We start from the raw sequence: 137,140 nt of genomic DNA on the forward strand, positions 1-137,140 counted from the left end.
AAAAAATATTATTTTTTATGTCAAATATATTACTTATTGTTATAAATATAAGCAGAGTTGACGCGTCTCACGGATAAATATTTGTGACACAAGAGACCTACTAAAATATAATTTTATGATACAAGAAAATTGCAATGCTTTAGTAAGTTGATTGCATAATTCAGGTGAAAATTATTATCTAAAATGGAAAGAAATTATAGTAGATACATTTAATTGTCGAATTCAATCTAAAGAGTGTAAAACCTCATTGATAGTAAGGTTTTTTTAAAAGATAAATGATTAGTAATTATTTAAATGAATCTATTATTTTTCAATTATTTAAGTTTTCTAATATATGAGTATTTTTGAATAAGAAATTTTCCCAATTTGTACAATATTAAAACATTATATCTTTTCAAAAACAAAGATATTATATATATAAATCTAAAATTTTCCAACTTAGTATATGTAACCTGAATATTTGAGATTTGTATAGAGAAACGAAAAGAGAGTGGCAACATCAATTCGGGATTGGCACCGCTAAAACTTACTTCGATAAGTGTGGGATACGTGGCGGAAGTTGAGTGGATGTCGAAAAAGTACAAGCGGCGCTGATTAAAAAAAAGGCAGTTGGTAAAATAATTGATTTCCACGTGTCCAAATGGGACCAGCGAGGGATGAGCGTGGCTGCAACTAAACCAGAGGCGCGTGGAAAGTTTCCCATAAGAAAAATGTAAAAAGAGAGAGCCCGACAACCCAACGAAGGTTCATTGTTTGCGTTGCAGGACTGGATTGTTCTTGCAAGATTGACAACACCTCACGCTTTCTATATAGTTTTTATTTTATTTTATTTATATTATTATTATTATCCTATATATATATATACCCAAAAAAAAATTATACATGTTTNTATCCTATATATATACCAAAAAAATATTATACATGTTTTGGGATAGTATAAATAATTAAAATTTTGTGATTAATGGACATAAAATCTATTAATTTTGAAAGAAGAAATATTGATTGATTTCAAATTTATGAATTTCGATAATAATTGATTTCAAATACATATATAAGATGAGTGTATAAAATCAATTTCTTAAAATATTTCTCATAATCAAATCATTTTATCATGAATATATTCATTAATACAAGTGTAACTTAGAGGTGTACTTGGATTAATAACAATGGAATTCAAATCTAACTTTCAGATCTATTTCCAGATAAACTCAAAATGTGATATGACTTATAAAAGAATTGCTTATTAAGAATTGCAGGGGCTGCACTGTGTTATTATTCTCATGACTTTTCACCGGAGCTCCGCCACACTCTGCAAGGTGGTTGAGGCGGCTGCAGCAGCCGAACGCCACCAGTGTCCTGGTTGTCCACTTCATACAGTTATTCTAATCGTGTTAGATCGCATTCGACGGAATCCGACAATAAAGGTGCCACATCATAAGCTGCGGGATACCATATCAACAATGGGTCATCTTACATGCGTGGAGCAGTTGTTTTGGGAACAGAAAAAACCCCTAACTTTCGAAGATTTCCACATGCCCCGTCCTAAAGTCAATGAACTTCTCATCAAAACTAAGGGTATTGTCTAGATTCGAATTTGATCTCTAGTATTGCGTTGCGATACGATGTAAAGCTAGTGTTTTTTTCGCTGGTTAAAGTCTCAAGCATAATCAAACGAGACGATTGAGTAAATTTAACTCTGATTTGATGTGTGTTAGTAATCAACGGTCTTGAATTTGCTTCGGAAATGGTGGGGTTGAAAAAGAAAATGAATGCGTGTCTGCCTTCATTGGTAACTGGAAAAGGTCCTATTTTTTACGTCTTTTGGTTTTGGCAGCATCAGATGTTTATATATCATTGTGTAAACTATACTGAAAATATTACTCACGGTATAGCACATACAAAGCCAAATTCCTACCGCTTGCCTTGGATATATTTTAGAGTTACAGCCTGTAGAGCCAGTTTGGTGCAACTGTGCAAGGGATTCGAAGGGAGAGTTTATGATAAATCACGTTTCATCCATTTTCAGGTAGGACTTACAAGGCATCCCTCTACTAGGGTGAGCAACATCATATGTTTTTTTTGAAAAATTGGAAAATAAACTGAACATAAAAAAAAAAAGAACAATCTAATTTTTTTTTTTTAAAGAAAAACAAGAATGTCATTTACAAATATCACGAGTAACAACATAATACTAGGCCAGTAGATGGGATTATTACCAAAATCCCCGATGGCAAATCGAGCCCAAGACATCGTCCCAACAAAAGAATGAATAAGATTTTAAATGGGATGTATATACCAAGCGCATAGCCACTTAAATCCCGCTTACTCTAATCTTGTCAACACATGGTAAAAATAATTCGGAGTTCTTTTGACCACTTAAACTAACTGTTAGTAGCATCGTTACCTTTAACACGAAGATTAAATTTCTTTCCACTTGTTCTCATACTTTAGGAAGGCAAGGGCAGGATTTTCCCTTGGCGGGGCACGGACACGAGTTGACCTGCGAACCAGAGCATCCTCTTCCAGTACATCTCTTTGTGTGGCCTCCTTCGAACTTTTTTGAAGTTGGGCGCTGTAAAAGTGAAATGAAATTGGAAAATGTCATAAATTTAAAACGGCATAGGATAATAGATCCAGGATACTCTTCTTTAACCGAACTTTAGCATACGAAAGTCCAGGGCTAAAATCTTAAAGATTGACGTTCGCGTCTGAGAACCTTAAAAAAAGAAGAAAAAAACAGGACATATGAAGCATAATCATTAAAGTGATGGTATGGCCATGTTGACTCAATGTAATTGAATTTGGGTAAAACTTGACACCGTCCATATATTTTGACAAGCCGCATCAGTAACGGTGTCAACTGTTATTGAAGACAAACAACCCTATCAACATTAATTATAAAGATGGTTTGTATTCGAAAAAATACTCGGCCTAATCCCTGTGATATTTTCCTAAGGCTCGTGGAAAAAAACTCAATGATGTTTCGCAACCTTTTGTTACGTAATAAACTAGATATACAAACACAGTTCTACATTCAACTAATATCAAATGCAAAATCAATTTTCATTCAGCACATAAAAACTAACATCAGAAATCAGCATAGCATACATAACGAGAAAGAAATGCTTTGGCACAAATTCACAAACCATATTTTGTTGTAGAATTTCTGCAGCTGCTTTTTAAGCGCCCTCTCCCTCTCACCTTTCGGATTCAATGAGCCAATCAAAGCATCAAACTGCGCGAACACTTCGGGTAGTAAATAGAAATAAAACAAACAATGACAAGATAACAGAGTCGTAGATCCATACCTCTTCCTTGGTTTTATAGTAGCCCCATTGTTTAGAGTCAGAACTCTCAACAAATATTCTTCCATCACGTCGAAAAAACCAATACCTGCAATAATTTCTGTCTTTCCCTAATGGTATAGTGCGTATCAATCTCTTCTCAATTTCACGTTCAAGAAATTCTTTCTGCATCAAGAGTAAATAGTGGATCTATCAGTGTCGAAGTTCACAACAAGCAAACCTACTCATCTCCATCAACCTTTTCTCCATTTTTACGGGATTAAACAAGCACAAACATAAACAGATGCAAAAAAAAAAAGAAGCAAACAAACACAAACCCCTCATAAGTCATAACACCCACCAAGCACAACATACACGGATATGGAGAGTGAGATTACCCTCTGCTCAGTGCTTTTCATCTCGATTGATTCCTTTATTTCATATTTCTTCAACTTGTGAATCTCTCTCTTAGATAGATGATTACCATTTTCAGCAGAGTTGGGTTCAACCTTCTGTTTCTTAGAATTCTTCTCAGATATGCTGTCTCCATGTTCAATCTCACTGTAGGCCAATATTTTCCGGAGCAAGGGAAGAAAATCAAGAGATTGTTACCATATCATTCAACTCATCTACCAAATGTCATTATTTTAGAAATAAAAAAAAACAATACACTCCAACCTGTTTGTAGAAGAATGATTCTGCTGAGAGTGAACTGACAAATGCTTCTTTTTTCGGGTGTAAACTTTGTCGTTTCTATTCTCTGAAATAACACCATTGGGCATACCGGTTTTTGGAGTAGCTTCTAACTTCTTACGCTCCTTTTCTTCTCTCTTCTTTCTACCTTCGTCCAATGCTTCATCCCTCCTTGTTGCAGAAAGAGCCTGTCGTTCTTCAACATACTCATCCAACTTGTCCCGAATAGTATCCGTCTCTAAAGCTTGAGCAACCAGTTCTTGAAAGAATGCCAGTTTCACATGAACATCTAATAGGCCATAATGACCTCGCTTAATTGTACTGATGTGCATAGAAAAATCCACAGTACAACTTGTTTCCAAGAAATCACAGAGATATTCAGTCCAATTAATTTGTGTAATCTGAAATACAAAGAATTTGAGAGGTCAGACTGCTTAAGAAAGAACCAACCAAAACAAGAAGATAATGATGAGTCATCCATCCATAACTTTTTCTAAGATGAAAAATATCTGTCAGAGAAATATAATTTCTCATATGTATAACCTTTGATTTTCTTTTTTTATTTTCTACTGCCATGGAAAACTTCCCGGTGTCATTCAAAAGCAAGCGAAGCAGCGCTGAATAAGATTCGACGATGAGTAATGGAGTGCTGTCCTTATAACATACAGAATTCTCAAAGTCTTCTAGGGAAAAGGGTGACAGATTGAAAAGCCTGCCATAAGAACTACAAAAATCCCAAATCATCAAAAGATTCCCCACACAATAAATAGGTAAATCGAAATCTAGGCATAGGAAAGGCCTTTCTGTCAAAAGCCGATCTTCCTCAGCAGGTTCCACAAGGAGATCGTCAATTGGATATTTTATGGTTTTAGCTTCTGGATTCTCAGTAGCTGCAGCTAATAAAATGAGATGAATAAATATAGATAAAACGAGGGATAGAAAAAACAATCTTCTTTCATATTTAAAATCATATGGAAAAAAAAAAACAGAATAATCCAGACAGGCACTAATGATTAGTTATGAATCCACAATAAAACACAAAGGATAGTAGAAGACAAAAGAAGAACAGAGAACTAACATAACCCCAACCCAACTTTCCATTTCTTGTTTTTACACTGGATCCAAAAATGAATAAATGAATTGCACGTGTGACTTTTGTTAGATAGCAAGGAAAAACTAAAATGCGAGCAACTGAAATAACCATGCTGGACCTGAAAAGCACGACAACTGAAGCCTACGGCCTACCTCCATTAGCAGTCCTTGTGGATGTTGAAGGCATAGAAATTTCCTCACCCAATTTTCTCCGTTTATATACCTTGAGCACATTTTCATTTTGATCCTGTAATCAATAAAATTCATGAAACAATTCCAAAAAAAATATAAAGGTACTAAAAGAAAAAAAATTCAAACTTCACCGCAGTCTTTTGTTTGTCTTCATTTTTCTTTCGCTTTTTATTACAAACTACAAGTCCATCCTGGATGGAAATTTTACTCTTTAGTTCAAAAGGAGGAGCAGTTGAGATTCCATGCTTCCTTGCCAAATTATCATGTATGACCCAAGGTAGACTTCGATAAGTAGAGTCTTTGATGAAAGACTTCAGAAAACGTTTACTAAGAGGTGGGTTTTTTCCCGTAAATTCATCAGCATTTACTATGATTTTTCCCTTCATTTCATGGTCACTACTAACCCATGCAATCTCATACTGTGTTCTGTTAGCATCCCCATGAAGAACTTTCACAATTTTGCATGGATATAAACGACCATCCTTCCTTCCATATAATTCAGCACCCACTGTAAATGGACCTTGTAACTTTGCAGCAATTGAGTTGACCAGATCTTTTAAATTTAGCATGCCTGCCACAGAGAATAAATTTTAAAAGTATCTTGTGCAATGCGGTAAACAATACCCACAAGAACAATAATCTAAAAGAAAAAGCACCTCAATCCAATTAGAGTAAATTGTCGATTCAAGAAATCAATGCAGTTCTTGAAAAGCATAAACAACACTTCCCGACCAATTATCAACAGCAGAAATACCAAAAATAAGATTTCCCTATATCCAAGGCCTGAGGGATGGGCTTATAAAAGGGGAATATATGATTCTCTGAAATTCAAGAGGATGGTGGTAATCATTGCTCCTAATGTAAGTTTGGCACTAATTTTGATGGGGTAAAGAGGTGGAGTAGATGGGAATCATCTGCGTTAGCAGGGCACACTTAGCTACAAGTATGATTTTAGCTCCAGTATGCCCCCGTCGATTATTGACAGCATGGTAGTAATTTCTCTGATGGCTTATAGTGATAGTAGCATTTATGTTTGGTTTCAGCTACATCAGTTTTTTTTCCTTTTTTCAAAATAAGAACAAAACTACGACACTATGTTCATGGTGGGGAGTGGGGAGAGGTTTTTTTAGCATGCCCCCACCTGTATATATATAAAAATAAACAAGAGGAGAACTAGAACGAGGCCTCCTCATATCAACTAAATGGCACGAACTCATAATTGAGGTAAAAACCAGTTCTATTTATAAGGATAAAACTCCAAATCGCTTAAGAACACTATGAAAATAAAAAATTAAAAGAGTACTATGACAGTGAGCTTTACGGGCCTAAGCGCCTGCGACAGAATTGCCTACATGAGATACACACAATGTAACATGGGTGAACATCAAGCAACATATGAATTCCAAGAAAAATGTAGAAGAAATAATATTATTATAGCAAAAATAGATGTCATCGACTTTAACGACCTACTATTGCTAGTTTTCATACCAACCACCATAAATATATTTCCATTCTCTCCGACGTTGGAAATAATCGCCCCCTCAGCATTTACAGTAAATTCCCAATATATTCCATAAAGAATCCCTCAAAATACTACTACCAAGATCATAAAAGCGACAACAGAAACTGAAGTCAGGTACAATGAATGTTATCAAGGATATATGTTCATTGGCATGTTAACCATATCTGAAGACTGTATATCATGAGGAAGAAACTGTGCTTAAGACTATCAGCAGGAAAACTGTGGTGATGTCCGAGTCAGAGGAAGCAATGAGCTGTCAGTGTCTTTATCAGGCCACAAATATGCAGAACGCAAACAGAAAAGAACCGGCTTAAAGGAAAGAAACAAGTTCTCAGAAAAAATCTTTTTTATATGCTGACACGTGTCGGGAATTCATTTAACGAACTAACAAAAAGGAACAAGTACATAAAAAAATTCAATAACCATTCTACTTATCGAGAAGTACAATAGCTCATCGTGACGGAAAAATCCAACAACGAATTAATACTTTCCACTTGTTAGATTAGTTAGCAATTAATGGACAAGCGGAAACCAACAAAGAGAAAAAAGTAAGATCTAGGCTCATTAATAGCATGAAAAAAATGTTTCCTTGTGTTTATTAGATTCATAAACAGAAAGGAGCGGACATACTATATTGGACATCATGAAGTACACGAGTTACATATTCAGTAGGAATATTTCGGATTCTTTCAGAAGCTTTTTTCTCGGAAATCAAAGCCTCTTCGTAGGTTAGGTTACCCTTCCCTGTAGCTTTGCAATTCCAAACCCTCTGGCGATATAAGTTGATCCTCTTCAAATATTCACTGTGCAAATTAAATGGTGAAAATATGTAAACACAAAAAAGGTAAATGAGTCTTAAGTTTTACCAGCATTTACACTTCAATGAGAAGAAAATTTACCTATAATTTCTGAAGATTTCTTTTGTGAAGCGGATTTGAAAAACTAGCTCCTGATTCTTTAGATCACTGGGCTTTTCCACCAAGGCAACTGGCTTTCTTTTGTAGAGCGGCATAACTCGTATATTTAAGCACCTTCTAGTTTCAAGTTCATATTCTGTAAAATAAGTAAAAATCACAGCAAATATGGATCAGCAATGCTGAAGTAAAAAAATTGCTTTGAATTAAAAACCCACGTGCAGAAAGTAAAGAAAATGCGAAAAAAGAAAACAAAAAACTAATGAAAGAAAGAGCCCAGATAAAAAAAAAATCACCAACAAAATGTTATCGACAAGAACCGACTAAACCGAGGGTAGACAAACCCAAGTTATCGAAAAAATCAAAATGACCATTTCATAAATCAAGAGAAAAAGATAATTAAGAAACAAAACTGAAGAAAAAAGTCACAGGAGAATTCAATTCTCGTTTTCTCAAGATAAGCACCTAAATCAAGAAACAACAATCCTGCATGCACAGAAACTCCAACGAGTCCGAATTCTCTACACACAATGCAACACACCGAAAAAGTTCAGTAAAACCCCAGAATTATGATCCAATCCGCAAAACATGAGATTTAAACTAAAAACAAGAAAAACCATACATCCAATTCATTCGTTTCCCGCCAGAAATAGATTAAACACAGAAGCGAGAGCACAGAGTTATAGCGCGTATAGTGTAGAAGAATCGATTTGAGGGTTTCCGACGGCGTAGAATGCGTACCTGAAAGAGGAGCGGAGGGGAAATCAAGGAGGCGGCGTTGGTACGTATATTCGCCTGACGTGTTTTCTTTCCCTCTCGCCTTCCCTCTCTCTCTTCATTCCCTCGTCTAACTCTGCCCCCTTTACATAAATAAATAAATAATATTGAATTGAATTTATTTCCCCACTTTTGGTTTAGACATTAATATTCCATGCGAAATCACGATAATACCCTCGACCAAGGCTTTATTTAGTGAAAATTGTTCACCTCATAAATATGTGGTATATTTCTTGAGTTTCTATTTCATCAAAAACGGACGATGTTGATTTATGAAATACATTTCGATTTTTGTGAATTTGGAAATTTGCAAGGTTTATGTACTTGTGTTTCACTATTATAATAAATTATTTTATTCAATTTAAAATGTTGTAATGTAATGAATTTGATGGTACTTATTTTAGCCATGAATAGACATCAGTGTTTTAGATGGTTGATTTTTCGATCATAGATTTTCAACCATAAGGGTTTTTTTTTCTCATTACAAAATTTCATGGGGTTTTTAGTGAAACTTAGAACAAACACAAGGGTCATGTTGCAATATACTCAGAAGGAAAATGCTGCAAATATTGCACCGAAACACCCATTTCCAGACACTATTGAAGTACACTATGTAGCATGTACTACTTCATTTACAATATCCAAGGAAATTTCAAAACGTCAACTATAGAGCAAGTGCACTGCCAAATATGCAGACGGGTAATCATGTGCAAATCCTTGTATGTATCATCTTCTCTATGGGAAAGTAAGGCGTGAAAAAATATACAAATGACATTCAAATTAATAAGAAGAAAAACTCTAGCTATGTTTCCATCACAAATTTTCTAGCATGGTGTTTCTATTTATACTTCAGTCGCCTGCAGACATTATCAGCTCGTAAAAACTGATACTTCAACTTACAAGTCGACATGCTTTTCAGATAAATCAATGCTAGAGCTCATCAAGTTTGGTGAACTTAAATCAGCTTGCACATATAATCTCGAGAGGATCAAGCGTGCTATGTTTTCAGCTGCAACAGCGCTCGTTTCTATGGTGCTAGCAGCATTTTCAAATGCATTGACATAGTATAGATGAGTATCGTCTAAAATGAAGGGAGCGTACTTCTCAGGAGCATGGTAATGCGGATATGCACCCCAGTTGACTTTCAGTGTCTCCTCTCTCACACTGAAATTCATGGTGCAAGAAGGATAGTGAGAAGATAAGAAAATTAGAGATGAGTTTGAAAATAAATTTGTGGTGGAGCCAAAAGATTTTCTAAAACAAAGTGAGGGTATTTTCCTCCCTCGTAGTATTGGCGAAATTTACAGCTCCTTCCGCCACTGGGAAGTGAATCCAGGATACACTTTATAAAGCAGGATTGAGTAAATAGATCATGAACCTCCACCACACTATTTTCTTAACCAAATCATCTCATATTTGGCTACACTTATTTCCTCGTATGTCACCACAGGTCGTGCCCATATTAAATGCCACATGTTTTTCTTCCCATCCCAAACTATTTTGCATCAATGGCAAGGGCAGATTTTCATATGATAAAAAAATCGAAATTTTAAGCATGATTTTTCTAAAATTGCAAGTTTTGCACCAAAAATACATGAAATCCCCTCATCAAATGAACCATGGTGCCAAGCATTAAAAGAAAATAAGTGACCACAAATTCAAACTCAATGCATTTCCAGTTGGCAAATTTTAAGAACACAAACAAAATGTAGCATTTGGCTGACCAGCTATTCCAGTATTGAAAGATATGTAATTATATAATCAGATGCTGCACAAGAAATTCGAACTGTACCTGAAAATTTTGTCAAGCAAGTCATCCGCCAATTCTTGGCGGGAGAATACTTTGTAAGTCATATCCTTCTCATGCTGCTTGAGAATACTGATGCACGAGAAAGGTATATCAGCGGACTCTATTGTGCCAACTAATTCTGGGATGTCCTTAACCTCTTTCAGACCAAAATATGCCTAATTAAAACAAATGCTTAAATTATAAGGGAAAAATGAATGGGAACATGATAGAACACAAAAGATGCCAATGATGTGGTGTATACTCACAGGATTTAAAACACCCCTAACAAAAGTTGCATGAGTGTGCTGCAATTTCCTAGGAGGTATTGATATTCCAGGACTGAAACGTATATTTAGCTCATCTAAGGGTGTTGCCACAACCGTAACTTGGCAGCTGTAACTTTTTCCCACTGTTGAGTTAAGCTCATAAAAATCTCCGAGGTGAGAAATGGACTCAATTTCTTCGTTAAGGAGCAACTGAACATCTGAACGGTCAATTAATCCAGCAGCCATCTGCCAATTTCCTCCTTTAACAGACCATAAACCACCTCCTGATCCAGCCAAGGAAACTGCACCAGCGAGTCCACTGATGTTCACACTTTGCCCGTAGTTTATCCTCGTTATAACCTACAAAAGTGAGAAAATCTCATATTTAGCTGCAAAAGATACACAAAAACCTCAGAACATCTCAAGCAAAATGCATCTATATTCTACGGATGGCTAACTCATAAGTGGCGGAGCTAGAGGCAGATGAGAGCGATTTCTTCCTCTTCCTCTTAAATTTCTCTTTTTCTTTTTATGACAAGGGGATCGGCGGCCACTACCATTCGATGCGCACCGGATAAATTTATCTTACACTTAACAATATGGTTTTGTACCCTTCAGATTTTTCTTTGGCCCCATGATTGCAAAACTTCTGGCTCTAACATCGCTAGTAGAGGTCCATTAACATGACAAGCACAAGCCAAAAGCTAAATATTCAAGATGACACTTAAGAGACTATCAGATAAGGGAAGCGTGTAACTCACAGTGACTAGCTCTTGTACGAGTGAAGGAGACAATCCAACTTCCACCAGTTCCTTTCCCAATGTTCGCGTAGTGAGATCGTCTAGTCCCGCCCATTTAAGCATCGTCTCAACACTTTCAAATATGGGCCGTGATTCAAAATCTTCATAATACCTCAAAAATTTATTGATCATCGCCTACAATTGTTTACATTTCCAAGTTACCAAAACCGCATAACATATATAGGAATTTATGGTAACAGTTATTATCTGAATTTTTGAAAAAATATAAAAGTTTCACGAACCAAATCCTGGGACGTTCCTGCACATTATAGCGCATATTAGTTCAAAAAATACAGGAATACATTCAAGAACAAGCGATAAGATATATTATATAAAGCCAATGAGATAGATAACTTCATCTGCAGCAAGCACTGCATCAAAGTATAGTACCCCGAGATATGATTATTGCACCAAATCCAGTGCTTTGAGCAGTAAAAATCACACTACCTTAACAAAAATCCTTTTAACCCTGCAAATAGATTCTATACCTCCACGAAATTACTCATCCGAAAGAGGGAGAACCCATATCTCAAACATAGTATGACCGAATTCGCAAACGACACAAATCGTTGAACTATAGGCAACTTGGAGTTCGTGTTCATCGTCTTGTAAAGAAATTTATGCCCGTCCCAAATGCCCAGGGAGAGAGTATCCTCGGTGTTTTTCGGGTCATTTACCGAAAGATTAAGACTTTTCGTGAAATTCAAGGCGTGGTAATTCTTGGGGTGAAGAATGGAGGCGCCAGCCTCAAAGGTCTCCCCGGATATAGTGACTGTGGCCATACGGCCACCTACGACGCCGTTTCGCTCAAAGATTTTGACTCGATCGATCACTTGGGGTTGGACGGAGGAGGAGTAAAGGCGGAGGAAGTGGGCGACTGAGGCGCCGCCGATGCCGCTTCCTATAATGCACACTGTGTGAGATTCTGTGGCTGAGGAATGTGATAAAAGGAGGACACAGAGGATTATTGCTGTGACTTGATGACATTGCCTCTTCATTTTGTCACCACAACTTGAAGCTTCGAAAATGATTCTGTTCTCTGATCGTTCAGGACGGACTGATCCAAAATGCTGGGTTGACTTTTACGTTGCATTTGCTTTGTCTTCGTCATAACATGGATGTCCAAAATTTTTACATATATAAGAATCTTTTTTTTTTCCTGAAATTATATATATATATGAGAAGATCTTATTCGTTGAAATATAGTGAGGATAGTATCTCATATGTGTGAATATCACGTATGTTTTTTTAAAATTGATTTTAAAAAATTGGATATTGTATTATAAAAAAAATTAAGAATAATATAATCCATTGAACCGAACTAGTCTCAAGTTTAGTTCGATTAGTTTGGTTTTCGATTTTTAATTTTTTTTTTCAAAAAAAGGTAAAATTTAAGCTAGTGTTAAAAATATGGATAAACCTAATGAGTTGATTTAGTTTTCAAATAAAATTTTAATTTTTTTCATAGGTCGTAATAATTAATAAATGGGTTTTGGACCTTGGGTGTTGACCCAACTTTACGATAAACATTTAATCTACATTTTTTCATTAATAAATCTCAATGATAATTGAAAAAAATCCGACACGTACTCATTTGGACTCGCCCAACATTCACTTGACCTGGCCCATATCCAAAAAACGAGGGACCGTGAAATACTCCGGAGAACGGCAGTCTCCGTTGATAAGGAGAAGAAATGTTGACGGCGGAGGACGAGGAATTGCGGCGTCGGAAGCTGGAAGAAGCTTTGGAAGTTGAATCACTCCGACGTATAATCAGCGCTTATCTCAAGTAAAATATCTAGTACACCCTGTGCTGTGCTTGACTGTTTTAATTTTTAGCCGTAATCTGCATCGATTTGTTTCAATGTTTTATTTTTGTGTGGTTAATCCAATGAAAGTTCCCGTTTTCTCTGGCTCGACGTGTTTCCATTGGAATCTAAGCTTTACTTGTGATATTTCAGTTTTTCTAATTTGTGTTTATATTTTATGAGTCAATTTATATCGGATGGTTGAGTTGTGACTGTGAAGTTGTGATAGTCAGCTGATGCTGGGGACAATGCCAATCACTGAGCAATTTGACTCGTGTCAGACTGTCAGTTAAAAAATCCGGTGGAATGATGGACTCTGTAATCACTTCTATCGAGGGTTCCGCCGAAGAAATTGTGAAAAAATATTCAATCTTTGATTAAAAGCCGGCCGTTGTACTTTAATACTGGAAAGATTCTTAATTGCAATAGATATTGAATGGTACTGTTTGGCATACACTCGTCTACATGTGATATTGCTTATTCCTGGTTGGTTCTAGTACCATACATATCAGCTTTTTGTATGTTTTTATCTTCTCAGAGATTGACAATTACTCATTTCCAATTTGATCGTTATCTTTTTCTTGTATTTCTTGATCGAAGATTGTTGAGTCTACCGTATCAAGTCATTTTTTTTAGAAATCAACAATCAATACTTTTACTGTGATTTGTAATTGGAATCTCAATGCAGCTATCCAGAGGCTGCAGAGGAGGATATCAGAAGATATGAAAGATGCTTCAGAAGGCTTCCACCAGCACACAAGGTATTATTTATGGTTGATTAAATGAGGTTACGGAACTACTTTTAAACTTTTTTTCTGATGCTTTGGCTTGAATTTTTGCAGGCCCTGTTACCACACATCCCGTTCAAATTTCAGAAACTCAGATGGTATAGCTATCTTTAACATATTCATCATACTGAAATCTGAATATAAAATAGTTTCATAGATTTTATTTTTTCTATATTGTCTGGCTTTTATAGAGCATGACCAAAGCTATTTTGAAAAGCTAGAAAGAAATTGCAGATAAATGAGACGAGTGATGCCCCATTTTTGGACGAAATGCAGACTATCAGAAAATGAATTGACATCCATTATGACTGTGATTAAATAAAAATACAGCTGGAAGTGTACAAGCAGGACTTGGTGGCAATTCTATGATTGCCCAAATATTATGTCATGGTTATGAATAATGTATAGTCCACCAGCAGCCTGACATGAAATATGAATGCATAAATATTGTCCTCAGACCAAGAAATGACAACCTTATGCGTTGTCGATACCACCTCTTCACATGTGATATGACTCAAACTAATTATCTAAGCCAAGCGTGTTTTTGAAAAAATTGAGAAACTTTGACATATACTGAATATTGCCGATATTTTTTGAATCTTATGTAATGGATATTATAACTCAAACAAATGACAAATTATGAATTTTCTGACCACAATTTCACCCTTATGCTGACTGAGAATGATTTTGTTTAGATGCTTTCGTTTTGCAGGTGTATCTCACAAAATTCATATTTCATTTTTGAAATGCTTAAGGTGATTGATAGATTATTCTGTCTCCTATGCTTATAGCTATGCCTTGTATTGTCCATCGTCATTCATTAACTTCTATATTTAAGCATGAGTCTGCACGTTGTAATCTTTAAATGTGTTGGCACTCATTGTTTTTGTTTTAAATGCACAATTGGGCTTTGACAGGCATTTGAACCCCCAATTGATTTGAATCAAAATATTGAAAATTCGGAAGGTCAAAACATGGACAATACATCAGATAACTGTGCTTTATCCGATGAAACGAAACTTCCATCTCAGTCTGGTTTGAAAAGTGGAAATCTGCATTCATGGGCTGAACTTGGCTCTGAAAAAGGTGACAATGGAGAATATAGGTCACCAAACAGAGGAATTGTCACAGAGGTCTCACTTGTGTCTTTTGTATTTTTTTTTAAAAAATTCATGTTGCTTCTTTTTTTATTTGTTTATTTCATTTTAAAAAAATTCATGTTGCTTCTTTTTTTATTTGTTTATTTCATTTTCATCAGAGGTCTCACTTGTGTCTTTTGTATTTTTTTTTAAAAAATTCATGTTGCTTCTTTTTTTATTTGTTTATTTCATTTTAAAAAAATTCATGTTGCTTCTTTTTTTATTTGTTTATTTCATTTTCATCAGAGGTCTCACTTGTGTCTTTTGTATTTTTTTTTAAAAAATNTAGCATCCATTTGAGTGACCATAGTAATTATTTATTATTGGTAGGAGGATATTCATAGTTCATCAATCAGTGTCTGCTTTCCAAATTAAAAGTACTCGTAAAAGAGACATGACTCACGAAGAAGTATCAGATTCAAGCCCAATCTCAGTCTAAATAAATTATCTCATCAATGACTTTCATTACTTTGTATCCTCTCGTTTGAAATTTGTGCGTAGTAGTAAAAAGGACCACTGGAAGACCATCTGTTTTAATACATCATTTTATGCTTCTGTGTTCCTTTTTTTTTGTCGTAACACTAGTATCAATGCTTTGGATTTTCTCTTTCAGGTTTCCTCATCACCACCTGATTGGTTGGACCCATCTATGCAGTTTCACGTTCCTTTAGTTGATGTAGACAAGGTGAGCTATTTCTATAAGTCAATTAGTAATCATGTTTAGATTTTCTATTGTGCTGTTTGAAGTGAATGATTCTTGCAGACTAATCAAAGTTAAGGTTACGACTTACGATCCAAGTCAGTGATTCATCTGACCAGTTGGTGGTTACCTCAACAAAATGCCAGAAAAGTAAAATATAAATAAATAAATACCGCATCACGAAAATGTAAAAAAACTTCAAAATTATTTACACTTGATTACTGAATGCTTTTCAATGTTTGACTGAATTGATGAGAAATTCTCAAATTCCTACGGGTATGTTGGCAAGTTCTGTCAATATGTAGCTACTTGATTTGTTTAAGTACGTACACATCACACATCTTTATTTTGAAGTCCTGTAATATTAATATTTTACTGCTACTCGTTAACAATCAGCAAAATATCTCTCTGCTATTTATATGAGTCGTGATTAAAAAGGCTCTCTTTTTATTTCTCTCAGTTATGTAAAGTTTTCATCTTGGAAAATGAAAACATATTTGCATAAGATTTTGAATTTTCATGTTTTCTCAGGTTCGATGCATCATAAGAAACGTTGTCAGAGATTGGGCAGCTGAGGTAGTAATTAAATTTTCGTGTCTCGTTAAAGAACCTAGATCTTAAGCTACAATGTTCTCTGTTCTGTTGTGCTTAACAATTTGGGGATTTAGTATCATCAATTAAAATGAAGGAAAATAAAAGGAGAGAGAAGAACATATGGAGAGGGGTTATTTACTTTATTTTCTCTTCATGTTCAGGGTCAGAAGGAACGTGATGAATGCTACAAGCCAATTCTTAAAGAACTTCAACGCCTTTTTCCGCATCGTTCAAAAGAAAGGCATAGTTTCAGAAATTTTTTCCTAAGCACTATTGTCTGTTGAATGCTGCTAGACTATCTCACTTTTGTTGTGCTAAATGGACTATTTGTAACGTAGTACCATAATAGTTCACAATGCTTTAAGATGTTAGTGTATTCTGTTGGTAAATGCTGAAAAAATTCCCTTTTAACAGTCCTCCTACCTGCTTAGTCCCTGGAGCTGGACTTGGGAGGTTAGCTTTAGAAATCTCATGTCTGGGTATGTCTCCATAGATGGACAATTAGTTTTCTAAATAAATCTATTAACTTCCTAGCAGCCTAACAATTTTATTGCATCACAGGTTTTATAAGCCAAGGGAATGAATTTTCTTACTACATGATGATATGCTCCAGTTTCATATTAAACCAGTGAGAAACTTCTGATTTTTGTTCTTTATAAATATCAAATTTTGTTGAATACTAACTTATCCATTGTTTAGATCTCAAGTTGCTGATGAGTGGAGAATATATCCATGGATACACAGTAACTGCAATTCATTTTCAGATGATGATCAGCTACGTCCTGTTTCGATTCCAGATATTCATCCAGCCAGGTGTTGGTCAACAATTTTTTTATCTTTAACTTTCTCTATATGCGCATCCATCTTTTATATTATCTTTGTTTCTTTTGATGGTTATTGTGCTTACCCATCCGTCAATTGTCATACTAAGGAAAAAGTCAAAATTAGATAGGCATCCTTTGATTAATGATTGTTTATTTTCTATGCCCATTATGTTACCTTTCTCCTAATTACTTGAGCATTTTTTATCCTTCTGTTTCTCCACCACGCCACTCTTGATCGAGGCAGTACTGTGATGTTCTTTTTCAAAGAGATTCTTAAATTTTGCCAGTAAAACTTTGATGTGAACTTTTATGGTAGTTCTTAACGAGTTATTCACGTTAAATTCTTTATCGTACTCCTAGCAAAGTGCAGCTTAGTTGATTCTTTAAGATAAATCATGAACTACATCGATGCTGATTTTTGGAACTAGACTATAGAGTGAAATCTGTTGGAACAGTTCAGGGATCACTGAAGGCTTCTCAATGTGCGGAGGTGATTTTGTTGAAGTATACAATGATCCGAGCCAAGTAGGTATGAAAGTTTTTTTACATCAAACATATTTATTTATGATGCAGGGTTATGTGATTATTTTATGCTTGTTTTCTTACATATGTTTATTTATTTTTCAGGAGTTTGGGATGCAGTTGTGACTTGTTTCTTTCTTGATACGGCTCACAACATTTTGGAATATATTGAGATTATTTCAAGAATACTCAAAGATGGGGGAGTAAGTGTTTTTAATAAATTTACTTGTTAAATCCTTTTCTTCCGTGATACCCAATTCTGAATGCTTGGCAGGTCTGGATAAATTTGGGGCCACTACTTTATCATTTTGCAGACACTTATAATCAGGAAGATGTGAGCTTTTTTAATCCGAAGTGAATAAGCATGTACTCCATCTCATATACCAAGAAATATCTGATATTTTGGGTTGCCAATGTGTTATTCCTTTTTATTTTTGAAGGAGATGTCAATTGAGCTTAGCTTGAAAGATGTGAAGAGGGTTTCTTGTCACTATGGATTTGAAATTCAGGTAATCTCTGACATATTACTTTAATTTTGATGTATTAGTGCATGACGTTTTCCCCAAAGCTCACGTCGTCTTCTTTTTGGGAAACAGAAGGAGTCAATGGTTGAGACAACTTACACCACCAATCCAAGATCAATGATGCAGGTTGCCAATTTTCTTTCTTTTTAGATTGATTTTTTTAAATATTTATTTGGTTCTCTACCAATTATTTTGACATTTTAATACTCAGTTAACTAAAATGTACATGGAAAAGAAAAAAATAAAATGTACATGAAGTCTGCTTGAAAGTAGTAGGAATTGTTGAGGTGCAATAGTTCTTGTTGGGTAGAGCGATCGAACTATGACGGTTGGACTGCTGTGCGGTTTAAAAGATTTGAGTTGCACTATTACCATCAGCTATAGTTTTTGGTAAAGCGAGTTCAATTGGTATCAGAGCCAAAGTCATGAGTTCGATTTCCATTGATTGCTAGGAGTGCAATTAGTGGGAAGGTGATTGGTGCAATAATTGTCTCCACACTATTGACATGAAGAGGACAAATATGCCTCCAATTTGGATTGAACAATCAAATATTTGAATTCTGTCTTAGTTGTACTTCTTATAGTTCTGGATTGTTACGAGATGTGATGACTCCAATCTTTTTATTCTTGTGAGATTCAAATGAATAAATAAATGGTGTCTTTTCATAGCATTCCCTCATTAAATTTTCATTATCACATCGTATTCAATGAATTATTGATAGATATCACCGACAATGTTTAGACTCAAAGATTGATAATTTTTATCTTATAACTTGTAGCTAGTAACTTAATTGGTTCCCCTTTCTGATTTTCTCCGTCAATGTTGCTACTGTTATTGGTATGGTTAATCCTCATTTCCCCATTTATTTAATTATTAATATTAATTGCATCGATTTGTTGCCTTGATTATTTAACGTGTATGGTCATGGTTGTGGGGGCGTGTTTGAAGTCCTACATATAACTATGTTTCCTACTGTTATTGCAGAATCATTACAACGCTGCATTTTGGACCATGCATAAGAAACCAGCAGCAGCAACGCAGGCCATGAAATAATCTTTGGTTTTCTTTGAGTGAGATAATTCTAGTTAATCGCATGTGTTGAATGCATAAACCTTCATTTTTTCATATAATATCAAGACTACAAAAACTAAAATTCCAGCAACTTACCTTTCATGTTTCTTGTGACATTTTGAATTTTATTTGGTGTTTGAGTTTTATACAATTCGAGGGATCTGTCATTGTGATTATTGTCTAGTATGAAGTATTACTTTCATTGATTCGGGGGAAGAATGAAGAAGGATGAGGAAACAAGAGAAGGGAAACTCATCTATATTGCTCAATGCATCAATTGTTCGTTTACAAATATAATGCTACTTAAAGAATTAGCCCAACCTATTGAAGCCCTTTCTCATCGTATTGCAAAATAAATTATAGTTTCGAAATTATTGGATCAAATTTATCAGTCAATTTTTCTACCGTGTAAATATATTTTTTGAAAATTAGAGCCTAAATGACTTACAATTGATTGAGTAGTAAACAGGGAACCAGGTTCAAATTTGATTGACATGCGCCTAAGTCTCGCCACCAAAATTTAGTCTGGTATTCTGTTTGATCACTTCTAATTTGGTAACACTACATTCCATCCACCTATTGAACATTCTCGTCGTTAATATTTCTTTAACCCGGAACTCGCTGAAAATGTTCCACTACCTTGTGGCAATGCAATTTACCATCTCGTAGAATGGTTTAGCAACATCGATGACAATATTTTGACATCAACAAGACCAATACGTTGGCATTCAGTTTTTTCCTAAAAAAACAAACAGAAGTACTCTAAATATTACAACAATTATAGGCAAAATCGCAAAGCACTGCACTACAATACCGATGTAAGACTACAAATCAAAATTTATTGATTGTTTAACCCTGCGCTATTATTTCTTCATCAAACGGAACGAGGGTCAATAAAGAGTATTTAACACGAAGCGATATTTTACCCTTATCTACCATAAGCCGAGCACCCGAGACTACCCAGTACCCAGGAGAGTGCTGTGGCCCTCTAGTCATTTCTGTGGTGTCAACAAACCTAAGAAGTTTAGGAGTTTGCGCAGGCACAGGGGGGCCTTCGGGATATAAAGCAGAGTTGACATTAACATCGGATGGGTTTGGAGGAGGTTTCTGACTGGTCGAAAAGCGACTACTGATTATAGTTGAAATAATTCCAGACTTGTGAGTCAAGGCGGGGGAACCATCCCACTCCACTTTCCTCACAACTGTGGCACCAGTAACTCTTGAAAAATGCAAGCGTAAAAAGAGCACATTTTTCATACCAGATTCCTTAACTTCAAACTGTGCGCCAGTGACTATGGAATGATCATCATCGGACTCGACAGGTGCTGTGCATATATGTGAAAAACTCTTCCACTGGACCTTCTCATAGTACCTACGGTCATCAGAGCTACTACCGTGTCTGCCAGATTCATTACGAAGTTGAAAGCTTTTCGGTGAGGAGGACAAGTGCTGCAAATGGATAGCTAAGCAATTGCACCTCTTTCCTTCCAAATATAGTCGCAGGCCAGTGATTGGTTTGTTTCCCACATCCACCTGTCAAGTTATTTTTTGCCACATAATAGATACAATCATTATAAGTCATCTCAGTGCATTCAATAGTAAAAATATGATGATAAAGCACGAGAAATGATCAAGCTTAAAGCAATCAATTCAGCAAATGATGAGAATAAATGCATCTCAAAGTATGCCCAAAATCTGTTTAGCAATGGAAGAGGGCAAGACCCATTTCTGCAAGTTTTCTCTTACACTGTGATGTCCTAACAAAATTGATAACTCGCATGTTAAAAGCTAGTCTCAATGCTGAATAAGGATTGGTAACTCCCTTTTTATTTGTATGATAGTGGCATTCAATACTCAGGACAGTAATCGAGTCTTGAGGGACAGAAGGGGAAGAAACTTGTAAAAATGCTATTGCTACTGGATAACAAGGAGAGATAACCTCAAGATTAAAAACGAATTTTTATATTCGAGATAATTCACACCTTAAGGACACTCTTTTTCATCCATCAAAAGCACATGCACTACCATCAGTCCATCACCATGAAGTTAGACTGAAACTTAAAAAGGTTAAATTTCAGGAGAAGTTACCTCATTAGTATCGACATAAAGCTTCGGACCCAACAAACTGAACTGCAAAGATGCTCCACCTTGCTGTTTCCTATCAGGACCAAGAGCGAGGTCACCAAATACAGGTGCCCACTGCTTTGGGAGTTGAAATTCCAGAAATTGATGAAGCTCTTCTATTGGCGGTTTATCTGCAAGAGAAGCAGCAGTTTATGGTATTCTATGTTCCATAAGAAGATACTCAATCTGACAATTAGGTTAATAATTAACCAGCTGATGGCAGTAACATCAACTTTTGACAAACTGACACCAATTGCCACCACCTTAAGGAGAATTTTTTGTCCATTTTTAAACTGTTGATACTGATTGATAAAAACAGGTAACATTATTAGATATAAGCTGAAAATATAAACTGCAAGGTTTACAGTAATGTGATTTCCGAAAGCTCAAAACAAGCATTATATCTACTCAAGTTTGCAGCATTATGTCTTGCCATTTTCAGTAAGAGTGTGAAATTTAAAAGATGCCAGAAATCTATCAAGTATGATGATACTTAATGCTTACAACGCAAATATAGATTGATGGCATGACCCAAGAATCCACTTCCGTCAATTCCACTCAAAAGTGATGAAATCGGAATAAAAGACATTGATATCACTTCAGGCTCAAGCTGAACAGTTTGACACCACTTGTTATGAGGCATATTTCTACTGCTGCTTCCGCCTCGCCTCCTCCAGAAGACAGTAATTTCCTGGAATTTTCATTCTGAAAAATTATGCCAACCAACAAGGAAATAACGACAGCAATAAAGTACACTACAAATCATATATGAGCAACTCTCCGACATGGAATGAGTTGTGCAATATCAATTGGCTAAGTTGATGGGTCTTATATCAAAACCAATGTAACTTATTTAGGGATTACCTCTTCATTGGAGCGAAAACTTGGTGTACTGGGATCCAAGAATGTAAATTCGCGCCCATTACTCTCATTCTGAAATGAATTAAACAGATTTATTTAACCATAGGAATTCTTACACAAGGATGCTTCTTAAATTGGTAAGATAAGAGACCAAATCTCTCTAACATGTTTCAACCACTAAAGGCTTTTCTTCCGAACAACAATAAATTCTTTGATTTTCCAAGAAAGAGTATTATAGAAATTGATGCACTAAATTTAATAAAATCAAATAAAAATTCAAACTTTCGTAATAAAGTTGCTGATTTAATTCAAACCATTCATCTATTTTATAGGTCTTGTAAAATTTAAGACAACCTTTGAAATCGGGTAGTTAGCAAAATAACATTGGTCAAATATTTTTTTAAAAAAGTATTTGAATACATTTGGTGAGAGTTATTTTTCAAAATTAAAGTTTGACCAAAGTCTTTCGCCTAACCTTCCCTTTAACCCGCCCCCATACAGTCCTAATGAAGTTGGGATAATGTACTCTCATGTTAGCTTCAATACAAGCTTGCTATTAATATGCAGGAGCAACATGCAGGCCTAATTAAAATGCAGTGATAAATTTTGCTAAAAAAAACAGTGATAATTTTCATACATAATGTGCTACTTTATGACAAAGGACTCCCATATACTGAAATAGTCCAAGGGATGGTCACGTGACATGATAATATCACAAAAACATTATTTCACAAACATGTTGTGATAGAAGGATAAATTTTTAAATCTAACCACTTCACCACCATAAGATCTCTCAGGATACAAGCCAGATTGTCCACTTGCATCACTAAACCTCTTGTCTGCCACCTCCTTCAATTTTTTCTGTATCTCAATGGGATGAAGAGGCGATGAATGCTGTTGCTTTACATATATAACATCCTTGCCCCCCATCTTCACACCAACAATGACATGTGTACCATATTTCTCAATAAACCTGAAAAAGAATTTTCAAAAGCATAATTTCTCTAACAAAAATACATGGAAATCATAATAAAATCTTCAAATAAAGAGCATCAGTATTCAGTCAACTGGGGATAGAAGGATTGTGCAACCTACCAAGGTTGACAACCACCAGAAATCTTGGCAATTAAATGAATGGAAAATATAATCAAACAAATTCACCCCTTAGTGACATGTTCTAAAATTTTGTGTAGATTTAATACATAATTTCCCATTGAAAAGCAACATTATTCATGTCCTGGGCATATCAGAACAATTAAAGGGCTAGTCCCTTGATTCAAACATCTTGAGTCAGAGAAAATAAGTGTATACATGTTTCAGCGATGTACATGGAAGAGAAATAAGTTTTTATGCTCGCCTTGTCAATGCCGAAGGATCCCATGATGATGGGACAGCTTGTTTGACATGATCACGGAGCGTCACTTGGGCCCTTTCCAATGCAATGTTGTAGAGGGTGATGAAGACCCCATCAAAAGCAAGGGATTTTGTGAAAGCAGCATCTTTTTGCCAAGAACCTGTGAACTCAAACGCTGCATTGAAGTGGCCAGTCGGAATTTTACCTGAAAGTGATAATTCCTGGTTGAACTGTTCTGACATCTAAAAGGTCAGATGATGTGTTAGTCACAAACTCAAAGACAGATAATAGTAGAATTCAACTACTTCTCAAAATAACTATGATGAATAATACATCTAATAAAAGGAATCAATGTAGCTAAAAAGAATGCAGGTCTCAGCTCTTACAATCAAACAATTATAAAGACTTCATTCTTTAACGAGTTCCAGCTCTCATACCTAAAAATTGTGGTAAAACTATAACAATTTAAAAAATACCACAACGAGGAGCAGGAGTATAGCATTAGCTAGTCAGCTAGTCAGCGGCAACAATGGCCAATTACTACAATTTGGCAGCCAGATGGTAGTTTTACAGAACTTGTGCATAAAAATATTGTTTTAAAGATACCTGCTGGAAAGGAAGGATGTCAGAACTGAACCGCATGCGCTCGCCTTTATCACAGTCGATGGACTTGGAAACGTTCTGGACCAAAATACCTCCAGGAATCGCTATATCCCGGACCCGATCATCGTCCATGGCGATCAACCTCGGGCCCTCTTTCGTGGTATGCTGATTCTTGCAGTACTTCAACCGCAGATCCAACGTCAAATCATAGCCCAGGCCAATGCACTGCACGGCCTCCTCCGCCGCCGCCCTCAGCCTCAACAAAGTCTCTTTCTTGCTACTATGGTTAGCCATAACTAAAAAAGAAAAGGTCTTTATCTGTCAACCTGCTATATTTCCGTGCACAAACTCATGAAATTACTCCACCATAACAATAACTTGAAGAATTGTTGAAGAGATCAGCCGGGTTGTTGGTCTGCCGAATATTACTTCATCAGAACAGAGGTTGGGAATATGATGGAGCTGTGAATCGGGTTTTGAGTTGAAAATTGTGGACTGGTCAATCAAAATGGAGCAGGCACAGTTGATTATTGAAAAGGTTGATCAAGTCACTGTATGATCAATTTTTCACAGATATTGGTAATCATATTGATATTAATATTAACCTATAAATGCAGTACTTCAAAGTTTGAGTTGGTGTTAGGTAAGTTAATAATATTTAAACGAGGGCCAGCGGTGGAGGGAAAGTCAACACGTGAGTGCCGCCACCGGGTCTTCGTACCGGCATCTGCCTGCAGGCGTGGGGTGGAATGTGAACGAACAAAACTTTTGGAAAATTCTAAAAAGAGATTGCAAATGTACATACATAAGACTTTGAACAAAATAAGACCAACTTTGTACCTTATTTGATCTGCTCAGATTAGCTGACATCCCAAGTTTGATTCCCCCTCCGATGTAGTAATAAAAAAAAACTTTGAACAAAAGACAGATTACTAAGCATAAACCCAACCAAACGAAATTTAGTATATAAAATTTTCTAGAAATTGCTAACCAGCTATAATTGTACTGACAAATAGGTAATCAAACATTAACTAAAAATTTCAATAAACACTTAATTTGAACAAAAAATATATAATATATTTTGAATTCATTCACATATGTTATTTTTCTTTAATAAATCAATTTCTTTACTAAAAAGATTTATCTTATATAACATTTTTTTTTATCTTTTTGTTGTTTAAATATAGACAAATAGTAGTTGGTGTGAATTGCTATTGAATCAAATAAATATGTGCAAATTTGAGTTGAAAGAATGTAAATCGAATAATTTGATGCATGCATTTATTTAACTAATATGACAATTGATTGGATTATAATGAAATGATTATAAGTTAATTAGAAGAATATATGTGTTAAGTTTTTTGATTAGGAAAACATATATATTAAATTTTATTTATTTATGATTATTTGGTGTTGTTAATGTGGATGTGAGCTAAACGGATTTATTTGTAATGATTTGGATAATATTAAATTTACCTCCGCCTCTTCACTTGTCATTGCATTATATGTGTTTACTATTTATTTTACGTTATTTATTTATTTTATATTCGTTAATATTAAATTTATATTTTCATTTCATTATAATATTACTATGTACTGAAAAAATAAATATATTAATAATTATTTTAATTAACTTTAGTTGTATAATTTTGAAAATCTCAAATCATCTACATAAATCGAAAGACTACTTAGGGACATATATTTAAAAATTTAATATCTAAGATATATATGAAAATTGTATTCTATATTATTTTTATTAACTTTAATTTTCTAACATAATTTATTATTAGATTAATGGGTTAATGACAATGAATATCAAATTAAATACTAATGTTAATCACGATTTAAATTCTATAACCATTATTTTTTCCTTTAATTTATTTGAAACTCGCAAAAGCTCCATCTTATTGCAATTTTTGTTTGAAGTATTTGTAAATTGTTAAGAGCTAAAGATTGAAATTTTTTATATTTTTTTGAAATTGCATTTGAGATCATAGTTTTGGTATCTAGTTTCTCTCAAAAAATTGTATATAAGTAAGTGAAAATTCAAGAGAAATCAGTTCATTTAATTTATTTGTTTCGTCGTCGTGTTCTTTTTATTTTCAAAGTGCTAGGTCTCATCCAATTTTTTTATATTGTACTTATTATTTATTTATAGGATATACATTCAGTGAGATGTTATAATGATATTAGATGATTATAGCCAAACTATAAATTTGAAATTATATGCTATATTATCTATATATTCTGCACCATTTTATTTTCATCTAAATTGTCTTTTTTTTTTTTTTTTTTTTTANGCGTGGATGAATAAACATATCTTTTGAGTTTGTTTCATTCTGTATTGTTTTCTATGTGTTATGTTTATTAATTATTATCATTTGCTAATAATATAAGTTTTTGATATCGAATTTTAATTTTTTATATAATTTATATTATATATAAATCAGTATCAACCTGTAGAGTACTTCATGCTAGTTGAACAAAAAAGCAGTAAAAAAACTGGAGGATTAGAAGCGAGCGGTAGTCCATAATCCAGATAGCCGTTGTCCTGTGGCTGAAATCAAACCAAAGCTCAAAAACAATGGCCCGGAGCCCAACAAAAATATTAACACCGAAACGCTAACCACCGCCGAGATATGGCCATCGCCGCCGAATTTTACCGCCTCGAACTTCTTTTGGCCCCGAATCCCTGCTTCAACTCCACTGCCATCGTTCCTTGTCGCCCTTTGAACTCAAGCAGAACCGAATCCGTTTTTCTTCACAGGAATTGCTTATCTGCCAGAAAAATCGGCTTATTGCACCAGAAACGACGTCTTGGTTTTGGTGGCGTACGTTGCCAGGTTACTGGAATTCAGCCTAAACTCGCCCCTTCTGATGCTGAAATCGAACTTTCCGCTCGTGCTGGCAAAGACCGCCTTTCGAAGGTTTCAGTACTTCCGTTAACTTTTACAGTTTGTCCGAGAGAACAGTTTTTATTTTTAAAATAGTCACGTATTTTATTTTCTGTTAAGTTTTAGGAAAAAAGAATTAGTAAGAATGCTGATATAGAGTTACAAAATTTTCAATTTTATTCCTTGGGACGGTACCACTAAACCAAAGTGATGAAGAACCATATTTGTGAGGGTAGATCAAGAAATAAAGCAATAAACGTGGTTGTGTACCACTAATGAGGAAAATTTGAAGAACAATCCCAGTGAATTATTTAATTTGAAGAGTGAGTTGTTTTTGTATTAAAATAATATGTATCGAAATGGCAGGTTCCGTCATCAAATATAAGGAATTTCTGCATCATAGCTCATATTGATCATGGGAAATCGACTTTGGCGGATAAACTGTTGCAGATAACTGGCACTGTGGAAAGCAGAGAGATGAAGGAACAGTTTCTCGATAACATGGACTTGGAGAGAGAAAGAGGCATCACCATTAAATTACAGGTCGACTTTGTGGCCGAGTAAATTTAATTGATGTATAAAACATGTGCGAAGTTAGTTCTCGCTTGGTCTGTCAGGCTCTGTGCTGCGTGTGATTGAATCAGATGCAACCTCGAGTTAGTTATTTGTTGAAATTGCATAGCACGATCTCTCAAGTATTGCTGTTCAAAGTTGGCCACATAATATTTTTATGAATTATTCAACAAACGATTACCTGAATCAAAGGATAGTTTTCTTCCCCGAGTGCATGTAGCTCATAGAAAAAGTAGGCATAATGAGTTAAATAACAGATTTGGTTTTCTTCTGACCGCATACTTGCTGTAACTTGCAACACATTATTTTCTAAGAGCACTGGAATTCAGCATGTAAGGCAACAATAATATTCTATAATCTAATATTGTTTCCATGACATTAGAGTCTCACAGTTGTACGTTGTGATCCTTTTAGTGAAAATAGCCCTTGGTTATTGGAATTTCTCTCATACGGGAGATGGATTTAGATACAATTTTTTCTTCTGGACCTGCCATATGTAATTGTAACGCTTCATTATTATGGTTTGTTAAAGGTAATATGAAATCTAAGTTGAAGCTGCTGCTATCTACTGTGATCATTGTTAATTCAAAATTATTGAACACTGTAATATTTTTCCTCATAGGCTGCGCGGATGCGTTATATGCATAGAAATGAACCATATTGCCTAAATCTTATTGATACTCCAGGTCATGTAGACTTCTCCTATGAGGTATATTGCTGAAACCATGAAAGATTCTTTTTATTGAAGTTTTGATATTTGATGGCACCAATATTCCCCACATATGTTGGTTCTATTTTTCAACGTCTTTAGGTTTCTCGCTCTCTTGCCGCTTGTGAGGGTGCGCTCCTTGTTGTGGATGCTTCTCAGGTGAGCCGCTTCTCTCTTTTCAATGCACGGTCATTTTTCAATTCTCCTGTTTCTCTCCCAACACCCATGGGAGTTACTTATTTGCATGAATTTATTTTTTTCTGTAGATCCATATGATGTTGAGTTGAAATATCGAAGAACCAATCTTATCATATCAAAGTCTGAAATAGATACATATTATTTTGCAGGGGGTTGAGGCCCAAACACTGGCTAATGTGTATTTAGCTTTGGAAAACAATCTTGAGATCATTCCAGTAAGTGGAACTTTCAATCTAATTTCAGTTTGTTTGATTCTCTATTAACTTTAGAGTGCATTGTTTTTTAAGGATGATGTGGTGGTCCACATGGAACATGGGATGAGAAAAATGAGATGTACATTTGGAAGACTACATAATGCTACACAATAAATGCTGGCAGTTTATGGACTCAAGACTGTTTCAGCAGAAACAATGGTTTATTTAAATCTAAACATAACATGAAATTAAAGATGGATCAGCATTTCTTATAAATTGTATAATTCAGCTAGAGCAATTAAACCTGCTGAAGCCGGAATTCTGGTGCTAGAAATGTTGTCGCTGTAGCGAAAAAGCATATTTTTGGGGTTCTTTTTATTTACTTTATCCACAATGAGAAATTCGAAATCATATTTCACCTAGCTTTTAGTGAGTTTCGTTTATTTAGTTTTTGAGGCAATTTCTTATAGTCTAGCTTTTGGTAGATGGACTCATATAGGACCACAATTCTATACTCTTATTTGTGGGATATGTTTGTATTTTGGCAATATTTATCATCCTTTGGTCATTTGTTTCATGGTTGTTGCTCATAAAATTTATTTTGTAATAAGTTATCTTGAATTTTATCAACTGCTCACCAAAATTTGCTGCTCTATACAATCTGTAATCACTCGGCATAAGGAATTTTCAAACATTTGCTTTCTTCAGGTTTTGAACAAAATAGATCTTCCAGGTGCTGAGCCCGATCGAGTTTCTCGAGAGATCGAGGAGGTTGGTTTGTCATGCTTGATGGTTTACCGAAGAATTTACCAAAATGAGGAATTTGTAATGTTATGATGATAATGGTGTATTTTATAACAGACCTTTTCAATCTTTACACATATTTATCAAAAGCATTCATTGCCTCAACAGGACTCCCACCTTAAGTCGAGGATTAATAACTTAACAAGGCAAAAATATTCTTGATTATGCTAAAAGTGTGCTCTCACTTCTGAAATTGCTAATCTTTCTTCGCAGATTGTTGGTCTGGATTGTAGTGAAGCAATTCAATGCTCGGCAAAGGTTGACTCTATCTCCGAATATCTACTTGCAATATATAATTTGACAAAAAATGCCGCCCTTTCCCCCTTCTTGCAGATTGTAATGAATTGGAAATGCCAGCTTTATGATGTATGTCAGAGGTTCATTTGGGGTATTAACACTTGTTATTATTTTGTAGGAAGGGATAGGTATCACGGAAATTCTAAATGCAATTGTCCAAAAGATCCCCCGCCCTCAAGATACCGCAGAAAGACCCTTGAGGGCTCTCATATTTGATAGGTAACAAAGTTAGGTCTATGATAAATGCTATGATGTTTAATTCTAGTTTTGGTAAGTTATTTACTTGATTTTATATTGCTGTTAGTTTCGTCAAATAATCCTCTTCCTTTCTATAATATATATATATTTTTTATCTTCTCCTTGCAACACGAGAAAAAAACTTGAAAAAATGTCTGGCTTCTTTTAGTATTTGATAGGTATCAAATTACTACGATAAAATCTATGATGTTTAATACTTGTGTTTGTAAGTTATTTACTTATATTGCTGTTAGTTTCGTCAGAACCCTCTTCCTTTCTATAATATGTTGATTTGATTCTTTTTTATCTTTTCCTTGCAACACGAGAACAAATGTCTAGCTTCTTTTGGTGTGTCATTTTTGTATATATATCATGTTTAACTTATTAAACTGAAACTTTTAATGTTACTTGATCATGTTGTCTGTGCTAATCACCTCATTCTGTTTTAAACATATAGTGATTTATGTACATCAAATTTAATTTTGAATGCTGAATTGATTTTATTTTGGCTTTGCTTTTGTTAATATCTCAATCATCTTCTTACTGCAAGTGGTTTTAAAATATTTGGCAGCTACTATGATGCATACAGAGGGGTCATTGTATATTTTCGACTTATTGACGGAACTTTACGAAAAGGAGACCGAATATTTTTTATGGCAAGTGGAAAGGTATGGGTCCACAATCATGCAGCAATTTCATGAAGTTTCGTTTAAGAAAATAATGCTATATACATTTTGAGGAACCTGCGGAGGAATATCAGCCCTTTTCAGACCTAATTTCGTTGATGGGTGAATGTCCTGAGAGTAACTCCATAGTTTACCAGTTAATTGATTCACCTGCAACTGATTGCTTACCCATCTTGATTTATTATTTGAGCATGCAGTTGGGAAAAATTATGTTTAAATACTTTTGGTGCTCCATTTCTGAAATGTAGCTTGCATCAACGGATTCTACGCAAACTCAGCTGCTAATATTGAATTTCAAATGTAGGATTATTATGCTGATGAAGTTGGAGTTTTATCTCCCAACCAGTTGCAGGTTGAAGAGCTGTACGCTGGAGAGGTGGGAAATCTCATCTTGCTTGGTCTTGTGATTGATGCGTGCTTCTTTGATAGAAATTGAACAATTTGTCTTTTATTTTTAAGCATGTTCACAAATGTTATTTCATTTCTTAGTGTTAATAATATTTTTTCAAATGCTCTATTACCTAAAGGCCAACTAAAATAGACAGTTTACTCATATTGTCATAGTAAACATGCTAACATATACAGAACTTTCTCCTTTCTCGTTATGCCTAAATCTCCTTGTCAATTTAATAAGGCATTCAAATACCTGGAAGGGAGTTTTTTAGGACGTTAACAAATATTATTCTATTTCTGAATGTTAATTTTCTCAGATGCTCTATTACTGAAAGGGCCATCATGCAATACCTATCGACTATCAATTTACATTTTCATATTTCACCTTTTTAATTATGGTTAGATTTCCTTGTCAATTCAAGAAGGCATTTAAATGTCTAGGCAGGAAGGAGGATTATCTTCCTGGTTGCTGAAGATTGGGTTTTTTTTCTTGTTTATTGGCTCGTGGCTTGTTTTGGTCTCAGATTCATTAAGATGGCTTCTTATTTGTTGTTCATAGGGTGATTTTTTGTTTTCAATTACATATAATTTTACGCTGCGTTTGGTATAAGTGATTGAGTGGGATCGTGGTTGGTTTTTTAGGATAAACCATCATTTGGTAGGTTTTTAAATAAACCCACTCAATCTTTTATTCAAAGGACTTGGGGACGCTAAAGTAAGGAAAATAAACCCATCCCTACAGTAACAATCCATATCTTAATCATATACATTAATTCCAATACCACCCTTTGCCCTACAAAAAAAAAAGGAGAAGAATGAAGTAGTTGAGGGAAAATAAATATTGGTTAGGGTTGTAATCTTAATATGTTTGAAGGTTAATTGGTCAAAAAGTACAAACATTCTTAATTCATCGTACCCACAGAAATCATACCAAACATAATACTAGTTTATCATCATATATTATATTTTTCTATCAATCAATTTTTTTTATCATCATTTACTTACCATTCAATAATCTCATCCTCCAAACCAAGCATGTCCTCACTGTTGAAAATATAGAAGGCGACCTTTTCATTTCAGAATTGTTAGAAGTATGCTTATTGGTGTTCATTCCATACAGATTTTTCTTGAAATTTTTTTTCTTGGATGCTCAGAAAGACCAGAAATAACTCATCCACTGGATTTTACTCTCCCTTTTGAAATCCTTTTCGTACTATGTACTTTGACAATTCTATAGCCATGTCATTTTTATGTTTGTTCTCTAAGCTTTTTACTATTTATTGCCAGTACAAATATTTATCAAGACATATCCTTCAGGTAGGTTATCTTTCAGCTTCCATAAGATCAGTGGCAGATGCTAGGGTGGGTGACACAATAACACACTACAGTAGGAAAGCTGAACAATCGCTGCCTGGATACAAGGAGGCTACACCAATGGTTTTCTGTGGCCTATTTCCTGTTGATGCTGACCAGTATTACCCTGTTTCACTCTTTATGTGCTTAATATATGGTGGATCACAATTTTGAATAAATTACAATGGTTGTTTTCTTATTGTAGATTTCACGAGTTGCGCGATGCTTTAGACAAATTGCAGCTTAATGATGCTGCTCTAAAGGTAGGACCTTTTTGATAATTTTGTCGCAATTGTGCCTTGGGGATTGGAGGTTTTAAAAAATAAAATACAAATATAAAATCATCTTGGAGATCAATCTTAATATTAATAAAATACCATGAGATGGTTGTTTTTCTTTTGTAAAACGTCAAATGCAGATACGTGCAGCAAATTTATCAATTATTCGAGCCTTTTTTTGTGTCGTCTTTTCTTTCCCCTACCTGGTTCAGGGACCATTATAGCTAGGAACCAAGAAATAGAGCACAAATTAATGAGGAGGCACTTTATTTTCTGAGAATTTTTAATAGTAACAAATGCAGAACATGTTCAATGTTACTGAAGAACATTTGATATTCGACCCCAACAGCTTTTCTATTTTGTTGGGATCTTTGGATATAGTACCATTGTTCCCACTCTGTCGTCTACTTCCATTTGGACGCATGTACAGAAGTTCTGTTTCTTTTCTTGAATACAAACAGATTTCTTCCATAGAAGTTTCTTTTGACCATATTGTTTTTGTTACTATTTAGAATAATATACATAAAATATATTTCCCAATGATTATGTTACCATACAGTTTGAGCCAGAGACCTCGAGTGCTATGGGATTTGGCTTTAGATGTGGGTTTCTGGGTCTTCTTCATATGGAAATTGTGCAGGTGAACTGCTTTTTTAGCATGTTTTGGTGTTTTGATCTTGGTTACATCTACTAGCACTACTTGCTTTGCAATCATATAGATCCTGTTCTGAATGAGTTCTTTTCCACAGGAAAGGCTAGAACGTGAATACAATTTGAGTCTAATAACCACAGCTCCAAGTGTTGTTTACAGAGTGAACTGTTTAAACGGTGATACTGTAATATCTGCTTATCCCATTCTTGATATTTTTCGCTAATTTTTGTTTAGTTATTAAAATTTATCTTGAGTCGAAGAACTGTCTTTCTGCTGTAGCTACAAGTGTTATTTTTCTGTAGCATTAGGAAATATGAGCACGGTAGTCATGGTTGGACTGCTACAGTTTGGTATTTTGGGTTCCTTGCTTTGTCATTTCAGTTATTTGTGTTTCCATGACCTCATCCATCTGTAATATGCACATTTTTTAATAAAACCAGCTGTTTAGGAGAAAGTGTTATCATATCATTTTACATGTGAAAGAGTAAATTGTCAGTAGAATGGTCATCCATGGAAGCATGAAAATAGATTTGAAGACTTTAATATAGGTATAATTGTATGATAAATAACTAAATTTGTCGCCGACACAAGTCTTTATTTAAGTTCATATTTTAGATGACTCACTTTTAGAGGTTCACTCTTATGTTTATGACTTACGGTGTTCTCACATAATATAGATCTGATCTATTAGGGAATTTTTTTTAAATTTATTTTGTTTATTGAATTCTGCCGTTTCTGGGGCTTGTACATTATCATTCCGAATGTAAAGATATTCCTGACCATCTCTTTCTTAATGAATGTTTGTATATTCCTATTTTGGAACAGGTTGAATGTTCAAATCCATCTTTACTTCCTGAACCTGGAAACAGGAGGTCAATTGAAGAGCCTTTTGTTAAGGTTGCTCGCCTTTGGTTTGGCCTAGTGTGTTGGAATCAGTTTCAAAGTTTTTAAAAGACAGCTTGATCATGTAATAACTGATTTTTTTCCCAATGTACAGATTGAAATGCTCACTCCAAAAGAATATATTGGTGCCCTAATGGAGCTTGCTCAGGACCGAAGAGGAGAATTCACTGAAATGAAGTTTATTACTGAGAGTAGAGCATCGATAACTTATAGGTTACCCCTAGCCGAGGTATCCCTTTTTGAGGTTAAAGCGACTTGAATTCATGGGGACTAGAAAGTATTACCTTCAATTTCTGACTTACGTTTCACTTCGAGGATTTGGGTTGTTCATCGTGCAGATGGTAGGGGATTTCTTTGATCAGCTAAAGTCAAAGAGTAAAGGCTATGCTAGCATGGAGTACTCCGTCATCGGGTAAAACCATCAATCGATCTTTTGGAGTAAATAGTTAATTATAAACCAAACTAGGCAACTGCCAGTGTTATTTAGATAGTTTTCTGGATAGATGAACCATTTCTCGCACTTTCTTCTTCTTTCTTTATGAACGTTCACTCTTAGACTAGCAGGTGTAGCAGCTATAATTTGCTAAGATATTCATTTCTTGAAAGTGTAATTTACTGTATTCATGTCGATTTATATTCGCATTCATTTAGTTTATTACTGATATTGCCTTTTAGTTATCCCAAGGCACACGCTAACTATATTTTTAGATTTATGACTGTGTTTTACCTTGAGTTTTTTGAATCATGAAATAGGTATAAAGAAAGTGATCTGATAAAACTTGATATTCAAATTAATGGGGATCTTGTGGAGCCTTTATCGACTATTGTACATAAAGACAAGGTATCATACTCTTGTTGACTTGTTTACTAGAATGAGGTTTTCATATAATGAAATATATGCCCATGCCCACTTTTCTCAGGCTTATCCTGTTGGTAGGGCTTTGACTCAAAAACTGAAGGAACTAATACCGAGACAAATGTTTAAAATTCCAATCCAGGTAACTTCACATATTTTCTGGGAAGCACTATCTCATGATTCTCTCGGGGTAAATGAAAATCCACCTAAAATTGTCATTCACTTTAATCTTGTAAGAAATGCCAATTGCGATCGGATGTAGATTTTGCATATAACTTAATATTTTCTATAATTTTCGATGTCCCTACTAAAATCCAGATGAAACGAACCACCACAAAATGTATTCTGCAGCTTTCTCAGTTATAATGTAGTCTAAGAGCACCTCACCTTTTGCGTAGGCATGCATAGGCTCCAAAGTGATCGCCAGCGAATCTCTGTCTGCTATCAGGAAGGATGTTCTTGCAAAATGCTATGGTGAGATTATGTCTCCTGAATGAAGAGACTGCGAAATGCAGGCATCATGTTAATATGGCCATGATACAATTGGTATCGGTTTCATAGGCTAGGCCAACTTAAAAAGGGTAAAAAAAATTAATGACCGTGTATTAAAATATAAAACTATTGTTCTCATAAACTAGGGAATATTGGTTTCCAACATCCTATCAAAATAGGTCTCACATTCAACATAAAAGATTCATAGTTTCTTTTATAATATTGTTTCATCGTATATGTTCTCTAGTCTGTTACTTTATGGAAGGAGATATATTAAAATCTAGAACTATTGTTGGACACCTCTCACAAGTCCTAACTTTTTGAACGAAATGGTCTCTAACTTCATATCAGAGAATTGTGTTTCTCACGACACATCGTTTTCCAATTCCTGTTTTGACACTTTCTTAATAGTGATGTTTTTTTGAGATTATTTTGAATTAACTGTTTCGCAGGTAAGTACATATGATGAAATTCTTACCTTTTTTCATTTTCTATGCAATTACTTTTCTTGATTCATTCCTCCAGGTGGAGACATCACGAGGAAGAAGAAGTTATTGCGGAAACAGGTGAGTATTACTGCATGCATGACCACAACATAATTTTTTGGTAGTTTCTTGGAATTGTTGACTGTCATATAACTTGTATGTATGTTTTCCTTATAAAACATGTGATGGACCTACGGCTGATAGTTTTGTTTCACTCCAATCAGGCCGAGGGAAAGAAAAGAATGAAGTCAATTGGAAAAGTGGACGTACCTCAAGAAGCATTCATGGCCGTGCTTAAACTTGAAAAAGAAGTGCTCTGATTTGCATTTGTACATATAAAGTACTAGTCTCAGAATGCATTTCAATTTTGAAAGGAAAGAAAAAAGCTTTTATTTCCCAAATTTTTGTGGGACAATTATTGAAATCTTCTTGTTATGATATTTAAACTTCTCGGACTCAAATCATACAAACTTGAAATCTCGGGCTCCTTTAGCGTATACTTTGAATGGTTGTGTTGTTAATTTTCTTCGAAATGGTAAGCAAATAAGCTGTGTTCCTACAATTAAAACTAGTGCACTTATAATTTTTTTTAATTAATTTAATTTATATTAAAATAAAGGTCATTTTATAACTGTAGAAATGATTGAGATGTCATAGTGCAATTTTTGATGGATATTTATTGAAAATAAACTCCAATCACAATTTGAAAAAATTTCTTATTATAAGGGTAATTTGGGAACAACACGCTGGTTTACTTCACGGCGAACTATTTTGTCATTGTTTGACGTATTCTTTATTTATAGTAAGCTCAAAACACTCGCTCAAACGGACCGGGCATTGACCAATGCCTTCACAACACCAAAATTGACCTAACAATTTGAACTTAGTAAAAAACTGAATGCAAATTATAAAGGACGAAAAATATCTTAATAATCTCCATCATCTGTCAACTTTGTCTGAGTAACATCTTTCAAAGAGTTCAACGGTGATCGATATTGAGATCATTATCCTCCTTTAGTTTAACCAACAAATCTAAATTCTCGTATCTCAACTTCGAAAAAGCACTTCTATTATTATGTGGCAATAAGAAGACATCATGAATATCGTCCGCAGTTACAACTAAGCTTTCGCTGTCAATTTTTAACATTTGGTTAGCTCCATTGAAATTTTTAACCAACCATTTCAACATTTTTGTTGGAAAGTACTTAATAGACAGATGGAGAAAGCCACATAAACCAATGTTGTGATATCTCGTCTCAGAATGAACGAGATTTAAAGACTGTGCATGTATGATACTATACATTTGCAGAAGGCTTAAAAAAATTTGATAAGTACTGCTTGTAACAAAAATGTACATCTATTTTTTGTGAGTTCATTATTTAAAAACTTCAAAGTTAGGTGTATTTGACTTGTGACAATTATTGGATGAGTTACCCCTCGGAAGTTTCTAAAGTGCATGTGAATGAGAATATAAGCACGTTGGAAAGACCTGTGTTGATAAAATGGGGACAGTCGTTAGACAATTGATATATGCAAAAAAGATCACAATTTCTCACGTAAAAATCATCTTCAGGTTGCAAGTTCATTCATTTTTAGGCAAAAAACTTTGAAATCTTACCCAAATCCATATTTAAAAATTACCTCCATTTGCATCAATATGTGAGTATTTAAAAGCTCCTTGTATAAATCAAATCGAAATATGTATCAGAAACAAAACTTTCATGACACGATAATCATAAATGTTAATGGTAATCTGTTCAGAATCTCATCTGAGCAAAATCACCAGTAGCATAATCACAAAACAATATATGATACAGAATTGAATAAACGAAAAGAAAATTTATAATACTTTTTTATGTTCAATATTTTTTGTATAAAACCCAGAGTAATACTACAATAAAAAAACCTTTAAAATTATTTTTTGTAATAACAATTTTTTTGTGATGATATGATCTTATTTTAAAATTTTAAATATATATATATATAAAGATAAAAAAATATTTTATTATAATATGATAATTATAGATGACGTATATGTGTATTTTTGGAGATAAAAAAATGACAACATGACCCAAAGTGGTTGCTATAAACTCGAGTACACAAACCGAGCTAGTCCACGAGCTTCTCAAATCGGTTCGAATAATATTTAAATAATATTCCAAAATATCAAATTCGTATCGAACTTAAAATTTTGGCTATATTTAGCGTGACTCGGTTTGTTCACGCACTACTCTTGATATCCACGAGTTTAAATTTACGATACTGTATAATTTTATACACAATGTTATTGTACGAGCTAGCTAAAACATTTAATTTAATGCAACAAATACATCTATAACCTGCTTCCTACCATGGATGATACACCAGATGGATCACCTTTTTCCAATTAAAGATTCAAAAAGAGCAGCTTCTTCTTCCTACAAACACAAATATAGACTTAAGATGTGGCAAATTGATCATAACCTGATAAGCTTTAGAGGGTCAGTGAAGTAGGCATGCATACCACTAACACGTTGAATTCAGTCTCCTCATCTATGGAGCTAATTATGGCGGGATCATCCAAAAGTTCCTGTTACAGCATTTGTTTCGATCAAAGCTTGGAAACAGTTGATAGTGTGCAATCAAATAAAAAGAAATGGCTTCGGCTTCGGCTTCACATCCAAAATTATCGTATCAGATTCCTCCATTTCAAATCATAAAATTCAAACACAAGAATTTTGAATCAAACTATCTGGAGTTCAATTACGACTCTGTAGGGTGCGTTTTGTGATACTGCTTAGCGTTTTAAGAAATAGTGTCTGACTATTGGTGCTTTTGGCATAATGCAAACACCAATGAGAAAAGGAAAGAAATTTTTTTAAAAGATAAGATAGAAAGACGCGAGCCTAAAATGCTTACATCATCAGCTATCTGTAACACCCCATTTTTATCCTGCAACGAAAAAGAACTTCGTGTAAGATCAAAAGTGCAGTGCCTCATGATGCAGAATCAAACTTATGCAGGCAAGAAGTTTAAGATAAAACAACATACTACTCCAAAAACACATTGAACTATGAGCAAGAATGAACGCTTTCTTGAACACAAATATGATTCCTAATTTGTTACCTTCACAGCAACAAACATAAGAGGGTCAGAAGGCGTATAGATCATATAGTGGGAACTTTCCTGCACGATGAAAAGTTCTAGGCTGAGAAAAAGCTTTGATCAGGGTTTTTCTTCACAGGCATTTCGTAGGAATGTGCAACTTATTGTTTCGTTATAAAATCAGTCTCCCTAAATGATATATCTGCTCAGCAGAACACGACTAACATCATACCAGATGGAAGCACACAATTTCAATGCCTTCAGTCGCCAAACCGTCTACATCTTCAGCACTGTCTGCATATAAGCGAAAACTATTCATTAGCAAGTTAAAATTCATATTCTGGAAAACGACAACATTTTTCAGAGACGAAACCAACTATTTCCACTCATTTTCAACTTCATTTGCGAAAATGTTTTCTCATCCTATTCACATTCCTCTTGCAATCATTATTATTTCAACACAATACATTCAAAATTTACGACATATCACGTAACAACAAAAAATTAAATGACCCAACTAATCTCAAATATGATACCTACAGCTGAAATGTCTCATTCAGAAATACCAAACATATATCATATTATTTTATGTCCGAAAAGGTACTAATAAGCATAGGAGCTTGATTCTTGGAGGATATCAATAAATTACCATTTAAAATATGTTCTAGAGCCGATTCACATATTCACACGTGCAATGCAGTCATGTTCATTTAGTGGTCATATAGCAAACGATGAGTGGCTATTTGCAACCTCATAATCTTACTTATACAATAAGCAAGAACAGTTTTTAAAAACTAACTTGATTTCTTGATGTGCCACTTTTTAAAAATTATATCATTGATTACCTCTAAAACATAATCTTCATACTATATTATCAAATAAGAGGTAATTATAGAAAGTACTTTTGTTCTCTAACACGTGTCATTTTTAAAAGTAAAAAATATTGTTATTCTTATTTTCACTAATTTTCACTCTAACTACAGTACAAAAGAAAGTTTAAACACCGACACATCTACTCAAAATTCGTGTTCATCCATCACTTGTATTAAATGATATCATTATTCAATGAAGGCTACTTAATTGCAATCCTATATTCGTTGACGATATACAAACTAATCAGAGTCATGCATTCAAACACATCAATTTTGTGGACAATAACAAGCAGGGGATATGCATGGTCAGCAAGTTGAATAATTGATACATGACCTTAATTATAGCCTCCTCATACCAACATAGCGACCATTTATTGTCAAACCAAGTCTAGAAAAAACACAAACAAAAAATGTCTAAATGATTCTCATCTTCCTAAAAGCAACAAACTGAGAGAGTGAGAGGTTACAAGCTCATAAGGAAAATGAGAGTGATGAATTATTATTTTTGAAAAACATTAAGCTTGAACGAGAAAAAATTAGGAAATTCACCAGTATGAACTTCAAAAAGGTCTTCTTTGGTGTAGCAAAACCCGCCTCGTGCTGTATAGCAAAATCTGGAGGCAGCAAAGGAAGAAATTTGCATTATAATAGGACAAAATAGGAAGGAAAAATGGTCAAGATTCTGATACAGGGAGAAAATGTCCAGGCGTTGTTTGTCGAGATGTCGAGTGGAACTTTATTTTTTAAATTCACCGTATCTAATCCCAACTATCAAATTCATAAGCGAATGAATATTTCATTTTAAAATCCCCAAACTTTCACGTAAAATAGGCAAAATCCGAACTATATGCCACTCCAGAGATTATACTTTAAATGCTAAGTTGATGCCTCATCATACCCACTGTATACCAAATGCATATGAATTTTGGCAAGGGCGTAAGCTGCAGTAGGAAGAATGGCTTCTACTTCTTCATCACTTACCTATATAATAGTTGGAATAAAAGATGTTCATATCATGATACACCAAAATAGAAAGCAGGTTACAAAAAAAGGGGAAAGGAGGGTTTTCCCTGTGACGAACAGCATTTGATATTCAAACACGAAACCACAAATGGATAAGCTTAACAGTGTGTTTAGATATATAAAAAAAGGGAATTGGAATTGGAATTGGATTTTAAATCCTCGGAATTGGAATTCCATTTTGGTGTTTGGCAAGGATTTAAAATCTAATTTGGAATTTGATTTGACAATTAAAAAAAATATTCTTTATATTAAAAAAATTAAATTGCTTATTTGAAAATTCTTTTTCTATCAATAAAATTTATATAAATACTCATATATTTTTTATCAAGAACAAAAAGTTATTTTTAACATATAAAAAATATTTTTGTTAGTTTTTTTAAGAACTGAAAAAATATAAAGTTTATGAATATTAAATTAAAATTAAAGTTAGCAGATATGGTATCTTATAAATGTTTTAAAAAAAGACTTAAAATTTATAAGTAATATAAGAATAATTTGATTGTTTTTAATACTCCAATTCCATGAAATCTTATCAATTTTGCAAGGATTTCACTTAGTTAAATGAAATCATATGAAATCCCATCAAATATAGATCTCATTTTGAAATCTCATTTTACCGAACACTAAAATGGTTTTTGCAATTCAAATCCCATCTAATTCTGTGCTACCAAACACACTGTAAATATATATAAGAAACAAGAAAACATAAAGTGGGAATTCATAAATCATAAGAATCACTTATGCTCCACTCTATAAAGTTCCCTTGTGGCAAGCAGAAATAACAACTATGATGAGCAATCAATAATTTGACAAATGATCTGTGTAGCGACACTTGCTACTCTTTCAACTAAGATACACAACCTCCTTGCACCATACTAAATACTAAGTTGGCCAACCTAACCTCTCAATTTCAAAGAAGAGCCAAGTGATACTGCCAATAATCTTCAGGAGAACGGATATTTAAGTTAATAATCCTATTTGAACTAAAGTTAAGCACAAAATTTGAACTAATTTAAAGATATTCATATTTCACAAACATCTTATCAAACATGCTCATTTAAGGTCAATGACCATTTAGGTTAGTGATTAGACACATTCAAAACCATAATTATTTTCCATTGCTGAAGTAACCATAGACAAATATATAAAAATAATAAATGAGCGCTCAGTGATCCATGATTTTTCACAGATTAATATTACACAGGGACGGACATGTTTCATGCCATAATTGGGCAACACTGGGGCTGAAAATAAGGATTCTGCTGACAAAAAAAAAAGAAAAGAAAAACAACTTAAAACATCTGTTCAGAAAAATAAAATGCATTTTCTAACTCGAGCATATCATTGTAGACGGTTCTTATGCATGAATTCGGTAAGCAATTTTTACAAAGAGAAGGTTTCTCATGTTATAATCATTTTATAAAAAAAATGTTAAAGTATGATTGCCCAAGAAAAGTATAGAGAAATCATACTTCTGCAAAATTGTAAAAAACACGACGACTGTAAGCAAGCTAAAATTTTCAGATGTACCGCAGACCATCCTTCAACATTGACGCTCTTCAGAATCTGAACAGGTCTGTATATAATAATAGTAAGTAGCCAATCCTTTTCGTGAAGACAAAGAAGTTAACTTGATCACAACCTGCAATCTACTTACGTGTCAACTGGGCACAGTAGCATACATTCATCTCCCTGTGAATTTCTAAATATCCTCCTTATAACGCACTCCAGCGGGGAGTTATTGGTAGAATCGACCTGAAGTTGATTTTTAGATAACATAAATAAACCATTGAAGAAACAGGGGAGAAATAATGTTATCAACATGGAGACGAAAAGGATGGAGCCTAAAAAGAGAGCAAGCTGTTGTCAAATCTAACATTGGCGTAATATAATCTAGAACTATACACAGAAGAACCGTTCTCTTACGTCTCTAAGTTTGTCATCTTACAAAAGAAACAGACATCACTGGCTGATTTCAACAAGTATGTAACAAATTCACAATATACTTCCATAGAATGTGAATCCAAATACAAATTTCTATGTCCTAACACAATCACGTCTTTGTTGGCCCAAAATGCAAAACAGAAAAAAAAATCCATACATGGGCAACTTTTTTACATGATTCAAACTCGTGATACTGTAGGCTTAATTCCAGCTATTAAAACTAAAAGTTTTATGATCATATTCAGTTCTGAGACTCGAATCTAATAGCTAATCAAATGATAAGATGGAAAAATTTCTGGCTACTCCATCAACCACACTGACAGCTTATATTTCTTATTCAGAATTTGATACGTCACAATGCATTTGGCATGGTCATATCTCGTCCTTCTCCTTAAAAAACTTAAAATTCACTAAAGATGAATTTCATCGCAATAAAAATGAAAGAACGAGCGATTGGCACCACAATTGCAGAAAATTTAGCATAAAGAACGAAACTTTATAACATCGAACTGACACAAAGTAACATCGCACGCCCACACACGTAGAAGTTACTGTACATTATCACTATTCGAATTCAAAATGTTTAAAAACGTAGCGAAAAACTCACAATGGTGGCAACACGCTTATTAGAAGCTTTCAAAACTCTCCCTCGCTCGTCCAACACAAAACCCGCAGGCGGCTTCGGAAGCAGAAGCGATGCGTTCTCCGACTGCGACGGTGACTCTAGCACCTCCACCCTACCACCACCATCGGTTTTTCCAATCACAAAATCATCTTCAATCGAATTATCGATGCTATTTTTGCTACTGTGCTTCTTTCTCTTCTTCGTCGTCGAAGACCCTCCACTTCGTTCCTCCTTTGCGGCAGCGTAACAACACTTCAATTTGTAACAAAATCTTGGACTTTTGTAGCAACAGTTGTACCTGAATTGAGGAGAGCGAAAAATGGGAGGCAGTACACTTGAAGAATTTTGCGGGACATATGAAAAATCTGTGGAAAAGGTTGAAAATTTGGGCATGGAGAATGCCATTCGCCGTTTGCTGCGTTATGGTCTATGGAGCGTGGGATATGGACAATACGAAGTGCAGAAGAATTCGTAGAATCGTAGATATTTTTTTCTTCGCCTCTCTATTATTTTTTGTTTAAAATTAAATTTAATATAATTCTCGATCCATCCTCTCCCAATTTCTAGGGTTCGAACCTATCCTGAGTTGATTAGAGAGGTAAACGGATTAAGTTGCTTGTGGGTTACTTCAAGTTTGGTTAGATAAAAAGTTTTCGTTCGAGATAATTAGTTGAATTTATCGAGACAAACACAAAATCGTGCTCGACAATTTTATCAAGCCGAACTCGAGTTTAATGGTATTCAGCTCGTAAACTCTTGAGCTTGTTTGTGAGCTCGAGCTCGTTTATGTGGCCCGAACTCGAGCTTCGTTGGGGGCTAGTTTAGTGGACCATGAATTTAGCGACACGCACTCTCTATTGAAGATTTATCGAAACAGAACATGTGAATGATATAAAATGAAAAACTCACCTTTCAAATTTTCAGATATTAATTGGCATTTTAGCTAAGAATGCCAAAAGAGCACGAAAATGAGCTCGAAAACGAGTATGACTCGAGCTTGACTTGTTAAGCAGACTCATTTTATAAAATCATATTTTTACAATAATTAACGTAAATAGAAGTAATCCGATAAAAATAATACAATGTTTATTTTCATAAATCAGAATTATTATGTTATGATGACAAATATAATAGTAACAATAGTTATTATAATTAGTTAAGAAACTTTGGTAAGGAAAATACAGCAATAAATTTTTTAAGCATATGTAAACATTACTTTTAAGAGTTTATAAGCTCTCAAACAGCTTACAAGACCCTAAATTAAATAAATATATATTACGACAAGAATATAATAAATATTGTTAAATATGGANTGATATATTACATCCTCAATTATATGCAATATAATATTTAGAAATTAAATGTTAAATCAGATGGAATTTTTTTTTGACTCAAAGCCATGCAATATATCCCAAGATAGGTCAGTGAGCTCATCGCCCAAGTTTTGGCCTAGGACTTCTTTAACCGCAACGTTATCCCCTACACCAATTCCCCGACATCGAGCTCGTGTTGAGCGGGATGGTTCGTGCTCCTCTTATCATTCTTGTATATGTTACTTTCTTTAATTTGATTTTGTTTCTATTAATTTCTTATTAAACTTTTTTGATATTTCGTTTTGTTTGTTATGAATATCTTTTTAATGATTTCAGAACTGGATCTTCTTTCATGTCTTCACAATGCATCAATGGCAAGAGATGTTTTACATGTATAAATAAATTAATAAAAAATATATAAAAATAATTGCCCAAAGTATGAGGAATGATAGCTTATTGACAAGCAATTAGTGGCTTTTATGAATCATCATCATTAATACTATTCAAATCACACATTCTTTCTGCACTTTATGCAAATTCACTGGCGGATACTGAAGGAATCAACAACATGCTTTCAAAAGTAATACAAGATTATATTTTAACTTTATTCTGTGTGTGGCGACAACCTAGCTTCTTTTTCTTTTTCTTTTTTTCAGACAGAGAGCAGCATGATGGAGGAATAAAATCTATATTTTACATAATTATTCATTAAATATAAAGATTATTTTATTTTTTCAAGAACAACTACATGGATTATGATTTATTACGTTGCACTCCAAACTCGACTTGTCTTACTCTGCACAAGATTCAAATACCCAAAAAAAAAAAGGAATGAACTCTTACATATCTTTATATATATTGTCGAATTTCAGTTTCGATCCTCTATTTTTTTACAATTTAAATAATTTTTTTGGCATATTTATATATTGTGGGGGCGTCCAATTTATAGAACCACCATTGAAAATGGGTTTCTTTTAAAGGCTTTGGCTATATACCGGTGCTGGTGATGGTGGTAGGGTCATTAATTTTATTCATGCATCAAATAATTTTATTTAGGGACAAGACTCGAACCTAATTTATAAAAATGTCACAAGGAATCTTTCATTTATTGACCAAATTCCCGACACAAGACTATAATGGATGCATGTGAGTCCTTTAAACCCCACCCCCCCAAAAAAAATGGTTATTCTTTAAAAGTAAAAAATTAAAATAAATAATNGCTAGTATATATCTAAAGAATGGACAACATAACTTCTAATTAAAAACTCATCCATTTATTAATATCACACATAATAATTAATTTATTCTTGCTGATCTTAAGCACTCATGAATTATGCAATGATTCAATATTAATAACAATAAATCATATATAGTTGTAAAAGACTGAGCATTTGTGCCCTTCCAACAACAACGGAAGGAAAAATTACACGTCTAGAATTGAATGGACCTAAAGCAAACCTTTTAATTAAGATATTATTACAAGTTTTTCAACAACACTAGACAAACATCCACTACCATTTTATACCTAGCTAGTGCGATTACTTGATTATTATTAATTTATTTCTTTGCCACTCTCATCTTTGATTTTTTCGAGGAAAAAATATAATGTTAGCAACTATTTATTATATTGTCAGATTTGACTTATCACATAAATTATAATATATGTAAATTTTTTTTTGTACATATCAGCGTGTGCATGCGTTGACATATGGAGTTAGTGTTGCTCGTTTTGATTGAATTCTTGAAATTAAACTTGTGGAAAAATTGACCCTTCAGTGTTAATTAATTTTATATTTTCTAATTTTAGAAACTATGCACGTTATGACATTTTTTTACTTTTGATTCGACCTTTAGAAATTAATGGGTTACAAATTAGTATTATAAATATCCCTCAAACCCTCCTCTACTTTGCCATGAAAGACTCAGCTCCATTCTTAATTTGCTCTCTTGTTTTGAAATATATGCATGCATAATTTATTCCGAACATAATAATTCCTAATGTGCATGTCTCTTTGATTTGCTTTTTCGCAAGGCTGTTACAAAAGCTTCATCATATATATTAACTTGGAACAGTGTGTATAATCTTTCTTTTTGCTTAAATACAAGATGGGTGAGGGTGCTGCCACCACCAACAACCACCACCACCACCGCAACCAAGCGGCAGACATCTCCGTCATTTTGCCACCCCATTTTGACCCCAAAGATATCGATGATGATGGTCGACCCCAAAGAACTGGTACATACCAATCTAACTAGCTACAACCAAGAATTTTTTTTAACGTGTTTAAATTTTTGTAGTCCAACTACCGGCGTTAATGTGTCATATTTCATATAAATTGCATGCAGAAGGAAATAGTTTATACTGCGTGTTTTTATGCAGGGAATGTTTGGACCGCGAGCGCACACATCATAACCGCGGTGATTGGATCCGGAGTGTTGTCCTTGGCATGGGCCATAGCCCAGTTAGGATGGGTCGCAGGCCCAACTGTGATGTTCCTGTTCTCTTTCGTGATTTACTACACCTCAACTCTCCTAGCCGATTGCTACCGCTCTGGTGATCCATTATTTGGCAAGAGAAACTACACTTACATGGATGCCGTCCGATCAAATCTTGGTACAAGATTTCTAAAAAATTAAAGATAATAAAAATTAAAAAGATCAAAGCTTTTTAATATATTAATTGCTTTTATATGTTATAATAGGTGGATTTAAAATGAAGTTATGCGGGCTAATCCAGTATCTTAACATATTTGGAGTGGCCATTGGATACACCATTGCAGCATCTATAAGCATGATGTGAGTATACTAAGTTACTATCGATGCATAAAGTTATTGATGTTCATCTCTATAGGATCAGTTCAAACTTCAGATTTTTTTATGTACAGTAGTCGTCGTTTTAGTGCATGAAGTCGTGTGTTGGATGTGCTAATTTCTAGGATTTAGCTTATTCTTATCTTGAACTCCATTTATGGAAATTCAACAGGGCCATCAAAAGATCAGATTGTTTCCACGAAAGTGAAGGGAAAGACCCGTGCCGCATGTCGAGTAATCCGTATATGATCGCTTTTGGTATCACACAAATTTTGTTTTCACAAATCCCAGACTTTGATCAGATATGGTGGCTCTCGATAGTTGCTGCTGTCATGTCCTTTACGTATTCGTCTATCGGTTTAGGCCTCGGCATCGCCAAAGTGGCAGGTTGAATTTCATTCGAATCAACGGTGATGCGAAGAATTTTTTATAATTTAAACATTCTTTTTCACGCTGTGTGTTACATGTTTTGATTGACAGAAACTGGAATGATCAAGGGTAGTTTAACTGGAATAAGCATCGGAACAGTGACTGAGACACAAAAGATTTGGAGGAGCTTCCAAGCTTTAGGGGACATTGCCTTTGCGTACTCATTTTCAATCATTCTTATTGAAATTCAGGTTCGTTTTCTGTGATTTTTCTTGCCAAAAGGACATTTGTGTAAGCAATAACTCAACCCAAATAATAACTTTTTTCGGTTCTACACATTCAGGACACCGTAAGATCGCCTCCATCCGAGTCGAAAACCATGAAAAAAGCCACACTTATCAGCACTATTGTAACAACTGCATTCTACATGCTCTGTGGCTGTGTGGGATATGCAGCATTCGGAGACCTCGCACCAGGAAATCTTCTTACAGGATTTGGATTCTACAACCCTTATTGGCTTCTCGACATAGCAAACGCAGCAATCGTGATACACTTAGTGGGTGCTTACCAAGTCTACTGCCAGCCACTTTTCGCGTTTCTTGAGAAAAAAGCGTCCGAAAAATGGCCTGATAGCGGATTCATCGCTCATGAAATCCGTATCCCGGTTCCCTTTCTGGAGTATTCGTATAATCTGAACTTGTTCCGGTTAGTTTGGAGGACTATGTTTGTGGTGATCACTACTGTTATATCGATGCTGCTGCCTTTTTTCAATGACGTGGTTGGAATTCTTGGGGCTTTCGGGTTCTGGCCTTTAACGGTTTATTTCCCAGTTGAGATGTATATTGCGCAGAAAAAGATACCGAAATGGAGTACTCGATGGATTTGTTTACAGATGCTGAGTTTCGCTTGTTTAGTGATCTCTATTGCTGCTGCCGTCGGTTCTGTTGCTGGTGTGATTCTTGATCTCAAGGTGTACAAGCCATTCAAAACTGGCTACTGAGAGTTCTATATGTTAAGAGGTTGAATTCATGTTTTGGGTATCAGATTGGTGGTTGGTTTTGATTTTCATGTGCAGTTCTATGTATGTATTTTCTTGGTGTCTTTTCTTCCCCCTTCTTTGAGTCTTTGAATAAAGGTTGGCAGCTTATAACATAGATGAAATTGAAAGCTTCAAGATTTCCTCCATTTAAAAGCTGCAAATTGTATGAATAAAATTTTGGGTCTTGTGTATGAATTGGTACCCATGGTTCTTGTTTTGAATTTGTTAATGTTGCTGGTTTTATTTTGGACCATATTCATCCAATACTGCATTTTGGGTTTTCTATCAGACAAATTCATTGTGTTCAAATACTAATTCGTTTATTGGCATTAACAAATAGTAAGATTATGATCGACAAAACCATATTTAGCTATATTATCTATTGATCCTTTTTGCTCGAATTTTGTATTATTATTTTGTTAGATTTTAGAATATTAATATTACGTATTCCACGAATAATTTTGTAAATTAAAATCTTGCATGGTTTGTTTTTTAAAAGTAAGAAGGCAGTGATGGGATTGAAGATTTCGAACATTTAATATGTACTATAGTTAATAATAAAATACCGGTTTTTTTTTAAAAAAAGTCATCTCACTTGTATTTAATCAATTTGACGCTTGACATCCCTTTCATGTTATAATCTATTATCAAGTTCATGTTAACATTATCTTTCACTTTGTTTTCATTTTATTGGCAAGCATTAAAGAGTGTAATTGATCCTTTCTTGTTCTTTGATCTCAATTAGGATCAGATCATGCTTTGTCTATGAAATTGTTCCAATGTTATTTTTGGGGCATTGTATTTAATAGTACAGAATTATTTATCTGGTTTTATATTGATTCTTTCCAGATGAAGAAACAATATTAGGTCATAATCACTATACGTTCAAATATACAAATTCAAAAGAAATGGAGGAAGTTGAAATTTGACGAAGAGAAAGGAAAGGAAGAATAGTGGGAGAGAAGAAACTGTGGATACTGCACAATACCTATCAAAATTATGACTTTCAAGAATTTGTAGATTTCTCATGAGAAAGAATGAATCGACTCGATAACAATGAGAAGAGAACGTGTTTTTGCTGTGGTGTTAAATGAGATCTCATTTACAGCTTGCTTTCTGCAATGTACATTCCACCATCAAGTTCAACTCACTCATAGTAGCAAAGGCACCTGAAATAACATGATTTTGATAACATGGATTAAATGTTGATAATAAGCAAGCAACAACAGAATTGAAAAGAAGTTAAAAATTGGAGAAGCTTACTGAGGAGCATTTAAGACCAGGAAGAGAGAGAATAAGTAAGTGTATCAGGAAAAAATCTGATGATCGATCACGTTGAAGGTATAGCATTGAAAGAATGAAGAACTTGCTCAAGAATCATTCTCTTCTTCATTTCCAGAGGGTTGTCTAACCTATCAGAATGAGTGATATTCAAAAGGTAGAGCTTCTTAGAAGTGGCGAATGCGGCAGAAAACACCCGCTTCATCCCTCCCCTGGTGCTATCAACCTTGTACTCAAACTCATAAACTTGTAGACCTGCATGGCCCACTCTCTCTGAGACAGAAATTACCTCGGCTTCTTTTGTACTTTCCTACACAGCTAAAAACTCTCGTCAGCCAATTTACATAATGGGTTAGGACAATGATACGTGTGTGTATTGTTTGACTTCTCTCATCTATTAGAGGGGCTCATCCAGCAGAAGCAAACCGCCCCTGAAACAAAAGAGTAAATTAAAATTTTATATGTAATTTTTCTAATAATGTATATTTCACCCTCCAGCTTCATTGAATCGCCCCCAGAAATCCTAGGTCCACCACACCACTTACCCTCTAGTCCAATGGATCAACATATCCCATATTTGGGAAACATACTTAAAGGTCTGTGAAGGTCATAGTCTAACAGTGTTACTGAACCGAAATATTTACATTTTTCCAGGAAAAATAAAATACCAGTAATTCACACCTTACGGCTTCTTAAGTTCAAGAAAGTAGCAACGCTTCTACCATAAACAACAAACTACACAACAACGTACAAAAGAGAATCAAGATTTCTGAAAAACACAAAATTGACTCACCTTGCGCCTTTCAGCCTGAATAAGCTTATCTGCCACAAATTCAGGAGTCCCAAATTCTCCAAGGCTCGATATCCGAGTTGGACTCACCACAACTCCCACATTATTAGTTTTGTCCTTCGAATCTTCAAACAAAACAGTTGCCCCCGCTTTATCAACCTGATTCAATCCAATGTCAATCAGGGCAGATCCAGGAAATCGGAGAGAGGGGACCGAGCAGGGACGATGCAAATGAATTTGAGGTGCAAAACACATATTTTTAGAGAAAGTTACAAACAAGATTTTAATTTGTTTTGAGTGCCTCTGCTGTTAAAGCTCGATACCATACACACCGATTCCTAAAAATTTCACCATATAGAATCAATATAAACATGCAGTAATGATGCAGCTCTACTTAAAACTTGAACATGGATCACTCCGTATTTGGAGTAAACTGGTGGAACCTCCGGGGGCGACCAGAATGAAAACTTTATGCGCTTTTTTTTTTGTTTAAATGCAACTTTCTTCCGGTGAATTCTGTCCTAACCGTACAATCATGTAAAAAAAATCTTTAAAATGAACCCTCTTTTGGAGTATAAGCAATAAACAGACCTTAATCCAGGAAGAGGGTACGAGGAGAGTGAAGCCATCTTTGGAATCGGTGTATCTGTCAAGCTCCAATAATGGGGATGCCAGCGCTTCAGAATAAAACGAGAGTCTTGAAAATGCCAGGTCCCATGATGATAAAAACCCAAAGATTGACAGCTTAAACATTCTTCTCCCCAAAGAACCTCCCAATCTTTCCCGCCATCTTACAGCATCTGAAGAAGAGGCAGAAGATGATGAGGAAGAAAGAAGTTGGATTGGTTTCTTTAGAGTTGATAAAGAAGGAAGAGTGCCAGGATGGCTTTGCTTGTTCAACGAAATTGAAATCCCACACACAGCCATTTGCAGTTGAAAAGATTTGAGGAACAGGTAACTTCTCCTTTGAGTGGCAGCTACGCTTCTAAATTCCACTGGCTATGTGAATCGGGCTTAAATGGAGAAGTCAAGCTCATTAGCCCGATTATTATTGGGCCATGGCCCAAACAACAGAAAAACTAAGATTCCAATATAACATGAACTTATCACACACTTTTTGACCACACATCAAAACACGACTCATTGCTGATTTAAATGAAGTAAGGGTGTGTCTATGCTTTAGGCTAATCATTTGATGATTGTAGATTAACTTTCATTAAGTATAGATGTTAAGCGATCCTCTTTCGAGGAATCTACCAAGATGCTCAAAAAGATGCATAAAATAGGCGGCTCTGTCGGATCCCTTCTGCAGTACATGAAAAGCAACTTCTACATATTGGAATTTTGACGCAATGGTGGTTAACAGAATCAGATATGAGATCCGCTCTTTATTTATCTGTATCATTTTTTTATTCGCGATGACAAAATATGTGATAATAAATTTAAAGGTAAGGGTAAAATAACTAATTTTTTATAGTAAAACTCGGGTTAAACATGATATGATTTAAATATGTTAAATATCGTCTTTCACACGAAAACAGTATGAGATGTGTGAATGCCGTAGACTTAAATTCATACTTTGTATTAAAAACCATTACCAATATATTATTATATATAAAATCAATTCAATTTAATTAATGATCCGATGTTGACATAAACAAGAGTAAAATCTAGGTTTGAAAATCAAACAAGAAATATAGGTGGGTGTCCAGATGCACTCACGAAGCAGCTTCCAGGAAAAAATAACATCCTTATCTTGGTTAAGGTCATGGAGCACGTCACACTCTCTGTTCCACGTTATTCGTCGCTCTCCTCCTCCATTTCAAATTAATTTATACTCTTCACAAGTATTATTCTAGATATCGAATTAATTTAAATTGTGTTTGGATCGAAAGATTTGAGATATATTTTAAACTCATGGTTTTAAGCTCTTTAATTTATTTGGATGGAATAAATTTTAGGTTGTTTTGATGGATTTCAAATGTATTTTTGTTGTTTTGAGAATCGAGACCGTAAATTTCAAAAGCAATTCATACGTGTTTGTATAGTATTTTATATTAATCATGATGTATTTCAAGTTCACAAAAATCATTTGAAATTCATTCTACTTTGTATCAATGATGTGTAAATAATTAAGGTGTTGATTTAAGATTTGATCTATTATTTCATTGTAAAAAATAAAAATATAATCTAAATTTATGAATTTCAAATTCATCTTTCCAGATGTATGTTAGTGAATTTCAACTCTATTTGATTACGAATGTCGTTCGAAATTTCTTCTTCGAAGTTCTTTCTTCTGAATCAAATCATATGGTCCAAATACAATAGGACCAAAGTTTAAGTGTATAGATATCATAATTAGTTTATAAGAAGGTTTTTGTGACCAAAAATTGAAATGAAGCACAGTTGGACAAATGGGGTCCATTTTCAACTTTTTTTTTTATTTTTTTTATTTTCAAGATTCCTGGTGGGGGCTCAACTTGAGCAACTACACGGTATTTTTCGGATGAAACCAGTGGAGCTAAATACATATCCAACTCATAAATCTATTTTGATGTAGTTTTTGTATCAAAATAGTGCAGTTTTTGCACCAAATATAACATTCATCTTCAACTCATTTACTTCAAATCTTACACTAAAAAGTATATTCCTAGAATATTCTTTTTGTTTACTATTTATTTATAAATTTAAAAATATAATTATAATTAATGTTAATATTAGTATTATAATTTTATTTATTTGATTTTTATATATATTAACTCTAATATTTATAATATGAATTAATACAAATGCTTCATTATATTTTTAATAATTGTGATAATATTATATTTGAAAAATATTTTGGTGATTTTGGAGATCTAGATCTGGTTTCAGATCCGATTTTTCAAATTATTGATGATTTAATTTGTTTATCTTTTATTATATTTGTATTAAAATTAACTGAATTTAAGTTCGTATTTTTATTTTAACTGTGTAATTGAATGTTTAAATATTATTCAATAAATTTTTGCGTTAGATGTTTAATTATAAAATTATTTTAAAATATATTTATATAATTAAATATTTAATATATAAATATTTAATTTTTATGATTAAATATTTAATTATTAAAATAATAAAATAAATATTATTCAAATATATCTGATTATAAATTAATAATAATATCGTATTATTATATAAATAATATTTATAATTTTTAATATAAATATTTATAATTAAAAAAACAAAAAAAATAAAAAAAAATTAACATTTGGCGCAGGGCTTGGCGGGAATGAGAGCTGCGCTCCCATTGGAGAAGGCACACACCATTTTGACGCAGAGTTTGGAGATCTTATAAGCTCTTATTTTCCATTTTGACCTTTTTGGTTTGGATATCTTGCAATATTCGAGAATGGGTAGAGGTGACTGTACTTATCTTTTTCTTCGTTCCACCAATTTTGACCAAAATCGCACCACTACGATTTTCAAGCAAGTGCATGAACCTACACAGTCAGGTTTCTTGTAAAAGTTTTCTTTATATTTTTTTACATCCTTATTCACATTTTTTGTCTCATATCAGACTGCAGAAGAAATTTATATTATTATGAGAATCGATTTTTCAGACATATGTCAGCATTTAGATGTGATGAAATTGTACATTCGATAATTAAATGTTATTTTAAAATGTTCACATAATTATCTACAATAAATGATCAAAGATCAAACCTATATATATTATATTTATAATATTTGTCATTGAAAATTGTTCTTTATATTTAGTATTTTAATTGGTGAATTAATAATAATAATAATAATGGCCGTGATAGCCTGTTTCTTTCTAGAAAGCACGAGAGTAGCATTTGACTCGTTAGACTTGAATTTATTAAATGGGTGGTGATGAAAGCAGTGACGTATCAACCAGAATGTTTACTTCGCATATTTTCATAGGACCGTGGTATATCCATTGGCTTGGCTGCCCCCATTCGGATCAGCTCCCTTTCGCCCCAAGCAAACGCCAGCCACCCTCTAGTCAAAGGGAAGTAAACACAATTTTAACCCACCCAGATTTCAGATGTCATTTATTTTTATTTTTATTTTTATTTTTATTTTATTACAATACACGCGAGGGTAGGGATCGAACCCGAGGAGCCAACTAATCTGACGAGAGGTGAGATCACTAGACTACAAGCCCAGTCTCATATGTCATTTATATTACAAAGAACTATTAGTCTCATATGTCATTTATATTACAAAGAACTATTAATTCACAAATATAACGTGCGTGTACATACAGGTACAGTACTGAAGCGGAATGGTATATTCCTTTGTGTATAAAATAGAAGTATGAATGCAAATTAATTTTATAAAATGTTGATAAGAGGTTTAACTAATGAAAACCGAATGATGTTATTTAACATAATAATATATATAAATTAAAAATATAAAATATTATTTTTAGACTATGCATATCTGATAAAACTAGGTGGAATTTTTTGCATCACAGTTTTTTTTTTTTTCCATCTCCACGTACATGCACATGCCTACCAACGCAACACACATCCGCGAATAAATTAAATAAAAATCAGAAAAAAAGAAATGGCAAGGACCCACGTGTTGCAAAGACATCACAGATTGCTTTGTGTATATATATACGAGGCAGAGGTTCCATTATCTTCGTTTCAAAGCAGCCTCAGCAATACCATAGCAGAAGAGAACTGTGAAAATTTGACTCAGCTCGAGCAAATTCTCTGTGAATGAAGGGTGGTGATCAGCAATTGGATTTGCCGGCGGGATTCAGATTTCATCCCACGGACGAGGAGCTGGTGGTGCATTACCTATGCCGCAAGTGTGCGGGCCAGCGGATTGCCTTTCCAATCATAGCTGAGATTGATCTCTACAAGTTTGATCCGTGGCAACTTCCTGGTAAAAATATAATTTTGTTTCTGGGTTTTTACTAGTCTTTTGTACTTTTTGATTGATTGAGCTGTATGGGTTCGTGATTCCCCAGGATCGCCATTTTTTGAATCGACAAATTTCCTCTGTTTTGGTAACTCCCTTTTGTTGATTTGATCTAAATATTCATCAATTCTTACGAAATGAATATAAGAGTTGTTAAATGTCGAATTTGCTATATGCTCAAAGAGGAACAGGGGAAAATGGCGTAATCCCCATTCCCCTCCCAATTTATACTTCTTTGAATTTTCGTCTACCCGATCCATTAACCTTTTTTTGATTGAAAACAGAGATGGCACTGTGTGGTGAAAAAGAGTGGTATTTCTTCTCTCCAAGAGACCGCAAGTACCCAAACGGTTCACGGCCAAACCGAGCAGCCGGTGCCGGCTACTGGAAGGCTACAGGAGCAGATAAACCGGTGGGGAAGCCGAAGACTCTGGGAATCAAGAAATCTCTGGTGTTTTATGCAGGGAAAGCTCCAAAAGGAGTCAAAACTAATTGGATTATGCACGAGTACCGTCTGGCTAATGTCGATAGATCTGCTGGCAAAAGAAGCAATTCGAAGGTACTTATTCTTGTACCTTGTTAAACTTCCAAGTTTTTTTTTAGCCTAAGCCATGCGATCATGAATATGATCATGTTTTGTTACACAGTTTGAGTTATGTGATTATTTTGTTTATTTGATGTTGCAGCTCGATGATTGGGTATTATGTCGAATATACAACAAGAAAGGAACTCTCGAAAAGCATTACAATTTGGGTGAAAACGCCGTGGAGTTCTCAGATACCGAACTCGAAGAACAAAAACCAAACTTGAGCACATTGGAATGTAAAGGAATGACGACACAGGCGGCATTGGTGCAAGCTCCCTATGCCACGCGAAGGGTGAATGACCACATGCAGTTCGACACATCAGAATCGATGCCCAAGCTTCATACCGACTCGAGTAGCTCCGAGCACGTGTTGTCAGCCGAGTTTTTGAGCGATTACAAGGAGGTTCAAAGCGAAGCGAAGTGGAGTGAGTTTGAAAATTTTCTTGATTTTCAGCTAAACTATGTGGATGGATTTCAAGATGACCTATCTGGCTCTGAAATACAGTTCAACGATCAGATGTCTTTGTTTCAAGAAATGTCTGGTTATATGTAGAAGACTGTTTAATTATGGGATCAAGAATGGTTTGGTCCTCAGCAGTTTAATATAAATCAAGGGTACGTAGCAGCCATGTACATCCATTAGTTGCACATACTCCAGAATCGTGATCTCCCTCCTTTCTCCCTCTATAAAAAAAGAGCAAAATGGGTCAGGTAGTAAATCTTTGTAACTGGATGCAGGTGCTAATATGATGGATCCATTTAGCGGCGGTGGATCGCATATTATGAAGACGTCAATTCAAGATGCTGCTGAGTCGATGACATAGGCAACTAGTAGGAGGTCTCGTATGGTTGGAATCTCAGCATTTGTTTGATTTATTCTTTCTTTGTATTGTACTGTTAGAATGTAGCATTCATGTATTAGAGGAAGAGAATATTAAACACGTATTGTACAAGGTCAAAGTACTGGTAGAGCCGGCGTAGATTTCTTGTTTGTAATTTGAGCCGATGTGTTTCACCGTCCGAGATAAAAACACAAAATTGTACAGGTCAAAGGGCACTTCGAAGTACCACTCGGTTAACCAGCAGTCGAATCGAAACGAAATCGATAATAACTTGCGTAACTTTCATAACTGGGAAGACAGATAAACAACATGCCAATACAGACAAAAAAACCTCACCAAGCCAGATTTGCAGTCTAACTGAACATCCTTAGATTCTAGTAGTAGAACAACAAAGAAACGTCATGAATCCTCTAAACAAACTACCAAAGATTCTACACCCATAGTAGTTGAACATAAAGGAAAACATCACATAATTATATTAGATAATAATACTGTTAGTTCTTACTCATCTAACTGTTTCTGGGCTCCTCTCCAACCTCTGCAACTTCACCGTTCCTTTCGTCCCTTTTCTTTCCCCACTCGTGGAACCTCAGGTGCAGCTCCGCAGCAGCAATCAAGAAATGCACGCTCTGTATCGGACTTAGAATCTGAAGCACCTGTTTCAGTGTTTTGAGTCTCAAGTCATCAGCTTTTTGTAGAATCTCCACCAACGCTTCTTTCTTCGGATCCAGCGCCGCATCCACCCGACCATCCTCCGCCGCCTCCCCTCCCCTGATGAGCTCCGTGGCAGCATGCGATAACTCCACCATACTCGAATCAGCCACACTCTCCTGCTTCTTCGCCTGCTTCTCAGTCAACTCCTTCTCAGCCCTTACAGTCTCTTTCTGCAAGTCATTCACTTTAACAAGCTGGTCCGAAGAAAGGTCACCTAAATCACCTGTACTCAGACCTTGTATGAGCTCCATAAGTTTGGCCTCGACCTGCAGCCCGGACTTAGAATACAGCAAGTGAAAAACCATGCTCGGCCGCCAACCGCCGATCCAGAGGAAAGCATCTTCGAGACTACTCCTCCATGAAGGATTGAACATGGAGAGAATATCGCTCTTGGCCCAATTCGATTTGGTTCCATAATACTGCTCGTAGTGTTGAATCACTCGTTCTATTAGAGGACGCAAGATTATCCCATCCAATTCTTCTTGAGATACCGCGCGACCATTTTGTCCGTTCTCCAGCTTTTCCACGTTCTCTTTGGAGGCAGAAACTAGCGTTTCGAGATGCTGGTTTTGCTCAGTGAGCCATTGCTCGAAGAAATTAGGGAAGGAGATATGGCCTTGGGCGCCATTCCTCTGCCGAACTTGCGCCATGCGACTATGTGAGTGTCACCGTCACGATGGGGGGCCGTCTACTCACTCACTCTATATATAATCTGGAATGGTTTCACCACTTGAAAATAAAATATAACAAAATCAAAATTCAAAATAATATGTTATACCTTTATATAAATATTTAATAATATTTTTATGCTAAAAATTGATTATTGTCTTGCCAATAAATATTAGTATCTCTATTCTCTTGTATATAAATAAAGAAGAACGAGTGATATTCAACGGCGCAGATTGCATCATAAAAATAAAATTAAAAATAAAAGAATGAGTGACATTCATGTAATTCTTATTTAAATATAACCAAAATTAATTATAATATGTAACAATAGTAGTTAATTTTTTTTTACATAAAACAATTAATTATATATAAAAAAAATTCGCTATAAATTGTGGGGGTTTGTGAGAATAGCAACAAATTATAGAGGTGCGTGTAAAATTGTAGGCTGCTGTCTGTTTTTGTTTTCTTGTGAGATTTACAGTGCACTGAGTTCTGTTCTGTTTGCTGCGTATCTTTATTTGCAATTTTAAGCGTCCAATACTTTGAATTCATTAAACCACAATTATCCGCATTTTTTTTTATTTTTTATTTTAATATTTCAATATAACTCCAACACTAGAGGCTACCTAGTACGAACATTAGAACTCTCTAGAATATTTTTAATGAAATATATGTCATATTATCTTTTCCACAATGTTCTATTTTTATTTTGAAGTTTTCATAAAACATAATCGATGATTTATTTGACATCAAATTCTTAAATATGAAAAGAAAAAGACCGTGAGAGAAGATAATTGATAATTAAACTTTGTATTCGTTTATTCTAACCTAGTATTTACTGCGAGTTTGAAGATGTTACCGTACAAAGTTTACTGTGAAATCACTAATTATCAATTATCTTTTCTCTCGATCTTTCTTTTCGAATTTAAGAATTTGATGTCAAATAAATCATCGATCATGTTTTATGAAAACATTAAAATAAAAATAGAACATTGTGGAAAGGAAAAGATATATACATATATTTCATTAAAAATATTCTAGAGAGTTCTTTTTATACATATAAATAAAATTAAAAATAAAAAGATTTCACCATGCGTAGAATCTTCGTACAGGCCTACATGCTTGGCTTCATCCTCGGAAACCAAGCACGGTTCCCCCGCCGGTGGGCTAATTTTGTTTCGTTGTTTTCACACATTGCGAGAAGATAATGAATAAAATATAGTGCTACTTGCATTCTACCTCTCTACACTTTTTAACTTTCCATTCGTAGATGAAATATAACCATATATATATCGAGTGCACGAAAACAAAAAAGAAGGCGGCTTCTATTTGACTAATAAAAGTGGACTATCCTATCCTAATAAATAAATGTAATATTATTACATTTATTTTTTTTCCCCATAAAATATTATATTTTATTTAACAGATTCATTGAATCCGTTCAGAATTCTGATTTTAAAAAAAAAAAATCCCATTAGAAATGCCTTAGGATGTTGCTCGACCAAGTTGTGTGATATTTAATGATGTGAAGTTTGAACCAACGTTGCATGAATATTTCCAACCATTTATCGAAAGTAGTCGAAGAACTAAGCTCTCAAATATTTTCTTAAGATCATGAGTTGCAATTTGACCATTCCGGTTAATAATTTATTATCCATAGTTATTACTATCAATTATTACTTATTAGCTCATACCTAACAATTTTGTCATGTTAAATTTTATTATTTTTAATTAGAAAAAAAATTTGGGCACAATTTGGATCTAATTTATTGATAACCTTGTAATAATAATTAATTGAATTGGAAAATGTCGTTATACTTAAGTAATTATATTAATTTTATTATTTTTAATTAGCAAAAATAAAAATAAAAAAGTTGGGCACAATTTAGATCTAATTTATTGATAACCTTATAATAATATAATAATTAATTGAATTGGAAAATGTCGTTATACTTAAGTAATTATATTATTTTTATTATTTTTAATTAGCAAAAATAAAAATAAAAAAGTTGGGCACAATTTAGATCTAATTTATTGATAACCTTATAATAATATAATAATTAATTGAATTGGAAAATGTGCTAGTCAATTAGTAATTATATTTTGTTCTATTCAATTTTAGTAATTTCGAAAGTCCACTGTATATTGAATTCATTAGTAGTGTATATGATTTTGTTTTTCAAATGATAATAACAAAAATTTTAAGATATAAATATGTAGTGAAAACAAATTCAAATTTTCTGTTAATAGTTTCAACCCTTAGTAAATGTAATTCTGAAAAAATGAGAAGATAATGATTATGATGATAGATGACACTGTAGATTAATTTACGGTGTGATTATTTTTTTCCTATTTTGAGATAAAATAGTGATATTTCAATAAACATCACAATAAAAAAATAAGATGAATAGATATAATTGTTAGAAAAAGTTAGATATTTGTAGCATCTATGCATCATTCAAGTCAAATAAAAGTTAAAATTTATAATATTTATTTACAATTCAACTCAATTAACTTGCATAAAATAATCCTCTGATTTCAGTTATTAATTTATGAAAATAAATCACCGTTTAGTAAAATAGTAAGAAATGAAAATTTTCACAGTTCACTACTTTAAGCAAATATATATCTGACATAAAAGGGTGAATGAAGTATTTTTTTAGTTTATTTTCAATTCTTATATTTAAATATATTTTTGTTTCTCCCTCAAAATATAATTTATGTTCATTTGCTTTCTTTAGTTAATATAACATTTTTTATAGCAGATTTTTGAAGGATTTCGAATTTACACTATCCACGTGATTATTATTTAGAATATAACATATCATGAACAATTAATTGTTGTCACATGTTTTTAGTTATTCCAAAAATTATAATTAATTACTATTTTAGATATTCAAATGTAATGTTTTTAATTTGAGGAACATATGTATCAATTAATCGATGTAATATATAGAAAAATATCAACATCATATACCAAAATGTTTTCTTATTCTCTTATATTACTTAATNGCACGTGCACTTTTCTAGTTAATTAAAATACACTCGTATCATTATATTTACACTTCTATATTGCTTAATCAATTCAATTCATTTATATCATTATATTTATATTGTTCTATTAGTTTAATGTAATACTTAATTTGATAAATCATTTTTTTCAATTCTTATCATTTGTTTGAATCAATCTTTTTCCGAACAAAACGATGTTTGATAGATTGAATCACGTATACAATGATTAAAAATTATTTTTATTATTAATTTATTTTTGATTTTATAGAATATGAATTCACATACGAATGTACATGCTTTCATGCTTGCTAGTCAATTGGAAAAACAAGAAAAAAGAAATCCCAGCATTCTACTGTCCTGATTTCATCTCCTCTTCGAGTAAATCTTGCTCTCCATGAAAACTTCACTCTTCCGTAACACCACCTCTACTACGTAGAATGCTTTTTATGCTAGTGCATAAGCTTCAAAATATCATCTTAGTATTTGGCCTGGAAAGGGCCAATCAAGAATCTTCCCCACCTTTAGGATCACCTCTTCATGGGACTTATACTGTCTTTTCCGAGTCGATCAAGAAATCATCTAATGAGGCAAGATATTTCAGCTGACGACCGAGAGAAGCAATCGTGTTTTTACAATCAGCAAATTTGCTAGCAGCCACCTCCAATTCTTTATCCTGAAATCATCCATAGCCATGGAATTAAATCTGAAAGCTTATATGGCACATAACTTGCATTGAAGGCGCATAAAAAGATGGACAAAAAACTAACCTGATTGATTCTGAACTCCTCGACTATTGTTAACCTCTGAAACTTAGACTCCAATTCCATTCTGGACATCTCATTTTCCAGTTTCTTGCACTTCGAAATAGAATCACTGGACGATTTTCTTTCTTTTTCGACTTCTTTCTCCAAGGAAAAATTCCTCAAACGCAAGGTTTCTAGCTCAAGTTTCACAACTTCGAGTTGCGACTCAGCTTCTGTTTTCCTTATGTTGGCACTCTCAAGTTCCACCAAAATTAATCTCTTTGCTTGATTTGAATCAATCAATTGGTTTCGAACTTGTAACACATCTACCTTTGCTTCATGTAGCTTATCTTTCACAACTTTGAGTTGTGACTCGGCTTCTGCTTTTCTTATGTTGGCACTCTCAAGTTCCGCCAAAACTAACCTCTTTACTTGATTTAAATCAATCAACTGGTTTCGAACTTGTGACGCATCTACCTTTGCTTCATCTAAAAGCTTTGTTGAGCTCTTAAGCTTTTCTTCCAAAATCCCGACTTCTTTCTGTACAGCTCTCTTTTCTTGATTAGCCGCAGTCAGCTGAGCACCCATGTCCACCAGCTTCGCCTCTGTCTGCTTGAGTCGATCTTCTGACTTCTTAATCTGAATCTGGCACTCGGTCAGAGCCATCTCCAGATTAATTTTCTCTGAACCCATTTTTTCAAATTTCTCTTCCAGTTCAGCCGTCCAATTAACCATAGCTTTCAATTCATTTTTCATATGATCTTCCCTATCATTGACCACTGTGCAAGGGGGGTCGGCAACACTGCGTGTCTCCGGTAATGCTACTATCCTCTCCATCTCAAGAAAATCACTCATGAGATCAATCTCAACAGAAGGATTTACAAGACTTTTTCCCAGAGTTCTTTCATTATAAATTTGTCCGACATCTAAAGCCGATTCCCAAGTATTTTTTTGGCTGGAGTCACAAATCGACTCCAATCCATCCATTTCGGAGCTTCCGTTTTCACAAACCAGTAACCTCTCTCCACCATCTGACAGACTATCTGTCAAGGATTCGGCATAAACTGACGAAGCAGTAAGTGACCTGTGATCTTTAGCCAATGTTGATCTCTGAGCCACAACCTTCAGCTTCCGGCATTCAGCTTCAAGCTTGGAGACCTTTTTTATACTTTCAAGATGTTGTTTGCTGGCAGATTCAGCAGCCAGGGCACTCAGGTCTCTCTCAGAAGTCCTTAGTTCCAATTCTCTGTCCTTGGAAAGCAGATTGAGCTTAAGGATTGAGTTCTCCTTTTCTGCAGCCTCAATCTTTAGGCATGCATCTGTTTTAGCATTTTGAAGTTTGGAATGGAGCTCCGCAATCTGGTTCTCGAGTTCAGATCGTGTCAATTCCCATTCACGACTTTTCTTGGCTATAGCATCATAAATCTTCTCTTCTTGGTCTTCCCTAGCTTGTCGAAGCTGTCTCAAACACTCTTTAAGGGCTCCATCGACATGACCAATACGTTCTTCAAGGATCAAATTCTTCTGATTTAAGACCTCGTTTTGTTTCTTCTGAATTGATACTTCATTCTCGGCCCTTTCCCATCCTGGAGTTCAAGCTCAAATTTTGTTTAATATCAGAATCGGATATTGTCTCCCAATAAAAAACAGGCACGCTACCCAAGTGGATTCCAGTAGAAAATACACAACATAAGAGAAACTAAGAGCACAAGAGGATACCTGTAACAGCTTCCTCTGCAACTTTGGCATGCTGCTTAACCAAGTCTTCCTTGGCACAAATATCAAGAAGAGCTTCAGATAGTTTCTCTGATTGAGTTTTCAAACTTTCATCCCGTTCTTCATCACCAGGTACGGCTTTAGAAGTCACTTCAGGTGATTGAATGTTATGATTTGACATTGTCTGTATGGAAATCTACCGTCCGTTAGTCATCCAAGTCGATCCAAATATCCTCCATAACAAGAAAATCCATATTCTTGTAGCGGAGTTGAAAGAAAAAGGCCACATGAAAAAAAATTGCTTGCAATTAACTCAGTTACAGAACAGAGTCTCATTCTCAACTGCTATAGAGCTGGGGTAGTGTCTGACTTTACATAAACATTTAATATTTACAAAAACTTGTTCAAAACAATAGTGGCGAATACCTTAACTCTTAATCTGAAAATGGATTCGTATTCACATACATGAGAATTAAATTAGAACACAAATAATCTGTGATTTTTTGAAATGGGAAACTTTCTTTAGCTTGAGAAAACAATTCCAATTACCATGCTTGTCGTGAAAGAAGCTTGAAATTGTTTCGCCAGTAAGTTTCAGGAAGCATCAGACATAATCATCTAAGTTTCACAGATTGGTTTCATAAAATGATTGAAAGTGGAGAATTTAAGAAGTAACATTCTGCCTCTTGGAGGCTTATGCATGTCTATATGAAACAGTCGGCCCAAATCTTACCCGTGGTAGCCAGAGATTGAGAGAAATAAAAAAAATGCATCGTCAAATTTGTTTAATTGAAGAAAGAACACGTCAACTAAATGAAGAAGCTGACGAACTAGAGCAAAAAACCATTACTCGGGTTTCAATTTGAAAATTAATTTTCTTGGGATTTTTCGTGGACATGTATAACCACAATTCAATAGGATACACACGCATATTGGTGATCAAAACAATAGGAATCAATGCACGTGTTAATAATTGAAGGTGGATACCAATAATGGAAGCATGGAAAAAAACCTTTTCAGAGAAGAAAAGCAAGAAGTGGTCATTTGTGGTCCACCTAAAGTGTGTAGCCACACCATGTGGTCCATTTTGATATGAGCGGAGTGGAGTGTCCACCATAAACCAAGATTAATGGCCGTTGATTCTTCATTCGAAAATGAGTATTTGTCCAAAATGAATAATCATCAAACTCCCAACTTGAACAAACACATTCAACAAAGGGCGGACCCAAACCTCAAGGTCTTCAGAGTAAATTCTTGGCCAAATTTTAGAATTCAAGTTTTTGAATCGAAAAAAAAAATGATTTTTTTTAATGTGCAATCGGCAGTTAAAACGAAACTAAGACCCTGTAAAACACATAAAAGTACACGAATCTGTTATTATTTACCATTTCATGATCTAAACCGCCTTCCTAGTTTCCACTCCGAGCCCAAATAAAGATAAAAACACATAGTTACAACATAGGTTCTGAGAAATGTTGGATCCTTTGAATCCCCAGTGAACCATCTCGGAGTCATATGCAGATTTGGGATACACAGATATATGCCAACATATATAAGAAATTAACCTGATCGTCTGAGAATCTTTCTGAATGAGATGATAATGATCCTGAGCTCTCTGTTTCACCGCTGGGACTTCTTTCTGAAGATTTTCTCCGCCATAACCAATTTCTTCTATCCATTTGACAAACACACCAACTTTACACTCTTATTTGACAAACTTCCTCTTCAATTTCAACCTCTATTTAGCCACCACATATCGAAACCAGTTCCATGTCTACATTGGACACCATTCAGTCCAAGGTTCACCAAACTTCCATCTATGAACCCAACTCAGTGTTCTGCAATTTCACCCCTTGAGACACCATAAGAAAGTGCACGTCAGAAACCAAGAAAAAGAAAACATCAAACCAATTTAAATCGATTAACTAATCAGAATATGAATCAAGCCATTCAGGAATTCAGCTCAGGATATCTATCCATAAAATTAATAAAAGAGGGATAAAATTTTCTCCAGAGTACCATAAGATAATTAAGGCAGAATGAAATAGGAAATCAAGCTTTTCTCAGAATTGACGTCTTGACCAACGTTACCCAACAAAAATCTGGAATGTTTTTACCACTCAAATATTGGAATACAACATGATTTGAGATGTAAACAATTTTTGACAATAAATTCATTTATTGATATTTAAAGCACAACACACGGGACAACTATTATGATTCAAAACTTTCAATTACCCACCGCATCATCACACACACTTACGGATAGAAAATGGTGGAGATGAACAGTCACTTGTTGGCACTGCCCCAATAAATATCTTCAAATAAGACTGAGAAATAAGGTTGACCCACACCAAATGGCGTACTTTATATTCAAAAAAGAAAGAAAAAAAAATTAACCGGACAAAAGACCCACAAAAGAATTAATGCAAGTAAGAAAAACAGAGAATCACCCACCTGTAAAGCTCCTTTCTTGGCTCATTTGCACACAAAATCAAACACACGGATGCATAAAATTTTGTAAATCGAACACGACAATCTAGAGAGAAATATCTTCGAGTAAACGTGAAACTCGCCGACAGCAAACCGCAGGAACAGAAGCAGAAGAATGTTCAGACTATATACATGAGCTGCAGAAAACAAAAGCATTCAATAATTTTTTGGGTCAGATTCTTCATATATACTTGTGTTTATATTTTAATTTGTACACATTATAAATTAAGTTGCTCATAATTTTTTAGCAATGGGATTGAGTGTGATTGCCTGATTGGAGGTGGGGGAGCGTGTTGATGGAAGAAAAAGACTTTTTTGGTTGAATTATTAATTGGGATAATTGTTTTTCATGAATATTTTCAAACGTAGATTGCGTTATTCTCGCGCCTGATGAAGAACGTGAGATTTCGAGGCCTACCTACAGAGGAGAGTGGGAACCACGAACAAACCATTAGCAGAATTTGATCGATATTCTTCGAATTTGGCTCAAATAATAACTATTCCATTTTTATCCAATCAATGTTTGTTTTAGAATAAAAAATAGTTTTTTTTTAAAAATAAAAATATATGTCCAAGTGCTGCTTTCACAGAATAAGTCTGTTGTGAGAAGATTTCACGAATTTTTTTTATATGTGAGACGAGTTAGTCCTACCGATATTTACAATAAAAAATAATACTTTTTCATGGATGATAAAAATAAGAGATTCGATTCACGAAATTGATCCGTGAGACTGTCTCACAAGAGTTTTTGTGCCTTTCATAATCCAATTAAATATTTTGTCATGTTCCTGGCATTTCAAAACTTTCGAAGATGGCTTATATCTCATATATCAATAAAGTTTTGAGTTTGTGATGAAAGTAAACATTCACGAAGACAGTGCAAAAAATGGTCCCATCGAACATGAAACGAATCAACAGATTCTATTCATAATAGACATCAAAAAGTTACTTTTGGATTCATCATCTTTCCAGGGTTGAATACCTTATATGCTAAAAAAAATTAGTTTGATCCTTCATCTTCGGAATATAAAGCTACGGGAAGAAGGTGGATGATTTCTTACAACCTCTTGATCCCAAAAATCTCTATTTGCATGCATCAAGCACCTACAACATAAAAAATATGAATTCATTACACAAAGTGGGGAATTGTCGAAGTCCAATTAGGATTTCTACAATTATCACCCTAGCATAACAAATGGGCTGCATTTTCACCAGTAGAGCTAAGAATTTTTATCAGAGTATATAAAGTGAACATAAAAAATTTCAGGAGGCAAAATCAGGTTTTATATATAAACTAAGCTATGTCTCACATTCTTATTCGACCCAATTTATATCAAAATCCTTCAGTTTCATCAGTCACTTTTGTGTATCTTGCGAAACAAAGGTTTTAGATGGTATCTTCTCGAGGCCATTTATATTATAAGATCCAAGAAATTCAGTCTTCTTTTCTTTGAAAAGCACAGCTTGTCTGTTCAGGTGCCTCACTTAAGTGACAGAAGGCAGGATACTTCATGAATCCCTCCCCATTTTTCCAGCGCTCGAACAATGTCATACCGTCCTGCAAGAAACAAAAATCACATAACCATATTTTTCAGATATAACAAGGTTAAAAACTCAAAAACAATGTTCCTTTTATATGTTTAGCTTAGCTATGCATATAGGAGCCGATTTAAGATTTAAGGGTGATACCCCACGAATGGGCCCATCAAGATCAGGCCCAAACCGGATTTTGGACTTTCGGCACATATCTAGCCAAGGTAGAAGGCCCATGATGGAACTTAATTATTCTCCTATAAATACTAGGTTTGAGAGTATAATTATTCATTCATTATGTTGACTTTCAGCAGCACCCTTAGCTGCTTTCTCATTATATTCTCAATCTCTGACTTGAGCGTCGGAGGGGCTACGCCGGGACACTCTCCCGGTCCCCTTCGTGATTTCAGTCTTAGAGTAACTTCGAGATCTGCATTCGGACTGCTATCACCTGCTGGAACCGAACCCTAAATTTCCAGTGAATATCAAAGGATAATCCTCAAGATATTAAGATTCAAGATTACTCAGAGACGTGATATCTATTTATGGTTTATCCTCAACAACACTCATGTTTGCAAGTATTGTTCAGACAACTACACTCGTTGAATGAAGCTATCTCATTAGCATATTCGCGTTTATTCTTCAAACCGTGATATCATTTACTACGATTAACAAGAAAAATGAGCATCGGTAAAATGCAAGTGCAAAATAGTAAATTAGTAGTCTTGATAAAAAAGAGGTGATGTTTTCAGTACACGCAACTGCTGGGCATGAATGACAGGTCCATACCCCAGTTTTTTTGGAACCGATTTACCTTCGAGATATATGAACAGTTAAAGCCACTAATGTCCGAACTTCTTTGCATGTACCTTGTCAAGGCATATTTGCACACAGAAGTTGACTATAAATTACTCGGTAAAGAAAACATATACCACTAAATAATGTTTTTAGTGGTATAATGTTTTCAGAAGCCAAAAAAAAAAAAAACGAGAACAGTACAATAGAAAAGGTAAATCAAAACACAGAATCAATCACTAACCTCTTCTTCCAAATTTTCAAGAATGTCCCAATACCCTTTTGCCTTTCGGTGTTTATAGGCAAGGGGCAAGTTCATCAGTGAAGCAAGTCTTCTAAACCCGCTAATGCGTGTAATTGCCTTCTCGATGTCCACACGCCCTTCCTCTTGTAGTTGCTTTCTCAAGGGCATAAATCCTTCCTGCCCATGCTCAGAAATGAATTTCAAGAGCTCAGATTTAAGAACTTCAATATCTGTCTACAAGCCAAGAATTTTCAATCTTTGTCTTGATGAACTCGCACTGCTGCAATCAGAAAGCTTGGCAGGAGTAGCATCAATATATGAGCTTTCATTACTTATTGAAGTCATCTGTTACTCTATTTTACAGTCATGGTTGGCCTCTCCTGATCATTTCCGATCTCCTGTTTTTCTACATATTTTCTAACGGCACACAAGTTCGAAGGGAGATCTTCATAAATGACCTACATCAATTGAAATTTTTTACAAAGATGATTCTTCCCGTGCTAGTACAGTATTCTACTTTGTCAGGCTTCCTGAAAAAAAGACCGGAGAAAATAAAATTTTCTCTGTTTCGGATATGTTCAAATTTAGTAGTACAAAAAAGCCTATATATAAGTATGTTATAAAGATTACATCAGCTTAAAAAACATAACACTTGCATGAAGCTTCATATTTTTACACAAAGCAATGTGTAAATGGAAAGGAATGGCATTGATGATCATTCTATGCGATAAAATATAAATTTATGATAATGTAATCATTCTTGGCATGTTGGTCAAGAAGAATTCAAAATTTAAAACATATGCTGATTTTCCCACATTAGTGACTGCATTAAAGATTCAGTTTTGCATTAATGAGAACACAATACAGAAGCAATAGATACAAACCTCTTCCATGATAGCTTCAGAGAGAGGAGTTTTGATGCATTTTTTACTCCACTAAATACTTTAGTAGTGTGTGGTGACTTCCTAATATCTCCAAGACCCAGTTCCCTCTGAATGCATTAAAGACCCCTTCAACCTGCTCAAAGCTGATTTCTTGCTCAAGATGTTCGCACAAATCAAGAACAACATGTGCATGGAGAACCATGTAAAGCAAACCTTTGCATCCTTCCTGAGCCATAAAAATAAATTTATCAATTTTGAGAAAACTAGGATGCCTTCACATTTTAAACTTGCGCAGCCAAAATTAGAACTTTCTGTCGCTTCATTTAATCGTGGAAGACAGAGTACTCCAAACAAGCTTCAGAAGTATCTAGGCTTGCATAAAACTAAGATATCCTTTCTCAAAGCGCACTCCTACATGCACAAATCAGTCTTAGAACTCATGTATCAATAAGAATTATTAGTAGGTTTCGATTTTCATTGGTCTCCATGTATTAGATACTATGAATTCTTGCATTGGAATAAAACGATTTCTAGCCAGGAATCAGCACCAGCGCAAGAATTGTGACGAGGCTCACAATTCAGTCAACTAAGCCAATCACCCCACAACAACCACACTACTTAGAAACTATTTTACCGAGCCATACATTTCTTCGCCGACAAAGTGATGGTTGTGGTTCTAAACTATTGGCTAAAGGCTGCGGGGTTCTATAGGAACTTAGATACCATAACGACACCAAGAAATGATATCATACTCTACAAACAAGGATTATGGAAGGTCATACTAGTTTTTAGTTAGATATTTGATAGCCATGGGTGAATTCAACAGAGATCAAACAATAAATTTTGCAATTTTATGTAAATTTTTAAAGCTTCAAATTTTATTTCCCAAAACCCTTTGAGTTGTCCACCCTCGCACTCCTCCCAAATTTCTTGATTAGCGTTTAAAAATTGGCCTTTTACACATACTGTTGCCACCGATGACCAAAGAAAATGTGCGCCTTTGAATGGTTTCTGTAAACCTCACGGAGATGAACTTCGTCCACCATGCATGGCCTGTCAATTGGACAAGACTTCCCACAGATTCCCCAGTTAGTGCTTAATTCACCAGTTGAAGGGGATAATGGACCAAAGGAAGCTTTTTTCACAATGACTGCACCATCACTGCTTCCTAGAGCAAGAGAATGCACAGAAGACGCATTCAAGGAATTTTGAATGAGAACAGTATTCTGATTTCCTTCAAAATCCTTTCTGATCGGCATGCTATGGCTCGAAGTAGGAAGATCAGATCTAATAATCCTCTACAGAAATATTGCAGGGAAATTGAACCTTGGTATGACATCCACTTCATAACTCAAAGTTGTGGTCGAAGACCTTTAAATGCAAGGATGGAAGCAAAATAATTTAGAAAAACAAAATAAAATTGTAACTGGATATAAGGGAAATGATTTACTTCCAGCTCAATTATTTTAATTTTACCAGTTATTAAAGGAACAGAATAACAATGTGTTTAGCTAATGATATAAAAAGCATAATGAAACATAACTAATTAAAGGAACAGTTGGATGACAAGTGTATCCATGTTTATGGAAATATACTACGAGGTTTCCCAGAAGAAGAAAAGGATGAGAAAAATGACTAGCTCGCCTACGATTTCAGGTTCTCCGACTTTTCCTTGCACAACAATGGAAGAATATCTTGAAAAATACACCGTTTTGAACAAGCAACCGCTTAGATACAAATGAGATAGAGAAGAGAAATAATCCAACCCTTTCTGATACTTAACAGACCATCTGCCTTCATTTCATGAAATCTCCATCAACCATAGAAAAATGAAGTTCGCAATCATTTTCCTAGATTAAAGAATGCAGTGAGAGACACGGGTGAGTCTGTAAAGGGAAAATCATACATAAAACTGTACAGCTACAGCCTAGATGCCTACCTAATACATTCATACAGAGATGTGTGCTTCCATCGATGGAATCACCTTTCGATTTTCCAAAACGTTCTTCGGTGTAATACAATTTCATATAACAACTGGTAGATTCATATTTCATTTTACATTCAAAATAAAACGTACATACAGAGTTGGGAAATTCGTGAAGATCCAACACAACACGAGCTTCTATATGCCAATACAGTGTCCTGTGCAAGCCTCTTTGCTCCAACCATATCCGCGCCGGATGTGGGCAAGGGATTCTCCCACTGACATGATATTCAAAGCGCAATGCATTCAAACAACAGCATTAATCAACTAAACTAAATCAAATTATATCTCGTAATTAACAAAAAAAGTGCAACAACTAAAAGTACAATCACATCCAATAACTAGTAGATTACACTTCAAAATTATTGAACGCCAACCAATATAACCCGTTACTAATCCAGATTGCTACCTTGCATTTAAACAATCAAAGACCGGTAGTAAATTTCGTGAAACGAAAATCAAAACCTTGTCCGCAGATTGAGTTACCAGCTAACTAGCTAGATTTGTTATGAAATCAGCAAACCTTGTCCGCAGATTGAGTTGCCAATTAACTAGATTTGTTAATTAAATCTGAATTTACACGTTTGGGTGGCACGTGTTCTCCAAGGGCAGAAAAGTACTTTGACGTAACACCCAACGCGTACCAGCATAAAAGTGACATTGTAAAGTCCTATTTCAATTGCGAGTCCACCACCCACACCCCTTCGATACTTTCCAAAGGGCCCGCCGTGTTTTTAGCATATGAAAATCCCGCCACCCTTTTCCTTTTTCCCCTCGAAATGGTTTTCCAATCTCTACACAATCAACCCTCGTCTGTATGGGGGGAGGCATTACTTTATTTAACCACGAATTCATGCTCTATTTTTTTTTTTTATATATTTGACATTATCTTCTTACAGTAAAAGTATTGATTTTGGTGCTTACCTTTGGATTCTTCCTTTGTATGTTCGTGGTCCATCCCTTTACCAGCTTTCGGTCTAAAGGTTTTTTCTTTTTTAATTTCCTTGATTGGCTGGGTTTCCATTTGGGTCTCCTCATGTGGCTTTACATCTATCTTTGTTCTTTGTGTAAATGATCTGTGATTGGTAGTTTGTTGTTTCTTTTTGGTTTTGATGATATGGGATTTATTTGGCCTGATCCTTGATCATATTTGCTCAGGCTTTATGTTTGATCCCTGAGGTGATTTGAGTGTGGCAATGCAGGCCTAGTTTTCTTTTCTTTTTCTTTTTCTTTTTCTTTTTCTTTTTCTTTTTTGGGGCGGTTTGGGTTTATGATAGGAAATGGTTTGGGCCAAATTCTTTTTCCAACTATTGTTGTGATCACTGCAGTTTAAATACGTTTATTTGATCTTCTGGCCCTGTTAGTTAAATGCTAACAAGGCATTGATATTTTCAAAATGTTCTTTGGACTTGTTAATGCTTGAAATTTTAGAACTAAGCCTCAAGTATGTTCTGGTGAAATTCATTGGCAATTGATAGTTGCGATAAATTCTTGTAATTTGAGATCAGTACCGCCATTGATAAATCTTAGCTTTCGCATTATGCTTTATTTCAGAGGATAGTTCTTCGGCAATGAATTTAAGATATGTTGTATTATGCGCACCTCCTCTGAATGTTAATATTGTGGACAATTTACCCATTAAGTATATTGTTATGCTTAAGAAAATATTCAACTCTAAATCATATCTTTGAGAATTGCAAGTCATTTCGTTGTCATGGTCCTGCTCGCATCTCGGAATCATTTCTTCTGGTTTGGATTGAGATTGCCTAGTAAAGAAGCTTCAGTAATCTTTGGATTTTATCATCTCCTTGTATGCAATGCTTGGTGGTTCTTAAATTTTTTCATGGAAATAATTGCTGCAAACCATTATATTTTATCGTTTTTAATTTAATGTTTGACGAATTGAGTTGTTTTTCATCTTGCAGATACTAACAATGTGATTGTTACTATATAATGCTTTCTTTTTTCTCCTGCATAGCGTAGACATTTCTTTGTCCTTTGTCATTTACATCATCCCACTTTGTACTTGTCAGGTTCTTTCCACAGAGTCTTTCTTTTCATCGAGCTTTGAAGTCCCTAGCATGAGAGTTTGATAATGAAGTTTTTTCATTAAAAATGAATGAATTCAGTATTCCTCTTTTAAGGCTCTTGGCCTGTTCGAGCCTGGATGCTGGCTATATTTTTGGATGGCTAATTACTGCTTCCTTTGGAATTTTTGCTATTGTATATGCATTCCTGAAATGGGAGAGAAAGATGTCTCTCAACTGGCTCAAAGCCGCTGCCAAGGCAAAGAAGCAAGCATGGAAGAAACTTAAAATACCCTTATCACATCATACATGGATGGAAGATTTTGCTTGTGGCGGAGAACCATCAACTTGCTGTGTTTGCTTAAATTCTCTAGTATCCCCACAGTCCTTAGGAACAAAAGCAGCGCCACATTCTCCAATACATCGATGTTCTGTTTGTGGTGTCGCAGTTCATTTTTGCTGTTCTCAGTTTGCAGCAAAAGATTGTAAATGTGTAGCCCAATTTGGTAGTAACGAATTGCTACATCATTGGTCTGAAAGATGGATTAATCTTGATGATAATCCTGAGATGTATGCTTTTTGTTCATACTGCGACGACCCTTGTGGCATCCCTTTTATTAATGCATCTCCAGCATGGCATTGCTTATGGTGTCAGCGTATCATACATGTTCAGTGTCAAGTTAAGATGTCAGAAGAGTCTAGTGATGTATGTGATCTAGGTGCTCTAAGAAGATTGATTCTTTCTCCCCTTTGTGTGAAAGACACCGAAAGTGAAATGTCAAGTTCTGTTACAGATGAAATAATTCCTTCTTCAGTTCGTGGGCATATTAGAAGAAAGAGACATCGCAACAAAGGAAGCAATCGCTGTAGCAATGGCAAGGTACCAGAAAGTTCTGCCGCCAAGAGGGCGCTCCAATATGTTCTCAATGGTCTTGTTGATTTCAATATTTCTAATAGCGAGAAAGGCAATGAATTTTGCTTAAAGGGTAACAAACTACTTAGCAAGAAATGTACTCTCAATGGGTTGGCCAATAAGAAAAATGAGATTTCTCTTTGCGGCAAATCTAAGAAATGTACACTTGTGGACTTGCCCTCAGATGCTAGACCTCTTTTGGTCTTCATTAATGCCAAGAGTGGTGCCCAAAATGGGCCAATCCTGCGGAGAAGATTGAACATGCTATTGAACCCTGCACAGGTAAAAGCTTGTTTATTTAATTTAATAGGTTAATTTTTCATGTTTTCTGTATCTTCATATATTGGTATAGAAATGGAATGTATCAGGGTTAAGATCTGATTGTTCATGTTTTCATCCCCGTGAAAATTAAATGAGGTCCATCATACCTTCATATAAATGTAGCGTGGTTTTGTCATCATATTATGCATGTGGCATGAACATACTCTAAGACCTAAGTTATCTTCAAATGTTATACAATTCATTGTTATAATATGTCTCACAAGCTCACATAATATTGTTTTAAAGGTCTTCAAATATTACACAATTCATTATTATAATATAGCTGACAAGTTTGCATAATATTCTTTAAAAGAATTCGTGTCGTTTTTTAGCTCATAACAACCATTTAGAAGCGAATGAAACTTCATTTCTTTAAATATTGCTTTTTTTATATTCTGTTGAGTGTGATTCACATCATTAAATGAATGAACAATGTAGTTTGTCACACTATGCTTGCATTTTTGCTGGCAACATATTAGATTAGAGACTTGGGATTTCACAAGCAGTTTCACTTTTAGCAGTGGGTTTAAGCTCAGTACAGCAAGTATTTAAGTTTCAAGCAATGATAGCCATTGTCTTTAAGAGAGGAAATCTGTGTATATTATCAGTTAATCTTCCTTTTTATTGATTATTTGGAGAAGATTGGTTTTATAGTTCTTTAGGGAAAAATAAAGGAGCAGCGTCGTTGGAGGTGGCTCTAATATAAATTGTGCAAGCAATTATTGTGGGGGAGGCAGCATTTTACACTATTTGACATTTTCTCTGTGTTAAGTTTTAGTTTCCATCTAAACAAGGCATGTCCGACTTAAAAAGATTCCATGCAGAGACAAGTGCCTCTTTCATGGAAAATATATCATGTAGGGCTCCGGCTGTGCGACTTCTGAGCTCTAGCTTTACAATGATTTTTAATCATGTATATTTCTTTTGTTTCATCTAGGTGTTATCTGATACAACACTACCACTCTTTCTTATAGTTCCTACTATAGTTCCAACTTCCTCCTTTTGATTTTCAAAGAGTAGAGTTTACACTGGTGTTTTTCTCTTATAACCTTGTGAAATCTTCAAATCCCATTTTTTCTGTGATACTGGCAACCTCTTCTTTGCGCATGTTTCATACAAAGCCATTTGTTATGTATATGACTTCTTGGCTTATGCTTGGTGATTGTCTTTGGCAGGTAGTTGAACTCAGCTCGTCTCAAGCTCTCGAGGCTGGTTTGGAACTATTTAGAAATGTGCAAAACTTTAGAGTTTTGATCTGTGGTGGAGATGGGACGGTTGCATGGGTTCTTAATGCAATCGAGAGGTGGAATTTTAAGTCACCTCCACCTGTTGCCGTTCTTCCTTTAGGAACTGGAAATGATTTGTCAAGAGTCCTGCAATGGGGTGGAGGTTTTTCAGTCATAGAAGGGCAAGGTGGCTTGAGCAATTTTCTGCATGACATAGATCATGGAGCAGTGACAATGCTTGACCGTTGGAAAGTCAACATAACGGAAGACAAAATTGGTGGAGAATCTTGTGAAGTAAAATCAAAGTTCATGATGAACTACTTAGGTAATTTGCTTATTTTAATCTGATGGATACTTGTATCATTTGGTTTCACGTGGGACTGAATTCTTATCAACTTTTTTTTTGAGTTCCTGTATATGCACGAGGATAATAGTCTAACAAGTGTTTTCAGAACCACTCAAAACAGATTGGTTAAGTTCTCAAATAGCTAGTTGTTTTTTGCACATCGTTTGCTTTGGAAATTTCATGGTGTCTATCTGTCATATAGGTATTGGATGTGATGCAAAGGTTGCACATGAATTTCACATGAACAGGGAAGAAAATCCCGAAAAGTTCCACAGTCAGGTGTGGAGTTCTTTCCCCCAATCTGCTTGTACTTTACTACTTGGGCTGGAATATGGCTAACATGAATCTTGAAACAGTTTGTAAATAAATTGAGGTATGCAAGAGAAGGTGCGAGGGATATGATGGACAGAGCTTGTGCTGATTTGCCATGGCAAGTCTGGCTCGAGGTTGATCAGAAAGATATCCAGATACCAAAGGTATGCTATATAGATAGGCCTATCCTATTATTTTTCTTTTGTGTTAAGTTCATTTCCTTATATTTCTTATGAATTCAGGATGCTGAAGGTTTGATTGTGCTCAATATCGGGAGCTATATGGGTGGAGTTGACCTTTGGCAAAATGATTATGAACATGATGACAATTTCTATCAGCAGTGTATGCATGACAAAATGCTTGAAGTTGTTTGTGTTTCGGGATCATGGCACCTTGGCAAGCTTCAGGTTCAAGATTGTTCTTAATTATTTGAAACCTGAAAAAAAAATTGTGCTCTACTGTTCTCTGTGTGCTATATTTATCTTCTCTGTGGGTCTGCTCTCTTTGTGGTTATGCAATGCACTTTTCGGTTACATTGCTGCTGAATACTTTGAAATATGTTCAGTATGAGGTCAATTAATTTGATGGTTTCTGTTGATCGATGCCAGTAATAACTATATAAATTTCAATTTCAAGTTTCTAATATTTCCTCCTCAGAAGGAACATATGTCTGGGAAGAAATATACAATGTTGATTTTTAGCATGTGTATTGGTAGATCGGTTTCACTAGTCATTTATTAAAATTTTGTAAAGACGTATCCTTTTGTGCCCTAGATTTTGCATGATTTTTCATTCAAATGCATGGATGCAAAAAGATGTTACTTATTATGCTAGCCTTCTTGAGTGCTTATCTGTTTTCAAAGGACAGGTGACATGTATTATATATACATAACTTTTTCAGAAAATAAAAATTAATTGGGTTGCACTTGGATGGAAGTGAATTGAAATATACATTGATTGTAGACTAATTTATGAATTTGAACATATAGTATTTGTGCTATATACAAGACAGATTTGCAGGAGATTACAAATCTATAGCTCTGTTTTTTAGGTTGGACTTTCAGAAGCTACAAGGCTAGCGCAAGGAGAAGTCGTAAAGATTCACTTGTCGAGTCCTTTTCCTGTGCAAATCGACGGGGAACCTTTTATCCAGCAACCTGGGTGTTTAGAAATAACACATCATGGACAGGTATTCAAGCGTTCTTGTCCACATAAGAAATGGCAGTCTATCAGAAGTTCCACGAGAAATATGTTTTCACAGCATCTTTGGTTGATATTCCTGTGTTGATTTTCCAGAGTATGGACGGAGTTAGTTGTCCTGAATTCGACTTTCTTTTCTTTCATAATATGGACTGTTGAATTTATGCTGACATCGGTGAACTGAGTTTGGCATGGCATTCGACTTCAACCACTCTTCACTGAAAAGACATAAAATTACCAGTATTGCTCATAAAAATTAATCAGTGTTTTTTGAAATTTGAAGTATCATTTATTGGCTATCATTATTGAGCAATGCACTAATTTCTGTAAAAAGAGGTTTTCTGAAGTCGTTTAATTTGTGGGATTTAAACATTCACTTTTGCCTTCACCCGCCTGATCTGAGCCATGTTAAATGGATCAAGATACAAGTGTCTTAATGAGATTTCATTGTTGTATTTTTAACACCTATCTCTGTCTTAGAAAACTCTAAGTGTCGTAATGTTTTAAGCTTTCTGCTGAATTTCAAGCAATGCACCTTTTCTCCGGTGCCTCTTTTATGATATTTCTTCTGTACATCAATAAAACTGAAATGCCGTTCGTATAGGTGTTCATGTTACGGAGAGCATCAGGAACAGAAGGACCAAGAGGCCACGCAGCTGCAATAATGACAGATGTTTTAGCTGACGCAGAATGCAAAGGTGTTATCAACGCGTCTCAAAAGAAGTTACTTCTTCAAGATATTGCTCTCCATCTTTCTTGATTCCTGCAATTGCAAAAATTGTCCCTGAATCAAATTTTGATCTCGAGAAATGTTCGTATTTGTTGGTTGTTGGTTATAACCATATTCATTATAGAAAAATAGGAGCTTTGAACCGAAGGAACTGTAGTGTGGGTATTAAAAGAGAGAGGGTCATGTCACATTTGGAAAAGAGTAATAATTAATAGCTTCAAGGGAATAGAAAATCCTTAGGAGTCGTTTTGTTCATAAAGGCAGGCATTTTTTAGAAAGTTGCATCAAGTATTTTTTAGATTTATGTGTTTTGGCATCAAATTCATTTTGCTCGGGAATACTACTGTATTTTTATGAAGAGTAAATTTAATATGAGACGATTTCAATGAAGTTTATTCATTAATACGAAGATGTTTTAGATACAATATTTTTGAGAATTTATACAAATTTGTGCACCATGATTAGCGTGAAGACTTGGTTACATTTCTCAATATGAAAATGAAAATTCCAAGAAAACTGAATCAATTATCCTCGGAGAAATTCACGTCCCCATTGTAAAAGAAATAACCACACATTGTAATTTGTGATTAAAAAGTAAAACCCAAATTCTAAATACGAGTAAACAAAGTCAACTTTCTCAATCAATCTCTGGATAAATTCTATGAGCTCTCCAAAATAATTTAATGACATATTTTCTTTCAAAATTTTTTTTTTATAACATATTCAACTATCAATAAAATCTATGGCTTTTAATTTAATTTTTTTTATGCGTGTGAGTAATATTATAATGATAATAAATCAGAAATATATACAAAATAATAATGATTCAATATTAAGAAAATATCCAATATAATACAAAGACCACGACGAACATACAAAAATTTAGTTTAATATACAAAGTTAATTTTCAATATTTTACAGAGTCAAATCCAGTGAACTTGTGGATTCATGAATCATGCCCACAATACTATACATTCTTATAATGCAAACATTTAAAATTATTTTTCTTGGTTATTTTGAATTATTTTACATAATTCCCTACTATTTTTAAAAATTTATAAATAGGTTCCAACTAATGCCGTGGGATCGTGTTATAACAGCTTTCATTTTCTTCGAGTGCTTTTAAAATGTAATAATAACTGCTTCAGTTATTTTAATTTTTATATTAATTCATAGAATTAAATAAATCATCAGACTAACTGAAAGAATAGTTTGGGGTATTTGGTTTAAAGTAATTAAACGGCCTGTAAACAAAACTGGGACATGAAATTCACCAGATAAATTTTTATCTTTTTGTCAAATATTATATAGGCATCTACACAAAAATTCACAGGCACACACATTTTACATTTTTTTTATAAATTCTTTGGGGTGTAAAATGAAATTAACTAGAGCGGATCAGTTTGTCTGGATTCATTGAGCTGTTGGAGACATAGCCGCTAACTATCCTTGGAAAAGAGACACTTTACCCTGTACTGTGTATTTAGTACTGTACATATTATTGAGACATGATTACAACGGACAAATCCAAATTATACAGATAAAAGCTAAATCCCCATTTCTTGTTTCTCATGAACTGTGGACGTAAAAATCTTCTAGTTTTACCTAAAAACTGTATTAATTTTTTTTTACTTTGGTTATCTACATAATCAAATTTAGTTTGTAGTCTAACAACATCTTCCGATTGTTACAACTTTATTAATTTTAATCGGGAGTGTTAATAGTCCTATTAGCACTGCATTGATGCTATTTCAGCAAAATTACTAAAAAAAGACAAAACAAATATAAAGGAAATTTCACAAAAAAACAATTTTCCAAATATACATATTATACTCTCATTTTCCCAACAAATTAACCTATAAAATTTTGTGTCATAAATGTGGAACATTTAAATTTGATAGAGTAGAGGAATCAGCAACGTATCCCAAAGCCCATGTCGATGTCATTTTCTTTCATTTAGAACCTTTTTCATTGCTAGGCAAGAAATGTCACTTTACTTGCACAGAATCAGTATGTGTCAACGTTTTCTTGGAAGAAGATAATATCTATAATGGGTGATGGAAGGATGATAATGTCATTGCTTTGGTCAGATATCTGCCATCGACAATTCTGTGAAATTAAAGATTTATTGCATTTAATAATATGAATCTCGCTAGTTTATTTTAGTCGTACGTGTGTGCTACCGAGGATTTAACTAAATTGGTGAAACATGGTATTTCAAAATTTTGATAAAGCTATTTACCATCAAAGAAAGAAAACTATATCATACATAAATCTATACAGACACACACACACACACATCTACCTAAATTATCTGTATTATACATATATACATATATATATATGTACTATCTACATTTTTTAATAATATTACAGTATGCATGTTTTGGGAGGGGTATCTTATATTAATATCAACATTGTAATAAAAATAAGTAAATCCAATCCAAATAAATAATATATATGTATATGTATGTATGTATGTATGTATGTATGTATGTATGTATGTATAGGGAGCTAGGTAAGGCATAGCTAGGTAGGCTGCAATGGAAGTTGACATGTATCTAATCTAATCTGACGATCTGTCTCATGTAGTGTGCAAGACTGCTCCAATGTATCAGTTGAAAACAATAGTTCACTGATGAAAACATTAAATCAGTGTTTCATTTTTTTCATGATAAATGTCGCAGATCGATAAGCACATTTCCATCTTTAATCATGTACGAAATATATATAATCCAACCTAATTAAACGACCATTTAAACATTTAATCAAAAAAGGATTGTCAAAATCATCTATTAGAACTGAATTTTTTTTGTTAAATAATAATAATGAACAGGCATATGAATTTTGCTAATTATGATTATTCAACCATATATCTTTGTATTTTTCAAGTTTACTAATTCTAACAATCAATTGTAAAGTTTCTTGAATATGAAATTGTAATTTTGTAAGTAATTAATATATAAAAATTATGACGAGCTAGTACAAAAATTCTGATTTGTTTGTGTTTGTGAGTGTATGGGGACAAGCAGATCAGCCAAAACATTACTCACTCCAAAGAAGATAACAAAAGTGGTAAAAAAACAAAACAAAACAAAACAATCCATCTTTAATTAATAATCATATATCTCTACTAAATGATGAAATTCCAAGAAACAATCTTCAAAATAGTGTGCACTGTCACGTGTATATGTTTATATATATCATGTAATGAAACTAAATTTGCAAAATAATAAAAACTTCAACAAATATCTTAAGGTGAAAACTAACTGAAAAGTAATTTCCATAAAAATAATGAGGAAGAAACGATCCGTAAGAGGGAAGCAACATATGGAGGCTCAGATATCTAAAACAAAGCACGCAGCTCAGATAAACACGCACAAAAGTGTGAATCTGTGTGTGTGAAGATGGAAGAGGAAACAATATTACTTGCTGGCCGTAGAGATGAGTTGTAAGAAGCAATAATAGCAAGTGATGGTTGGGGGGAATGAAGCCTGGTCCGAGAATCATTTAGGGTTTGATTCCAAGAATGCATGTGTAAATCACCTCCATGACCTCGAGCCAGACAACGTTCCACTCAACCTTAAAACTCACGAAGATTCGAATCAAAGCCGAAAATTTTCCCTGAATTGAAGCAAATAACCGCCTGATTTATGTATGCTCTACATCATATATGTGTGTATGAGGACTGTATGTATACATAATTAACACAAAGAAACTCATGTTTTGAGGGGAATGAAGCCTGGTCCGAAGCATTTCAGAGAATGAATAGATATCACTCTGAAGCAGCCTCGAGCCAGCCAACACTCCCCCCAACACCTTCTACTCTTTCACATAAAACCCTACAGCCAATTCATATCTTTATATATAGAATCAAAGGGTAGGAATTAATTTGGCTTTATTTTATTTATTTTTTGGGGGGGATAAAAAGAGAGTATAAATAAAATTCTAATATAGAAGACAAGTTTGACATTTTGTCATAGTATCATATTTACTTTACTGGTTCAATAAAGAAAAAATTGCTATATTTATGTTTTATATTTTTGTTTCGATAGGTGACGTGTGTCACGATCCATTAAACATCAAGTAGAAAGAAATGCTAACTTAATTTGAGCAAAAGTGACCCAATAATTAATCTTTCGTGTGTTTTCTATCTTTTTTCATGTAAGCATGCATGCAAAACTATTGTTTTGTGAATCACAAATCTTGCTGATCATTGGTCTAAACATAATTTCATTTGAAAAATAAAATTATATATTTCTCTTTGAAAAAATATAAACAACATAAGGGTTTTTCGTTATGTATCGAGTATACCTTGTGTAAATACCTTCGCGAACATATATTATGCCTGTTTTTTCATATAACGTGACATCTTGTGACGAAACAACACATAGTTCATTGATATTTTGATTTGAATAGCCTCCATTTTTCATATATAATTATAGAACTTGAAAATCATATTAGTTATATTTATCCGATTTTTGTATTTGTATAGAATAAAGACCTGTACACGAAGAATGTTTGGCTTGAATACATACATACTCCAAAGTTACTGTGTCGAAAGAAGGGGGGCAGTGCCATAATATGTCTTCACAAACAGTCTCAGAGACACACATGCCAACAGGAACTGACTCATCAATCTAATTGTGCTTATGATTCAAATGTTGATCCTTAAATTAATCTCTGCAAATGGGATTCCTTCTATTTATTATTATTATTATTGTTTTTACCCACCTAAATCCACGAAATCTTAGCCCAAGAAAAGGTTAAAAGAATTCCCGTAAAAACATCGAAGTTATTACCTAACTAACTGATTAAACTTTATTGCTTTCATTTCCGATGCAAGCTGGCTATATGACTTCTAAAAGACTCATCAGCATGACCTGCTCTTGTTTCCAGTCAACTTAGCAAGCCTGTTTATTGCTCTATTTTACAATTTTGATCTGTAAATGAATGCTACAGTCAAACACACAGAACAAGACAAAGAGATGGCAATATAAAAATGCGCTTTACACGAGAAAACAGAGGGCCGGGGGGACTGATGTGTGATCAGAGAGACAGAAGCCTCTAACCTCATAAATGCGATTCTTTCATCATTACCTTATTATTTTTAGCTTCCTTTCTACACCTACTTTACAACTCCTTGTGTACTGTCAAATGCCCTACACTATTCAATGTGTTTACCCTTTCTATATTATTTTTATTTGTTGTTCAGCATTTTTGGTTTCTTGAAATGAAGAAGTGTGATTTCTATTATGCGGCAATCGGATAAAAAGAAGAAGATGTCGTCATGCTTATCTTTCATCTAACTTGAGACCAAGAAGCAAGGATAAAACCAGATAAATTCATTTGAATATAAACGATCATGTACTTATAACTATTATGACGTGACCTGAGGGATAGATATATAGCAAAACTATCTGTCAATTTTATTGTAAAAAAATTAAACCCTTTCAGGTGTGTGAGAATACATTTGAAGAAGGTTATTTTTCCAAAAATTATTTTTCACAATTTTCCGGAAGAATTTTTTTATCATACATATTGCTGATATATAATAAAAAAAGACAAAGAAATAAGATGAATGGGATATTTGTGGGCAGCTGTGAGAGCAACAGTCGGCTTCCACGAAACACGTTTCGCAAAAAGACGGCGATTATGGAAGTCGTGATCTGGACCGTGTAAATCGGTTGATCCAACGGCTGATGCTTTCACTGTCAGCGGGAGCGGAGGATGGGGAACCGGTGAGAGAGAGCCCGCCCAACGAGGAGAAGAAATGAAAAAAAAATTTTAAAATAATGACGTGGAATTAAATTTAATTTTCCATTGATGTAGTGACAGGTCTTTACCACTGCACCCGAGTCAAACTACAGAGCCTTGAAAAGGCATGCTCTTTTACTCATTGGGTAATATTTCAATTTCTTTGGAGAAACTAAAACTAATCGTTTTGTTTGAATGATTTTGAAAATATAAGCTAAAACAATAGTTTTTTAAAACAAAATATATGTTATGTACGTTACTTTATATTATATTGAAATAACAATATTCTTTCAAAATAATTGTCAATTTATCATCTGAATTCTAAACGTGGAACGATTACATAAAATGTTATGTTCAAACCATCTTAAGATTAGTACTACTATCATGTTATGTTATATTAATACTATTAATATTAATATCTTAGTCTGTTGAAATATGAATCATTGAATAGACGATTTATGATAACATCTCATTACCCCTGTTAACACATGTAATGTAGGGAGAATGTCGTCGCAAGTGTATTACATAATCAATTATGTTATGCTAACGAGCATAGGTTTTAAGTAGGGTCTTTGTTATTGTTTAAATTTAACAAGTTATAATGATAATTATTAAACTTTATATGTCCTTTTTTTCACTCTACAAAATGTTGCAATAATGTATATCCCAAAGATGCATGCGAAAAAAAAAAAAGACAAGATAATAATAAATTATTGTTCAAATTAAATTTCATTTTGCAAAAGTCAAGCATGCGACAACGAAATAATAATAATAGTATAATATTAGAAGTGAATGGGAGATGGACGGGTGAGATCATCTCTTGATATCGTACGGTTGCAGGGCGCAGAGTACACGAGCACGTGATGACAATGAATGCAAATCTGACGATGGTGAAGCCAGAGGGACAAGACCACAGGCATATGCTGGGTCACGTGTCAGATTATAATTGGGCGTTGACTCCAATAAGATGGAACCCTGGGGAGAAATCATGTCACAATAATAATAATAATCAATCATCATCATATTATCATCATCACAGACAACAAATATTAGAATCCAATCTGTGTTTCTGCACAAATAGAAATACAAATAAATTTCTTAGGTGGTCCATCTTCTATCCCCCCTCTTTTACATTATATATATATATACACACACACACACATTATTAATATAAATCATATCATATTATCTACACCAATGCAACGTTAACATTTCGTTTGAAATATGATATGTTAATTGATTATATATTTTTGTTTTATCTAATGTTTGATTCATGTTTTACAAAATATTAGAATAATACATTATGTTATCCACATGTATTGATTTGTCGTTTAGGCGACATACATCTTTATTTCACGAATCGAACATTGCCTAATAGTACGTGCGGTATTGGTTGACGAGAAGACAATTCAAAAGAATAAATTAGTGAGGCAATTATTTATGATAATCGACAGCTTATTAAAAGTGCAAAAGTAATAATGAAAATAAAAGCGCACCTTTCTTTCTTATTCACCAAATTATACATGTAATATCAAATTGTTCCCACTTCTCATTTTATTCTGATCCACTCATAAGTTTATCGGGAGAAGCATTCATACTTCTGCAGATTTCCTTCAACGTCATAAAGAGCCAACCGATAGATTAAGGCAAACGTCTATTGATGTATTTGTCTTTGATTCGAAAAACATCCACGTACGAATTAACTTCTGCATTGATCTCTACTCAGACTTGTGTTCAAATAAGGCAGCCGTATGATTAAATCCACAAGAAACTTGTACTGCTTTTACATTTATTGTAAAAGCCGAGCAGAGTAGGCTCGATGTAGTCAACCATCAGGCACCATGAGCCTACACACAAAAGCCAATTGATTCAGTTGCGAACACAGAATGCAGAAATGAACTTACAACAAAATACTCAACAAACGAAAATTTACTAGAGAAAGAAGGAAAAAACCCGGTAGGCTCCATGGTCGATTGAAGTGGAGAAGCCATGGCAGGAGCCAGTTTCCAGGAAAAATCAGTTGACAATACACAGTCATCAATATAAAGTGATCACCTAATCAGTTGTTAGGTCATGCCCAGGGTCAACGGATTCGTCAATGCAAAGCTATACATTATGGATTACACTAGCGGCTATATCTACTTCCCTTGTATAAACACGATCAAGTCAAGCTGATTCCATTATGTGATGTTATAAATCTTATCATGCCTTTCTTACAAATCAATAAGAGATGAGTAGTACAGGTTAACTCACCCTTTACTGGCCAAATGGTAAGGGGTGACAACATTGCAAAATTAGCGCCAATCCTGGCATGACCCCACTGTGCTTCAAGAATTTTGATCAAGTCACCTGGTTGACAGTGATTCAACACAGGAATAAGGTTGAATGTTTAAGATGGCTCAACATATTCAATATCACACATATGAATACAAACAAAAACTATGCAGAATAAAAGAGAAGATTAAGCCAACCAATTGTACGCTTGGAGAAGGTCCATCTTCTTTAAATGTTACATTTGAACCTCCCCTGCCCCATGTGTAAATATTGCCTCCTGTATGTCACCCACAGTTAAATTGGAATAGAGACATGCAACGAAAAATGGGACATGTGGTAGTTAGGTAACAACAGAAGTCTTCTATAAGATACACATGATACTATAATAGAATTATATAAATTGTTGATCAGAATCTTCACAGCTTAGAAGATTACCAGAAATTGCTGCTGTGTGCTTCCAACCACAGGATACCTGTTACAACAAACAGAAAAGAGGGCATGAGATCAACGAGTCCTATAAGTAACATCTGGTCGTGTTAATGAATTCAAGTTCCCCACAGTCACCATTATACATCCAAGCCCAACTTCACAGGTACTGCGTGAATTTATTGATTCAATTGGGATTTGCTATTCAATTTCTAGGGAACAAGTTTAAAAGCAACTAAGCAAGAAACATTTTTTGCTACAGATCTAGTAATTAATTCTGACATCATATTGTTACAAATATCTTTAATATGAATGATATAGATTTTCATCACCTAATCATGCAAATATTGAATTATAATTGAAATTTCTCACCCACTGCATTTCTACTATTTTAAAATTCAACAGTAGTCAAACAAATCTCCAAGAGAGTTAACACAAAAAACCTGAGCAGCAGGTTGCTTAAAAAATGGACCTTGGACTCTTTCAGGTGAATAAATTACATCTGTGCAGCAGATACATAATGTATGACCCAAATACTGACATAATGTTTAGAAACCCAGCAACTTTTTATTTACTCGGTTCAATACTAAATAACATGGGTCGTACCCGATGCTGAGACAGCCATTTTCATATCTATTCAGGAAATTTGAAGCATCTAAGTTAGCTTATATTCTCAGAGCTGTATTCCTGAACTTTGATAACCTCCACACAACAATCATTGCCATCAACAATGTTTTTGTTGAATTAGATTGCTTGGAAATATTTGATTGGCACAAGCTTTAGAAATTAGATACAGCCTATATGTGTCTGCTTGAGTAACACCTAATTTGCCATCCCTACAATCAGCATTTAAATTAAAAATTCTTATCAGTAAGTCTTTGAGACATACCTTTCCACCATGCTGTAAATCACTCAACTAGTTGACCAACATAGTTGTCCCTGCACTGGAATCTCTATCAAAATCTCCCTGTGGGTTCACATGTATCCCCAGGTAAGTATTGATACATGCTTTGGACTGATGCGCGCTTTCACAATTGACAATTAGCAAACACTGACTCGAATTCTGTATCTTTCAGAAAATTGCTAGGATAGGGAGCAGGGACAAATTTGCAACAAATTGAGGCTAAAGATAAATTTTAAGTGCAACACTACTAACTACTTAAGCACAATGCTTGTGAATTGTGATCCGTTCTTGGAAAATTGAACGAAATAGATACGAACTGATCAGCTCAAGAATAAAGCTTGATTATGACTCACGAGGCGCAAAGAAGCATCAAAACAGATAAAATGCAGTGAATCAAGGAAAGATAAAACTCCAGATACAAAGATTGTGTCAGGGTTAAGATAGCATACAGGTGTATAAATGTTCGAATCTGAAACTCCTAGCTCTCCAAAGTCATTGAGTCCGGCACCATACACATCCCCGTTTTATGTCGAAGCAGGATAATTAAGTTAAGTCTCCTACGCAAGTTTTAGTAATCCACCAGATACATGAACAAATTCACAAGCAGAAAATTTTACAACACAAAAAGGCTCAATTTTCAGTGCCGTAAGCGAATCCAAAATTAACACCTAAGTTAATATGTACAAGAAAACATTAATTTCTTGGTCTAACCTCTTCATTCCCTATGTAGAAAAAATAAATTTAAAAAATCAAATGATTTCCAGATAACCTGTGAGAAAAAGAGTGAGAGAACCGCCACAAGCTACCTCTCTCAGACTCTGATCGTCGAAAGCTGATGCAATAAGAGGCTTAGGCCTCCACTCGGACTGCAAATCCCAAACCCCAGTCTGCCGTAATCCCCGTTTCCCCACAGAGCAGCAAAACTTTCCCCTTTGCTCAACTCTTTAGCAATCTCATCAAGTTGGCGACTTTCAACGGAACCCGCCTTCTAAAACATTATGAGAAGGCTAATTTTGCTCTACTGTTCTTCAAATTTGAACAAGGTGCGAATTTTTCCACGCAAAAATAAGTTCTCGCAATCGTCATTTGTTAGATTTGCGGGAGAATCCAAATGATGTTCATGAGTTTGAAGTTCGTGATTTCAATTGTCGACTATGATTCTTCGAAAATCGTATAAACGAGAAACTCCAACTCGAAGGAGTTGAACTTAAGAAAATTTGATTATTAGGTAACTATGGCTATATGAAATTAATTAACTTTTTTTTTACTTTTTTATTTTTCCTTTAATTTTTTTAGGCCAAATAAGATATGGGCCTTCAACCCGACTCACAAAAAATATTTGATAGGTATTGGGGCTTTGACCACATATTTGGCCCAAACAAAAATAACCCAGTAAACAACTGTTCATAATTCATCATGTGAAAATGAATCGAGATATGGGCCATTAGTAGGTTGGATTGGGCTTTAGATGAAGGAATCACTCAACATCATAGAGAATCAAATCGACCATCTTTATTTTATTCCACAAAAAATGCTTAATTTCGTCTTAGTTTCGATCCTTCAATCATATTTCTGACTCACTTTTTGTAAAAAAAGATATTTCAATTAATTTTTAGTGTCATATTTTCATATTCGTTTGAATTTTAGAATTTTATTAGCATCCAATTATCAAAAAGGTTAAAACTAACGATTGAATCGGGAATTCATGACGTTGTTTGATATTTATAGAAATTAAATTTCTATTGGTGTTACAGAACATCCCGTGCGAAAATTCGTATCACTGATCATGTGTCTTATTTGTTAATCATGATGATAAATACACATTTTCAATTTTTCCATCAAATATCAATTACAACATGATTAATCGGACGGATTCTCGACTCAATTTTGTTTGATCCATTAATTGGGTCGGTATGTCTCACATATATATAAAAATGTGAGATCATTTCACTCAATACCTTAAAATTTTATATGGTGGCTCCAACATGTTTTTCCACTATATATCCAGCACGTACGCTAAACACAATTTCAGCCACACACAACTTTAATGATTTGGATCGTGGAAAATAAAGCTGTGAATAGTTTCTGTCATTTTTTATTTTATTGAAATCTTTGTCGTAAAGAAAACTCGGGATAATGAAATGACTTTGTGAAATTAAAATTTTTAGTCTAATTTCTCCTATATTTTATTTTATTTAATTTAATCAAAATGAACCATTTGATTCTAAAACGTCTTCTTCATCAAACAACCGAAAGTTTTGCCACACAAATTTATGAAGAATCTAATACTGACTCATGGCCAAGACTTAGAGACACTAGTATCTTAAGTTTAGGACGACTCGATTATAATAAACTCCACCTCGCGCCCAAAAAATAAAATAATAATAACCATGCATGATAAAGACAAAAACTTGTGAGAGACGGTCTCACCGTATTTTGTGAGACGGATATCTTATTTGGGTCATCCATGAAAAAGTATTACTTTTTATGTTAAGATTATTACTTTTTATTGTGAATATCTGTAGGGTTGACCCGTCTCACAAATAAAGATTCGTGAGACCGTCTCACAATAGACCTCCCCATGATAAATTATATGTGCCTGATAAACTAAGACAAATGTAAATATCATTAATTTGATGAGTACTTGAAATATATAATTGATTAATACAGTTTATTTTTAATAATTGACATATTTCAATACTAGGGTTTACAAATTAAACTAAACGTACATATCCAAACCTAAAGTAAAGAGAAACAAAAAAAAAATCGAAAAGGGAAACATATTTCATGCCACCACAGAAATTAAAAGAGAAAAAAAATAAAAATAAAACCCTAGAGTTCTTTACAGTAATCATGCCTAACAAGAATGAAACGATAAAGCACCGGGGAAATAGCCGCCGTGGTGATGGTGGTGGTGGAAATCTCTGTGGTGGTTACCGTTTTCCTTCTCTATACGCCACCGGAGATGGTGAAAATCATCGACCGAGCACGGGAGTTTGAGTGGCCCGGAGGCATCGTATCCGTAGGTATCATGAGCTTTTTCGAGGAGTCTTGTGAGCAATGGATGATAAAGATAAGATATAGGAATTGTGACTCTTTGGAACTCATCGTCTTCCAACCCTACCCGAACCGCAAGCCACCCTTTCTTCACCTTCATCTTCTTGTTATCATGCATGATGTTCTCCATTTTTATTTTTATTTTTGGAATCAAAATTATGGAGAGAGATGGAAGAAGAACGAAAGGGAACAATTCTACTTGTTTAATTTGTGAACTGTGTGTCGAATANTACACTGTTAATTGTTATGGAATTAAAATTTGAAGAAAAAACGAAAGTGATTGACCAAGAATTTGCTGGAAAACATTTACATTAATAAAATTTATTTAAAAAAAATTTACTATTAAGATTGGAAATCTGGTCATCTAAAATTATTGCTTTCAATACCTTTTGAGATCTGCCTAAATGGCTGGGCCAAGAAATTAATATGGCAAGGAAAAAATAAAATTTTATTTCATATATCTGTAAAGAAAAAGTAGATCTTACTTAACTATACAAGATTTTAAGGAGAAATTAGTCGAAAAACATATTTTTGTCATTCTGCCCTTTCCACAATAAAAAAAATAGCCAGATCAATATCTAACTTTGGTGCAAAAAATATTCTGTTAGGTCCAATTGATTCTACTTTGGGAAAAGTTTGATTAACTTAAAACAAAGTACGTACGATTAGCGGAAATTGCCGCTTGATCTTGTTGGTTAGGTGGACCGTAAAAAGAGTGATGTCAGTTCTTAACGGATGATATTGTCTCGGTCGACTATAGGAAAAAAATAAGACTGATATCTAAGATATGTGAGACAACATAAGCAGAGAGACACGTACTTCTCCGGACTAATTGGCTTAACAGCCCGACCCATTACCACTCAAGTAGGTGCCTTCAACGCTACCACAAGTATAAGAAAATAAATTTACATCTTAATTAACAACCATATTTTTTTGCTTAGTGATAAGAGTTTGATCCTGATTTGAGATATGATGATTAGTAAATATTTAGATTATTTTGGTTATTTTGATCATGCATATGATCTTAATTATATATTCTTAAATATTTTACGTGATATTTTGTCTAAAATAGTCTCACTTCAATCACAACATCTTGTAGGACATCTTTCTCAAACAAGTTGAACGGGTTGACTATGTATTCGTTGTGCTTCAACTTGGGAAGGTCAATTTTCAAGGTAACTAATGGAAGTCGATTCTTTATTATTATACGACTGGTGATGGGGAAGAAGCCGAGTCAAATCGCAACCTCTCTCTTATAGCTCCAAAAAATTTAGAGTAATTTTTTTAAATAATATTTTGTCTTCTATATTTACGATTTTGATCGTCTATGTTAAATCACAATATTAGTCTGTATACATACATATATATAGTCATTTTTTGATACAATAAATGATACGCATGGACGGAGCCAGAAAACAAAGTTGAGGGACCAAAAATTTAGGAGGGCAAAAACAAATTTTAGAAATAGAAATGAAAATAATATAAATATTTATAACCTCTTACTTTTCATAAATAATATTCGATCAATAAACGAAGGAAATAAGAATAAGTAAACTCGAAATAAAAAAGAATAACGAGAGTGGGCATGATTTGAAACCTTTTATTCCCCACGTTAATAAAAGGGTTGGCACGTGTAAACAATAATGTTTGAGGTTGTGGTCTGACTTTTCCATCCAAGTTTTTGCCCTTCATTTTATTTTATTTTATTTTTTTGCTTCACTTTCACTTCTTTTATTGGGTCCAAATCGCCTACTTTAAATATTTTCCGAATCTCTCTTTCAATCGATACACTACATTTACCACTACAAATGCAACATAATCAAAATCATTAAATTTCGTATTAAAAAAGAATTCAGTGAATTAAAATTATACATATATAAGTACAAATAAATAAAACATATCATTAACTTAATAAGGTTTTTTTTTTATATATGTGTTACTCGTTTAAGTACATGAACATATCTTGAAAAAACCCCGACACGTTAATTAACCGACCAAAATGAGATTGATATATTAAACTGATGGAATTCCACTTAATCATTGCATCAGTATTAAACTTTAATTTTTGTATATACGTACGAGGTGACGATGTAAAATTAAAGTTATTCAGATATTTTATACAGGAATTTTAATGTTTGATTTGTATAAATACAACAGATCATTGATTTCATGTAGGGAGTTATGTGTTTTTTTTTTCCCTGTAACGAAGCTAATCAAACCACAAATTTGAAAATGAATGCGTAGATTAAGAGCATATATGCTTCACTAATTGCGGTTCTCCTTCTTTGTGCATTTGACTTTTTTTCCCATATATTATGGGGTAGAGAGGCCAATGATTCAAGTCAAAATAATGATTCCACCATAATAATTTTGATATGATATTTTCAAACAGTCTCTCGCGAGACCGTCTCAAAGATATTTATCCTTAAGATGTGTCAATCACGCTCATATTTACAATAACAAGTAAAACTTTTTGACATAAAAATAATAATTTTTCATAAATGACCTAAATAATATATCTGTCTCACAAAATTAGTTATTTTATGAGACGTCTTACAAAAACTTTTGTGTTCCAAATAAAGATAAACATCAGAATCAAATCAGGGAACTATTTTCCGCTCTATCACGTTTCCTCAAAATCAAATATCTTATCTTATATTATTATTATAATAATAATTATTATATATATACACCAATGCAAGTGTCGCATTCTAATCCAAAATTTGAGTGCTTGGCCTTGGTGGGCAGTATTGATTTTGCATCTTTCTTCTGTTTCACCTATGCTTCAAGCTACTAGCTAAGTATATATATACTTAATATTTGAGCTAGTGATATATCATGTACATAATATTAATTAATATTCAAATATTAATTCCTGTTAACTAAATCTGTCAAATATTTTTTCATAATTAATTCACAAGGTATATATTCAGCTACCAAATTTCTCCAAAAAACATATATATACGGTTGAGCCAAATTCAAAGCGATATGAAACGATAACGTTTGATTGTGATAAACATTAGCAGCATGAAAATGGTGGGAATTTTGAGATATATAGATAAGATAGACAAAGCATCTTGATTTCTTTATCTATTTTTTTATAAGTTCTACCACGTGAAGCATATTAAACAATTGTCTTTGTTCAAACTCGTACTGGGATAGCATTTTTAGATTCTTCTGCTCATTTCTGCAACTGTGGTTGATTCGAGATTCAGAGGAATATATAAATACGTTGTTGATATCTCTTTTTAAATAAAATTTTATTTATATTTTATGCATATTTTTCTTCTAGAAAAATACAGAATATTTTTTTCCTCAGTTTGTAGAAGTTTATGTGAGATATATTCGAATTAGCTAGGTCTAAGAAAAAGTAATAATTATTGTGTTTAAAACGATAATTGGACGGTATGATTGTATGCAGGACGGAGCTAGAAAATGGAGGTCGAGGGGCCTAATTTTTTTTAAAAAAAATTAGAGGGTTCAAGAACAAATATTACGAGAGAAAGTGAAAAAATTATAATTATTTTTAGGTCCTAATTAAGTCATTGAAATTATAAAAATTGCCTGTTGGAGTTCGGGTCATGCACCCGAAGAAACATCTCCCCCACATAATGTATTCTATTTATTTATTTATAAAAATATAAATGCGCGCGCGTATATACATAATATTATTTAGTTTTTTCACATACGAATCGAGTAGTAAAATTAAGAGTATGTTAGGATCGAGAAATTAAATTTAAAAAAGCAAAAACTTGTGTGAGACGTCTCACGGGTCGTATTTTGTGAGAATGATATCTTATTTGGATCATCCATAAAAAATATTATTTTTTATGCTAAGTGTATTACTTTTTATTATGAATATCGGTAGGGTTGACCCGTCTCACAGATAAAGATTCGTGAGACCGTCTCATAAGAGACCTACTCATTTAAAAAAATCAAAAGGTTTTTTTTTGATTGATTTATCCAAATACGTAAGTGCTTATACGAAAGAGCTTATAATTTTTTCTAAAAAAACAATAGGTCACGATGACTACCTGGACTGGACTGGACTGGACTGGGCTGAAAGTTCATGGAGAAACTGATACTGAATCAACAAATGCAGCCAAGAACTAGCTGGGCTTAGGAAGTTTTTTTTGGAATATTGTATTATGGATAATGCTAGATGTAAAATGAGATACGCGTTCGATTACAAAATATATATGTAAAATTACAAATTTATTATAAATTTATTTTTTTTAAAAAAATTCCAAATAAAGTGTAAAGTTAATTTGTAATTTCAAATGCACTTTGTAACCCAATTTGTAACATTCATTGTATATATATCATTTTCCATGTCTTGTATTCCAAATCTGAAAATAAAAACAAATTGGAAAAAAAGAAGAAGAAGAAGCAAGAGAACCATGTTCCGATTCGGCTAAATTTATCCCACATATGTCACAAGTGTTGATGTCTTGACGATGATGACGAAAGTCATGGCAACTGCAGCAGATGCGTAGTGGTGGTAATAGTAGTAATAACGTAAAACAACGGAATTTAATCAACTACTTTGCCTTTTATGTGTCCAAACAAACATTACATGCACAAGAGAATCTCAAACTTTTACAAAGTTTCATAGCTGATCACACTGCTTCGGCACAAACGACATTGTTTCCTTGGCTAGGTCATGCACCACCAACAAATTCTGCTGCTGATAATTTCCAAATATGGATAAGCCATGGGAAGCCCCTATAGCCAAACACATGATGCCACTCGAATCCGCAATGAAGTAGTTCTCCCCTGGGAGCACCAAATCCGCCCCCTCGAAATGAAATACGAGTGTAGGCACGTCGATTTCTTGCGTGTTTGATGGAATAGTGAAGCACAGATCGAGTTGAGTTTCGCCTGATGCGTCCGCAACGGGGAACTTAATTTGAGAGACAAACTCTTTTTTCACTAGTTCGAATGCTTGTTTTTCAAGATATGTTATGGTAGTCCCGGAGTCAATGATCACACCCCCGGTCCCGTCTTTTTTTATTGCAAATGTAGAGCTCTTGATAGGTAGAAGTGTGTCACCGACGGTGATCCCTTTAAGTGAAAGGTAATAAAAAGAAGGTGATGATGGGTTCTTGATTAAACGGGTAGTTTTTGTGTCGCGTGAAAGGTCAATATCGGCTGCTAGAGTCCCCATCAAAAGTTTGCTTGTTTTGGTGGACTCTATTGAGGTTAAACAGTAAGAGAACTTGGGTTCGGCGAGTTGCGAAACGAGCGAGAGCGGCCCACGCCCTAGTCCCACGAGCCCCGCTCCTTGATCAAACCCTCTACCCTCATTGTCAAGGCCACAGCCGAATCCAATATTTGGGACCGAAACATTGTCAAAAGTGAAAGTTTCAGCGGCCATAAAACCCTGAGTCGAAGAAGTGTCACCGTAGGTGTACAGATACTCGCAGTTTCCGTCGCTGCAAGATGACATAGGGAGTGCGGTACAAAGGTCGCTAGAGCATGGTAACTTAGAGAAAGACGACGATTTTTTCGGGTCAAATAGGGAGCTCGGCTGATTAAAACACTGCGTACAAGGTTTACACTGAGTCCATATCAGGTCGCTACCGGTATCAAGAATGGCAGAATAAGACACCGGTGGGGTGCCGATGGATAAATCCATTAAAAACTCACCATTTCCTGCATGGATTGGTGCTTCTACTCTGACGTCCACCGTAGAAAGGACCATTGCATGGATTCTGTCGACCCTCTTCCTCCCACGTCCCATCGCACGTTTCAACAGCTCGAATTTCGTGAAGTTTCCACCTGAATCCACACGCTTCAAGGTCACCTGGAACCCGGTTTTCAAATCAGAGCGACCCATTAACCTTGATGTCGAAAAAGTAGGCGGAACAAATGAAGATATCAGAGCCGCCAGAACCAGAATCAATGCCATTGAATACAAAGAAAAATGAAACGACGCCATTCTTTAATATTCTTGGGAGCGATTAATTAATTCGTTACATGAAAATCTGAATAAATATGTATAGAGAGATTTTGAAAGAGTGAAAGGAAATGAATAGAGAAGGAAATTCATGAATCAAAGATCCAAAAACGGAGGGATCATAGAGAATTAATAATTAGAAGGAAAAAATCGTTGAATATGTAGAAAAAAATGACCGTGATAATATTGAAATGGATAATATTATATGCTCTGAAAATTTTCTGCATCTAAATAAAGTTGCATTTTGCTTCAGTGGTGGTTGGAACAATCAGCAGTGAATTTGAGCTAAAAAGACAAGAGTAGTAAAAGTGTGTGTGTATATATATATACACACACACACGAGTTTAGGGTCTCAAAATACTTGACTAAGTAGTTTACCTATGACAGAAAATGGACATTATCAGCTGTTGCCTATCTCAACAAAATCTATTATATTATTTTGAAATAAATCAAGAGGGATTATTTTTCTTGATTGGGTAAATTTTTACGACATTGTTCATAATTACCCGAGTTTGTAATTTTTGAGATCTTTTCTTAATATTTTTCACTCTATGGTTTATATATTATAAGTTGATTTTATGATGCTTGTATTCATGTGTTTTATTCAAGTCTCATGTATTATGCACATATATGTGATAGACATATAGAACATGGCATGCATTTTGAATCAAAATTTCATGAAAATCAATGAAGTTGAGATACAATAAATTGTACAAATTAAGAATATCAAATATTCCCTCANAACTTCAGGTTTTTTAGTGCACGCATTTCAAATATAATGATAAAAAAGCAATCTGTATGGTTTGGTGGTACCTCGCTCCTTTTGTACTAATTATGAATCACAAAGAATATGTTATTTTGTTGGTAAGTAATGAAAGATAGAAGGAATTTTTAGTTGATTAGGTTTGAAGCGATAGAGTGATATAATTATGCTTAATATTAATTATTTATTTCTTTTTTCAAGTGGTTGGAAAAGGTTCTAAGTCGTGAGGTTGCTCCCCTATACAATCAAATTGATTACTTCATTGCATTAGTCCTAGGTTTACCGGTCCATATCAAAAGATAGCGGTTACGGATTCTCACGTCTAAAAAGAATCGAAGACACACATTAATGCAATGAAGTAATCAATTTGATTGTAGTATTGATCAAGTGGCATAAAAAGAAATAGCAGTGGCTTTGTGGCGTAAACTTGAGAATCTATAATATCTCAAGAAATCATTTTCCAATAGGTTATATCTCAAGAAATCATTGTATACAATCTATTTGGAGGAAAAAATGGTCATTTGAAGAAAGATTGCCCAAAAAGGAAGAAGAAGGATCTAAATCATGAAAATACCAAAAAAAATAGAGATGCAATAGTAACGAGCGATGAGTATAATTCTTTCGATGCTCTTCTGGCTTCTGCATCATATATAAATGGTCCTTGGATTCAGGGGGGGTTTTGTCCATATGTGCCCCAATAGAGAATGATTTCATAATCAAATTGAAAAAGATGCTAGTTTTGTACTCTTGGGAACAACAAAACATGCAAAGTCACGGGAATGTGCATTAATATTAAATTGAATATAGCCAATAGACGTGAAAGAGTGATTACTTCAGTATGATATATATATTCCAGATTTGAAGCGAAACATATTATCTGCAGGAACTCTCGTTGCAAATGGATTTAAAGTGAAGATTGAGGATGTAGTAATGAAAATATTAGGAAGCCTTGACAATAATGAAAGGTGTTAAGAAAAATGGAATATTGTACATCCTCGAGGGAAAGACTATATCTGGTTTTGCAAAATCTACATTAGGACAGACAGACAGTATTCGAAAATGGCACCAAAGACTTGGCAATGTGAGTGAAATTGGGCAAGAGCTAGAAACTCTCAAAGAAAGATCTATTAATACGTGGTGATAAAATAAATGGATTTGATATATGTGAAAATTATGTCAAGGGTTACAAAGTATGAAATTTAGAAACAACAAGTCCAAGGTGTTTTGTAACAAGGGGTGTGATCTTTGATGTAACAAAGATGAGAGACACACAGAATTGAAAACATGAATGATCATGAGTCTCGTAAGTCTAACTCGCAAGTTGAGATGGAACAATATATATGCAGATAATGACTCTTAGGAAGTTATAGGTCAAGACCAACCGCATGCATGAGGCAAATTATAAGGATCAAACTCAAGCAGATAACGGTACTAGATCATACAAACTTGCTAGAGATTGGGAAAGAAGGATTATAAAAGCTCCAGATAGGTTAGGACAAGATGGTATGATCTATTATGCATTGACCGAAGCAGAGCATGCAGGTGAAGCTACAAGAACCACTTTCCTTCAAGGAGATTGTATATGGAAAGGCAAGAGCAAATGGATATATGCAATGAGTGAGGAACTTGACTATCTTCATAAAGAACCAAACATGTGTGTTGGTTGACAGACCAAAGAGCCAACACATTGTTAGGCTGCACTTTGTCAGATATGTAATGTCCAGGAGAGAAGTGCCGATCCAAAATATTCATACTGAAGATATCCCATCAGATATGACGACAAAGGCATTCCCACAATACAGTGATAATATTTAGATCGACGAAATACACAAATATCGTCTCAATAAACGATGAATGACCCAGTACCGGGTGAGCCCCACCTTTCCCAAATTTAATCAGAATCGGGGGATAGAAACCTGACATGTTCTCGTGAAAGAACAGACGATGTCTCAATTTCAGTAATATTTAGAGGATATCATGTTTGGGTGGTTCCCTCGATGTGTCGAGGAATCGGAACCAAATGCCATTATGACATGGCTACACAACCAAAATACACCTTTTAAGTACTTAATTATTTTTTCTGCCATATCTTTGAACCCACGCGCATATATCCACCTTCAAGTGCTGCCATTTGACTCCATATACTTAAATTTATATTTACAATATTGTGATTTTACAAAATACATATTACCAAATTCTGCCATGACCTTCCATTGCCATGCAATATCATACGTAATCACCATATCATACAATCGATGTCCCTACTTGATGAGCTCTCTCTGTCTATATATATATATATATATATATATATTCATAAGTAAGAAACGTGACATGATCATTATCTGATGAAGAAAAACATTTAATTTAAGTGCTGTAAATATGGAATATAATCAAGCAAAAAGAACCTAGCTACTTTACTCACTGATTGCTCCTAAGCATCTTTCTTATCTCGAATATGGATGTCCATGTCAAGATAAACATGTTCTTGTCTAAGTGCAGAATAACTTTGTTTATTAACGATATTTTATCCACCGTAATCTTTTAAATAATTGTTTATATAGAACTAGAGGGTGTTTTACTTTTACATTTATATGTNGCGTGTTTTTAAGGAAAAGCTAATAAATTTTACGTAATAATACGAAGATTATTAAAAACCTTCCCAACCTTCAAAACATTATGTAAAAGTGGGTTTTTTTCCTTCAAAAAATTTATGTTTAAAAAAGAGTAGACTTGTAATAATAGTGGGATTCTCATTCGCTCATATTTCACGTATACCAATTGGCAATCTCGGAATTTTCCTTTTCAATTCCAATTCAAATTCATATCCCTTTTCTTTTCTTGTTGTTGGAAAAAAGCTCCTTTTTTTCCACACTACTACAAGGTGTTTTACGTTATATGTGATAGTGTTGTGTGTGTGTGTGTGTGTGTGTTCATTATTTTAACAATTAAATTTGACTTTGAAGAATCGAGAAGCCAAATTTTTTGTCCTTTTTTTAGAATTGATAATTTCTACGTAATAAATCTCCTAAAAGCTTACGAAGCTTCAAAACATTATGTAAAAGTGTTTTTTTTAAATAAAAAAATCATATATATATATATGTAAACAAGTTTTGAAAAAAAGACTAGACTTGTAATAATACTGGGATTCTCATAATCTCACTCGTATTTCATGTAAACCCCACAAACCAAATGGCAAGCCCAGAATTTTCATTTTCAATATCAATTTCTCTTCTTTTCTTTTTCTTGTTTTTGGAAAAAAGCTCCTTTTCCCCACTCTCCCTGCTTTATGAATGCTCTATGGGTCCTCACGCTTGTGCATCGGCCATTTTATAGGCTACAATAATTTCAACCAGTTGACGATTGTCGTACGCTTCTTTGTATTTCTTGATGGCACATTCTGTGATTTTGCCCAATTGGGTCAGCTCTTTTCCTTATATATGTCGTGTTTATGAAAACAATCGTGTTTAATTCTGGATTTGATTGTAATTTTTCTTCTGGGCACCTGTTAGTGGCCTTATTTTGATATGCCTAACAGTACTTGTATAAAGTAGTTTTATGTGCTATGGTATTAAAGCTATGGACTTCATGATTGTGTGTTACGCACTTTCTTGATTTGCAGAACATTATTTGGAAGTTAGTTAACATATGATCATAGCGATCGAAATTTTTTTTTTAAAAAAATCTTCGATCACTGAGCAGCTAGCTAAGTCTGGGTTCTTGATCACTTAACAGTGCTTGTGTCATTGCTAGATTATGTAGTGTGCGTATTGTTTTACTACTTAATTATTACTTTACCAAGTAATTGCTTAGTTTAGTAACCGTACAAAGCTACAAAATGAACAGGAGGTTGGATCATGATTTTGTCAAATTTAGCACTTCTGAGTGAAGTACTTAAGTACTTGATCATTTAGGCTTTATTTTTTAGACTACCTGTAGTACGACGTGCTCATAGCTCTTTAAAAGGAATTCAAGGTCCTAATAAGTCGTCGAGTTCTTAAGTTCAAATAGAAACCTTAATTTATGATAGATTATGAAACTATATTTGTATCTAGCGTGTTTGTTCACTTGAAGTTGTTGCTAATTACATGAATTGGANTTTTTTTCTTGCCTTAGGTTCATCTTCCTGGAATCACCTAAAACACGCAAGAAGTGTGAACACTTGGACTCTCTTGCTACGCAATCCAGTGAAAGCACATGGCTGAAGCCTTTTTCATCATGCATCTTTCTTTGACTCCATATATTTATTTTGTTCTGCTCTTTTTCATGTCTATCAGCTGTTTTGCCTCCAATAAGCCTGATGTTGAAGGTATATCATAGGCTGTGGTCTTTGCCAAAAGGCTATATAACATGCTAATCATGTTTATCGACTACTCAATATATGTTTCATGCTTTTATTTATTTATTTTTCTCTTTCGTCGAATTTACAAAACTTATGTTGGGGAAAACCAACAGCTCTACCCCTGGGCTGTTTGGTTGGCCACGCAACGCTTCCACTCATATAGATTCTCACGTTACACTGCAACTCAAAGCTATATCAGATGGAAATCGCAAATTCTAGTTAATTAACGTGATTCAAATTTTTGGTTGGCATAATCTGACGTATATATTGTATTTTTGGTGATATTTCAGGTGAAGCTTTAGTGGAGTTTCTAACAGCTCTGAATGACTCCAACAATAGAATTATAGATTGGAACAATTTCTTTGTCAGCCCTTGTTTCAGTTGGTCTCATGTTGCATGTACAAATGGAAACGTCGTGTCACTGTAAGCACATGTTTTACTTTGTGAAGTTCTTTTGAATTGGATACAACATAGTTCCTGACATATTAATGTACGAATGGCTCAACTTGCAGGAGCTTGGCTTCTAATGGTTTTTCTGGAACTCTTTCACCTTCAATTACCAAATTAAAGTTTTTGGTTAGCTTGTATGTGCTGGATTCTGTCATACTCATGCTGCATAACATTTTGAAAGCTTTCTTTTTCGAGGCGTAACATGTAGTTTTTTTGTTTGAGATATTATGATTTTCGTTTATTTTTGCAGGGATTTACAAAACAACAATCTATCTGGTCTCATACCCGATTTTCTTAGCGGCATGTCACGACTGCAGAATTTGAATCTAGCGCATAATAGCTTCAGTGGCTCTATCCCAGAGTCTTGGGGTGAACTTTCCAACCTGAAACATCTGTAAGTCAGTCGATGCGTGGAACCTCAGTCACAGTAGCCCGTCTCTTATATTATCTGACATCCAACATATTACATTCTCTAGGCTCATTCTTGATTCAAAGTTTTGGTTTCTCTCTGAATTTCCACTGTCAGGGTATTGAGAGGAAACAACTTAAGTGGATCTATTCCCGAATCACTAGTAAAAATTACTGGCTTAAAGGAAGTGTAAGAAGTCTTTGTTCACCTTTAATGTTATTTCATCTAAGCTCTTTCACCATTGTTCTAACAGACGGATCCATAAGAAATTCTTTGATTGCAGGGATGTTTCATGGAACAATTTGACAGGAAGGATTCCTAAAGAGTTGTTTTCAATTCCAATCTTCAAGTATGACGATTTCCTTGTGGAAAGTTGTTTTCTTGAATCACTGTATGGTTATATTAATCAATTCCATTTACATGACAAGATGCCATATTGCCATTCTCCTGCTCCATGTCTCAATGAAAAGAAATCTTTGTTCTCTATTAATGTTGTCAAATATGAGACACCGATTAATAGGATTTTGCACGTTTTATCTCTTTCTAATCTGCGTCCACTGGTGCATGATTAAGTAACTTCCACCATTATTATCTGTCGTTCTGTTGTCTTATGCATCAGTTTCACGTCCACTCATCTAACGTGCGGAAATAACTTCCATCAACCTTGTGTGTCAAGTTCATCAGTCCCAGGTTTGTTTTTGTTTTCCTTATGTTTTTTTCAGAGACATACCTTGCTATTGTTTCAAAAATGATTCTTGTACTGGAATAAAATAAAAGATGAAACTGAGCTTCTCAATAATATCAATGCAGCATCTAACAAAAGATCAAAAGTTCAGATTGTCATTACAGTTGTAAGCATTGGCGCATTTGCCCTCTTTATACTCGGGGCTGTAGTTATATATCGATTGCAACAAGCACATAAACTCGAGGATGATATATTTGTTGATGTGGCTGGTACATTTTTCTTCTCCTTCCTCTTTTCTGCCTTTTTCTTGGTCTTCGATGGTTCAATCTTTGATTTCATGATTATCACATTTCATCTAATTTGATATTTATGGAAAAAATTTCACTTGTAATCTGATAATCACAGTGATGCAGTATTTCTCGTCATTTAATTTTGTAAGTTCCACGACTATTTATGGTTTTTACACAAATATTTCCCAATTCAGGGCATCTCAGCAAGAATATTCATTGAAATTGATGCGTCATGTGAATAATTAAAATTTTGATCGATTTTAATTATTTATGACGAAATGGCTGAAATTGAAAAACCTTGGTGATAAATCAGAACATTTTTACTAGAATGATCACAATTGATGACTAGACAACAGTCACAGCATGAAAATTAATGATCGTATAAATGAAATACTAAATTTGACGATCCTCACATTTCTAAAAAAAATACTGAATTCAGTTGAACTCTGTAATAACATGTAACCACCTGCTCTTACATATGGTTATTGCGCAGGTGAAGATGAGCGTAAAATCTCCTTTGGGCAGCTCAAAAGGTTTTCCTTACGTGAAATGCAGCTTGCTACTGATAATTTCAGCGAAAGTAATATAATCGGACAAGGGGGCTTTGGGAGAGTGTACAGAGGAATCCTTGTGGATAATACCAGAGTCGCTGTAAAACGTCTCATGGATCATCATAGTCCGGGTGGAGAGGCTGCATTTCTGAGGGAAGTTCATCTCATAAGCGTTGCAGTACACAAGAACTTGCTTCGCTTGATTGGATTTTGTACAACTTACACGGAGAGAATTCTTGTTTATCCATTTATGCAAAACCTGAGCGTGGCTTATCGCTTGAGAGGTATTAGGAGAAAAACCAGAATTTGTTTTAGGGGAGACCGTGGATTATTTAATGTATAATACCTAAAGGAAAATAAAAATATGGGGCATTTTTTGATGACTCGACACCTTTTTCCTTGAATTTGCTAGATCTAAAGCCCGGAGAGAAAGGTCTGGACTGGCCAACAAGAAAACAAATAGCTTTTGGTGCTGCTCATGGCCTTGAGTACCTTCACGAGCATTGCAATCCAAGGATTATTCATCGTGACGTAAAGGCTGCAAATATTCTGCTTGATGATGACTTTGAAGCTGTCCTTGGAGATTTTGGGTTGGCTAAATTAGTGGACGCGAAACTCACACACATGACTACTCGAGTACGCGGGACAATGGGACATATTGCCCCTGAGTATTTGTCCACTGGAAAGTCTTCCGCAAAGACCGATGTTTTTGGCTATGGTATTACTCTTCTTGAGCTTGTAACTGGCCAGCGTGCTATAGATTTTTCTCGACTCGAAGAAGATGAGGATGTTCTCCTGCTGGATCATGTAAGCTTATTCTCTCCGCTATTTCTTGGCTCTTCGCCCGCTTATATAGGCTTTGATGTGTTGTCTTGTCCATCTCTCCTAATTCTCTAATCTGACGTAATCAAGATAAAAAAACTACTACGAGAAAAACGGCTGGAGGACATTGTGGACGAGAACTTGAACAGCTTCGATCCCAAAGAAGTCGAGACCGTCCTTCAAGTGGCAATGCTCTGCACGCAAGGTTCACCAGAAGATCGCCCGACGATGGCGCAAGTTGTATGTATGTTGCAAGGAGTGGGCTTGGCTGAGAGATGGGCAGAGTGGGAGCAACTCGAAGAATCGAGAAATCAAGAATTTTCACTCATGTCTCACAAACTCATTTGGGCGGAGGATTCTACTCAAGACCAAGAAGCTATACAATTGTCACAAGCAAGATAGAAAGCGTGTCTGAAAGAGACCTTTTTCTGTAAAAGCCAAGCTTGAAATTAAGAGAGTGGATATACTTCATATTATAGAAAGCACATCATATGTACATGCATAATTTTTTTTTTTAGATTTTGCTAATGTTGATGATATTGTTAGGGATTTTTATGTGTTTACTAATATGAGAGAATAACGTTCATACACGCCTTTTGCTGTATTGTTGATATTGCTAGAAATGATCAACTGATCACTTTTGAAATTTGGATTCATATAATTATAACAAAAATTTCTATATTCATTCATCAAATATACAATATTTATATGGTACAATTCAATATATTTAAGTTTGTTTTTCATTTAACAAGTTGGTGGTTGTACTAATTTTAAGATAATTTAAGTGTCTCCTTGCATTTATGTTCCATCTACATTTTTCCTTCATGTTTTATTCTTTAGAAATCAAATATAACTTATGATCATGGGTAATAACTATAGTATAACTCAAATGTCCTTGCACTTACACCTTACCTGAACACACCTAGTGCACATCTGACATACTATTCACATTGCTGGGAATGAAGCTCTGGTACCATTTCATCATGTGCAATGCAAATGGATTAAGGATCAGAAAAGAAAGTATCTCCATTCTCCACTACGTATTCTGTCCAAATCTACTTTGCATCATAATCACTAATTAATCTTACTATTTCAAGCTTCTCAACTCTGCCGATAAGCTTTCTCCTCAATTGATGTTAGACACTTGTACTAAATAAATCCATAACGTTTTGAGATTTTATAGAAACAACTTTCATGTTTAACTATTGTAACAAGTCTAACTGTCTTCATCACACATGTGGAAGGAAGGAAGAAATTCATCAGGTTGATCCAAAATAATTTTCATGAAAGAAATCAGGTGAGTACATTGACATTCATTTTGAGATCATCTGACACTTTTCTCTCTCTTACATTGTTGATTTGTTTCATGAAATATACTTGATAAATGATCTGCACAACATGTTATCATGTTTTTTCACAGAAAGTAAAAAAAAAAAAAAAAAACTATCCCCCCCGCCAAAAAAAAAGTGTCTGAAGCTTGTAGTGCACAAAATTTGAAGAAAGCTTTGCTAGACAATAAGATGTGACTGCTGGAAATTACTTGAAGTTTCTCAAAGGTGCAACTTTTGTAGTCGACACATTTGATATTCCTGCTCTGCATTCATAGCCCTTCATCACATTCTTTCATAATCTAGCTTATCTGACTGCAGCTAGCCATAATCATTCATCAAAAAGACCAACAAGAAGATTTATGTTATGAACTTTTCTAGGTGGTGATTATTCAACGCTAAAGAAATGAAGGTTGTAAATGGAAGGCCAGAACAAATTGAAAAACCAGGGACCTTAATAAGCATGTCTGTTGGGAGCCAAGCAGGTGCAGTTGGTATTCTAACCCATGCAATCTGTAGACACAAGGAAGATTTAGAAAGGAGCTGGTGTTCAGCGTAACAGATTAAGATCCAGAATAAATACGGATCACTTTCTGTTATAGACATTGTTGAAAACCGTAAGAAATTGTTTTGACAGCTAAACAATCAGGTATCACAGTCACATGTACTGAGGAATTGAAAATGTTATATTTCTTATATTATGTGCTATTCATTGTATTTTATATGCCTCTCGAGTTACAGAAATCAGCAATGATCCATGTTGCAACTCCGGGACTACCTTCCACACCAATTTTGGTAGACTATCATATATCAATGAGAGCACATTCATGCAAATTGAAGTGAGAGATATGAATTGTACTTACTAGTGCATATTCACCGGTTTAAAAAATGCGCAGGTCCAGCACCTAATACAAGATTATAGGCGGAGATTTCTCCTCTCCGTGGATCTGCTTCGGACAGAGAGCTTCAAAAGATGGAATCTTGATTCGCATGCAAAATATATGCAACTTTCCTTGTTTATCTATAAGAAACTTGAGAGGTTGGCATTGGTAGTATATCCATGACACTGGTATATCACAGATGGGAACCCCAAGATTGCCATCTTATTTGCCAATGGGAATGAAGAAATATCACCTTATCCACACTCCCACCATCCTTAATTCCAACTCTCTGATCTCACCTATAATTAGTTCCACATCACTATTAAATTTTAATCACCACTCCCGAAATGTTATTTCCTGCAAGATCATACGAAAAATGGCGGCCAATGAATTCCAGTGTTTTAGCATGCAACGATGCAGTAATATCAGGCTGTGAGCTGAACACCAAGGTCAGTAAAATATCGCCTTCTTTCGCAACTGTTAAGAAACTGCCGATGATCAGGGCTCAGAGGGTTACAGCCACCGACTCTAAGGAATAGGGTAGAAGAGCCGCCCTTCTCGGTCTCAGTGCCGCCCTTTTCTCCGCCTCCTCTGCCAATGCTGGTGTCATTGAAAATTATTTGGAGAAGAGCATGGCTAACAAGGTAAGTTTGCAGTTTCTTAGTTAGATCAATTACCTTTTCATATGTAGTGGGTCACACTTTCTTGGGTCTAGAACGCAGGAAGATGTGAATCATAGGATCCAACTATCCAGCACAAACTTCTCCTCTAAATTGCTTAAATATATACTCGTCTGAAAATGACAAGAAGAGGTTAGCCACCAGCGGCGCTAACTTCGCACGGGCATACACTGTTCCATTTGGTACATGCAAGTTCCCTGAGAACTTCACTGGCTGCCAAGATCTTGCTAAACAAAAGGTAACGACGCCCTTGTTATACAGTGATACATGTTGATTAGTGGGCTTCTAACATAAGTGTATTACTGTGCTTTAAAATTGTTTATGGCAGAAAGTACCATTCCTGAGTGATGATTTGGAGTTATCACAAATTTTCTATATAATAGATTGAAATAGAAAATAGTGTGAAGGGAAAGACACGTACAAGTGTGAGTCAAACGTGTTCTGGAAATGGTGATCAACTTGTGTTTAGTCTAGCATAGCTTGAGTGCATGTATGTAATTTTTTTTCGATTCAAGAAATTATTAATTCCATCTTATGAACTCGTACCATGTAATTTTCTTGCCATTTTTGTTGGTTTTTTTCTTTTTAAACCATAATAAGTAATGGTAATTGGCCAGTTTGAGTATATATATATAATTTGTTCAATTCTGTAAATTGCTGTTCCATCGTACATGTATAGGATACGTGGAAACTCCACTCCATGCAAACCGATCTGCACGTATATCCACCTGCCCATATTCCAAAGCATCTCCATTTTTATGTTCATATACCAATAGCCACGTATTTAACCTGCATGCAAATTAAACCCCGGTGAATTATGCTATATATGTATATATATACCCAGCTAAGTAATATCCATCAAAATTTCACTTAAATGGCCAGCTTGTTTCTCTGTATGGTCACTTTTCTGGTTTTTCTGGCGACTCCGACGGTCACTTTCTACCGTGCAGCGGCCACCATTACGACGGTGGAAATCGATAATCCAGGAGAGCCGAGGTGGTGCGGCCAGAAAATTGAGAGCCAGCGGCTGAGTTCATGCCGGAAGTATCTTATAGATAGCAGCCGATTTGTGCCTGAAAATTACAAGGGAAGAGGCCACGGAGGCAGCTGGAGGGAGGAGTTTCCACGATGTTGTGATGAGCTTGAACGGATCAATGAGCGGTGTAGGTGCGAGGCTATCCAAAAGGTGTTACATTTAACTTAAGAATGCTGGCGTATATATTATATGATCTAAAATGCGATATAAATCGAATAACATCGAACATATATGATCTAAAATGCGATATAAATCGAATAACATCGAACATATATATATATATATATATGTGTATATATATATATATATATATATGTGTGTATTTTGAAAGGTGGCTGGAGAACAACAAGAGACGGGGGAATTACAGGGAAGAGAGATGCGAGAGATGAATCTGACCGCACAAAGCTTACCGGGATTATGTCGCATTTCGCCACAATACTGCGACCTCGAAAACGCTTTCACGTTTTAATTCAATGTACGATGATGGATAGATATATCATGCATGTATAAATAAAGCCTAGCTAGTGCATGGTTCTGAACGTTATTAAAGGTAGAGTCTATATGTTAGTAAGTAATTACCCCCCTTATATTTTAAGCACAATATGTTCATATGCATGGATGTCGATTTTCTCCACGGATTTGAAAACTTTTTGGAAATATCCGAAATGGGAACGAGAATCTCCAATTTTTTAGGTTTGGGTTTGGGTTGGTGGATTTTTTAACATCTTCGAATTAGTTCGGGGCGGGGCTGATATGAGATTATTATATTTATCTCTAAACCCGTCCCGAAATTAATAGTAATAATAAAATAATATTATTATTATGATTAATAATAATATAATAATAATAATAATAATAATATTATTATTATTATTATCACTAATAATAATATTCGGAGACGTGGATAGGATGACAAACCCGTCTCGTCTTAGCAATCCCTGAACCTGAAAAACGGAGATCGGGGTGAGGGCGGGTTTGGGGTGATGATGGAATTTGGAAACGAGGACGGCAAACTCGCCCACGTCGTGTTACCATCCCTATTCATCTTATTGTTTTGTATTAAAATAGGGACAATGTCAATATGTTAAAATATTAAAAATAGAGAGAATGTTAAACATAGTCTCAATCATTAAATTAAATGTTAGTGGAGAAAAACATATTTATAGACGCGTAAGACACGCTGAATTGACTGCTTCCTTCCAAAAAGGAAACACAGCAGAACCTTCGTTTAACTTTAACATTTGAATTGGTCAAAATGATCAAAAAAATAAATTCACGTCCATCCAATCTTTGTTAAATCGGAAAACATTTTATTACTATTTCATTTATTTTAAATTAATATTTTTGGTCGAAAACCAATCTTTGTTTAATCGCAACACATTTGATTTACTATTTCTTTTGTTTTAAATTAAAATTTTTGGTCGAAATAGACTTGTAGAGGATAAATTAAAATAACAATGACAAAAATGTAATTTCAAAGAATGTGTACAAGTCCAGAAAAATCCCAACTAATCTGGTTAAGTCTTTCCTCCGTGAGATCCACAAGTTGAAGTTCTCCATCTATATTGCGCCAATTCCTCTTGAACCAAAAACCCATTTCACCAGATTTTGCAAAAAAGAAAAAAAGAATCCATGGACAGAGAACAAGAAGAAATCCAGTTTCTTGGATTCTTCGGCATACTTCAAGAATCATACAACATAGTTATATCATGGAGGAAGATTTTCAGCCAAGTCATGCTAGCTTTGATTCTTCCTCTTTCCTTCATCTACTTAGCTCAAATCCAGATTACCCAACTCCTTATCGCAAAGATCTCGACCAACGAGGAAACCCTCGAAAGAACCCCGGAGGGCACTCGTTCCTACGACAGAATCTCCAGCCTCATATCATCCGAATGGATTGAGATTCTCTTGTTCAAGATTGGGTATTTACTGTTTTTCTTGATTCTCGCGCTTCTCTCTACATCTGCAGTAGTTTACACCATCGCATGTATCTACACGGCCAAAGAGATCACGTTTAAGAAAGTGATGAGTGTTGTTCCGAAGGTCTGGAAGAGGCTAATGGTGACTTTCTTATGCAATTTCGTCATAGTCTTTGCATACAATGTTGTAGCTGTAGTTATAGCCGTCTTTGCAATTCTTGTATTTCAACCCAGTAAAAGTGTTGGGGGGATATTCCTCCTCTTTTACTTGATCATATATTCTGTCGGGTTGTTTTATATTAACATGATATGGCAGCTAGCAAGTGTGGTCTCAGTTTTGGAAGAAAGTTATGGCCTAAATGCAATGGCCAAAAGCCGATCTTTGATCAAGGGGAAAATGGCTCTTTGTGTGGCGATTTTCTTTGTATTAGGCCTGTGCCTTTTTGGAGTTGAGGCAGTATTCAAGATTTTTGTGGTGATGGCTTACGAAAAAGGGCTCGGATATAGAGTTGGACTGGGTATTGTTTGTTTGAGTTTGATGTCGATTCTGATGCTGTTTGCTCTCGTTATGCAGACGATTATATATTTTGTTTGTAAATCATATCATCACGAAAATATCGATAAATCCGCCTTGGCGAATCATCTTGGGGAGTATCTCGGGGAGTATGTTCCTTTAAAGTCCAGGGATGTTCAGATGGAGCAATTTGAAGTTTGATCTGTCATTTTTTTACATCACTCCTTTGGTCTCTCTGCAATCTTGTATTATGTAATGTTTTTGGCCTTTGGGATCGTGGTACTCTTGTGTCACAAAATTCTTTATTCTAAAAGAACATATGACTTCATATCTCATGATATTCTTCTCGTTGGATTGAAGTTGATGTATACATTCGAATTGCTTCGCAAATAATACTGTATAATTGTGTTATCAACTCAAAATGCGTGGAAAGCCAAGAAAAGAGATTTTGATATCCCTAAAATGTAAAGTTACATGTCATCGCGATTGTGATGCATTGACATAAAACTCTTATAATCGGAAAGTTAGTTTGGGTTCTTTCTGATGTGCAAGATCGGATTGTCGAAGCACACTGTTGTATATAGAAAATTTAATGTTGGATACATGAACCCATTCAAACTAATTAATGTGAATGGTTGAGATGAACAACAAGCAGAATATACTAGTTGATATCATTACAACTGGATTCAGAAAATCTATCGAGGGGAGGGATCGAATGGGGCAGGGCATGAGGGAAGTCTAAATACAAGGTTCAAAATTATATACACAAAATAAAAATAATAATTCAGATTTTGTATTACTTTTTGAACGGTAAGATAATACCGATTTCAAAATGTTCAAAAGTAAGTATTGTGATGTTAATCCACAGAAATACTTTGTATAAATTACTAGAATTTAGGGATTCTTATTAGTAGGAAAAATTACTTAAAACCAAGAATATTTTTAATATCCAAAAAACACTGTCGATCTTTTTCTTATCTTAAAATTACATTCTACGATTAATCTTTCATTCATAAACCCAAAAAAATATCGAATGTTTATTTTGTTTTGATACCAAAATTTCATATATACCTTATGTATGATTTTATTTTTGGCATATTAATCAATGAATTTTTTTTATGAATAATCTAGATAAACGTAAATCTATTTTTTTTTTAATAAATAAACTAGATAGACATAAATCTAATTTTGTTATTGCGTTTACTAGTTAATTATATAGATTTGATTTTGCACTTTTATACACAATTATCTATTTACAGTTAACAAAGTAAATCATAAAATATAAAGTAAAAGGAAATTCGTATAATTTATATTGATCTTGATAAAAGTTATTTTTATAAATTTAAATTTAAACTTTGTTTAAAACATTAGCAAATACGCGAAAGTTTCCTTGTTGGGGTAGAAGCAAAGCTCAAGAATCAGAGATATATTAGAATATAATCCATATCTACAATCCAATTAGGATAGGGACACTAAGATTTATTACCTATATATATGTGTGCGGATGGACCTATATCTCGTCATTGTTTTCACGTACTGAACAAAACTCAGGCGACTAGCGAGCCAAGTTGTTTAAGTAATTTTGATCTTTAATTTTCTTGTGATCATAAGCACGTCAATGGCACCGGCAATCACACCTATTCAGAACGGTGGCGGCGATGTCAACCACCCGGCCAAGCTCACCAAACAGGTGGTTGTCTGTTCCATCATCGCTGCCTTTGGAGGTCTCATGTTTGGATATGATATCGGTATATCTGGTACGTAATATATACAAGACGCCTAACAGAATCTTGATTGAAATTAAACTATATATGTTATTTAACAATTTAACTGCATGCAGGAGGAGTGACGTCCATGGATGATTTCTTGTTGAAGTTCTTCCCAGTTGTTTACGAAAAGAAACATAGAGTTAAAGAAGACAACTACTGCAAATATAATAACCAGACGCTTCAACTCTTCACGTCTTCTTTATACTTGGCAGCTGTGGTTTGCAGTTTCTTCGCATCTTTTTGTTGCAAGAAATTGGGCCGCAAACGCACCATGCAGATGGCCGCCGCCTTCTTCTTCGTCGGAGTTATTCTCAACACCGCTGCTGTGAATCTTCCTATGCTTATAATCGGCCGACTTTGTTTGGGTGCTGGTGTTGGGTTCGGCAACCAGGTACACACACACACACACACATATATATATAAAGTCAGATCCAATAAAAGTAACACATGATATAAGTTTTAGTTTATTAAAAGTGTTTTTGATTGCAGGCAGTGCCGCTGTTTATATCTGAAATCGCTCCGGCAAAATACAGGGGAGGCCTAAACATATGCTTTCAGATGCTGATCACCGTAGGCATCTTGATTGCTAATTTAGTCAACTATATCACAACAAATATCCATCCTTATGGCTGGAGAATATCTCTTGGCGGTGCTGCACTGCCGGCCATTTTCCTCGGTTTAGGCTCTCTCCTCATTGTTGAAACACCCGCAAGCCTGATCGAGCGTGACCATACGGAGGAAGGCTTAAGGGTTCTCAAGAAAATCCGAGGTGTAGAAGATGTCGAAAAAGAGTACAGTGAAATTCTGCAAGCCACAGAAACTGCGAAGAAGATCAAGCACCCTTTTAGGAACCTGATGAAACGATCCAGTTTTCCACAACTCTTCTGTGGCACGATTCTGCAAGTATTCCAACAATTTACAGGGATTAATGTGATCATGTTTTATGCTCCCGTCCTCTTTCAGACTATGGGGATTTCGGAAGATGCATCTTTGCTGTCAGCTGTTGTCACGGGTTCTATCAATTGTCTTTCGACTTTGGTTGCAATATTTGGAGTTGACAAAGTTGGAAGAAGATTTTTGCTTATTGAAGCCGCCATCCAAATGCTTATTTCTCAGGTAAATTCTTAATAATCCGAGACCACGTATACAGCTAAATAATAATCCCTTTTACCATGATTCTTATGAATGCATAAATAAATTTATATGCAGGGTTTGACCGGAGCAATTCTCGCAACCCAATTGCACTCAACAAACGCCATTCCTAAGCTCTATGCCATTATAGTCGTGCTCCTAATCTGCGTCTTTGTCTCGGGTTTCGCCTGGTCGTGGGGTCCTCTCGGTTGGTTGATTCCAAGTGAGATATTCCCATTGGAAACACGAACATCGGGCTTCTTCTTTGCGGTGAGCATGAACATGATCTGCACATTCATCATAGCTCAAGCCTTTCTGACGATGCTGTGCCGCATGAGGTCGGGCATATTCTTCTTCTTTGTTGCATGGATTGTTGTCATGGGAATCTTTGCTGCGTTCTTGCTGCCAGAGACCAAGGGAATTCCCATTGATGAGATGAATAAAAGAGTTTGGAAGAAACATTGGTTCTGGCGTAGATTTTTCGATGATGGAGTTGAATCACAAGTATAGACTATAAAAAGAACGACTATATTTTAAGTTAGCGAAGAGAATTTACGAGATTTAGTTATCTACTTAATTGCTTTAGTAGAATAGTTTTAGGTCTTTATATTTACTGTTACGAGTCAGGTCTTGATGTTTTAATTTTTTGGGATGTTTAGTTTTTGCGTCTTGGATTTTCATTTACTTTTCTAGTTTTCTATGTGGACAATCTTTCATTTAAATAATATAGTATAGATAAAAGGATTTTCCGCTTGTATTAGTTTCACTCGAATACACTCTACATCTCAACATGTCACGAAATCTGGTCCTCCCTAATGCCGTACTTACGCATACTTGAATCTGTACAGAGATTCTTTTCTCATTCCATTAATAAATGAAGGACAATTGTTCTGAGAAAGGCAAGCTGACGATTTTCATGCATCCGGCCACACATTGTGAACATGGAGTCAATATCCTTCTCAATTTTTTCAATCATCTTCAGTGTCCTTCAGAATAGCACCTCTTACTTTAGATCTGCCAAGAAAATCAAGGTCATTAAATAAATTTGAATACTTGCACTTCAAACAAAAATCTATACGTCAGTAACCTGCGGTGTGCAGGAACGACTCGGTTTGCGGCCTTGGTTGAGCTTGGGCTATGAGCAGCTTGCTTATCTGCAAGCAGAGATATGACATGTTACAATTTCGAAGGGTCAAATATGGCGATTAAGTGAAAGAACTGCAGGTTAAAAAAGGGTGGGGGTGATTTTCTTTATCAATCAATAGTATTAACGCTAGTATAGACCCAGGTTGCAAACCCATCGAGCCAGCTTAACAAACTTTGTAACATGCTTGAATACAATCTAATCCATGTTTAAATTCATCAATCTTGTCCTAACCCAAACAAAATTGAATATATTTCAAGTGGAATTTGAGTTCAAGTTATTGTGATAGATAGCTTTCAAACTGTAGTAAACTTGTTGATATTGCATAAACATATTTATAATAGTTTAGTAAACAAACATATTAAAAATTATACAAGCCTGCGAGCTCAAGTCATTATTTGAATTTTTGGTTCATAGAGGTAAATGATGGGTTCCAACCAAACGAAATGGCTCAAATATGAACTTTCGAGCCAAACTCGCTTATCTTTCAAGTTTCAAGCAGATTTTTCCAGGTTTAAAAGGTTAATGTTTGAGATTATATATGAAATTTGGTAATATTTGAATCCATCCATGTCATTAGCACCGCCCATTTACAACTATGCACAAAAAAATGGTTTGGAAACTAAATAAATAAAAAAGAAATGATCGATACCTGGAGAGTCTTGTGACACCGTAACATGGTTATCCGAGCCGACTCTGTCATTTATTTTCTGAGATTTGTGTTTTTTAGAATACAATATCAAGTCCAACTGCTTTTGCATTGCGTTGTTCTTTTCCTGACAATCATATTGAGAAATAGTTTTGAGGAAAACCAAATACTAAATAATCATAAATATATAGCAAGTAGAATTCTAATAATTGCATAAATTCAATGCAAAGACCATTTCTAGAAATATTTTAGCCTTCAAGTCGATCAAAACCAATTACAGTCAATGTTCTAAATAGCGGTCGAGACGATCGCCTAGGCGATAGGCGGCCCTCAACCGCCCCGTCTTTGTCTAAGGCGATCTCTATAGGTAGTCCGAGGCTATCCAACGGCGGAGGCGGGTGCGCGGCCGAGCCGGTCAATAATTTTAAAATCTTAGTCAACTGTTAAAGCCAAATAAAAAGTCAATCAGTTTAAAAAAAACCTTAGATATAATAAAAACATCTCTCACTTTTGTATTTACTTTTATTTTGTATTTACTTTTAGTTTCAAGTGTCCTCCATCATCAGCTACCATCTGCGTCAAACGGTCTCCAGCCGCCGCCATCAGTCACCACCTTAATTATCTTGTTAGTTTGCATTTATATGTTTATTTGTATTTTGTCTAGATTGTATTATTTTGTATTAAGCTTTTTTTATGCATAAACATAATTTAATTACATATATCACATAAAAAATTATGATTATATATAATTATCTATAAAAAAAATGCTAAAAAATTCAACAACCTAAGTGGGGAGCCCAGCGCCCACCGCTTCCCGCCATTTACAATCTTTGTTACAGTAGCTCTAAACTCAGAGATAAGTAAATGAAAAAGAGAGAATATAAATAAGTTCTTGACAAGGATCATAAACAAGTTTTGGTGAAATATCAATGGAAAGAGAATTCATATTTTAACAATAAAAAAAATTACAACATTCAACTGGGCCGCTTAGCCTGTCTACATTTCTATCGAGAAAATCGGATAGTGCACCCAAACAAGATTCAAAAATCTCAATAGCAACTACTTCACATGGTCCTCATTTTGTAAAAAATAAGCAACTCAAATTGCCAGAAAAGTGTGGAACATCTAATATCTCGCAAATTGAATTGAGACACTGCAAATACTTCTACCATAAAAAATTATGTGTTACATACTGATAATAAGATTTGTCAAAAATGTTGAAATTAAGTTTCATGCATCTAGACGCAAAATTAGGCCATACACATAAAAAATCATGCATTTCTAAATTTTTTAACACCAACTTTCATCAAGTAATTGAGGCAAGTTCAGTATCAAAGCAGCAACCAGTACCAGTAACAGGTAAGACAGATCTTGCACTAACTCAAGTAACAGCACTATTAACTAGTAAAAGTGTGATATCATGGGGAAGTGGGGTCACCTGTTCATCGGCCACAGTTTTGATCAGTCGGTTATTTTGCTCTTTCTCTACACAAACACAGATAAAAATAATATCAAATGTAAGAGGAAGAAAAAATTTAAGGTGACATACTGCAGATGATGTAATGATATGAATTCAGCGGCTCATATATGATATAACAGTCTCCATCTATGATAACAGTTGGTAGTAGTCAATGAAAATGTGAATTATTAACCTAATTTGTTTTAAAATAAGCTCTTTCAAACAACATATTTAAAAAATAAGATCATACAGTTTATAAAACAAATCTTTTATTGTCAAAACTATCAAAAATAGTATAGTACTATGTTAATGTAAGTAGTTATATTAAAAAAAAATATTTTATATTTATAATTTAGAAAAATTGATATCCTTTGAAAAAAAATAACAAAAAATAAATATCTAATATTATCTTTAATTTGTTCAAGTAAATTTGATATAAAAAAATAATAATTGTGGAGGACACGGTGGGTATTTAAGAGAATATGCAAGGATATTTTGGAGAAATAAAATATTTAAATAAGATCTTTGGGGAAGAAAAAAAAAGAAGTGGTTTTGTTAATACAACAACTTATTTTGACAGCTTATAAGTTATTTTAAGAAAATTTACCAAACGAATTTTGAGGTTTATAAGCTCTCTAACAACTTGTAAAACACCCTCTTTATTATCAAATTGTGTTTTAACATCAAAATAATACGAACATAGTGGATAATTAAAAAGGACAGAGAAAAACAAGAAATAGATACTGCCTTTTTTTTTTACATGACGAAATTGAAGGTTTGTTTCCTGATTTAAGCAGAAGCACATAAAACATGGACCATAAAATATACCTTAACTAAAGAAAAGTTTGCCTGCCTCTACGTAATTGTCAAAAATGTCATCAGCAGACTGGCTTGAAATAAATAAATAATACTTGCTAGCAATGTTAGTTGATTAGTGACCTTCAATAAGTGAATTATGCGCCACTCTGTATTCTGCATAGAGCTCCCGCGAGAGACTTCCCATCACCTTACAAGCAGCGCCATCGACAAGTTTACCAAGGGAAATTGAGACTCGTGGCATTCCTTTTGATTTTTGTGCAATTAATTTTGCATGCAAAGCACCTGGAAAAATAAGAAAAATGCAATCAAATTTATATGCATTCTACAGTAGACGATGCTACATGTGCTCTGTAAACATTTTAATGATCAATGTAGCATCACCCCATCAGTCATAACGTGCATAGATAAACGTCCGTTCACAAACATCAATAATTGATTCACGCCTTTCAAAAGGTTAAGCGTTTTAACTTCTAATTGGAAATATGGATCGTAGAAACAAATAATTCTCAAAGAATCAATGTGTCATAGGACCAAAGAGATGCAAGTAAATGTACTAATAAAAGTGTGTATCAAAGATTGATCCCACCAAAATCTTATCATTAATTAGCCATGCTCCTCTTCAATGAATGACATCAGTATTGATATAAATGAACCTTTTAACTTATCATACTAATTTCATATTATTTTGATGTTAAAACACAATGTGATGTATTATGGGTACACATTAAAAGAATTTGGTTAATAAATTGATCTCTTGAGTTGAATTCATGATGTCAGAAGCAGTGTTGAAAAGAAGAGGTTGGTAAATTACCTCCTAACTCAGATGATCCCTCCATGACAAGCTTCACATCTTCCGATTTCAGGGAAGCTGTGACATAATCTACAAATTCGGACCAAAAACCACCAATTCCAATCGCATCTCTCTGTATAAAAGTGAGATAAAATTCATTTATGTCACCAGGCAATTGCTGTATTTCTATTTAATCTCGCCACCCCGAATTAACGCCAGATAAGAAAGAACATGCACCTAGAACTGTACATTAACATTGCGTTGGCAGTATTATATTTTCAATTAACATAAAATTTTATAATACATTTCTTTAAAAAAAAAAAACCCATCGACCCAGTAATCATCGTTTTTATTCATTTAACCTAAAACAAATGGAACAGAAATTGTATATAAACAACTGAAATGATAATGAAGAAGATGAAAGCTGACCAAGTCCTCTAGCTGAAGACTGGACTTGACGGCCTGAAAGGTGTTGGATTGGAAATCAGTAACAGTGATTTGTAGAGAACCTGAATCATTCTGCAGGGGACGCACATGAAACAGAAAAGGATCAAGTGGGGTGCTGTGTGGCTCTGACCGATCCGCCGAGACTTGCCCGAAGATTTGGCCTAGTCCTGCGAAGCTCATGGTGCCATGGAAGGAGGAGAAGCTCGAGGAAGACGACTAGTTTTGTAGCTTTTTTCATTGTTATTAATAAGTATTATTTATTTCCTTACGTTTGGGCCGCTTCTTTTATACAATTTGGGCCTCTTTAATAAAACAAAAACATCTACTAGTTCCATTTGGTCCGGGTCCAATTTATCTATAAAAGCCTCATTCCTGGCCCATTAAAATTGACGGGTTGCAAAAACACAGTTCATTAGCCATAGAAGGATTCTAGCCCGCATCATCTCTAAATTTTGTCATAATAATTTTATTTAAATTTAATTTATTCCCTCCAATATAAATCCAAAAAATATGCACTAGAAATTAATATTTAAGACAAATATATTCAAATCAAAAAAATTAATTAAATATGACTTTTTAAACTTATAAAAGGTGTGCTTAATATATAATTTAACAACTTCAAGAATGTAATTTTGATAAAAATTTCTACACGAAACTGTTATTGTATACATCGGATTTTGCTCTTCTCATCGATCTCTATTCCTCTTGCACGCAATAAGGCAATAGGGCCTTGTGCTAAAATTTTGCCGCAAATAGAAGTTTTTCACTATTTAAAATCACAATTATATTTTCGGAAAAATGGTAGTTATGGTCATGTGTGTTTACGATTTTTGTATTCTATATCATCAGATTTCAATCTTTTTCGATTCGGAGTGCTGACCGCGAGAGATACAAAGTTCCCAAAAATTATTTATTTTTATTTGTGTGCGCATATATCGGGCCCTCGATCTCTTGCATTTGTGTCAACATTATAAGACCCTTGTGTTAAATTTAACTCTTGTGTTTGTGTTCCAAAGAAAGAGAACTGTGTGTAGCTTGGTGGATGTTGAATGGATGTTTGATGAATATTTGAATCAGATCTAAACGCCATTAATTTTCCATGTCTCTAAGAGACTTTCCTCGTCATGGAAAAGGTCGACCATGTTGCCGTTCGAGATTTTTAATCTTTGGCTAAAAATAGAGCGTAGGAATATGTGTTACCATTTGTTTGACATAGTTTTTTCGCCAATTTTGTTCGCACAAATTTGTGATATGCGCTTGTCAGATGCTACAAGTATCAATTTGTTTGAAAAGCAATAAATATCTAAATAACTTCTAAAAATAAAACAATTGTGAATATAGTTAGTTCTAATCTCATAAACTAATATGCACCAAAATAAGAGAAATTGGTAGAAAAAAGACTAGAAATTGATGAAATAAATCCCCAACATGATTTTGTATTTACAAATCACAAGGAATTAACAAAACATGGAAAATACAATAATGTTTGTTAGAAATTGGAATGAAATATATAAAAAAAAATGTTGGAATATGGAATAAAAAGACGAAAATACTTGAACTACTAACTAAAATTTGTAGAATTGTTGTTGGAGCAATTTTTGAATGATGAGTTTGAGTTGTGTGTTGTTTTGTAATGGATTCTCCTTTTCTTCATATAATTGGGCAATTCTCATGCTCCCTAACCACCGCATCTTATCTCTTCTTCGTCTTTTGGGCTTAATTCACTTTGTACCTAATTTATTTTTTTTAGCTCGAACACAATTATTATAAGAACTCATTTTAATAAATTCTAAAAATAATTAAATAATTTATTAATCATAATTAATAACTTAAATATTTTTAAAAATACATAAGGGTGATAGTGTTAATAATAAAGTCTTAAAAGAGGGGTTATATTTGGCTTCATTTCCAAATATACATTTTCTAAAAGTACAAATTTTAACTTATATTATGTATTTTGATTTAATTTAGGTACACTTAAAATGGTAGAATTTGAAACTATAAATTTCAAATTCATTCATTTTAAATTAAATTGATTGTTTGAACAGATTTATGTTGGCTAAATTTCAAATTCATCTCTTGTTAATATATATATAGAGATGCAATGACCATCATAATGGATATAAAATACATCCAAAATAAATATTATTTTAAATCTTTCAAATCAAATCCTTTCATCTTTAACTCAATCTAGGGATTTCAAGCCATGGATCGAATGTGCTTCTTGAGCTCAGTCTGAGTTTTTTTTTAATGAACCGAATTCATTAAAATAGGTAAAAAGTATTTGGTACAAATACACTGGGCATCCCAGGAGATAATAACATATCAGTATTCTAAAATAGACCTCAAAGCACAATTCGAAAATAAAACAATTACATTGAAATGATTACATAAGTTGCTTCAGGGACACATTGGTAAGTGTGGATTTTAATCTTGAAGAAGATAGTATCCACGTTCACCTTCTCATCATCGAACATGACGTCAGTCTGAGTTGTTGATACGAGTAGGAGTGTTTTTCCTTACTGTATAAGAAGGATGCGAGGGAGAAAGGAAAACCTTATTGTCAGCTTTTGCATCACGCCTCAATGGGCTGGAGGGGGGAGATACTGGCAATGACGATGCTATTTTTCGTGCATTATCTCTGCAAACATAAGAAAGTTACTATTACTTCAGGACCGCGGTGAACAACAGTAACAGCTGCCAAATTTTCACGTGAGAAGTGTGAAATCATAAATTCATATTTATACAGTTAAGAAAATTATATAAACCTTATTGAAAATTTTAATTGGTGAGCAACCAACGCTCTTGTTAATCTCTTTTTGTCTTACTAGGAGGCTCTCTCGCGCGCTTGCGTAGTAGGTGCAAATCAAAGACCTCATTTGCACTGGAAAAGGAATTGTGTGCAATCATGACCTGGGTGTGACGACTATTTATTTTATTTTCCAATCTAGATGAGACCCCTTCCACATGCCTTGGCCGAACCTTCAAGATGAGACCTTTCATATGACTGTTTGTTGGTGCTTTGGATGACAGACTTTTGGTGCTTCGAAATCCCATCTTGTGAATTGTCTGTTGTCAGGGCCCGTGTTCTTAATTAATATTTAATTACCAAACAACAAGGATTAATTGGTGTAAACAGCGAAAACGAGTTTAAAACGTTTATTTGGACCTACAGAAATTTCGGCATGACCTCCCCTTAAGTAGGACATCTCAAAAATTTCAAAACACAACAATAACATTAAACGCTCGAAAATAACCTCAAGTTCACAATCAACCACACAAACATCCTATAGCCGCACTGGCCAGGACTAGACACAACATACCACAAATAAAATCCCAAACAACATAAAAATATCACCAGACAGCTACACAGGGCATCTCCCTGGAAAATGTATCAAATCAGTATAATATATAGATATCGGGGAACTCTGACACAAACCAACTGACTACTGGGTACCACTCGTTGACGCTCCACCAGACCCGTCAAATCCCCTGGAATGACCTGCTATGGCATCGAAAACAACCACAACATAAAAAGAAAACAAGGGTCGGACCCCAATACTACAAACCGGTAAAAATCACAACGTATATAAAAGACATGTAATAATACCAAATAAATGCAATGATATGCGATGCATGAATGGTAACAATGGAATAACGGATACCAAATGGAGTCCAAACGAATAGCATCATCAACATTAATAGTGGCCACCCGTGCCAGGAATGCAGCATCAAATCGTCGCTCGTCCATACACGTAGCATCGGGAATGCGAGAAGCTAAGTCGCTAGTCTCTAGCTGTCATCTGGGTATGTGGCTAATCCTAACCCACTCGTCCCTCTGATGACTCAATATATATCAATAGAATCAACATAAATTGCCGTCAAAGCTCAATATGTTATGCCAATACAATTAATGCATGAATGCAACAGAATAAACATTCAAGGCACATAATAGCAAACAACATTCACCGAATATTCTTACACGTCAATATAAGCGTCATAATGATATAGGTTTGACCGTACCTCAACTTCAACTTACAATACCATGGTAATTTCTTAAGGACTATCGAATGAACTCGTCCAACGATATAACCTACAATATAAATTCACTGCACACATCAATATACAGCATTCCAACTTACTAAAACAATTTAAATCGGCTCGGTTAAAAATTCGAAATCTGAGCAGCCTATTAAACCGATACAAATTCTGAAATTCCAAGCTTAATACCTCAATAATCTAGGCTAAAACGCACAATAGTGATCTCGGAGAAGTAGCTCACCGGAAATGTCGCCAGAAACACTGTTCACGATCTGAAAAACAAGCTGGAAATTAGGGGAAAAGCTTAATTTTCCACTATACAAACTAATCCACCAAAACACAACTAAGAATTGAAGCCAAAAATCTTACCTAGAATCGAATCGAAGCTTATGCACAGTTGCTGGAAATCAAACCGATCGAGCTCAAAACCTTCCGATTCATGGCAGGAAAGACTCTAATAGAAGGGAGGAAGAAAGTTGCTAAGCTGCTGCACTACTCTCCGACCACCGGTGGCGCTGCGCTACTGAAGCAGAAAGAGGAGAGAAACGACGGGTTCTGGAATCGAAGAGAAGGGATTTGCTTTCTCTGTTGTACGCTAAACAAAATGGATTGGATTCATTTAAATTAAATTTGGAAATGGGCTGGGCCTAACTTAATAATTGGGCTCTCACATCTACATAGATCTCGTGCACCTATAAATAGAGGTGTCCGGAGTCCTCAAAACACCCAACAACAAATACGCCATTTCTTCTTTTCGTTCACTTCAGCTACCCCAGTTTCCGTGATAAAGTTAAGATACTTCTTCAGTTCGCCGATGTACCTTTGTGCTAGGTTACTACAGGTGATTCCTACAAGTTTAGCCGTTGTATCCTGGGAAACAGTTGTCCTTCTTGACTCTCGGAGGACCACTGGAGATGACAAATGAAACTGTACTCGTTACATGTCTCGATTTGATTTCCAGTTTTCATTCCGTTTTATCTACTTACTCACATTTTCTTTAGTGTTTACATTTTGTCTAACAAATTAAAATATATGGACTAAGTAGATTTCAAGAAGAGAGTACCTTGGACTTGTAAATGACCTCGGTCCTTCGAATCTTGATGCATCATCCTGATCCAAAGAAATGTTCGTTCTGCTGGACTGCATCTCCAGGGCAGTCTTTAAACAAGTAAACAAAGACTTCTTACTAACGATTCCAAAAAAATGACACTATTTTGACAACCCTTTTAAATGAAGCAAGAAAGTGAATCAATAATATTTAAAAGTTCTGCAGGTATTAAATACCTGAGTTCGACTCCCATCGAACGCACGAGGAAACGCTTCTCGAGTTATCTTTACATTGGTTGCTCTAAGTGTAGCTTGGTTTCTGACAAAAGGGTGATCTAGTAATTGGCATGCTGTGGGCCGCGCAGATGGTTCCCGTTGCAAACACAGCCGTATAAAACTTTTGGCATCAGCAGATAGGTGATCCGGAATCTCGGGAGCGTCTTTGCTATTCAGAATCTTAAATATAGCAGCTGCCTGTTAATGAACACATGAGAAAATTTTAACATGAAAGCAACTTCAAGTTGATATCGATTCCCCCAAAAGAAGAGACTAACCCACCCACTCATATTGACTCCAAGGAGGTTTTGATGTTGCCATTTCGAGAACCGTGCATCCTAAACTCCATATATCCACTGGAAGACTATACCCATTTGTATTCATTACAGCCTGAGGAGAAAATATCAGGGTCGTAAGAAATTACAGGGAGCGCACAGTCTTATAATCGATATGTATCTTCATTTATAAGTGGTGGGAGAGAATGAATGAGACCAACCTCAGGTGCCATCCAGTAAGGGCTTCCTTTGAAGGGTAGCATTGAAGAACGGGTAGTTATCTGTACAATGACAAGAACTACATAAGAGAGTGGAAGGTAATCCTAGATACCAAACTAATTTTCAAATTTTCCTTGAATCTAGAGCTAATCAAGACGATGCCTACATGTTTGGCCAGGCCAAAGTCGGCCAGTTTTATTTCACCATTGGGATCTACCAAATTGCTCCTTTTATATCTCTGCAGAAAAAGGACGAACTTTTTTAAAATCCACGATTTTCCACGAAGAAAACAAACAAAGTCATCACCAAATGAGAGCCAGTTGTACCTATGCACAGTATTTCGTCCATGTAAGTAAGCAAGACAAGAAAGAATCTGCCTAGTGTAATTTTGTATAACTGGTTCCCCAAAGGCTCCATATTCTTGCAGCAATTTATGGATGGAACCTCCAGCAACAAATTCCAAATAAACTGATAATCTTTCCTCATTCTGGAAAAGAAAAGAGCAAAATTATGAGGGGCTGAGAGTCTCATATTTGTCTGACCACTAGTTCAAGGCTTGACAAAGTTAAAAACGGTAGAAGATACGATACAGCTGATGAAACCAGATTGAAAACAAAATAAAAGAAAATCTTACCAGGTCACTTCCATAGTATTGAACAATGTTTGGGTGTGAAAGCTGACTTAGCAAAGCTATTTCCTGTTGAAATGCCAAAAATGTCAAGAAGAGAATACCAATAACTAGCCATTGAAGTCTAATGTTTGAGAGTAAAGCAACAACACAGAAAATTAGATTTTCTTCAGGAGATGAGCGCTATTGTAAATCTAAAAACTATCAAAGGATGACCTGGTTTAGTTGCTTTACGCTCTCCCTTGATGATTGTTCATCCGAGACGACTTTAACTTCTTTTATAGCGCACATTTGCCCATTCTCACTGCCAAGACAAACAATATATTATAATATATAGCTGAAAAAAGGTTATACCAAAAGAAATAAAGTTATAAACAGGGCCACTGCCAATTAATTGCAGATCTAGTAAAAGGGTGTAGAGGTCCAACAAGCAAATTTTGAAATTTGTCAGTGGTTTTCTAAAATTTCAAGTCCTCCCCAACCGCCACAACATTAACCACGAATTTGTGGATTCGCCGTGCCTCTAACTACATTTTGTTGGTTGAAGGGTGCTTAATTACTCTGAAAAAGTAACGAAACAATTATTTTCATCAAATTTCCTACTTAGTAAAACCGACATCAAAATCATCAGTACCTATTAAAACCGAGATAAACATGACCATATGCGCCTCTTCCAAGAAGCTTTCCTTTCCTCCATTTCGAAGAAATACCACCAGGGCTTGGGCTTTCAGGTGTTCCGGGACTTCTTGGAGTCGATAATGCGGAAGGACTAACTGGAGAACCAGGTGGAAGGGGCAACTTATGAAATTCATTCCTTCCATCTTCAAGTTTCCCATTCGAAGAGTCAAAATTAATCCAATGAATTCGAGCATGGATAGGTGAAGTGGCAGTTTTAATACACCTCGATTCTCGACCAGGGCTTCGTGACAGTGGACTTAATACTCTGTTCTCAACATGTCCTCTGCCATTGGACATAAATTTTACATCAGTAAGATTAACTGCTGAGATTGAAGTTCATTCTGAAACTTGAACTTAAACCAATAACTATAATTTCTTGTCAATTTTCATATTGTCTGAGAAATATTGGAATCATTCTGCAACAATTCTGATCAATTTCACACTGCCTAATAAATCGACGGTTTAAGTAGAGAGTATATGTGAACACAAAAAATGGACACATGCAAAATTCAAAAACAATCAACAGATATCTGATTGCATTTACTTGGTTAGCTTATTCAACAAAATTTAATCTTTGTAACACAAACTTTGAAGAAACACACGAGAAGTTGTTCTGAGGTAAAAATGACAAAATATTCAGTCAACCATTTTAGATCCGACCAAGTAACAAATTAAAACTCACAAAATCTGTAACATCACAAACTCCAAGACTTCAATCATCGGGAAAAAAATGTAATCACGAAATTCCAACCAAAAATCTAGCCAACCTGAAACCATTTTGATCCGCAAAATGAGCCGGATCGTCGAACGATCCAAACGAGCTGACGCTTGAAACAGAGCCCCACCCGGGTCCCATACCAACGGCATGAAAATGGCCCGGCTGCTCCGATGGTGGTTCTAGAGGCAAAGGCAAGGGGTGCCCCCAATTCAAAGACGAAGCCGAATCAAATCCAGAAAACCCAGAAGACCTTCCCAAAGCAGAAAAATCCTGGCTATTTCTTGGCGAATTTCTCGATTGAGGCAGTACCGAAACCTCCTCAAAGCTCTTCACTTTACCATTTTTGGTACTGCCGTTTTCTTTGCCTCTCTTCTTTTCATTCTTCAGCGATGAACCCTCCACGGAATCCTTGGACTTAGTTTCCGAAACTTTGCCCCGACCAGATATTTTATCCCACCAAGCTGGCATTTTTCCTCAGTAAAATCGAATGAAACCCAGAGAAAGATACTTAACTAAGCGTCTCCGGACACGTTTTCAAGCATGCATCCCCAACGTGAGAGAGGAGAAAAATGTTTGGAAATTTATACGAGGAAGCACAGTGGGAGACGCCAAGTTGAAAAGAAAAGACCAATATCAACCGACAATAAATAATATGATCAACACTAGCTAAGGTATTATGCTTTGTTTTGTATTTTTGTAAAAGAGAGTGTGTGGGCCGCATGGTGCATGCATGGTGAAAACGAAACCAGTGGGAAAAGACGAGAGCCAGATGGGAAGGTGACGATAGGCGCCTCCTCCATGACGTGGCCTCTTTTTTCCTAGATTCTATTTTATTATTAGATTTTCAGTAAAAAAAAAAAAAAAAAAAAAAAAATTATAAGTATCAAAATATATATGAGATCTATGTCATGCACTTGTTAAGAAACAAAATCGAAGAGACAAATAGATAGAAATCAAAACAACATATCGATAAGCTTGTTCTGATATTTATTATGTAACTCTTAATTTCTATTAACATCATCATTATATACTATTGTGATTGAAGATTAAAAAGTTATGGAGTTTGAGTTTCAAAAATAATATATCTTAGAGGTGAAAACACGAAATTATGTTTTCAAAATTTTATCATTAAAAATTATTTTTTTTAAAAAAAAATTATCAATAAATAAAATATTTAATTTTAAACTTCCCATGAACCAATAAATTTTGTCTTTTTACATTTTAAAAATGTTTAAACTCACCGAAACATCTAGATTTTATTTAATAGTAACAATTTTTTGTTAGATGTACTCAAAGACATTTTAAATAATCATGAAATATTATTATTATTGTACTAAATAATAATAATAATAATCCATGTAATAACACTATTTTCTTCGAACACAAAATCCAGATAGATAGATAGATAGTCACAGAATAAAATTCATGCACCATAGCTACCAATTTAATCATATAAATTATATAAAAATAAATAAAATTACGAAAAGACAAATAAACATAGCCGACCAAAATTACAGTTTTCCAAATAAGAAATCCCACGCTCGATGTGTTGAAAAAATTGAAATAAATGTGATTTGGATCGTTTCATATATAATTTACATATTAATATTAATTTTTCAAAAACATGAAACCACTCAGAAAAACAATTATTTGTAACTATTTAACATAAAAAAACGCAAAGCAGGATTGAATTAATACTTAACAGATAAAAAAAATTTGCATTGATAATATGATCTATGCATTATTCAATCTCAAAGCACAAAAACCAACTCTTTCAGGGAAAAAACACAAAATAACACTACAAGTTGCTAGCAGCTGCAATTCACCTATGTTCAATAGCTGAGGTTCTGGAACCCTTGACGAACGATCTTCGCCACCAGATTTCAAATGCTTTACTAAGATTCGGGCACTCAGTACCATTTTTCGTAAAACTCGGAAGCCATTCCATAAAAAGTGTGTACTGCTCCTTCAACGGAAGGGTTAGAATCATTTGACCCATTGCTTCTTCCAATTCCTTCATGTCAAGCCCCTTTCTGCACCTCTGCAGCCACCCGAAATCTGATAGGATTGGCCTAAACCACATTTTAAGAAATTCTAATCTTGTTTCTGGCCGACAATGCAGTTTCCTGGCACCCATTGCGATAAAAAGCATAGCAGAGACACGGCTAAGTTCGAATCTAATCAATGGAGACGTGGTATAGTGCATTTTGAGCAGTTCACGTTGATTTGTCCAAAGATCCACGAATCCCTCAGCCATCTGGTGCTCGAGTAGGATATCAAGAAGCCAATTTAAGTTGTTTACCTGTTGTGAGATTTGCTCTAACAAAGGTCTTTGTTTTGCCGTTTTTCTCAACTTTTGACCCATATCAGTATCCGAGGCCTCCTCGAGCAGAGTCGTGAGTGACCCGATGCATGACTCACAAATGGTAAATATGTCGTTCTTGTTCAAATCCGGAGCGTTCTTTTTGTAGACCGAGCTTTTGGAAAGGAGACCTTTCACCAAAGATTTTAGATCGTTTCGGGCATTGGTATCAGTACAGGTGGTTATAGACCAAATAAGCTGTTTCGTCATGGTTTGTTGGGTATCGACACAATTAATGCCAACGATCCTTTCAGAAATTTCTTTTGCTTCTATGTCATCAATATTTAGTTTAGCACATAACTGCCTCAGCTTCTCCTCTTCTTCTTCCGCCCAGGGTACTGCCTCGAGGTATTTCAAGCATGAAGAAACACCCCTGGTAAACTTGATCCCTGCTGACACCTGCCAGTATGGTCGGAAAAGATTCTCAGATTTCAAGATCAACGGATCAACGGACAATTAGCAGATAAAATTGACTAAGAACATATTCTGATGCATAAACTTTTTTTAGAAAAAAAGGAGGCCAGGCAAAGCCGCACAAGGAAAAAACCTTTCTCAGCTCCATTCATATAATCATAACCAGCTTAGACTACATAGAATACAAGAAAATAATAAATTTAATAGCAATTATTTCGGTGATGGCAATAACATGCGACAATATCTCATAATAATTTTTCTTCATGAAGGAATACAAAACAAACAAAAGAAGGAAACAAAGTTCAGTAAACCCCATCTCCGAAGTCTAGAGCTTTTCCTTGAAGTCTGACATGCATGACCACCTCAACACGAACAAAGTTGGTTTTTCACCGTCCATGAAGGATTAAATTACATTCAACGGCAAATATCTTATGCTTCATAAACGCCTAAAACCACAAATAACTGCTGCCTCAGTTGCTTCTTGCTTAAATCCAGCGAAGGTGTGAAACAACTTGAACAACAAACAGAAGCACAATGAGAAATGCCACAACAAATTTGAAAGGCATTAGTCATGAATCTTTGAAAATATTGCATAACTCAATCAATTTTAAGTAACCATCAACGACATCTTTTCAAACATAGACCTTAAGTTCAACAGCTGTAGCAAACAGCAAACACAATAATAGATTGTTCACATCCTATTTTCTGGTTAGCCCCAAAATTTTAAAAGAAAATTTTGATAAAAAGAGATGTTAATTTTCTCATCGCACTTCTAAAATTTAATGGATATTCAGAAAACAAATATTCCAAGATCACTCAATGAGACTCACTATCTAAGTGGCAATGGCACACGTAATCGGAGGTACACTAAAGTCGTGCAGACTTCACAACGTATTCCATGGTCCACAACAGATCGAATTAGACCTGGCAAAAAATAAGTGAAGAACAAGATTCATCTCTGATTAGTACAAACTACTCTCCAGGTCCTCCTTACCTTTAGGATATAACGCTCCTTTGATGGGTGTTGCAATGGCTCTATTTGTAACAATGAGATAAAAAGAATGCTCAAGATGTATGCAATGAAATGAAAGATTGTAATAAATCTTTACTACATGAAAATAGATCATCGATAGGTATGCGTAAAACTCCTCCGCAAAAACCTCATCATAAACATATAGTTCAAATTCAATTCATGATAAAATTTCCAAAGAAATATTGATCCCAAAATAAATGTGGCATTGCCATTTTCTATCTGGAATTTAAACAACAGGTATAAATAAAAACAAGCAAGAACTATTACTGAAAAGTGCTGTATACCGTCCAAACGAAAGAAATGAAGAAATATTTTCAGTAGTAAAGCAAGAATGATGATTATAATACCTCCAGTATATGAATGGCACGAAAAACACCGACATCGAGGAGTTTCTTTTGAATATCATCCTCAAACATGAGGCCAATAGTCTCGCGAAACACGTTCAAATTCTCCACATCCGGCACCTCAATCCTACACAATCCACTCTGATTCTTGCGATAATCGGATATCAAATCGGCAAAAACGGGGCTGTTAGCGACCAAAACCTCAGAACCCAGCTCCAGAATCAAGGATCCGCCATTTTTCCCCTTCAGATTCAACCTCACATCAAAAGTTTCCGAATTGACCTCATCCCTCGAAACGGTTTCAGAATGAGTTCGCGGCAGCGGCACTTTGAGGGAATTATTTCGAGTAAGAGGTTTTTGAGGGGTGGAAGAACTCACCGGGTTGTCGGAAATGGGGGAGACCCTACCCGGAGACAAAATCCAACGAGAAAGAGGAAGCTTTTGCTGTTGGGTCTGTGGGGAATTGTAAGGCATCTCTAACTTTTTACCACACGATGAAGAAGAATGTGAGCTTGAAAATTTGGGTTTGTCGGGGCTAAGGGGTGGTGTGACGAAGGAACAACACCAGTGTCGACCCCTATTGGACGGCGGTTGTCGGCCGCGGGGATTGTGAGCCGTGGAATCGGGCATTTTGGCAGGGAAGTGGAAACAGTAGTGTGGTTTTCAGTGTGAAATCATTGTACGAATACAATGCCAGGCAAGCAGTGGACTGAGAGTAATCGAGCCCATCTTTGGGTAGGAAACAAAGGGATTGGTGAATTCGAGGAATATGAAAGAAAGAAAGAAAAAGATGTGCTGGCAGGGAATTTCAATATTGTTAGTATCGTAATTTTACATAATTATATATAAATAGCGATGATCTCATTAATCTTTATTTATGATATGTGTCAATCTTAGTGATATTCATAATAAAAAGTAATATTCATAACATAAAAATTAATATTTTTTCATGAATGACTCAAATAAGAGATATGTCTCACAAAATACGACTCGTGAGACCGTCTCACATAAGTTTTTGTCATTACACATATGCAAACAAAATTAGTCACAATAAATTTAATATTAACAAGGCAATTCGAACTATATTCAATAAGTTATGTATGATCGGACAGTAAATTGTGTGGCTGCAAACATCACTTCGGGTGCCTGGTTTGGACTTTATCTTAGAAATGTCAATTGCTTCTTTCCTTCCTTTTGTTTTTAATAGTCTTTTTTCTTGGTCCCGTTAATGTTTTCACAAGTTCACGGAAACACCAATGTTTTTTATTCTTTAAAAGAAATTTATATATCATGAAAATGTAATGTATGGTCGGGTGACTAACATATATATCGGGTAATTGTAGTTAATTTTGGCTGAGCAAGTGTGACCGCCATAACTCTATATACTAGATATTTGGCACACGCGGTGCGTGTGTACGTTTTTTTTTATAATTATCGAGGGATTAAATTGCTATTTGACAAATTATCGAAGGACTAAAGTGCTATTTGAATAGTTGTAATTAAAAAAATTAAAACAAAAGTTTTTTTGAAATTTAAAAAAATAATAACAAAAATGTAATTGTGTGATAAAATAAGGGCAAAATTGTGAAATCAAAAAACAGACCAACTTTTTTGTCTCTATTAGAGAGAGTCTTAATAGATAGTATATATATATATATATATATATATATAACATACATGTGGAAACACGTGATTGATTCCCCTTCTCGATGTTTTTATCCCGTTCGGGTAAATAAATTCGTCCAAGAAAATAATAATAATAAAATAGCTCAACATATCACGTGTCCGATTCCTACATGCAAAATGTTCCACGTACTTTGAATATTTTACAATAAATCGACTAGTTATCTTTTTTATATCATGACGTGCTACAATAGCTTGCCCTTTTCTTGAAGTATCTCTTCGTTAAATATTACCTCGACGCTCGGGTTCCTCTTCATAATTCCTACACACACACACACACACACACACACACACACACACAGAGAGAGAGACGGGCAATATTTCGAAGTATATATCCAAAGCGGTCGTTGTTGTTGTCTTTATAATTTGTTGTGTGTAATAATAATACGATGGTTAGAATAATGGAGAGGCAATCGTCTATTGAGACCGAACCTCGCACGCTCAATGTTAATCAATTCCAGTACGCAAGGGTAATTAATTAATTGTCTTCGACCCTCTTTACAATTTGTTTTTTTGGCTCTTCTAAATATGTCTATGCTTGTATAGGAAGCCGCGCGTAACGTGGTGAACACAAAAACGCTGGAGGAGGCTCTGAGAATATTCACCCAGGTATGTATATATATATGTACATACAGATTCGTTGAACTTTGGACTAGAAAATTAGGTTTGTTAAGTGGATGGTCTCATGTAAAAAAATAATCTTATTATGGATGAGCTTATATTGAGTTATATATTGTGAAGAAGTAAGAATAATTGGTCAAGAAACTCTCTCATTTGATTGCGCAGGGTGTGCAAATCAAAAGTATTATTTGCACTGGAAAAGACTTGACTTGTGTGCAAGTGTAATAGTATGATCTAAGTGCATCGAATGTCGGATCAATGAAAAACTGCGTATCAAGCTTCACTTAACTTTTGCTATTTTCTTGAATTTTATTTTTGAAAATTCACTCCACATCGTTCGAGTGTGACATTTCACTTGTCTAACTGTTGGTGCCCCAAATATGATTGACAGCTTGTGCTCCAGCTGAGCAAATTTTTCCTTTTCGGATGGGCCACTATGTGACTGTCCATATGTAATCCAAGTGTCTATATATAGAGGCAGTTTCGAGTCTTTTAAACATATCTCATACTCGCGTATTACTTTTTTTTTTCTTTTATTGTACATGCCTCCTACTGTGTTGCTCCAACTCGTGATAAAGTTCAAGTATTTTTCAGTTCATCGACCTAGTACCTTCGTGCTAGGTTTCTACTGGTTGTCGTTCATCCAACTTGAGCCTCGAAACACACACAGGAGGAGACGAATATGTTTTAAAACTTATAAGAAAATGTTTTAAGGACATTGAGTTTGTTTTATTGTTTTCGTTCGTTTGTTTCTTTTCGGTTCTGATAAAACTTTACACTTTTTTATTCATCTTTCGAGAACTAAGATATTGGCTTATGTATATAAATCAAAATGAGATGAAGTGAATGAAACGTTATATTTTATGTATTCCAATGACGAGTACGTGCTGGGATAAGTGATACTAAATGTTGGTTGGTTTTGTTTTGTATAGGGTTTGGAACCTATGGTGAGATCATGTGAAGGAGAAGATCAGTACCTTGATTTGGTAGGAGAAGAAGAAGATCAGTGGTTCGCCATTAACGACAAATTTGGAGATAGAGATACTGTTTCTGCACCTTTCTGATTATGAATTTGTAATGTTTTTGAAGTTTTGATTTGCTCGTGTATATAAGTTTTGAAATCATACTTGCTACTCTTGATCCATAGGGATCTTTGGTCCACCAGATCCCCGAATAAGGGGGGAACTGGGGAGCCTATGTATATATTTCAGTAATTGTTGTTTTGGTATTTTTTTTTTTTTTTTTAGCATTACGAAAGGCCTTGTGGTTTTATTTATCTCCCGATTAATTTATTTTGATATCTCAAGAAGTCCTTTTTCTGAATAAAATAATGAGTAGATCTATTGTGAGACAGTATCACGAATCTTTATCTGTGACACAGGTCAACCCTACCGATATTCACAATAAAAAATAATACTATTAGCATAAAAAGTAATATTTTTTCATAGATGACCCAAATAAGAGATTTGTTTCACAAAATACGACCCGTGAGACCGTCTCACATAAGTTTTTGCCTAAATAATTAATGCAACTTACAACATAGATTGATTTATGGGTTTCTCCGATCTTTGTTTTTGCATTTTAAATAGAGTTTTAGAATTGATATATATTGTAAAAGGTTAAGCATTATTTTCAACATAAATCAGTGAGTTTTACCATTTTATTTATGGTATATTATATATAATATATTTATGTAAAGAGTATTGTCTTTAATTTATGTGGATAGTACATCTTAAATCAGTAGTGCTACTGATCTTCTATCTTCTACTTATCTAAAATATCCATACATCACAATTTTGATGATTTCTTTTCCATCTATACATGAACAAGATTCAGCAGATTATATCACTAATATAATGTGGTGTGCAAACAAGATGATCTAGAAGACTAGAACTATTTTTAAGTTCCTCAAATTTGTTCCGTG

At 34.7% G+C, this 137,140-nt stretch overlaps 19 protein-coding genes, 3 long non-coding RNA genes and 2 pseudogenes across 44 annotated transcripts; 10 read left to right on the forward strand and 14 right to left on the reverse strand.

Moving 5' to 3' along the window:
• Positions 1 to 2,112: 2,112 nt before the first annotated feature.
• LOC140964620 (uncharacterized) lies at positions 2,113 to 8,561 on the reverse strand. 3 transcript variants are annotated; one of them, XM_073424480.1, is made up of 11 exons: positions 8,439 to 8,561; positions 7,683 to 7,836; positions 7,414 to 7,586; positions 5,393 to 5,832; positions 5,223 to 5,316; positions 4,521 to 4,867; positions 3,963 to 4,378; positions 3,683 to 3,845; positions 3,309 to 3,470; positions 3,147 to 3,235; positions 2,113 to 2,572 (listed from the first exon to the last, which is right to left on the reverse strand). In XM_073424480.1, the coding sequence occupies exons 2-11, from the start codon at positions 7,793 to 7,795 to the stop codon at positions 2,419 to 2,421; spliced, it is 2,151 nt and encodes a 716-aa protein (XP_073280581.1). In that variant the 5' UTR covers positions 7,796 to 7,836; positions 8,439 to 8,561; the 3' UTR covers positions 2,113 to 2,418. The 3 variants fall into 3 exon arrangements, with proteins under 3 accessions (XP_073280581.1, XP_073280579.1, XP_073280580.1); XM_073424478.1 differs by having other exon boundaries at positions 4,521 to 4,873; XM_073424479.1 differs by having other exon boundaries at positions 4,521 to 4,873; positions 8,320 to 8,534.
• A 469-nt stretch (positions 8,562 to 9,030) lies between these two features.
• Positions 9,031 to 12,421, reverse strand: LOC140964766 (farnesylcysteine lyase-like). The gene is made up of 5 exons (XM_073424694.1): positions 11,818 to 12,421; positions 11,291 to 11,464; positions 10,530 to 10,889; positions 10,267 to 10,439; positions 9,031 to 9,638 (listed from the first exon to the last, which is right to left on the reverse strand). The coding sequence occupies exons 1-5, from the start codon at positions 12,325 to 12,327 to the stop codon at positions 9,371 to 9,373; spliced, it is 1,485 nt and encodes a 494-aa protein (XP_073280795.1). The 5' UTR covers positions 12,328 to 12,421; the 3' UTR covers positions 9,031 to 9,370.
• A 487-nt stretch (positions 12,422 to 12,908) lies between these two features.
• On the forward strand, positions 12,909 to 19,476 carry LOC140964578 (carnosine N-methyltransferase-like). The gene is made up of 17 exons (XM_073424449.1): positions 12,909 to 13,118; positions 13,826 to 13,898; positions 13,980 to 14,023; positions 14,638 to 14,680; positions 14,843 to 15,124; positions 15,507 to 15,749; positions 16,296 to 16,340; positions 16,520 to 16,599; positions 16,773 to 16,837; positions 16,920 to 16,986; positions 17,058 to 17,171; positions 17,638 to 17,711; positions 17,810 to 17,907; positions 17,979 to 18,038; positions 18,145 to 18,213; positions 18,301 to 18,354; positions 19,214 to 19,476. Exons 1-17 carry the CDS (start codon positions 13,024 to 13,026, stop codon positions 19,280 to 19,282), a joined length of 1,575 nt encoding a protein of 524 aa, XP_073280550.1. The 5' UTR covers positions 12,909 to 13,023; the 3' UTR covers positions 19,283 to 19,476.
• Positions 19,477 to 19,987: 511 nt separating this feature from the next.
• Positions 19,988 to 25,021, reverse strand: LOC140964688 (MACPF domain-containing protein At4g24290-like). The gene is made up of 7 exons (XM_073424558.1): positions 24,246 to 25,021; positions 23,643 to 23,881; positions 23,057 to 23,258; positions 22,289 to 22,357; positions 21,929 to 22,115; positions 21,389 to 21,555; positions 19,988 to 20,833 (listed from the first exon to the last, which is right to left on the reverse strand). Exons 1-7 carry the CDS (start codon positions 24,534 to 24,536, stop codon positions 20,150 to 20,152), a joined length of 1,839 nt encoding a protein of 612 aa, XP_073280659.1. The 5' UTR covers positions 24,537 to 25,021; the 3' UTR covers positions 19,988 to 20,149.
• A 1,702-nt stretch (positions 25,022 to 26,723) lies between these two features.
• Positions 26,724 to 36,726, forward strand: LOC140964318 (translation factor GUF1 homolog, chloroplastic). Of its 4 annotated transcripts, none has more exons than XR_012172868.1 (22): positions 26,724 to 27,169; positions 27,503 to 27,679; positions 28,332 to 28,418; positions 28,521 to 28,577; positions 28,766 to 28,831; positions 29,519 to 29,581; positions 29,828 to 29,872; positions 30,030 to 30,130; positions 30,720 to 30,816; positions 31,139 to 31,210; positions 32,545 to 32,699; positions 32,786 to 32,843; positions 33,418 to 33,498; positions 33,608 to 33,694; positions 34,336 to 34,407; positions 34,508 to 34,642; positions 34,752 to 34,825; positions 35,167 to 35,254; positions 35,351 to 35,411; positions 35,668 to 35,743; positions 36,287 to 36,327; positions 36,471 to 36,726. XR_012172868.1 is itself a non-coding variant. In XM_073423987.1 (22 exons), the coding sequence occupies exons 1-22, from the start codon at positions 26,882 to 26,884 to the stop codon at positions 36,564 to 36,566; spliced, it is 2,094 nt and encodes a 697-aa protein (XP_073280088.1). In that variant the 5' UTR covers positions 26,724 to 26,881; the 3' UTR covers positions 36,567 to 36,726. The 4 variants fall into 4 exon arrangements, 2 of the variants coding, with proteins under 2 accessions (XP_073280088.1, XP_073280089.1); XM_073423987.1 differs by having other exon boundaries at positions 35,334 to 35,411; XR_012172869.1 differs by lacking the exon at positions 35,668 to 35,743 and having other exon boundaries at positions 36,471 to 36,536.
• Positions 36,727 to 38,423: 1,697 nt separating this feature from the next.
• LOC140964453 (uncharacterized) lies at positions 38,424 to 44,310 on the reverse strand. Its single transcript, XM_073424264.1, has 10 exons — positions 43,777 to 44,310; positions 42,883 to 42,980; positions 42,756 to 42,801; positions 41,101 to 41,183; positions 40,752 to 40,816; positions 39,563 to 39,624; positions 39,352 to 39,411; positions 39,145 to 39,177; positions 38,750 to 38,815; positions 38,424 to 38,663 (listed from the first exon to the last, which is right to left on the reverse strand). The coding sequence occupies exons 1-10, from the start codon at positions 44,197 to 44,199 to the stop codon at positions 38,619 to 38,621; spliced, it is 981 nt and encodes a 326-aa protein (XP_073280365.1). The 5' UTR covers positions 44,200 to 44,310; the 3' UTR covers positions 38,424 to 38,618.
• A 2,700-nt stretch (positions 44,311 to 47,010) lies between these two features.
• On the forward strand, positions 47,011 to 49,547 carry LOC140963760 (amino acid permease 3-like). Its single transcript, XM_073423147.1, has 6 exons — positions 47,011 to 47,343; positions 47,488 to 47,721; positions 47,810 to 47,903; positions 48,091 to 48,305; positions 48,399 to 48,538; positions 48,631 to 49,547. The coding sequence occupies exons 1-6, from the start codon at positions 47,214 to 47,216 to the stop codon at positions 49,285 to 49,287; spliced, it is 1,470 nt and encodes a 489-aa protein (XP_073279248.1). The 5' UTR covers positions 47,011 to 47,213; the 3' UTR covers positions 49,288 to 49,547.
• A 587-nt stretch (positions 49,548 to 50,134) lies between these two features.
• LOC140964072 (psbP domain-containing protein 2, chloroplastic) lies at positions 50,135 to 52,387 on the reverse strand. Of its 4 annotated transcripts, XM_073423585.1 has the most exons (4): positions 51,989 to 52,384; positions 51,401 to 51,556; positions 50,590 to 50,917; positions 50,146 to 50,495 (listed from the first exon to the last, which is right to left on the reverse strand). In XM_073423585.1, exons 1-3 carry the CDS (start codon positions 52,322 to 52,324, stop codon positions 50,657 to 50,659), a joined length of 753 nt encoding a protein of 250 aa, XP_073279686.1. In that variant the 5' UTR covers positions 52,325 to 52,384; the 3' UTR covers positions 50,146 to 50,495; positions 50,590 to 50,656. The 4 variants fall into 4 exon arrangements, with proteins under 4 accessions (XP_073279689.1, XP_073279686.1, XP_073279688.1 ...); XM_073423588.1 differs by lacking the exon at positions 50,590 to 50,917 and having other exon boundaries at positions 50,135 to 50,495; positions 51,989 to 52,386; XM_073423587.1 differs by lacking the exon at positions 50,146 to 50,495 and having other exon boundaries at positions 50,700 to 51,038; positions 51,989 to 52,387.
• A 3,653-nt stretch (positions 52,388 to 56,040) lies between these two features.
• Positions 56,041 to 57,874, forward strand: LOC140964546 (protein ATAF2-like). The gene is made up of 3 exons (XM_073424409.1): positions 56,041 to 56,299; positions 56,620 to 56,894; positions 57,022 to 57,874. The coding sequence occupies exons 1-3, from the start codon at positions 56,131 to 56,133 to the stop codon at positions 57,472 to 57,474; spliced, it is 897 nt and encodes a 298-aa protein (XP_073280510.1). The 5' UTR covers positions 56,041 to 56,130; the 3' UTR covers positions 57,475 to 57,874.
• Positions 57,875 to 58,019: 145 nt separating this feature from the next.
• LOC140964547 (protein DOG1-like 3) lies at positions 58,020 to 59,212 on the reverse strand. Its single transcript, XM_073424410.1, has one exon. It carries the CDS (start codon positions 59,125 to 59,127, stop codon positions 58,273 to 58,275), a length of 855 nt encoding a protein of 284 aa, XP_073280511.1. The 5' UTR covers positions 59,128 to 59,212; the 3' UTR covers positions 58,020 to 58,272.
• Positions 59,213 to 62,384: 3,172 nt separating this feature from the next.
• On the reverse strand, positions 62,385 to 67,361 carry LOC140964305 (filament-like plant protein 3). Of its 8 annotated transcripts, none has more exons than XM_073423969.1 (5): positions 67,075 to 67,361; positions 66,183 to 66,455; positions 64,621 to 64,801; positions 62,926 to 64,487; positions 62,385 to 62,831 (listed from the first exon to the last, which is right to left on the reverse strand). In XM_073423969.1, the coding sequence occupies exons 2-5, from the start codon at positions 66,294 to 66,296 to the stop codon at positions 62,703 to 62,705; spliced, it is 1,986 nt and encodes a 661-aa protein (XP_073280070.1). In that variant the 5' UTR covers positions 66,297 to 66,455; positions 67,075 to 67,361; the 3' UTR covers positions 62,385 to 62,702. The 8 variants fall into 8 exon arrangements, with proteins under 8 accessions (XP_073280070.1, XP_073280065.1, XP_073280068.1 ...); XM_073423964.1 differs by having other exon boundaries at positions 66,183 to 66,469; XM_073423967.1 differs by lacking the exon at positions 67,075 to 67,361 and adding an exon at positions 66,881 to 67,047 and having other exon boundaries at positions 66,183 to 66,469.
• Positions 67,362 to 68,674: 1,313 nt separating this feature from the next.
• Positions 68,675 to 73,211, reverse strand: LOC140964580 (uncharacterized; annotated as a pseudogene).
• A 5-nt stretch (positions 73,212 to 73,216) lies between these two features.
• Positions 73,217 to 79,975, forward strand: LOC140964845 (diacylglycerol kinase 2-like). Its single transcript, XM_073424806.1, has 8 exons — positions 73,217 to 73,533; positions 74,584 to 75,772; positions 76,987 to 77,362; positions 77,586 to 77,662; positions 77,740 to 77,859; positions 77,938 to 78,102; positions 78,747 to 78,884; positions 79,500 to 79,975. Exons 2-8 carry the CDS (start codon positions 74,666 to 74,668, stop codon positions 79,653 to 79,655), a joined length of 2,139 nt encoding a protein of 712 aa, XP_073280907.1. The 5' UTR covers positions 73,217 to 73,533; positions 74,584 to 74,665; the 3' UTR covers positions 79,656 to 79,975.
• Positions 79,976 to 87,075: 7,100 nt separating this feature from the next.
• LOC140963839 (uncharacterized) lies at positions 87,076 to 89,962 on the reverse strand. 5 transcript variants are annotated; one of them, XR_012172768.1, is made up of 6 exons: positions 89,756 to 89,962; positions 88,972 to 89,543; positions 88,092 to 88,128; positions 87,854 to 87,933; positions 87,636 to 87,731; positions 87,076 to 87,520 (listed from the first exon to the last, which is right to left on the reverse strand). It is a non-coding gene; the product is annotated as an uncharacterized lncRNA (long non-coding RNA). The 5 variants fall into 5 exon arrangements; XR_012172767.1 differs by having other exon boundaries at positions 87,076 to 87,553; XR_012172764.1 differs by having other exon boundaries at positions 87,076 to 87,229; positions 87,336 to 87,731.
• A 6,381-nt stretch (positions 89,963 to 96,343) lies between these two features.
• Positions 96,344 to 98,281, reverse strand: LOC140964899 (aspartic proteinase nepenthesin-1-like). Its single transcript, XM_073424884.1, has one exon. It carries the CDS (start codon positions 97,982 to 97,984, stop codon positions 96,653 to 96,655), a length of 1,332 nt encoding a protein of 443 aa, XP_073280985.1. The 5' UTR covers positions 97,985 to 98,281; the 3' UTR covers positions 96,344 to 96,652.
• Positions 98,282 to 101,930: 3,649 nt separating this feature from the next.
• LOC140964144 (probable LRR receptor-like serine/threonine-protein kinase At5g63710) lies at positions 101,931 to 106,901 on the forward strand. 4 transcript variants are annotated; one of them, XM_073423685.1, is made up of 12 exons: positions 101,931 to 102,182; positions 102,879 to 103,071; positions 103,395 to 103,527; positions 103,617 to 103,688; positions 103,805 to 103,948; positions 104,081 to 104,152; positions 104,247 to 104,312; positions 104,583 to 104,653; positions 104,774 to 104,917; positions 105,432 to 105,773; positions 105,902 to 106,296; positions 106,402 to 106,901. In XM_073423685.1, the coding sequence occupies exons 2-12, from the start codon at positions 102,960 to 102,962 to the stop codon at positions 106,711 to 106,713; spliced, it is 1,863 nt and encodes a 620-aa protein (XP_073279786.1). In that variant the 5' UTR covers positions 101,931 to 102,182; positions 102,879 to 102,959; the 3' UTR covers positions 106,714 to 106,901. The 4 variants fall into 4 exon arrangements, with proteins under 4 accessions (XP_073279786.1, XP_073279785.1, XP_073279787.1 ...); XM_073423686.1 differs by having other exon boundaries at positions 101,995 to 102,130; XM_073423687.1 differs by lacking the exon at positions 101,931 to 102,182 and adding an exon at positions 102,309 to 102,330.
• Positions 106,902 to 107,538: 637 nt separating this feature from the next.
• On the reverse strand, positions 107,539 to 108,562 carry LOC140964145 (uncharacterized). Its single transcript, XR_012172830.1, has 3 exons — positions 108,503 to 108,562; positions 108,093 to 108,152; positions 107,539 to 107,954 (listed from the first exon to the last, which is right to left on the reverse strand). It is a non-coding gene; the product is annotated as an uncharacterized lncRNA (long non-coding RNA).
• On the forward strand, positions 108,561 to 109,781 carry LOC140964146 (uncharacterized). The gene is made up of 2 exons (XR_012172831.1): positions 108,561 to 108,869; positions 109,189 to 109,781. It is a non-coding gene; the product is annotated as an uncharacterized lncRNA (long non-coding RNA).
• Positions 109,782 to 111,700: 1,919 nt separating this feature from the next.
• LOC140965090 (uncharacterized) lies at positions 111,701 to 113,002 on the forward strand. The gene has a single exon (XM_073425141.1). The coding sequence runs from the start codon at positions 111,869 to 111,871 to the stop codon at positions 112,868 to 112,870; it is 1,002 nt and encodes a 333-aa protein (XP_073281242.1). The 5' UTR covers positions 111,701 to 111,868; the 3' UTR covers positions 112,871 to 113,002.
• A 1,285-nt stretch (positions 113,003 to 114,287) lies between these two features.
• LOC140964581 (sugar transport protein 8-like) lies at positions 114,288 to 116,299 on the forward strand. Its single transcript, XM_073424452.1, has 4 exons — positions 114,288 to 114,426; positions 114,510 to 114,829; positions 114,928 to 115,554; positions 115,648 to 116,299. Exons 1-4 carry the CDS (start codon positions 114,288 to 114,290, stop codon positions 116,077 to 116,079), a joined length of 1,518 nt encoding a protein of 505 aa, XP_073280553.1. The 3' UTR covers positions 116,080 to 116,299.
• A 6-nt stretch (positions 116,300 to 116,305) lies between these two features.
• On the reverse strand, positions 116,306 to 121,110 carry LOC140963842 (uncharacterized). The gene is made up of 7 exons (XM_073423296.1): positions 120,860 to 121,110; positions 120,452 to 120,563; positions 119,761 to 119,922; positions 118,801 to 118,847; positions 117,366 to 117,489; positions 116,657 to 116,723; positions 116,306 to 116,583 (listed from the first exon to the last, which is right to left on the reverse strand). Exons 1-7 carry the CDS (start codon positions 121,055 to 121,057, stop codon positions 116,538 to 116,540), a joined length of 756 nt encoding a protein of 251 aa, XP_073279397.1. The 5' UTR covers positions 121,058 to 121,110; the 3' UTR covers positions 116,306 to 116,537.
• A 2,248-nt stretch (positions 121,111 to 123,358) lies between these two features.
• On the reverse strand, positions 123,359 to 129,419 carry LOC140964583 (mitogen-activated protein kinase kinase kinase 3-like; annotated as a pseudogene).
• Positions 129,420 to 130,445: 1,026 nt separating this feature from the next.
• Positions 130,446 to 133,694, reverse strand: LOC140964712 (BTB/POZ domain-containing protein At2g13690-like). The gene is made up of 2 exons (XM_073424588.1): positions 132,916 to 133,694; positions 130,446 to 131,520 (listed from the first exon to the last, which is right to left on the reverse strand). The coding sequence occupies exons 1-2, from the start codon at positions 133,540 to 133,542 to the stop codon at positions 130,582 to 130,584; spliced, it is 1,566 nt and encodes a 521-aa protein (XP_073280689.1). The 5' UTR covers positions 133,543 to 133,694; the 3' UTR covers positions 130,446 to 130,581.
• A 1,178-nt stretch (positions 133,695 to 134,872) lies between these two features.
• LOC140965271 (uncharacterized) lies at positions 134,873 to 136,444 on the forward strand. The gene is made up of 3 exons (XM_073425422.1): positions 134,873 to 135,065; positions 135,142 to 135,204; positions 136,149 to 136,444. The coding sequence occupies exons 1-3, from the start codon at positions 134,985 to 134,987 to the stop codon at positions 136,278 to 136,280; spliced, it is 276 nt and encodes a 91-aa protein (XP_073281523.1). The 5' UTR covers positions 134,873 to 134,984; the 3' UTR covers positions 136,281 to 136,444.
• Positions 136,445 to 137,140: the final 696 nt, after the last annotated feature.

This window comes from Primulina huaijiensis, chromosome 18, assembly GCF_012295235.1.
Source record: "Primulina huaijiensis isolate GDHJ02 chromosome 18, ASM1229523v2, whole genome shotgun sequence".
Classification (NCBI taxonomy): domain Eukaryota; kingdom Viridiplantae; phylum Streptophyta; class Magnoliopsida; order Lamiales; family Gesneriaceae; genus Primulina; species Primulina huaijiensis.

What these genes read in the sequence shown, in the direction of transcription:
- LOC140964453 (XM_073424264.1), bottom strand. Translation starts at nt 44,199, where the DNA reads ATGGCATTCTCCATGCCCAAATTTTCAACCTTTTCCACAGATTTTTCA. An exon ending in CTACTGTGCCCAGTTGACAC is followed by an intron (nt 42,802 to 42,882) that starts GTAAGTAGATTG and finishes TATTATATACAG; the next exon opens with ACCTGTTCAGATTCTGAAGA. An exon ending in ATGTTGAAGGATGGTCTGCG is followed by an intron (nt 41,184 to 42,755) that starts GTACATCTGAAA and finishes ACTATTATATAG; the next exon opens with GTAAGTGATGAAGAAGTAGA.
- LOC140964766 (XM_073424694.1), bottom strand. Translation starts at nt 12,327, where the DNA reads ATGAAGAGGCAATGTCATCAAGTCACAGCAATAATCCTCTGTGTCCTC. An exon ending in TTAGGGGTGTTTTAAATCCT is followed by an intron (nt 10,440 to 10,529) that starts GTGAGTATACAC and finishes TGTTTTAATTAG; the next exon opens with GCATATTTTGGTCTGAAAGA. An exon ending in TTGCTTGACAAAATTTTCAG is followed by an intron (nt 9,639 to 10,266) that starts GTACAGTTCGAA and finishes CATGAATTTCAG; the next exon opens with TGTGAGAGAGGAGACACTGA.
- LOC140964547 (XM_073424410.1), bottom strand. Translation starts at nt 59,127, where the DNA reads ATGGCGCAAGTTCGGCAGAGGAATGGCGCCCAAGGCCATATCTCCTTC.
- LOC140964620 (XM_073424478.1), bottom strand. Translation starts at nt 7,795, where the DNA reads ATGCCGCTCTACAAAAGAAAGCCAGTTGCCTTGGTGGAAAAGCCCAGT. An exon ending in GAAATCTTCAGAAATTATAG is followed by an intron (nt 7,587 to 7,682) that starts GTAAATTTTCTT and finishes TAATTTGCACAG; the next exon opens with TGAATATTTGAAGAGGATCA. An exon ending in CACAAGGACTGCTAATGGAG is followed by an intron (nt 4,874 to 5,222) that starts GTAGGCCGTAGG and finishes TCATTTTATTAG; the next exon opens with CTGCAGCTACTGAGAATCCA.
- LOC140964581 (XM_073424452.1), top strand. Translation starts at nt 114,288, where the DNA reads ATGGCACCGGCAATCACACCTATTCAGAACGGTGGCGGCGATGTCAAC. An exon ending in ATATGATATCGGTATATCTG is followed by an intron (nt 114,427 to 114,509) that starts GTACGTAATATA and finishes AACTGCATGCAG; the next exon opens with GAGGAGTGACGTCCATGGAT. An exon ending in GTGTTGGGTTCGGCAACCAG is followed by an intron (nt 114,830 to 114,927) that starts GTACACACACAC and finishes TTTTGATTGCAG; the next exon opens with GCAGTGCCGCTGTTTATATC.
- LOC140964305 (XM_073423969.1), bottom strand. Translation starts at nt 66,296, where the DNA reads ATGGATAGAAGAAATTGGTTATGGCGGAGAAAATCTTCAGAAAGAAGT. An exon ending in AAAGATTCTCAGACGATCAG is followed by an intron (nt 64,802 to 66,182) that starts GTTAATTTCTTA and finishes ATTTCCATACAG; the next exon opens with ACAATGTCAAATCATAACAT. An exon ending in TGCAGAGGAAGCTGTTACAG is followed by an intron (nt 64,488 to 64,620) that starts GTATCCTCTTGT and finishes CTTGAACTCCAG; the next exon opens with GATGGGAAAGGGCCGAGAAT.
- LOC140964144 (XM_073423684.1), top strand. Translation starts at nt 102,056, where the DNA reads ATGCTCTATGGGTCCTCACGCTTGTGCATCGGCCATTTTATAGGCTAC. An exon ending in TTTTCAATTCCAATCTTCAA is followed by an intron (nt 104,313 to 104,582) that starts GTATGACGATTT and finishes CTTATGCATCAG; the next exon opens with TTTCACGTCCACTCATCTAA. An exon ending in GTCAAGTTCATCAGTCCCAG is followed by an intron (nt 104,654 to 104,773) that starts GTTTGTTTTTGT and finishes ATATCAATGCAG; the next exon opens with CATCTAACAAAAGATCAAAA.
- LOC140964712 (XM_073424588.1), bottom strand. Translation starts at nt 133,542, where the DNA reads ATGCCCGATTCCACGGCTCACAATCCCCGCGGCCGACAACCGCCGTCC. An exon ending in GTGCCATTCATATACTGGAG is followed by an intron (nt 131,521 to 132,915) that starts GTATTATAATCA and finishes CCATACTGGCAG; the next exon opens with GTGTCAGCAGGGATCAAGTT.
- LOC140965090 (XM_073425141.1), top strand. Translation starts at nt 111,869, where the DNA reads ATGGACAGAGAACAAGAAGAAATCCAGTTTCTTGGATTCTTCGGCATA.
- LOC140964845 (XM_073424806.1), top strand. Translation starts at nt 74,666, where the DNA reads ATGAATGAATTCAGTATTCCTCTTTTAAGGCTCTTGGCCTGTTCGAGC. An exon ending in TGCTATTGAACCCTGCACAG is followed by an intron (nt 75,773 to 76,986) that starts GTAAAAGCTTGT and finishes TGTCTTTGGCAG; the next exon opens with GTAGTTGAACTCAGCTCGTC. An exon ending in AAGATATCCAGATACCAAAG is followed by an intron (nt 77,860 to 77,937) that starts GTATGCTATATA and finishes TTATGAATTCAG; the next exon opens with GATGCTGAAGGTTTGATTGT.
- LOC140964688 (XM_073424558.1), bottom strand. Translation starts at nt 24,536, where the DNA reads ATGGCTAACCATAGTAGCAAGAAAGAGACTTTGTTGAGGCTGAGGGCG. An exon ending in ACATCCTTCCTTTCCAGCAG is followed by an intron (nt 23,882 to 24,245) that starts GTATCTTTAAAA and finishes CTGACCTTTTAG; the next exon opens with ATGTCAGAACAGTTCAACCA. An exon ending in GATCTTATGGTGGTGAAGTG is followed by an intron (nt 22,358 to 23,056) that starts GTTAGATTTAAA and finishes AATTCATTTCAG; the next exon opens with AATGAGAGTAATGGGCGCGA.
- LOC140964546 (XM_073424409.1), top strand. Translation starts at nt 56,131, where the DNA reads ATGAAGGGTGGTGATCAGCAATTGGATTTGCCGGCGGGATTCAGATTT. An exon ending in TGATCCGTGGCAACTTCCTG is followed by an intron (nt 56,300 to 56,619) that starts GTAAAAATATAA and finishes GATTGAAAACAG; the next exon opens with AGATGGCACTGTGTGGTGAA. An exon ending in GCAAAAGAAGCAATTCGAAG is followed by an intron (nt 56,895 to 57,021) that starts GTACTTATTCTT and finishes TTGATGTTGCAG; the next exon opens with CTCGATGATTGGGTATTATG.
- LOC140963842 (XM_073423296.1), bottom strand. Translation starts at nt 121,057, where the DNA reads ATGAGCTTCGCAGGACTAGGCCAAATCTTCGGGCAAGTCTCGGCGGAT. An exon ending in GCATAATTCACTTATTGAAG is followed by an intron (nt 118,848 to 119,760) that starts GTCACTAATCAA and finishes GTGTTTGTGTAG; the next exon opens with AGAAAGAGCAAAATAACCGA. An exon ending in AAACTGTGGCCGATGAACAG is followed by an intron (nt 117,490 to 118,800) that starts GTGACCCCACTT and finishes TATGATTGTCAG; the next exon opens with GAAAAGAACAACGCAATGCA.
- LOC140963760 (XM_073423147.1), top strand. Translation starts at nt 47,214, where the DNA reads ATGGGTGAGGGTGCTGCCACCACCAACAACCACCACCACCACCGCAAC. An exon ending in TGGTCGACCCCAAAGAACTG is followed by an intron (nt 47,344 to 47,487) that starts GTACATACCAAT and finishes GTTTTTATGCAG; the next exon opens with GGAATGTTTGGACCGCGAGC. An exon ending in CGGCATCGCCAAAGTGGCAG is followed by an intron (nt 48,306 to 48,398) that starts GTTGAATTTCAT and finishes TTTGATTGACAG; the next exon opens with AAACTGGAATGATCAAGGGT.
- LOC140964072 (XM_073423585.1), bottom strand. Translation starts at nt 52,324, where the DNA reads ATGGCTGTGTGTGGGATTTCAATTTCGTTGAACAAGCAAAGCCATCCT. An exon ending in TACCCTCTTCCTGGATTAAG is followed by an intron (nt 51,557 to 51,988) that starts GTCTGTTTATTG and finishes GGATTGAATCAG; the next exon opens with GTTGATAAAGCGGGGGCAAC. An exon ending in TTCAGGCTGAAAGGCGCAAG is followed by an intron (nt 50,918 to 51,400) that starts GTGAGTCAATTT and finishes TTAGCTGTGTAG; the next exon opens with GAAAGTACAAAAGAAGCCGA.
- LOC140964318 (XM_073423987.1), top strand. Translation starts at nt 26,882, where the DNA reads ATGGCCATCGCCGCCGAATTTTACCGCCTCGAACTTCTTTTGGCCCCG. An exon ending in GCATCACCATTAAATTACAG is followed by an intron (nt 27,680 to 28,331) that starts GTCGACTTTGTG and finishes TTTTCCTCATAG; the next exon opens with GCTGCGCGGATGCGTTATAT. An exon ending in CAATTCAATGCTCGGCAAAG is followed by an intron (nt 29,873 to 30,029) that starts GTTGACTCTATC and finishes ATTATTTTGTAG; the next exon opens with GAAGGGATAGGTATCACGGA.
- LOC140965271 (XM_073425422.1), top strand. Translation starts at nt 134,985, where the DNA reads ATGGTTAGAATAATGGAGAGGCAATCGTCTATTGAGACCGAACCTCGC. An exon ending in ATCAATTCCAGTACGCAAGG is followed by an intron (nt 135,066 to 135,141) that starts GTAATTAATTAA and finishes ATGCTTGTATAG; the next exon opens with GAAGCCGCGCGTAACGTGGT. An exon ending in CTCTGAGAATATTCACCCAG is followed by an intron (nt 135,205 to 136,148) that starts GTATGTATATAT and finishes TGTTTTGTATAG; the next exon opens with GGTTTGGAACCTATGGTGAG.
- LOC140964899 (XM_073424884.1), bottom strand. Translation starts at nt 97,984, where the DNA reads ATGGCGTCGTTTCATTTTTCTTTGTATTCAATGGCATTGATTCTGGTT.
- LOC140964578 (XM_073424449.1), top strand. Translation starts at nt 13,024, where the DNA reads ATGTTGACGGCGGAGGACGAGGAATTGCGGCGTCGGAAGCTGGAAGAA. An exon ending in TCATTTTTGAAATGCTTAAG is followed by an intron (nt 14,681 to 14,842) that starts GTGATTGATAGA and finishes GGGCTTTGACAG; the next exon opens with GCATTTGAACCCCCAATTGA. An exon ending in CTTTAGTTGATGTAGACAAG is followed by an intron (nt 15,750 to 16,295) that starts GTGAGCTATTTC and finishes ATGTTTTCTCAG; the next exon opens with GTTCGATGCATCATAAGAAA.